Source organism: Scomber scombrus, chromosome 16 (genome assembly GCF_963691925.1).
Source record: "Scomber scombrus chromosome 16, fScoSco1.1, whole genome shotgun sequence".
Taxonomy (NCBI): domain Eukaryota; kingdom Metazoa; phylum Chordata; class Actinopteri; order Scombriformes; family Scombridae; genus Scomber; species Scomber scombrus.
Genome location: NC_084985.1, coordinates 17,541,983 through 17,682,062, shown reverse-complemented (window position 1 = coordinate 17,682,062; position 140,080 = coordinate 17,541,983). Strand labels below are relative to the sequence as shown.

At 41.0% G+C, this 140,080-nt stretch overlaps 9 protein-coding genes across 11 annotated transcripts in view; 6 read left to right on the top strand and 3 right to left on the bottom strand.

Moving 5' to 3' along the window:
* Positions 1–3,171, bottom strand: part of hepacam2 (HEPACAM family member 2) — an 8,238-nt gene extending 5,067 nt beyond the window's left edge. Inside the window, exon 1 of the mRNA XM_062436296.1 lies at positions 3,114–3,171. Coding sequence (XP_062292280.1) covers positions 3,114–3,171 — 58 coding nt within the window. The remainder of the gene's footprint in view (positions 1–3,113) is intronic.
* Positions 3,172–19,487: 16,316 nt separating this feature from the next.
* cdk6 (cyclin dependent kinase 6) lies at positions 19,488–52,877 on the top strand. The gene is made up of 8 exons (XM_062435561.1): positions 19,488–19,793; positions 20,643–21,006; positions 24,744–24,879; positions 29,634–29,801; positions 44,820–44,929; positions 52,198–52,248; positions 52,368–52,503; positions 52,602–52,877. The coding sequence occupies exons 2-8, from the start codon at positions 20,783–20,785 to the stop codon at positions 52,752–52,754; spliced, it is 978 nt and encodes a 325-aa protein (XP_062291545.1). The 5' UTR covers positions 19,488–19,793; positions 20,643–20,782; the 3' UTR covers positions 52,755–52,877.
* A 4,195-nt stretch (positions 52,878–57,072) lies between these two features.
* Positions 57,073–64,253, top strand: fam133b (family with sequence similarity 133 member B). 2 transcript variants are annotated; one of them, XM_062436480.1, is made up of 11 exons: positions 57,073–57,229; positions 58,232–58,329; positions 58,824–58,902; positions 60,143–60,268; positions 60,360–60,392; positions 60,592–60,666; positions 62,341–62,439; positions 62,589–62,627; positions 62,791–62,880; positions 63,357–63,407; positions 63,521–64,253. In XM_062436480.1, exons 1-11 carry the CDS (start codon positions 57,206–57,208, stop codon positions 63,614–63,616), a joined length of 810 nt encoding a protein of 269 aa, XP_062292464.1. In that variant the 5' UTR covers positions 57,073–57,205; the 3' UTR covers positions 63,617–64,253. The 2 variants fall into 2 exon arrangements, with proteins under 2 accessions (XP_062292464.1, XP_062292463.1); XM_062436479.1 differs by having other exon boundaries at positions 62,586–62,627.
* An 895-nt stretch (positions 64,254–65,148) lies between these two features.
* Positions 65,149–68,312, top strand: LOC133997079 (progranulin-like). The gene is made up of 6 exons (XM_062436634.1): positions 65,149–65,258; positions 65,593–65,733; positions 65,867–66,163; positions 66,362–66,535; positions 67,416–67,559; positions 67,814–68,312. The coding sequence occupies exons 2-6, from the start codon at positions 65,593–65,595 to the stop codon at positions 67,940–67,942; spliced, it is 885 nt and encodes a 294-aa protein (XP_062292618.1). The 5' UTR covers positions 65,149–65,258; the 3' UTR covers positions 67,943–68,312.
* Positions 68,313–71,867: 3,555 nt separating this feature from the next.
* On the top strand, positions 71,868–79,280 carry si:ch211-10d23.5 (uncharacterized protein LOC556599 homolog). The gene is made up of 8 exons (XM_062435439.1): positions 71,868–72,092; positions 73,483–73,584; positions 73,949–74,101; positions 74,507–74,632; positions 74,800–74,832; positions 75,142–75,300; positions 75,395–75,751; positions 79,171–79,280. The coding sequence occupies exons 1-8, from the start codon at positions 71,903–71,905 to the stop codon at positions 79,278–79,280; spliced, it is 1,230 nt and encodes a 409-aa protein (XP_062291423.1). The 5' UTR covers positions 71,868–71,902.
* A 2,628-nt stretch (positions 79,281–81,908) lies between these two features.
* Positions 81,909–97,812, top strand: LOC133997081 (serine/threonine-protein phosphatase 6 regulatory ankyrin repeat subunit A). The gene is made up of 29 exons (XM_062436637.1): positions 81,909–81,920; positions 85,695–85,778; positions 86,500–86,578; positions 88,643–88,713; positions 89,403–89,603; positions 89,679–89,766; positions 89,891–90,033; positions 90,174–90,281; positions 90,359–90,463; positions 91,045–91,123; positions 91,316–91,430; positions 91,765–91,847; positions 91,929–91,992; positions 92,191–92,259; positions 92,437–92,577; positions 92,719–92,830; positions 92,984–93,010; positions 93,419–93,493; positions 93,609–93,810; positions 94,508–94,595; positions 94,737–94,854; positions 94,940–95,159; positions 95,261–95,348; positions 95,439–95,522; positions 95,623–95,771; positions 95,860–95,942; positions 96,143–96,225; positions 96,335–96,426; positions 96,516–97,812. Exons 1-29 carry the CDS (start codon positions 81,918–81,920, stop codon positions 96,812–96,814), a joined length of 3,153 nt encoding a protein of 1,050 aa, XP_062292621.1. The 5' UTR covers positions 81,909–81,917; the 3' UTR covers positions 96,815–97,812.
* btd (biotinidase) lies at positions 97,794–101,567 on the bottom strand. Its single transcript, XM_062436633.1, has 6 exons — positions 101,255–101,567; positions 100,232–100,381; positions 99,904–100,055; positions 98,961–99,138; positions 98,277–98,858; positions 97,794–98,195 (listed from the first exon to the last, which is right to left on the bottom strand). The coding sequence occupies exons 1-6, from the start codon at positions 101,477–101,479 to the stop codon at positions 97,923–97,925; spliced, it is 1,560 nt and encodes a 519-aa protein (XP_062292617.1). The 5' UTR covers positions 101,480–101,567; the 3' UTR covers positions 97,794–97,922.
* Positions 101,568–101,672: 105 nt separating this feature from the next.
* dmac1 (distal membrane arm assembly component 1) lies at positions 101,673–108,067 on the top strand. Its single transcript, XM_062436635.1, has 2 exons — positions 101,673–102,129; positions 107,836–108,067. The coding sequence occupies exons 1-2, from the start codon at positions 101,910–101,912 to the stop codon at positions 107,898–107,900; spliced, it is 285 nt and encodes a 94-aa protein (XP_062292619.1). The 5' UTR covers positions 101,673–101,909; the 3' UTR covers positions 107,901–108,067.
* Positions 108,068–113,361: 5,294 nt separating this feature from the next.
* Positions 113,362–134,347, bottom strand: snx13 (sorting nexin 13). 2 transcript variants are annotated; one of them, XM_062435967.1, is made up of 25 exons: positions 134,211–134,347; positions 125,189–125,301; positions 124,968–125,070; positions 124,747–124,836; positions 122,148–122,269; positions 121,904–122,022; positions 121,624–121,728; positions 121,263–121,351; positions 120,910–120,993; positions 120,645–120,783; positions 120,410–120,498; positions 120,048–120,147; positions 118,979–119,172; positions 118,754–118,858; positions 118,420–118,590; positions 118,202–118,271; positions 117,356–117,498; positions 117,116–117,223; positions 116,794–116,904; positions 116,479–116,640; positions 115,998–116,069; positions 115,767–115,912; positions 115,145–115,213; positions 114,947–115,059; positions 113,362–114,422 (listed from the first exon to the last, which is right to left on the bottom strand). In XM_062435967.1, the coding sequence occupies exons 1-25, from the start codon at positions 134,220–134,222 to the stop codon at positions 114,187–114,189; spliced, it is 2,865 nt and encodes a 954-aa protein (XP_062291951.1). In that variant the 5' UTR covers positions 134,223–134,347; the 3' UTR covers positions 113,362–114,186. The 2 variants fall into 2 exon arrangements, with proteins under 2 accessions (XP_062291951.1, XP_062291950.1); XM_062435966.1 differs by having other exon boundaries at positions 133,854–134,341.
* Positions 134,348–140,080: the final 5,733 nt, after the last annotated feature.

Genomic DNA, 140,080 nt, shown 5'->3' with positions numbered 1-140,080 from the left:
AAGTATTTATTTGGAAACAGGATCATTTTAGGGATTAACACTGAAGTGTGACTGTTCAGTGCTTAAGTAACAGTTTCAGATGGGGTGACCTGACTGTAATTTCAGTGGTAATGGAAACTATCTAATAAAATGCGCAAAAAAAAAAAATCATTGCAGCCTGTTGCAATAATTGCTTTTTTTTACCCATTTGGGGGCAGCACATCAAGTTCAAAAAACAATATTTGCATATTATCACCATATAAAGTTTTCCTATTTATATATCCAACAGATATGGAACAACATTAGCTTTCATTTGGAGTTGTTTTTCAGGTTAATTAAGGGATGTAATATGAGTATTCGCTCTCCCTTTAGCTCTGTTTTAGTTTCCACTGACTCCTGAGGGAAACAGCTCACTCTTTAGCTAATAAATACTCCACTGTCTATTTGGTGGTTAGCAGGTAGTGTACAGTCAGATTTTAGATGAAAACAACTGCCCACTGGGACTGAGACTGATCCAAAATGGTTAAGGCCCAGGACAGAAAACCAAAACAAAGAGCAAAAAGACACTAAAATGCTGCATTCTACCGTACTTCTAGGAAACTGTAGACTCAGATAACTCCTGTTGGTTTATCATCACTGTGAAAGACCCACTGTTAATATAAGAATATTGATCACAGCAGCTTTAATACAAAAAAATGGTACACAAAACATGCAAACTAATATATTGATCGGTTGATTTCAGCAATACTGGCAGCCCAACTGTGTATTCAAACAACAAGAGGGAGGGGGGGTGATAATATGCAGGCTAAACAGGGCTTTTATCATTTAAAGATGAACTCAGGTCTGTTTTGACCCTCTGATCTTATAATCCATATCCTAGTATTCAAATTGTTTAGGTCCTGAAACTGTGGTGAGTTAATATTGACCCAGCTCATTATAGCATGTCCTTGTTGTCAGACAAGGACAATGCCTGTCTCTTTCATCCCGCAAAACAAACACTCGGGCTGTCTGAAGTAACTAGATAACTGCTGATCTATTGCACCTTGCTGTCTGTTTGAACGCTGGATGGTTGCCGGGGAAGTTTTGTTCGCTGGTTACAGACTGAAAACAGAAAGCTCGGAATAAGACAATTCAAGGAGCATTAATTGTTTTTTAGGCACATAATATAATTTCAGCTGGAAGTCTTAATCAAATGTCTGACAATGGTGTAAGCTCTAAACTCATTGTGAAAATGAAATTATTCAGTCTAACATGTTTCCTTATCTATATTACACTCAAAGACTCTTAATGTTTCATTGGAGCCATGACCCAGTGGCGCTATTTGCCAGAAATTTTTCAACAGCTTCTTCGGGTGCTTTTAACAGTTTTGAGCTTTAAAAACAAGGTGAATTAGTAGACTATTTGGATGCCAGGTTGAGCTGAGCATGAACAGCATGTGAGTAGGCAGTGTTACTGTGATTGAAACTCGCTAGAAACCTCTCACTTTTTGTCCACATGAATCTTTTTTAACTCCCCCTTTCTCTCACTTATGTATCACTTGGAACATGTTTCTGACTTTGCACATTTTACTCAGAATTACGGAAATGGCTTGTAGAAAAATACTCATGGAATACTATTTGTATGTTATATATTTTCTAATGATTTAATCTTTAAATGTTGAGAGATAAACTCTCACTGAACCAATTTAAGTGCAGAAACTCATGATGATATAGAAAAGGAGAAAAGTATGTTTCATTAATTGATTAATAAAAGCATTTTCATCAACTTTTCCCACTCACATCTCTACCTCTAATCTCCTTTTGTCTTTATCACCCTCTTCTGTGCCCTCCCTGCTGACCAGTACATACTTCCTCCTTAGGGGACATCCAGCTGATGTCAGCCAGGTCGCTGGTGACTGCTGCCTATGTTTCTCATCACAATAGATTCACTGTCTGCCTGGTGTTATGTCCTAAATAATACATGCATCATCGACGCCCACACGGCACGTTTCACTCTTACAGGCCTTTAGGCCAGTTTCTGTGTGAGTGTGCTTGTGTCTGTGTGTGCGTGCGTGTGTTTGTGTGTGTTGTCAGTAGCAGGAGTGTGCCGGTGTTTACAACAGCTGAGACCCAGTGAAAAGGCAGAATGAGGAGAAGTGTGCCGAGCCCGCTCCTTCATTGTTGTCCCCAAACACCACAGGGATTGTTGTGGTGATAAGGTACAGTGGTGGAGGAGATTACAGCGACAATGGGCTTTTGGGTGAGAGGATATCTTCATTATTGGTCATGCACACACACAGGTAACAAGGTGCACACACACACATTCAAACAGCTACATGTAGAGACCAACAAGCACCTGCCGCTTATCACCCTCACACACATCCAACTTGTTTGGATACTAAATAAAGTCACTCAGTGCATGTCCAAACGCCGGTGCACCACCATCTTCTGTCCTCTTTCAGATAAGATAAATACTGGTCCTCAAGGCGGGTTGATGATACAAACACCAAAGCAGGGGAGAATCCATGTTTGAGGTCCATGTTTCTGTCATGTGAGAGATGCTGGTAATGTCTGTCATCACTGAGTCACAGAGCTGTGGCCTATGTCACTTCTTCTTTCCACTGACCCCTTCCTATTGTCTCAAACCAACAGCCAACAATAATAGGGAAGCTAATTTCGTAAAGTCACACGATGTGGACTATAGGAGGACATGTAAAATAAACCAAAATAGATATCACAAAGAATCAAACTTAAAATATATGTAACAAAGGTGAAGAGGGTGAAAAATCTTCCAATGTTAGGATATAAAGTTCAGTTTTTTTAAAGTAACAAAAAAATCTTACAGTAAATGTCCCTAAATTCTCTTGTCATGCTAATAAGGGTCAATTTTTATTTTTATTTTTTTTTTAATTTTGCAGCCAAGTTTCATTACTCTAATGGGAAACAAAACAATTAAAAAACAACTGGGAGTAGGATGATTTCACAAGTTTTCTGTGTACATTTTGTTACTGCGCACCACAACAAAACTTCCTCAACTCACCCCTCAGTTTTACCCTGCCAACCAAACAAACACAGCAACCACAGTAACTGTTACAGCCTCACAACACTGACAGCTTAAGCACATTATGCATGCCACCACGACAACTTAACACTCACCTGTTAAGATGAACAGAAATGAGCAGAGACAAAGCGCCGTTCTTCCCGTGGCCTCCATGGCATCTTATCCTCTAGGGATATGTGGGACTTGTGACAGGCAGATAGGGAGTGAGGGATGTAGGGAGGAGGAGAGGAGTGGAGGAGAGAGAGAGGAGGAGAAGGAGGAGGAGAGAAATGTGACTGGTGGTGACAATATTTGCCAGGGAAATAAGAGGAGCTAGCTCCAGCCTGCATGCAGCCACCCAGGCCCCTCCCAAGTGACACCGAGAGGAAGAAGTCCACCTGGCAGAGAGACAGCACAGTATGGTCCTCACAAACACACATGTACACACACAGTGGCCCTTAGTCGGAAGGTTTCACTCTGTCAAAGAGAAACTGAGACATAAAACTGTAAAAGGATAGCTAAGAACAGAATGGAAGCCGCTTCTTTACATTATAATACACCAGCTGCCTGCTTCAGTCCCTCAGGCTGTGAAAAAAAATAGAAAGAGCAAACAGATGGAGAGCTGGACTGCTCAAATTTGGTTAAGTTACAAAGCTTTCAGTGGTCAGAAATCAGTTATTCTTTCTGTAATGATTTTGTAGTCCAGAATTAAGAAGACAAAACAGAGAAACAGATGCTGGGGTAAAACTAAGGGATAACCTGTCAGATGCCTTCAGGATACAGACTCTCAAGATCAGAGAGATATACATTGACAGTTTCATAAAGTCTTTCAGCCTTCAGGGAGACACTGATGAAATATCACTCTAAGACATAAAGATAAAAGACAATGTGTCCCTAACTTTGTCTCTCAACTTGTTTGCAACCTACAAACAATCTGACAAAGACTTGTTGGTGCCATAGCCAGTGTGTGTGTTTAATTGTAAGCCTATAGAAGACTAATGAAGACAATAGTCCATGAAATAATGTGAAAAATATATTCACTTTATAGAAAACACAAAATAGTCACATGTTGTACACTGAAACGCTTACTATGTTCACTCAGTGACTTGTGCAAAAGAGGGTTTTTTTTGCATGGTCATTCTCTGAAAGGATGTGGTGAAACTTAGGACTGCACTGCACAGTGAATGAATTAGGCCATTGTGGGCAGTGTAAATGAGTGCCTAGTTTGGTGATGGCACCATTAAAGAAGCTGATTATTTTTTCTACCCTCAAGCACTCCATCGCGGGATGCCCATCTACTGAAAAAACAAATGATTAATAGTCAAAACTGAAGGTTCATCAATAAGGTTTTTGTTTGTGAGAACGCATGATGTGGTGTATTTGACTCACAATCATCTATTCATGTTTGATATACATGTTTGATATACATTCAATAAATTAAACTTAGATGAGAACATCAGCACCATCTAAATAATACCTGTTAAATGTTCTTAAAAATAGAAACATCTGTTATGTTTAATGGTAGTATCGTAGTATTTGAAAAATGAACACTTTTGCAACATTCTCCGGGTTCCTCACTTCACTCTGTGAAGCCACAAGAACCTGCAAGTTTCCTCGTCACCTTTAGATGGGGTCAGTGCACCATTCACGAGACAAAGTCTGTCAGTGGATTTACAAACTGAGCTGTATAGCACGTCACAATGGGCTTCAGGGTAGATGTGTGCATGATCAAAGCCAATTATCTGTATGCCACCCACTGGTATCGCACGGCTGGGTGATAGTGTTTCCCAACCTTTTTGCCTTGTGACGCTGTAAACTGAAACAATGTCTTCTCACTTAGAGCCTTGCTGATGTACAACTAAAGAAGAAAGTAATTAAAAGTTAAGAACAAAAAATAAACATTTTGTGAACATTTTTTTTATTTTCCCCTCTTATAAAAAAAGATCATATCATGATTCGCACCCCCTTGATTGCACCACTGCTCTATTGCGCAGACCATGTCATTCACTTTATTTGACTTGTCCAGTTCATACATTTATATTTGTCTGGTACATATAATAATACTACGGGGAATACATCAGCACTGTCCAATGATTTTGAATTTTTCAGATAAATTGAATAAATACGTGTTCCTTGAGAAAGCATTATTTCTCCTTAAGATATATAAATATAAACCATCAGTTTATATGAAAAAATGCTTTGTTCCAATGCTGCAAATTGCTGCTGAAAGCTGTCTTGAATGAAAAGGTGATACATGGCATTTCTTGATAGCAGCAATATGAGGTATCACTACGCAATGCCCTTTCTCGTGATTTTTGGAATTATTGATGATTTAGGGATTTGATATTATTCCTTCATGTTATGTCGCTCCAGTTAAGAGCAATGATTAACAGAACAGAAGCATTACAGTACATCATGTGAAGTCTTATTTTGTGTTCTCATTCAAAAGGGAACAACATATTGTCATAAGACATAAGGGGGATGTTGAGTAACACAAACGGAGCTTAGCTAATGGTTGGGTTATGATGTTTTGGCTTACACTGTGACCTTTTGACTTGACACACTCTGCCTGTTGAGTGATGAGTTGATTCATTCTTGTGTCACACAGTTAACGGTATCAACATAATTTCCTTACAGCAATTTTATTAAATACCTTCAATGTTCATTACAGTGGTTTGCATGTTCATTATGACAAACTGGCAGACTGAATAATTGGCATGTCTGCTCAGTGCGTGGTCCTGGTACCTGTGTATAAGCATGCTCTTACATGATTATGAATGGAACAATCAGCGGGTGCTATCTTACATTTTATCAAGTGGATTTCATGATCCACACTCACATCTGATCAATAAACACGTGAAACTGAAGAACACAAGCAAACCGAAGCTAGTCTAGTCTGACTCTGCACAGTTTATCTGATAAGGTGCAGTACAGTATGGTATAGCCTGGTATGACCGCCCTCCATAAACCAGGACACAAGAGCTGTGTGACACACCCACACCCATGCGCATACAACCTCAAATGGGGGCCCTCTTGCAGTGCTAAAACATGTCACATTTTCCATTTTCAGCCTTCCAGCCAGTGTCTGTGACTGTTGCCATGTTCACCACAGCTCTACACCGCTGGACTGCCAACCTCCTGCAGCCTCCTCCTCTTCTTCCTCCTCATCCTCATCATATTATCTTGCCTTCTTTATTTTCAGGTACTCTTTTTTTTTGCCAGATTTGTTAAATTGCGTACACATAAATTCCTCCTCGCTCTTGTTTTTTCGTCTTTGTCTTTGATCACTTTTTTTAATCCTTTTCAAAACCTGCGTCCATATTCTACCAGTGTCTCCCTCTCCTTATTCTCTTTTGGATCTTTCCTCTCCTCCTCTCTCATTCCTCCTATCCTCTCCTTAGCAGCCTTGGCTTCCAGCTGCAGGCACTCAGAGCAGACACAGCACACCAGCCCACATCAAGGCCGCACTATTGGCACACGTGCGTGCATGTGTGTGTGTGTGTGTGTGTGTGTGTGTGTGTCTGGAGCAGTCGTTACAGTGGGGCCACATAGGGTGTCATTGGCCTACTGTGATATAGCCTGACATAAGTATTCCTCTGTTAATCTGCAATGTGGCATAAAAGATAAATGTGACTGTGTCATTATGTTAAAGGGACCCTCAAGGATATGAAAGTGTAGGATGGGCACATTTATGACATCACAAACATTCACCTAGACATCACACCATTTCAAGTCATATTAAAGAATATCTAAAAGGAAAAGACAGCATTCACACACACGCAATCAATTACTGTGTGACCAAAACGAGAAGCGGGCATGTACAGTTGTGCCTCTGAGGTTGTCGATAAGAGGAAGTCACACCTCGGATGACAACTTAAAATACTTTTTGGCTTCATGTATAGAAATGTTACCCTTTAACTGAAAGAGAAAACAGAGAAGACATAGCGAGAGAGTTGGGTTAAGTAAACCAGAGAGGGACCAAAGAAAAGGGGCGGGGATACATTCAAGGCCTGTGAGTGATTTGATTGGATGACAAAGTTTCATTCACACACAAAGATTTATAACAGTGGGAAACATCTAATGTTGGACACACACGCTGCTCAGTGTGCATGTGTGCATGTGTGTGGGTGTATTTTTTTCCCTTATGCTCGCATGTGAATGACACTTTTTTACTGCTGTACCGTTGAACCCTTGTATCTCTTTCTGGATCTCACTGTTCTTGCCTAAGTGGCACCTTGACTTCGTGAACCGAGTTCCTGGCCCGCAGTGTGTTTGGCTCAGTGTGTGTGTGTGTGTGTGTGTGTGTGTGTGCGTGTGTGTGTGTGTGTGTGTGTGTGTGTGTGTGTGTGTGTGTGTGTGTGTGTGTGTGTGTGTGTGTGTGTGTGTGTGTGTGTGTGTGTGTGTGTGTGTTTCTACTACATTATGCATGCCTGAACTCTATCTATATGTGTCCAAGTCCAAATGTAGATATGTTACATATTTGTATGTATGTCTTCTTCTGGTACAACATGTATCCAGCTGCTAATACTGCTGTGTGTGTGTGTGTGTGTGTGTGTGTGTGTGTGTGTGTGTGTGTGTGTGTGTGTGTGTGTGTGTGTGTGTGTGTGTGTCTGTGTGTCTGTGTGTCTGTGTGTCTGTGTGTATCTGTGTGTCTGCGTGTGGGTCTGGTGGAAAGAGCCTCACCCCTTTAACGCATTCCACTATCTTGCGCCCACGCACTCGCCATGTGACCCGCAGTCAATGACAGGAAATAAGCCGATGTCAAATCCTGCTGCCTGCAACCCAGATCCTCTTCTGCTTCCAGTCAAAGACTCAGCTTTGTGTGTTCAAAACCTAACACGCCCACAACACACAGCTCAGTGTCAATCTATAAGAACAGGCTACTATTTTCATCCAGTCCATGCGCACTTTTTCCCCTCACTGTCATTGCTGTGCCTCTCTTGAATAATTGCTCTCTGAATTCAAAAGGCACACAAATACTTTATTTAAATGTCTGCCTTATGCACTCATAATACAAAGTGTGCATTCACTGCAGCCCATGTGACATGGTATCTGTTAATGGCAGGTGTAGCGCTGATAAAAAAAAAAAGAAAGAACTTTCCTCAACAGTTGTGTTGACATAGTTGACACCCATATACACAAACATTATCTTGTTTCCTGTTCTCTATCTTCTTAGGGGCATTAAAAATCAAAGATTCCTACTGAGAACATATACTTTTCAATGTTACTTTTTTTTCAGACGTACAGTATGTTATGCTGTGGGGCAAAGAAAAATACATAGACAGACGTTACATATTAAAGGTTACAACTCCAGACATGACTGAGTAAAATGTCTCTGCACTGCAAAATGTATATTTACTAAAGCAGAGAAATGAAAGTGAACATTTATTCCATTGCAGCTATGACTCTTCAATTAATTTCCCAGCAGACCGAGAAATGCAAAATGCATTTCTTCCAACACACACATCTATGAAAAATAGATGTTTACCTCGCACACGCTGCAAACCAAACTGGTCTGTGTATGTGTGTGTGTGTGTGTGTGTGTGTGTGTGTGTGTGTGTGTGTGTGTGTGTGTGTGTGTGTGTGGTGTGCACGTGCATGCATACAGAGTTGAATGAACACAGCCGCTTCTATGTTCTCTGCAGCAGTAAACTGTTGGCTGTTAAGACAGACCATGATCCCAGGCTGAAAGTCAGTACTCCCTTTGCTCAGGTCTGTGCTTGTCCTCTTTGCTTCACACGGTCATAAAGCTCAGGATAAGGGAAAACAACACCATGCTTGCACCAATCTGAGGTAAAAGGGTAGCCTATATATTAACCTTATTTGACCAGCTTCAATGGCTCAGCTACAGCCTTAAGGTAACCTGAGAGGAATAGGTGACATTCTGCAGCATAATGTCAGACACAAGCACCCAGTATGGTTTACATTTCCTGAAAGCACAGTTTTGTATTTTGGCATTGCTATGGGAAGTAGGAGTCAAAACACCCACCTCCCAACACACACACATGAACACACACACACCTTTGGCACTCACAGAGACCACCCCACTCCCCTTCTTTCCTGTCACAGAGGGTGCTAATGTTTATCGTCACTCGATGCAAACTAGCTGGTGGCTGCTCATGTGTACCAGCGCACAAGGCTCAACCATTTATCAAAATATTCAACATAATGCTCTGTACATTGCAACCCTGCTGCAAAGCCCAACATCTGGTGGTCTCTCCCTCCTTCCCCAGAGGTGTCACGGTGAAATGTTTCCCACCGGCACATTGTAGAGGTATGAGATTACATAGTTCCTGTCAAAAAAGAGAGATGTATGGATAAGGCTGGTTGGACAGCTGGTTGGGGGCCTATCACACTGCAGTATCTTAAATAGAGGCATTCTTTTGTTTGAATGTATTTAGCTGTGTTACCCACCCACAGTGGTGATGTAATCTGTTAGAGGTGTGAAGTAAAACAAGCCATGGTGACCTGTGTTTACTCAAGTGCCTGTTGGTTAGTTTTCTAAGAATGATAGATAGTATGGGGTTTTAAATTCATAAAGAGAGCATTTAAGAAGGTGTAAGAGAGATAACATGTTCACTTACATACTCATTAACACTCACGAATGCAGTGTGAACAGATGCAAAAATACCTTATGACACACGTCTATTTTCACATCGACCATACTGTGAATACGAGAAGACACAAATACCGTAATCTCTTACTGACATGTCAGATATAACAACAGAGTTTGGGTTGTTTTGTGTTTACATTTTGGGATGATTCACTTTCTCACAGTGACTTTACACGTGAGAAATGATACTTCTCCACCTCAAAAAGTGACAATGATCTTCTCATTTAACTTTCAGCAATAAAACAAGTGAAGCATACTTCCCAAAATGTCAAACAATTCCTTTAATTATATTGATTCAAAAATGACAGATTTATATGGGTTTGAGAGTCCTGCTAAAGTTGATATCATGAAGTCAGCTTTTTCAAAGTCAGGGTTGTTGATTGGTCATTTCTGAGGCCATAGTCTGTTAATCTGTAGTGATTCAATTAAGTGGTAAGCATGGAGTCGTGAGAACTGTTTCTCTTTGTTAAAGAAGTTTCGCTGCATTACCTAACATAGTTTGAAACTGACACAGCAGCAATTCAGACAGCACTTACTGTAAAATGCTCTTTAAAAAAAAAAGTAAATAGTATCATGCTGAACCAGTGAGCAGTAGGCTCTACAGTTTTGACTGAGGTCTGACATTCACCAGTGAGTTTTTTTTTTTTTTTTTTTTTTGAACTTACTTTTTTATTTAGAGTTTTTAAGAGAACAGAAGCCCAGTCACTGCCAGAGCATCAGTCACACAAAAATATGTAATGTGGCAAGAGGAAAAGTCTTCAAAATTCATGTCGACATAGATGAATACAGCATTAGCAAAGAGGAACACTGCATACACGTAGACCCTCATTCACAATAGTTGAGTCTGCAAGGAGGAGACAACATTGCTTACTACTGTCTCAAATATGACTATTGAGTTGAATCAACAACTCTGTCATGTTTAACAAAAACAGATTATCATAAGCCTCATCCTTTTGATATTCACTCCAGGGCTACTGTAAGGTGTTTCTGCTGTTTTGTCCCCCGCCCTGTATACACACAAGAACACAACTGGAATGTAAAGTATGTGTTTACATGTGCAAAGACCATAAACAAAGACAGAAAGAGGCCTGCGAGACCCTCTAATTGAAAGGGTTTGGTGGAAAACAACCATCACGTTAGTAGTAATTAGATCCCACCTGTCTCCAAGGACTGTTGGTACAAATATAAGGAAACAAGACAGTAAGACCATAATGCCCTCCACAGACACAGCCTGACTCCCACAGCAGGCTCATAACACTATCTGTGACTACTCTGCTGATTACAGACGAGATGGCATACTGTAATTGTTCCCAGGTGAAACAATAGCAATTCTTCACGATACAAAGAGCCGCAGATGCTAGTGAAACTCCAGCGGTGCCTTTCAAGGTCCAATTAAATTCCTCTTCCCGGAAAGATAAAACAACTTTGATTTCTTTACGACGCATGTTACAAAACAAGATGGCACAATGGCAGATTGATAGAGGTTTGGACTGCTGATATAGTTTTTCTGGCCTTTCTTTTCCAAAAGAGGCTTTTAGTGTTGCATCAGGTTGTCAGAAACAAGTTGCATGAAGCATATGTATGTTTCTTATGGTTTCTTTCAGGGGCCAAAATCCCTTTTAGGTAAAATACAGCAACCTTAATTTCTTGATTATAGTCAGATAAAATAAAATAATCTGCCACTCATCCATAGAAAAAGTTTAATGGGTGGCAAAATGTCTTTACCCTGGGCAGAGTGTTGCTCATCATTACTGAGTCTTCAAACATTGACCTCAACACTGACTCTACATTTTATACCTTAAATGTATCACATATTGTATCATGACAAATGTATGATGGGCATTATTTTCTCAACAAAGTTGCTGAGTCCATTTGCAGCAGTCCCCAGAGTGACTAAACCCCAGCACAGCAAACATTATCTGTACTATCTCAATCTTCCGCTTCTTTAATTATTATGGCACAAGCTTGAAATAATCCTTCCGATCCACTCCTTAATCACCAATCCATCCCTTTAATAAAACAACAAAAGAAATCTGTCAAATATTATTCATTTGCTCCCAGCTTGTTTTTCCGGCGTCTGCAGTTAATTTTCTGCGGAATGTGAGGAGCAGCTGTCACTTTAGCACATGAATGGAGCCAGTTTAGTGGCCCAGAGGCATCGGAGTGGATCAACGGTGGAGGAGGGACAGCTGGGCCCAGGGGGACAATAGCACTCTCAGTTAATCATTAATACTCTTAATGAACAGCAGCCAGGCACCAGAGGTTCACTTGCCAGTCTCTCCAGAATATCCCGCCTGCAACAGGAGGACACAGGCAGCCTCGGCTTGCCGGCTGACCCCAAACTGACACTTGTTGATTGGGGCCTTTAAAGGGGCTGTCTGTTTGATGACGTTTCATCCATCGGCCTTGAAAAATGACAAGTGAATGACATAAGCATGATTCATTATATTGTCGAAACAAGCTATTTTGCAGTTAAACTACATTGTGCTTGTCAACAAACTGACGTGCTATTTACCCAAAGGTCATGTTGAAACTGCCTTTTTGCCATGAAAACTAATTAGTGGATTAAAATCAAGATGGTGCCGACATAAGCTGTTTATAATAAGACGTCATAAGATTTCATGCAAACTAAGCCCATTAAACAAATTAATATCCAGGTTATTGGACACTGGTGGCTGAGAATTTCTCTACTACAAAAGCTTAAAGGAAAAATTCAACAGTTTGGGAAACTTACATGCTTTCTGAGAAGATGTCTATATAAAACTAGGGCTAAGGTAGCTTAGCTTAGCTTAGCATTAACACTGGAAACGATAGGAAACAGCTAGCTTGGTTCTGTCACAGCTCAATAATTGAACATCTTGTGTATTGCACCATGGTTCTTAAAAATACATCTTTTGATGAACAATGTGTTATTACCATGCAACAACAACACAACTCCATGAAGTTACTGCTCCAGGCAAAGAAATAGTCTGACACACACCTCACAAAACCAAAATATGTGTTTACGTATAAATATTTCTGTGCTTTAGGGGTTGTGGTAGGCTAGCTGTTCTCCCCTGTTTTCACTATTTATGCTAAATTAAGCTAACTGGCTGCTAGCTTCAGCTACATACCTAACAGACAGATCAATCTTCCCATCAAACTTTTGGCAAGAAAGTGAATGAGCATGTTTCCCAAAATGTCAAGCTATTCCTTTGAGATACTTTTCTCTGTAATCAAGGAGTGTCTCAGGTGTAGGTAAGGTTAACTAACAATTAGCAAGTAAGACTGTCTCACCTAATGACCTTACAAGTACAGCGGGTGTTGTGTAGATAAGCTAGCAAATCAGCAGCATCTTCATTACATATTGAAATAACTTCATATGATTAAAATACGGATGAATGTTTGTCGTAAACCTAATCAATAATTAATTATTTGTTTCCATAAAGTGATTCCCCTGGTTTTTGCCACAACAACGCATTTAGAAAGCCACCAAACAACCTGAGATGTTATTGGAAGATAAAGGAGGTTCTAAAGGGGAGCAGATGTTAGATAGAGGTCTCATTTGAATGTTACACTGATCCTCTGTTTATGTGTGTGTGTGTGTGTGTGTGTGTGTGTGTGTGTGTGTGTGTGTGTGTGTGTGTGTGTGTGTGTGTGTGTGTGTGTGTGTGTGTGTCTGCATTTGTGACCACATGAATTTGTATGTAAGTGTGTGTCTGCACGTGGCCGTGCGTCCAGCCCAGCCCTCCCCATCGGCGGAGGTGGCAGGTGTTCCTGTGTCCCCTAAAAGAGCAGGTTTTTATGTCGCCTCCTCAAGTTAGTGGCTTGGTTGCCATGGCGATGCCCCAACAGAAAGAGGCTTGTGTCTGGGGGCCGGTGCCGGGGAGAAGAGAAGAGGACAAGGGAAGAGGAGAGAAGGGGCTTTACTTGCACCACACACTCTGGACTTCAGTCTGGCTTGACAAGAAAGAGGAAGAGAGGAAATCAAGTCAGAGACACAAAACAGGCCTGGATTGTCTGCTGGCATCATGTCAGGCTCTGTCTTTATACTCAAGATGTCACTTAAATATTAAACTGCTGATGGGTGGATAACAAGTGACTCACATTAAACACTGCGAACTAAGTGATGCTTGTAAATCCTGACAATGGGATTGAGAACTTAAAAAGGAATCCAATATCACACATCATATCCGATTCCTCCCCAGGTGTGACAGCTGTCTGCCTAAAGATTTCATGTTATTATCATTGCACTCTATGCCTTGTGTCATGGACATCCCCTCTATTTAGGTGGGACGTGGTAGGCAGGCCCACAATCAATCTCTCCCTCTCTGTATGTACGTGTGTGTGTGTGTCTGGATCCTCTGCTGTGTGTTGGTGGGTGTAAGGAGATCTGGGAGCGACTGTGAGTCACCTGTCCCTTGTTGGCCTCTCTCGTCCCCCATGGGAGGGCCGTAATTCTCTCTTGGCTGGGCTGATCAGCAGCTGCCACGCGCACACACAAGCACACAAGCACACACACACACACACACAGGGATAAAGGCACATACATACATAATGCATTTTCTCTCACAGCTCAGATTGAACTGGCCTTTTTGAATAGCTCAAAATCAGCAGAACGTTATGATTCAAATAACCTGTTTTTTAATAATCAGCGTTATTACTGCATTGATGTCAAATTGATGAGCATTATGTGTTCAGATAGGTGGTTCCAGGTATCTCAAATACCTGTGACAAGTAAACTGAACAGGTCTCTTATTGTATCCTTAATTTCCACTACCAGTATAAGCCACATAGAAATGGTACACATCATCTGAAAAGTGGCAACCTGAAGATTAATTTGATAAGCAGTTTAGAACTTTGTCAAGTTTTTCCTCACAAATAGTTATAAATCTGTAATAAACATGCTTCAGTTAGGTGCCTATTCAAGTTTTAAAAGTTTAGAGAATATAAAGGCTTAGAGCATCATGATGGAAGTATATGATGGCCATTCCTATGCATCAATTATCTCTCATAAGTTGTTGCAACAATTTGTGGGTTGATACCATTTATTACACAGATTTTGTTAAAAATTTTAAAATGTTTTACTATTTGGGAATTGATCGAAATGGTCAAAAATCCCTCCAAAATCCCACATTAAGACTCCATGATCCTGTGGAATCAAAAACGTATAACATTTGGAGATTTCCAGAAGAATTGCATTTTTTTTGCCAAATTGGATGACGAGCACTTCTGTTCCTCCAAATTTGAAAGTTAGGCATTTCTCTTTTCCTCAGTGATTTGATTCCTTTTCTGGTTTTACTTCATCCTTACTGAGCAGTTCCACCGAAAAACACATTGCACTGTCTTGTCACAGCAACATTCAGGCATCCAGAAGGAGCTGCCAGCTAATTAAGTCAAGTCAATTCAAATTTATTCATACAGCACATTTAAAAACAACCCATGCTGATCAAAGTGCTGTACAAACCAAAGCAGGTAGCTAAAATCACAAGAAACACCAATCAAAACAACAAGGCACACAGCTCATAGACATAAACAGACTACACATGGGCATAGGCAAAAGCCAAAAAAACAACCACATCAGGAGGATTCAGATACGAGTGAATTAAAGTACGTTTTGAGCTTGGACTTCAAAGAGTCGATGGAGGATGAATTAAGTGACCTGGCCACACTATGAACAGAGTTGGGAAGGTTACTTTGGAAATGTAATAGGTTACAGATTACTAGTTACCCTGTTTAAAATGTAATAAGTCATGTAACTATTTCAATAATTTAATCAAAGTAATGTTACTTATTACATTTGATTACTCTTCTAATTTTCTGATGAATGTTTTCAGCTGTCAGGGTAGGTGTACCCATTAAACCCACCAAAATCTGAGTCGAGGTGTTTTTCATGGATACTGACATGACTTATAAGGGAGATTATTTCTTATAAAGCAAGATTTATCTCTCATTAGAAAATGTATTTGTTAGTTCATGTCGATTTTGGGATATAAAATAAAGATATTTTATGAAAAAAGTCAAAGGTCTGACATGGGCTTAATTGGTACTGTGACACCATTTAAGCCCATTAGTGTTCCAAATAAGCTCACATCATGATTTATTTACAACAATTATTTTTTTATTACAAAAGTTTCAAAAAATTAAAACAGCATTATTTGTATTTAGTAACATGTTAAATATTTAAATTAGGAAAAAACCCTCCTCCTGAGAACATTTTTGAAGCTTTGACTTTAGATGTAACCAACTTTGTAACCATCAACATTTTCATAAGTAACTGTAATTTGTTTACACATTTTTTCTCAGTAACTATAAAGGATTACTGTTACATTTATTTTGTAATTAAATTACATAATGTAACTACGTAGTTACTACCCAACACTGACTATGTATGAGGTTAAACACTGAATGAGTAAAAATCAGTAAAGCCACCTATTTAAGTAGCATTACGTTGTAAAACCTAAAGGAGTGGCTCTGTCAAACAGCATTCCTGCACACTATAGATGCCAGTGGCAGCTTCTTGGGAATACTGAGCTGAAATGCCAGTTGAGGCGTTTGGCTTTGCAGGAACTTGTTATATTTCTTAACTGTAGATGGGGGTGTTTAAAGTTTTGATAAGGGGTGCCCACAAGCCGTGCTTTCATCTTCACTGGTTTGGAGTTATATTCAGGGAGACACCTTGAATGTTATTATAAAGAACTGGTTGACACACCATGCATGTCTGTATCAACAACTAGTGACAAATAGAGGGAGTATGAAGGTTAGAGATGCCCTGAGCAAACAAAGGTACTGTTAATCATTTAATCTACATCTTAGGTACATTTCTAATTCAAATAATGAATCCTTTTCAAGTCCTGCTTTGATTCATTTGAGTATGAAAATCAAGATAAGCAGGTTTATGTATACACCTTTTTACCTTAAAGGTGGTGTTCACAATTCTTCAAGTCTGTCTTAAAACAACAGTCAGGTGCACAAATAAATATTGAAACAGGTTTTTTTCTTGCTGTAATTACTCCTCCTTTTCATACTGACCATTAGAAGATCCCTTCATAATGTACTTTCAATGTAAGTCCAATCCAATCCACTTTATTTATATAGCATGATTTTAACAAACACAAGGTTTTCCAAAGTGCTGCACAACCAGATAAAACACAATAAATAGATAACACAATAGAAGCACAATTAAAAAAACAAAATAAAATAAAAGTGATGGAGGCCAAAAATCCACAGTCCTCTTCCACAGTCCTCTTCTATGCAAAAATGAATTTAAAAGTTTAGCTGAAGCGAATATGAACCTTCAGCCTTCAAAATGAGTCAAATTATGTAGATATCTTTGAAAGTTACAGTCTTTTTAGTACTAAAGTCCTTCTTTTTGTTACTATACTTCCACTGCAGCTCAACCAGGAAACACTGTCCCGGAAACACAAAGAGGGAATTTTAAGCTAAAAAAGACTGTATTTGATTTTGGTGGCTATCACTTAACAGGAGGAATGATTGCAATGAGGAAAACCTATTTCAGTATTTATATGGGCACCTGACTGCTGTTTTAAGACAGACTTGAAAAATTGTGAAACTATCCTTTAACTTTTTGCCAAAGTCACAAAATAAGGTATTATCTTTATGAACTTACGCACCACTACCAACTAATTAAATTAAGTGTAACCAGGTATACAATGATTTGCCAGTTAAATGTTGTGGAGTGGAGTAAGTACTGTAAGTCCACTATAATTACACCATAAACATAACTTTTTCATCTTGTCCACATTTACTTGAACAGAGTGCTGTTGTTCAAAATGCAATTGCTACCCAAACAGCAAACTCAAGAAAAGTATTTGACTAAATTAAATTATGTTCTGCTCATATTGATACCAGAACAACATCATCTTGTTCCTGTATCTTTTCTAAAAGTGTTCCCCTGCATCGGATGAATATAAACACATGACAGACACAGAAACTTGAAAAAAAGGCTGATGTGTCAAATATTGACTAGTCAATAGCTGTCTCTGGAGATTATATAAGAAAACAGTTTCAGAATGTATGTGTGAATGTCTGAGGTGTGTACAGTACCTCTCTCATCTCTATACCGCACACAATGAATCTAATTGGTTTGTTCTTCATCCAAATAAGAAGTATGTATGCAAATGTATTCAATCCGGGGAATGGCTCTCAGAGCTGATTTCACATGAACAATGATGATGAAAAAATGTAAATGCACACATAATTGGTCTGGGACTCATTGTCTGCATTGTGTGTTTTGTGATGCAAATGTTTTAAATTTGGGGTAGCCTATAAAGTTGGGCAGGGGAGACTGCCATACATACTGCTTCAATGTCATTATCCCACCCAATTTACCTTTTTCAATGGTAATCAGTGGATTCTACCAGCAGCATGCAAGACGGGTTTTCATGTAAATCACAGCACCGGGGGAATGTCCTTCCTCTGATCTCCTGTGCATCTCTAATACTCGCCTCCCAATGAAGTTATGATAATGGAGTTTGGTTACACGCTTGTAATTGGCCATTCATTGGGATAATCTGACATCAAGTCTTGTCATGTCTTAACCGTGTCCAGCAAGAAAGAAAAAAATTAAAGAACGTTTCATACAGAATATATTGTTTTAAATGTATACACCTGATATAAGAGGTTATAATGTTAAAATTCATCACTTAAAATGATTTATTGAACTGAAACTAAACTAAGCTAATAAATCAAATAAAAAATGAAATAACACAGCAGGCTCTTACTTTATTTTAATTTTAGGTTACCTCTGTCACAGCTGCCAAAGGAGAAGAGATGATTTCTATTGATTAATGAGCATTGCCTCTGTCAAATAAATCAAATTTAAAAAAATAAATTATTAAACATTGAAAAATAAATGCATTAAAGCCTAGAATTAAAGCATTCATAACATTTATTTTTTCCAGAGGATATTAAAGTTTTAAGAATTGACAAATACATGTATTAAATGTTACAATTATTGACAGTAAATTACTTAACATAATGTAAATGTACATTGTAGTAACATTTGATATAAATAATCAAATTCAATCAATTAAACGTTTCATATTTCTTTCTGTTATTATTATTATTGTTGTTGTAAATATTATTATTATTGTTGTTGTTGTAATTATTATTATTATTGCGTAGTTGTAGCATAGGCTGTTAACATTTTTGGATGGTTTTGCAGCAAAATTTCCCCATCCTTTGCTCTGCAGCTAACCCACATGGCCAATAGGCCTGTTGCGGGGCATGGAGCCCTGCAAACGACCACCCGAGCAGACGAGCCCTCTCCTGCCACAGATCAAGCCACCGGGCCTTGAACCTGACCCCTCAAGACCATCTCGGGTGAGCTCGTCACATCGCATCTCCCGCTGGCGCATTGTTGCCTCAGGAGTCCCCTCAATGCTTTTTTTTGTTGTTGCTTTTTTTGCGGGAGATAGATAGTGTGGCCGTCCATCCAATAAACCTCCTCTCTCCCCACCCCCGATCCCCGCGGTGCTCCCGGTTTTGACACAGGAGACAAAACCCGCGGAGAGGACTATGAATGGTAGGCCGAGGGAGAGCAAAAAGGAGGCGGTGTGCCTTTGTAGTCGGGGAGGAATGCGGAAATGTCCCCGCTCCGTGTCAAACCTCTCTGAAGGGGGTCAGGCCACATTCAGCCGGCGTGGGAAAGCCAGGCAGAGACGGAGCTCACACAGGCTAGCGGGGCTGCAGTTGCATAGGCCTATCCGGGGATATAGCCTATGGAAGAAGGAGAAAAAAAAAAAAAGCAAAAGAAGAAAGAAAGAAGAAAATCCAGAGAAGAGCGAGTTTTTTGGAGGGCTATATCACGCATTTGCCTTTGTCCTATGCCCCCCCCCACCCTTCCACATACACACACACACCCCTCCCCAAAGTTTCAGTGAGAGTGTGTGCGCTAGTTTTCATACTGCGCTCCTCCACAACCTCCTCCTCCTCTTCCACCTCCTCCTCCTCCTCCCCTGTGTGAGTCTCTCTACCCGGGCTGGTGTAGTTTGAGGGGATGGGGGGTTAAAGCGTGCACCGTCCAACTACCTGTGTGGCCCCCGCATGGAGGACAGCGGACAGGGGATGCGTTAGATGCAGGAGCCTGAGCATTTTTTATCCGACACACCAATGCCTCCTCAGCAGTTTATCGGACATGCCGACGTCACGACATATTAGCCTATTGACAACATGAAACAAGGTAAACACACAAAAAAAGTTGCGTTATTTTCTGCTAAATATGACCGCAAAAATATCTTAAACGGGCTTGCATTGCTCCTTTACACTCCAATCACATTTTAAACACCAAAACGAGCAATTCATTGACTTGTTAGAATTGATTTTAATTATTTGAGGCAATTAAATTAGAAAAAAATAGAGGACGCTCTCTAAGGTGATGAAAACACATTTAAAACGTTGCCACTGCCTTGTTTTACTCATTTATAACGATTTCGGGTTTAAAATGTGATGTTAAAAGTGTGTTTAATGGACTGTTGCTGTAGGAAGTTTAAACAATGCAATCAGTAGACAGCCACGTGCTCGGCAAGTTTGTTTCGCGTCAAACAGAAAGTGATAAAAACAGGACAGGGACAAAGCTGGCTGCAGGTTATTTTACTTACTTAAAAACAAAGCTTTGTGTGTAAGGGTTGTGCTTTCTTTTTTTTGCGTGTTCTCTTTAAATGTCCTTGTTTTATTTCCTTTAACAGGGGTAAGACAGCCCACATGAACTTCACTTGAGCAACATTTTGCATGTGGGGTGTTCTTGTGAATGCGCGAGGCAGTTTAATGCAAAGCCAGCTTTAAGGGGGGAAAAACGTGCTTAATGTGGTTATTTTTGCATGCTTTTTTCACTTTGTGTTGGAGGTAGGATGACATGAGTTGCTGTGCGTAATAAGAGGAGGAGGAGTGGAAGTTGGGACGCAGCGGGGCTCTTGTGTTGATAGTCGGAATAAAACATGATGACAGTCCTGTTGTTGCCTACCTGGAGCACAATTTGAGCAAATGTGAGCAAGATTGTGACTTCCAACATCTGTGTCTCCCTGTTACCCAGGCATTGCATGTGCCGACCTTTTTTCAGTGAATATGCCTTTGTGAGAGAACTCTGGCTCGTCACCCTCGGCCGGGATTCCCCGCAATATTTTCAGCAAGAGACGAGAGAGAAAGAGAGAAAGAAAGAAAAAATCTGCAAAAATGGACAAAGAAAGTATTGGTGCTCAGTATGAGGCTGTGGCCGAGATTGGAGAAGGCGCTTACGGGAAAGTGTACAAGGCGAGAGATTTGAAGAACGGGGGACGCTTTGTAGCCCTGAAAAGAGTTCGTGTCCAGACGGAGGAAGAGGGGATGCCTCTCTCCACCATCCGGGAGGTGGCGGTACTGAGGCAGCTTGAAGCCTTTGAGCACCCCAATGTTGTCAGGTAAGTGAGGGGGCGAGGAGGTGGGCATTATGTATTTGTTTGCCTTTATCCCTGTATGTGTGTGCGTGTGTGTGTGTGTGTGTGTGTGTGTGTGTGTGTGTGTGTGTGTGTCTGTCTTTAAAGTGTAGGTTTGTATGACACACACTACTTCCTATTTGATGGTGTCTGGTGGCAACCATGCTGCCTCAAATGACCTTTAGTTGGAGGCCTGCGCTCCTCTAAAGTGTCCACTTTTTGCAGCAGCAGAAGTTCTTTTCTTTGACTCTTTTCTGCTGACAATATGGAAATGTGTGTTGCACAACAATTAGCTGCATTGCTGCTGCTGCTGCTGTACACAGGCAGTAGATGCACACCTGTCAGGTCTTCACATTTGTCCATTTTCAACCCTGGTATACACTGTTATTGTCCCATCAAGTGTGAAACCCAGCCTATTATTCCTTGTGACTGATCAGTTCCGATCACTTTGAACCAGGTCATACACTTTCCCTAATAAAAACTCTGATTTAAGAAGTCTGACAGAGACACACAGTCCTCCAAAACTAGATGTTTTCCCCCGTTTTGACCCCAGGAAAGGGTACTGGCTTACAGAATAAAGATTTTGCATCTTTTGAATTATAGATGCAAACACAAATAATGTACCCTAAATAGGCCTAAAGGGCAAGCACTTTAATCCACACATATTGAAGCTTGAAGTATGTCGTACCTGCAACGGATTTCTAGTAATGAGGCTTTCAATTTTTCTCATCAAAATTCTCATAGCTTGCACTTGCTGTCAATTGGATTTTAATGTATTTGATAATATATTCAAAGCATATGTGATCATATATTATAAACTCATGTATTATTAGTTTTTCCCCCCCAGAGCTTTTGACTCATGCCCATCTTCAGTGGATGGGACTTGCTCTAGTGTCATCATGTGACCTAAAAAAAAAAAGCTAGTAAGTGAACTAGGCCTGCAACCAATTATTATTTTCCATCACTTATTAATCTGTTGGTGGTTTTGTTTAGTAATAATTTGTTTGTTTTTTAAAAGGCATCACAATTGCAAACAGTAAATACTTATATATGAAAAGCTGTAGTTTAAAATGTCTACATAACCATTTCAAGCAGGTCACACAGAGTTTTAAGCATTTTTTTTGCATGCCAGGCCAGTGTGTGCCCATCAATACTGTCGTATGCTATCAAAGTGCTCTTTGATCAAACAGCAATTGCAACTAATTCACTGTAAAACCTGCTGCATTCACTGTATAAAGCCATTTAAAATAAAGACATGTTACATATAGCAAAGTTCTATAGCTGTCCTCTTCTCTGCTTTGCACACAGAGGCCATTTTCTTTCACTTTTGTAATGAATTGTTCACTCAGAGGTCAGTAGTCAGATACTGCGTCATTTGTTGGCACCAGCCAAGGTCTGACCTTGGTACTGGTTTTATTATGGAATATTTGGTGCGTTTGGGATTGAAGGGGAAGTTTTAAATGGACGTTTTAGAAGCATGGCCAGTACACTTGTGCTTCTAACAAAAATTCCCCAGTGTATCAATGAATAATGCAGGATAATGGTTATAGTTTTGTCATAATGGGATCACAATGGATTTTGTTCTCGCTGTGAGACACATGGGAGGATTAAAATTGTCTCATGTCAGTTTAATTTGGTAATATGCATTAGCTCCTTGAACCATTGGAGGAACCTCACTTTCCTCCAGTTTGACCAAACGACGTAGCCAAGTAGCTCAGGCCAGGAAGGATGCATTGTGGGCCTTCTGTCTGACTCCAGGCAACCCCTGGATGTTTGTAATAAGGCCCATTATTCATTCCATATGTTCAGTGTCTGCTGAGAGCCCCCATTGTAGCCCAACAATCGAGCCGTGAGGGGCGTTTAACCCCAACCGCTTCAAGAGGAGGGCGTCGTCTATTCTGTGACATCATGCACAGTACTAATACCTTGAACGAATCGCCTCTCACTCACTGCATCAACTCCAAAGCCCACTGATTACAAGGGTGTTGGCACGGACACATGATGCCTCGTTGGATAGGAATGAAACAGTTTCCGAAGACATTTAGTCATTTCTTTCCATGCTTCGATTTGAAACGGCTTATGTAGATCAGCAAGTTTGAGTTATAATAGCACATGCATTGAAAGTTGTTAAATATACAGGCGTGACACTGAGGATCAGCATGCATAGAATATTTGAAGCAATAATAATATTAGGACTCTTAGGTGTATTTCCCCAAATTTTACATCTATCTTTGCATTTTGAGATTTAAAGCTGACGCTGAGTGGTACTCTCAATCAGTCAAGACCCCACTAATTTAAACCCTCAAGGGTCTGTGCTAGGTGTATCCTTTCAACCATTCATTATTGTAGAAGTTATGCCTAAATCTAAAATTTAAAGATTTTAGAGATTTCAAACTGAATTTCCCAAGTCACATTTGTGCCAATAATTACCATGGATGTGAAAAGGCTTGGGTATACTAATGCTGTACTTTTATGTGAGTACAGTAACTCATGTACTCATTACTCTGAACACAGCATCTGTTAGATTGAGAGCCATCATGGCTCCCTTCGTCTCCTGTGTTACAGTGATGAAAGATGCTGCCTCTGCAGCAGCTGCACTCAACTTCCCAAAGAGCATCAGGAGTTGTCATAGTGCCGGTTGAGGAATGCTGCTTGTGGTCCCCATCTCTTTGAAGAGGACATACTGGATAGCTTTTTTTCAGCTTTTCACCAAAGCCTGCCTTGGCAGGTCTGCCGACATAATCTGGATTCTTGGCCTTAGTTTGTTGCCTAGTGAAACACAACCATAAACACTGGTGTTTGGAGCTTGATGGTCTTAAAAGTTTCAAAAGCTTTGCATTAAGTAGTGGGCTTTTTTTCTTCTTCAGGGTAACCTGAGGCAGTGTTATCAGGATTTACTGCAGTAGATGGATAAGTCTGATCTTGTGTGTCCGTTTTCTGCTTTTTTTTGTAATATCAAAAGACACAGATATCACTAATCAAATATAAGCTGTAAAAAAAACCTCTGGTTGTTACAAATGTCCAGAATATTTTACACTTGGTTGATTGAATTATTGGTCCAACCTCTTCTTCTTTTAAATGCTATGACGTGTTGTTTACTAGTGTAGTTAACTACTGGTTTTAAATTAAACCAGTTTTTAAAGACTTGATACAAGCTTATATGTTAGTTATGACATTGAACATAGCCATTTAAAATGGTAGACAAAAGGGTTAAAAATTACAGTTTATCAATCACAATACATTGTTACTTTGAATGTGATCAGTAGACATTTTCTCAGGCAGGTGTAACAAATAACAGCAACAATAGCTCCATCATATTGAGGTGTTCCAGTAAGTCATGCCAGTCCTACTATTATTGGTTACACCTGTGTAAGATGTCTGTTGTGTATAAAATCACTCTGTGTGCACTGTACTTACTTTCCTCCATTATATGGGAGTGTCCAAGTGTAAAGTAAAAAAATAATGTCAATTCATAAGTGTCTTAAATTTTAGAAATATCCGGTGTTTGTATTGTCTCTTATGAGAGAAAAATAATGGGTAAATAAAAGAGTGAATTCAGACAAAACCTACTTCTGCAGTAAAATAAGGAACATAATAATGTTCATATTCCTTGTTAGAAAAGAGATGCAGTCTTATTTTATTAGTTGTTGAAGCATGCTGAGCACAGTAGAACCCATGAAATCAATTGTATTGATCTATTCCTCCTGTTCCTCACGTTCCAGATTGTTTGATGTGTGTACAGTCTCTCGGACTGACCGTGAAACCAAACTCACTCTGGTCTTTGAGCATGTGGATCAAGACCTAACCACGTACCTGGAGAAGGCCCCTGATCCTGGAGTACCGCCAGAAACCATCAAGGTAACCAATCAATGTTATCTACATTTAGTGGATATGACGACTGCAGTCGACGAGGAATATATAAACTGTATTATTTAACAACTTCATTTGAAGTATTGCTTTAAATTTAAAGTGTGAGGGAAATCTGTTTGCTAATCCTCTGTGGCTTGGACATTGCATGACCGCAGCTGTGTCTGGATGGTACTGAGTGCCAGAGACATGGAGGACAGAGTGCAGCTTCCTCCAACATCAGAGGTACCGCGGTGTTTTGAAGGGCAGCACATGTGGCAAATGGGCTCCAAATTAGAGGCTCCCTGTCTTCTCTATTTTCACTCTGCCCTTTCTCTCCAAGTTTACACTGTGTCATGCATGGGCACATGAGCATTTTGAAATTGTGAAAGTAAATTTGAAAGGTTTGTTTCAAAACCTGAGTACATTTGATGGGGACGATTGTACGTCATAGTATATCTGCTGAAGGTACAGCCACCAATCACCTCTACTATCAGTTTCTCTAATATATCTAATAAATCCAGTGATCCCTTACAGTTTGCCAAAAGGTCGGAAGTGGACGTGTCACCAGCTCCTCTACTCTGTAACTGCTCCTTTTATTTTATCCTTTCCCACAAACATTTCTTTTCCAAAAATCTTTGGTTTTTGGTTTCACCCCCCGTTTGGTAGAAACAGTATATATTATACAATAATGGAGAGTTATAGCTCCATTTTTGGACAGGAGCCTCAGAGTTTAAGTGTCAAATTTGAAACAGAGAGGTTCTGGAAGCTAGAGTAACCGTTGGTTTTCACCCCAGGGCTGGGTTTACATGTGAGAGTTTTGTGTTGATGGGATGCTGTGCAAGCGTAGACGAGTCAGGTAGATCACACCTGAGGCTTTCCCAGGGTTTCTGCTGAAGTTGATACAGTATGTGGTGCCCAATTTCTTTGGATAGCTCTGTGATTGTCGTGATCATGTTGTGAGGTTTTAAATATTTTACTACTGCAGCAATATGGAAGCACCCACTTACATGACAACCCATACTTTCAAATGTAAGGGATAATTCATCATTTGCTTTTTGTCTAATGAACATTTATGCACTACCATTATATACTTAGTTGAAGAAGATCAATCCAAAACCAACTGATGAATTGACTTGCTACTTTTCTTGTTGTCTTTTGTAATATAATTGTAAACTGAATATAAGGTGATCGACAGTCAACGTGCATATGTCACCTTTGGCTCTAAATGTTTCACTGTTTTCTAACAAATAATCAATATTGGAATAATCATTAGTTGAAGCCCATGTATTTCTAGATTTTCATTGTTCATAAGGATCTGGATTTAAAACTCAGTGTAGATCCTAATTAGCAACAACTAGCTGATTAGTTATTTAATTAGTTTCATAGTTGGTTAATGTGTAAATGGCTGGTTTAGTGGTTCCAGTTCAGCTGATGTTTCTTCTTATTTTACAATACTGTAAATCAAAAATCTTTTTGTTTTTGACTTTTTGCTGAACAAAACGATCATTTTGGGCTATGGTCACTGCTGGTAATGATTCTCACTTTTAGTTTTTTGCCTTTTTAAAGACCAATTAAATGAAAAAATCATCAACAAATTAATCAATAATAACATTAATCATCAGGTGCAGCCCTAATTCATAGCACAAGATCTGTGGAGGTTCAGCCACTTGTTTGGCTGGTTTTAGACTCCATTTCTCCCTCCCTGTGCTTTCTCCTAACATTCATACAGCTGGAGCCACTGGAGGACAAAAGGACAATGACGGAGTGACAAGATGACACAGGCACCATACCCTGTTATTTCTAGAACAGTGGACACTGCACAGTAAACCCCAAAGTGCCCCCCTCTCCCCAACAACTTCATTTGCCCACAGCTATACCAGATGGCACCAGATTGTGGATTTAGTCGTGAAATCCCCAATTTAGCACACCTGTGCTCATCCAGTGCTCACTTGTGTGTCACCCTACAATATATTAAATCCACATTCACAGCTAATGACCCTAAACCAAAAAGACCAGGCATCATTTTCCACAAACCAATCTACCCAGACACCCCACCCTGGGCCAGCCTGTCCACTTCAGCCCTCCACCACCCACTCAGTCTTACTCAGACTCAAGACCCACCACATGGTCATTGATGAAAGAGGCCCTCCTCCAGAAATCAAATGAGCTGGAAGGACATCAAGCAGCCAGGGTGCCCCAGCCTCAGTGCTCCTCAGCCGGGCCAGCGCTTGGGTCTCACCCACCCTCCTCCACCACCATCGTCCAAGCCTCCACAACTCCATTCTCTGGGCCCATAAAGGGGGAGGTTAATGAAGCATGGGGAGGGAATTACACTAACGCTAACCGGCAGATGTCCCATATTGTGCCTAGCTACAATAAACAATATGGCTGCCTCTGGGACATTTGCATTAGAAAAGGAGGCGCACTCAGAAAGCCATGTTTTGACTGCATTTTGCAGTGGGCTGACTACTTTTTTCCTGGTCCTCCTGCTTTTTTCAGGGTCAGATCTGTTGCCTTTTTGTGTGATTTTGTTTCCTCCTGGCCAAGTTGTTTGTGGGGTTTTTGGTTGATGTGTTGCCAGTTGAAGACAGTTGTGTCTTGTGCAACTTTTCTGAGTTTCGTCGCTGCTGGATTCAACTGTGTGTGAGTCTACAAGGTGGCTCACTCTTGCACTCTGTGCCACATGTATTCTTAAACTTTGTTGCAGTATTAGATTAACTATTTTAATTTCCAAGCTAAGTGCTTTCCTGCAGGAAAGGCTATGAGTCATGCCGTTGAACATAGTTGGAATATTTTTCATTACTCAGTTGTAGTCGTAATTGATACAGCAGAGAAGGTGGCGCTCAGGCGGAGGGGGCCAAGATTGTTTGTGTGTTTGTCCAAGAGTCACACTTCTGAGATAATTAGTGTTTACTAGGAAATGCTGCTGAAAGGAAGCACGGGGAAATGGCTATTTAAAGCAGAGAGGAACTGATTGGAGGGGGTGGGGGGGGGGTGCTCTATTGTGTCAGCCCCCCTACACACATACACACACACACACACACACACACACACACACACACACACACACACACACACACACACACACACACACACACACACACACAACATAACCAACTGCCTGCCTCTGTCCTATGGCCCTGTCTGTCTGCTGCCCTCCTCGCTAGGTCATGGCTGGATGGAGATGTAGAAAGGAAGGTCTGTTTATGCATCCTGCCTGCCCTTGGTCAGAGGGCACACACACATGCACATGCTTGCACACCCACACCCACACCCACACCCACACACATACACACACATTGATACAGGTTTACATACACACAAATAGATATGTAGACACACATAATGTCAACACGAGGCCAGGAGGTAATACAGTTTGTGTGTACCCCACACACACACACACACACACACACACACACACACACACACACACACACACACACACACACACACACACACACACACACACACACACACAGGCATTACTCCCCATCTCCACAGTATGCTGTGGGGCGCCCTGTCTCCTCTGTGGCCAGCACAGCAGCCAGCCCCGCGCCGTTTGCTAATGTTTTCTGCTTGAGTGTGCAGACCCCTTTGACTCACTCACCAGCTGGTCAGCCAGTGAATAGAGCTGTGGGCTCAGGTCCATGTCACTTGTGAGGTCTTGGCGGAGGGTTTTGGGGGTGTGTGTGTGTGTGTATGTGTAGGGGGCATGTGTGTGTGCTTAGAGGGGGGCAACACACCAACCCCAGCATCAAGACATTTCACTTTCTAAATGTCTTTTGCACACAAATGTACTCACTTGGTTGCTGTTCTAACAGGTTAAATGGTCATTCACTTTAAATTTAACCCACCGAAGCTTCTTCATTTGGTATATTTGCATTTTAATCGGTCAGTAGCCCTTAAACTGAAATAATCAAACTATCTTACCTTTGGTATGTTTTTATTTTTTTTGTAGTCAAAAGCACCTGGCCACGAGCCCTTCACCATTACTTATTTGTTTACAGGTGCAGGACCTGTTTGAGAGTATTTCAGTTTGAAAAGAACAAGTCTAAGCTGGTTTGACATAGTTCATTCGTGTTCACACCAGCTTTACTTTAGCTTGTGTGTCACGTATGCAGTGTCTACGGCGATTTCTGAGGTCAGCATTTGGGCATAAAACGAGAACGAGTGCCAATTAACTCAAGCAGGACAGCTGCTGAGAAACAGAGAGCTATCCTTGTACAGAGCGGGGCCTCTCCTTGCCTCTGTCATTTGTGTGTGTGTATGTCAGTTATCAAACATCTGCCACAGTCGACAAGAAAAGACACAGGCCTCCCTGAACTCCCTCTATACCACAATGTATCCGCCTTTTTATAGTTACCTTCTCACTGCAGGGTCTTTTCATTCAGGCCTTTTGTTGGTGATCTGATTCAAATGTCGAGATTTGAGTTGTGTGTGGGGAGGGGGGAGGGATATTTTGCTAGCACAATTAAGGCTGAACTATGCAGGTGATCAAATTCATCAATTCAAATTCAGTAATTCATAGCCACATATTAAAAATGAAAACAAATTTCAACCATCTGGTCTGTGCTGTTACATTGTTCGCTCAATCATCTCACACCCTTCATCGCCACTTTTAACCTGACCTTGTATCTACTATCAACGACTACAATATCCTGAAGCTTAGCTCATCTCTGTATTAACTTTTTGGCCTTGTCATGTTTCCAAAAAAATCCATCCCCACTCTCTCTCTTTGTTCTTTCCGTTTTGTTATCTGACAGGATATGATGTACCAGCTGCTCCAGGGGTTGGACTTCCTGCACTCCCACCGCGTGGTTCACCGTGACCTGAAGCCCCAGAACATCCTGGTCACCAGCGGAGGACAGATCAAACTGGCCGACTTCGGCTTAGCCCGCATCTACAGCTTCCAGATGGCGCTCACCTCCGTGGTGAGTTGCGTGTTCATAGGTCTGATTCGATATTCCAAAGAAAGCTTCCCAAACGCTGCGAGCTCACAGTTTCGCAGCTTTGCAGACACAGACCGACTCAGATGGGGGTGTATGACATGAGCTAATATACTGCATCATGACGTTATGGAAAGTTTTGAACCCCTTTGCATCTGTCTACTGTAGTAAAAATTAAGTATTACACCTGCATCCATTACATCTAGTGTTTAAAATCTCAACCAGTCTGTTTTTTTTAATATAAGTTGTCACTTATAACAATCTAGTATGTTTTTAGGTGTTTTTTTTAGCAAGTATTGAGAGAATGTAAATCATTTAGATCGCAATTGTACATGAGCTGTTTTTATTTCAAAGTGAACATATGCATAAGTGAAAGAATACGCCTCATCTATGTACTCTTGACATGCAAAGAAAATAGATACACTTATCACCCGTGGGTTTTCCTTTGCTCTCTGAAACCACACTTTGATTTTCAACTCCATTATCACTACTATGACATCTGCTGTTTCTTTTTACACAAGTAGACTGTATAACTGACCTAGAAAATGCACTCAATAGCAGTATCTGTAGACCCAGCAGTAGGTGTGTGCGTGACAGTGCTTTTGTTATTGCAAGTTTATATTTTAAAGCTGAACAAACTCACTCGCTGTCATTCACATTAAGGCTTTTTTGATAAAGACACACTCACATACACATACACAGACACAGACACGCCGCCACTGCCTTGAACTACCCTCCCGTCTCCTGAGAGTTGGATGAAAAGCGTCTAATGTGATGTAGCGGGCACTTAAAGGGCATCAGCGGGTAGCTCGGCAGCACTGGGCCAAACGATATAGGATTTCTCTGTGTAAATTGAGAGCCAAAGGCCCCCGTGGCCTGTCTCAGGAATCCCTCAGTGGCCGTCGCAGACAGGGATGGAACAGAGGAGAGAGGAGAGACAGACACCCCTCCCTTCCCGCGGTCGGTACTTTGATGTCCAACTGTTGAGCTCTAGGCTCTGATGTCCAGATAAAATAGAGAGACTGAAAGGAGTCTTTGGAAGCGCTTGAAAATAGGGAGAGATGAGACTTTTAAAAAACAGCAACAGTAGCCCACTAACTTTTTTTAATGTGCTTTTTATTTATGTAGGAAAGGTTTTCTAATCTGCTTCGAATTCACACATGCAGTCATGCATTTTATTTCCTTCACTGATCAACATCACCAGAACCAAACCTTCATTAATCATAAATCATTACATTTGGGTTTGGATATTGTTTAAGTACAGTATATTTCATGTCTGGTAAGGTTTGCATTTTGTATTATTGTATTTAAGTTTTATGTTTCATGTTTTTAATTTAATGTATGAGTTTCTCTGTTGGTCTGTTCAGAGTTGTCATGTGGTGCTTGTAGAGATGGAGATTGAATCAATCTAGTAAAAGCATAAGCGACAGAAAGTCACAGACATGAATGACGGACAGACGACAGAAACTTCTTTGCAGTAATCCCAGTAAGATGCTCAGTTTTGACCAGTGGTAATACAACTTATAGTACATTTGTAAAATGTACTATAAGTTACAATTGTTCATCCCACCTGCTAAGGAGGATTTGAGGAGATGCAGGGATGGAGCTGAAGGCCAGGCAGCTCATATTATGCAGAGTTAGCAACGCTCATGGCTCATCCAGTAGCACAACATCTGCCCGTCCAATGTAAATATAAACATCCTTTGGGAAAGAATGTAAACTTAAATTCTGCTCTCAGCATCCAAATAGACTGCCATACGTCTGTGCCACCGTCACAGGACAACAAGAGACGAGCAGCCGGGCCGGCGGACACTAAGCAGGTGCTCCAAACTTCATATCAGACATAACACGGACTCTTTGTCCTCTGAGACCAATCTCTTACAGACGACAAACATGGTCTTTGCGTAAACCATTTCATAATGCAATTGAAAACATTACATACCATTTGTTGTAAGTAAAATACCAAAATCCACGACTCCGCGGTCTGCACACGGATGCAGCTTCACACTGAGGTGAAAAGAAATTATTACAGCCCATCACACACAAGGAGAGGGCGGGTCATTTACACAGAGAATTTATTTCTACACTAATTAAAATCAAGTGAACTTCATGTTACACTGTATTGCTTCAACTATTATAGCTTCTCCTTCTCCTGAAATGTACTGTCATTTGAGTTTTATATGTTTTATTGAATTAGGTGCAATAACTAAGTTGGCTTGTTGAGCATTTGACAGCTTTATTTTTCTTGGCACACCAGCAAAAGTAGTCATTGCAGGCCATTTTCAAATATTTTGCCTGTTTTATTGTATTTCATTATACGTATATTATCCTTATTATATTATACTCATTATATGGACAATAAACCACTCTTGTAGATCTCAAGAAGACGAGCCAAAACGACACATCACAGTAAACAGCTAAAGTAGAATATTGTAAGTTAACAGGTGCTATCATTATCAAGACAGCTTTTGTAAGGAAGTACTAATAAATATCAGGACCGATTCATTCGAATTTTGTCAAATGATTTTCTCTGTATGAGTAGGGTCTGCTTATAGTTCTGTATCAAGGGTAATTTTTATGATTCAGATAAAACTTTTCAGTATTTCCGAAATTAATTTCTGTAATCTATCATTCAGATCTATAATACCCAGCTAATTCTCAAAGGAAGACATAACTAAACCATCAAATTTACATAGTGTTACACAATATTCAGTGTATATGTTATGTGTGTGTGTGTGGTTTCAGAGGAGCCTTTATCTATTGAGAAAATGTTGCACTTCTTTATGACTAAGAGGGGACACTTTTCGTTAGGGGGTTGAAATCTCACCCCGGGAATCCACCTTCAGATAAGGATGACAGATGTCGAGTCCCCGAAATTACTTGCACACACACACACACACACACACACACACACACACACACACACACACACACACACACACACACACACACACACACACACACACACCACACCACACCACACCACACACACACACAGACACTTGACATGTGAAGCAGTTTGCACACACATTCATTTCCTTCCTTGGTTATACAGATTGGGACACAAAAATGAAATGGAGGTGGTTTGTGTGTGTGTGTGTGTGTGTCTGTGTGTGTGTGTGTGCATGTGCATGCATGCACTGGAGCAGGGCGCTGCAACGTGAGCACGGGATCTTCGGTTCCAGATGAATGTTCCTGTGTCTGGAATCCCCCTATCCGTCCCTGCAACACACACACATAAACACACACGCGCGCACAAACACACACACACACGTACACACAATCTCCATTCATCCATTCAGTGTTTCCTCTTGCTAATAAAAGCAGATAATCTACATTGTATGCAGCGCACATGTACACAAATACACACACTATTTAAGAGGATCTTCCCCTTTGCCCAACAGACCAGCAGTTACTTATTTAGTCACCTAATGCCACCGTTACTGGCAGACAGATGGGCTTTGGAGAACTGCTGTTGCTTAAGTGAACAAGACACTTCTCTCTCTCACTTTCAAAGTGATTCATTTAGCACTTGTAGAACAAGAAGATGGCTGAAGTGAGCATTTGCATAAAGTTGTCAAAAAGAGTCCCTCTGTCCTCTCTCCTTTTTTCCCCCATCATTGTTAACTGAAACTTGCACTCATTCTGCTAATGATTTACCAGAATTGTGTGAACTTCTGTTTTTGTGATGAATTTGCTTTCTCACCTAGCAACATGCTGCGTTGTTAATGTCATTGACAAAACTTGCAGTCTGTGCATGTGTGTGTTTAAAAAGTGTATGACGGTGCATTAGCACATGCATGGCTGCATGTGACTGATGGCCCCCTCGGCATCACCCACCTACCATGTCGCACATATTTCACCCTCCCTGAGAGAGGGAAAGAGGGGGGGAGACCACCCATTGGGTTGGTACAGAGGTCCAGATTAGGCTGCCCCTGGCAGTCCCTGGGGGTCCGTTGCTTTGTTGATGTTTTTTTAATGACCCCAGTCTAGCTACAGCCACATTGTACTGCCTTGATTGACAGGCAGATGGGTTAATCTGACATACCAGAAAAGAGTAGAGTAGGGCCTGTTTTTGTCCATTTCTGCCAAAGTGCTTTTGAGGAAAAGGTTTGCTTTGATGGATGATGCTTGAATTTGGAATAAATTCTGCAGCAAATCTTAATGCAAAATACATAACACGACTCTGCAGTGTTACAGAAATGTGTAATGCAGCATATTTTATTAACATCCGAATACTGCTACAAATTTGGGCATGTTTGATCAAAGACACTGCTATACATTAGTATTCTTAACAAGTACGAAGGAAACTGATTCAGTCAAAGTTAAGGGACATTCCTAAAACATCCTGTGACCAAAAGTACTTTTACTCTGAACTGACCAAATGTGGACTAACTTCAGGACTCCTAAGGTTTTGGTCTTAAGAGTAATTACTAACTCTTATGCTTGTGAGTCAGAAGTAGTCCAAAAGACTGATAAGTCACTAAGAATAAATAATAAATTGGAATTTTTTTTCGTCAACTAATCACTGCAGAAGTACGTGACTCATGATACATGATGTGTATGGGGTTGACCCCATTGTTATGGGGTCAACCCCACCTCCTCTCTCAGTTTAGGACTTCGCTCATTTCCTTTGTAAAAGTCGCTCTCAGCAGCTCTGTGAACAGGTCTAGTGAAAGAACTTTAAGTGCCATTTAGGAAGACTACTAGTGGTAAGATAAGACCATTTGTCTTGTGGCTCCTGATCTGGAGGTGATAGAGGGACTAGAGGCTACTTCAGGTGTTGTTTTCAAAGGATAACCTCCATTAACCTGACAGTGGTTGTCTTCCCATCTTCACCATCCACACATTGCTAACCATTGTAATACAAGGCTGACTGGATAGTCCCATGCAACCCATTAGCTTTCACTCTCATGCATATCATGCGCATGTTGTTGCCTGACAAATTGGATTTGGTAAATTCAAGGGGAATGCCACCAGACTTTTATGTTAGCACTTGTCGTGGGCACAAAAATAAACTTGAGGGGTTTCCATAATTTATAGGAGATGACAAAATAAGCGTATTGGTGGCAAACATGTTTCTGTCTTGCCTCTGACCTTATCTTAAGTCTAAATAACAGGCTGTTATTGAGTTACACAATAGCTAAATGGAATTTTATGAGGCCTTGTCCTTTCAAGTCTGTTTCAGCGAATAAATGGCTTCTAAATTTTCTTTTAATATGATCAAATGAAGAAATTATTTTTAGCTTTTTGAGTAGTTATCTTCTGAGACAATCTGTGATGTCACTGTCATAGTTTCCTGTAAACTCTTTTATAGATGACAAGCAGAGGAGTAAAATGGTTACCTGATCAAAGGTATCTGCCCAATTCTTCCCCTCATCCCCTCTGCTTATAGCCCTCCCACTACGCTTACCAGAATAAGACACCCATATCTCAGACGACATTAAACAAATCGAAACCAGATTTCCTGCCCGCACTCAGACAGCAGACCGGCTCTCACAATACAAAGCTTTCAAGAGCAGTCAGACTCTATTCAGTCTGGACTTCTATTTTCACTATGTATGTGTTTCCCATTTTGGGCCCTTGCTCGACTGTGTTAAAATCTGTGAGTTAGCGGAAAGTTTAGATTGGTAATCTCTCACTTGTGGCACATTATAATAATCTTCCAAGATAGAGATGATAATGAAGATTAGATTTCTTCAAATTGGCAAACTGCATGTTTGCAGATGATGACTTTTTATCTCTTTTGGTTTTCATAGTTTATGATAAAGCTTTTTTTATTGTGTCACAAAGTTTCAAGAAGTCTCACGGCTACAAGCATCAGTAGCGCACTGTCTCAAGTAGTGCAACAGAATTCAAGAACAGAGCCTAATGAAAGTGAAATTTCTCAGTGATGAGCAACAATGAACTGGACAGTTGTGTCTGTGAATCTGCTCCTTTGCCAGACAATGTGTTTCTACTCTCGACAGACAGACAGACAGACAGACAGAAAGAGAAAGAGAGAAGCAGGCAGCAGCAGGGAGAGGGAGGGGGGGAAAAACCCTTGCACTGCACGCAGGAGAGCACGTGCAGCGCACTCTGGGAATGTTTAGATATCTCCTCAAACGGCTCCGCATGGGAAAAAAAGGAAAAGTCATCCTCTATGCTTTGACTGCAGCCGGCTGGAGCAAAGGGGCTGGCCCCAATTTGACATAAGCAAACACACACACAGCTCAGTACATGCACACATACAGTATATGAACGGGGATATGCTGCACATACACACATTCTAACACAGACAATTGCATTGTTATCAATGATTGTTCCCACACACATACACTCACATGCACATGCACTTATTTGATTTGTGTGTGTGTGTGTGTGTGTGTGTGTGTGTGTGTACCCCCTTTTAGTGAGTCAGACGGAGCAGCGGTAGCACCCCCCTACACACACTCCTCTTGCACTTCACTGTATTGATCGGTCTCTTGGCAGCGGTCCAGGTGGGGAAAAGGGGGTACTGACCGGTGGTTGCGGTGCATGTGCGCACACACACACACACATGCACACGCACACAGCAGCATCTGGATATTAAAGCCTTGTCTGTACCAGCAACGGCCAGAGGAAGAGGAGGAAAAAAAGAGAAAAAATTACAGCATATATCAGGAATTTTCCAGCTAATGATGTGCGGATGTGGTAGCACTGGGGAGAGAGAGCCACTGACTGTGCTGTCTTTGTTTCGCTCGCCGAGGGCCCCATGCTGCATTCCTGTATGCTGTGCATACTTTGGCAACAGTTGTAGTCCCAGTTTTTTTTCTGTTTTACTGTATACAGTTTGTGTGCTGCTCTTGCACTTTTCTTTCTGTAGTCTCTCCCTCCTTCAGTGTCTGTGCCTCCATCTACCTTTCTCCCTCACCTCTCTTTTGAATCTCCCTCCTTCTTCCCTTTCTTGGCCTGGTGCAGCAGCATTGTTGGGACCTTAAATTGTCCTTTTTGCAGAACAAGAGAAAGAAGGAGGGAAAGTTAGGGAGGAGTGAAATAATGGTGTTTACAGCATGGCTGACTGCTGGAGCTTCGAATGAGGCCTCTCTGGAGACACAACATCACAGCCTCAGCCCCACTGTACTCTCAGGATGCATAGTTTTGCTCATATTATTATTATAACATCCGCTCTCCCTCTCCCATATGTGGCTTGCCTATACACTCTGAAGCCTTTATCCCTTTTCCCTCAGAGATTCACTTAGGAAGACTTTAATTTGTGGTGGATTACTTTCAGGAATGTAATCAAATTCTAGCTTAAGACTCAAAGCATGAAGCAGTTGAGTCATTTACCTGAGAGACTTATCTGCACTGCACAGTTATTCCACTTTATTCAGTAATTGCTGAATGAGTTAAAGCTTCCAATCATGCCCTTATTGATTCAATTACAATAGTTATTTGGCCTCCGGTGTTTCCAAAGTGCTGGTCTGTGCAGTGTGCAGTGTGTGTAGATGGTATGTGTCTGTGTGTGCAGTGGTGCTCTTTCATCCTGGGCTTCCTCAGTGAGAGGGAATGTAAACACAGGTCCGGGCCAAGCTCCATCAGCCCCAGTGCCTCCGGCGCTGCAGCCCTAAGCCCCGGCTTCAGTCATCCTTATGGCATCAGGTCACTGCGAAGGTCCACACATAGAGCGACATGAAAACGCCAGTGTCATGGTAGTGGCGGCGGGGGTCGAAGAGGATAGGGGGGGTGTGTGTGGTTTCCAACAGTTCCACGATTTGAGGATTTCATTTAGTAGTTTTTGCCATTATTGCCATGGGTTACTTTTAAAACAGTACTAAATATTATCATGAAAGTCATCGCTGAGATCATGGACAGGGCACGAAACACAAGCGGTCAGACTTTTAAACAATTACTTTAACAGAAGGTTACATGAGGAGGGTTATGTTAAATATGAAGCTACAGATATCAGCCGGTTGGCTTAGCGTAGCATAAAGACTGGAAGAAGGGGAAATAGCCTGTCTTTGTCCAAAGTTTAAAAAATCCGCCCACCAGCACCCCTAAAGCTCACAAATGAACATGTTGTAATACATGTTGTAATAAACCAGATTTATCCCTTCAACCTCAAACACATGCTGCAGATAACTTTCATACATTTGCAGAACACATACACTCAAACGCCCCTGGCACTGAAGCACATTCATCCAGGCAAAAGCAGGTGCTCAGTCAGTCACGTGCAACCACTCACACATACACAAACCAAACGCCCCCGCGCTCACATGCATGCACCCTATTGTCATTATCCTAGGCTGTGCATGCACAGTGCGCTGGTGGCATAGGTCCGGTCCGGATGTTGCAAGTCAGACATGCTTGGAGGTCCAGACCAGGAGGTCTGGAGGTCCTCTGGGGCAGGAGAAGCCATTTCCTCCCTGAAGCGGAGCAGGGAGGAGAGAGCAGCAGTGAGAGTTGAGAAGGATGGTGTTGGTGGTGGTGAGGGGGAGGATGTTCTCAGCAGAAAGGAATTCCCAGAATGTTGTCCTTTAATCTGGAGTCAGCCTCACACACTCTCTATGTCTCTCAGTCTATTTCTCTCTCTTTTTTTTCCCCTCCCTCAGCTTTATCTGACCTCTTCTGTTACCATGCGGAAGGGAAGAAGGCTGTCAGATGGGCAGCAAGACAGATTGAAAATGTAAAGCAGCTGACCTAAGTCACTGAACACTGTATTATACAGTTTAGGGCTGACTCACGTTTGCTCTGTATCCTGTATGCTTGTGTCTTCACGTAGCCTGCACAGATAAAGGAGAGCAGGAGAGGGTAATGAAAGGATATGTGAAGCAGAACAGAGAATGAGATGAGAGGGTGAGAAATGGAGACTAAGGAAGAAGGAATGCAAACGTGGTCGGAAGAAGAGGAAGGGAAAGGACAGACAAAAAGCTCAGAGAACATCATTGAAGTTGGGGAATGTCCTCTTTCTTTTTAGAACAGCCATTGAGAAAACTGTTATTAAGTTTAAGTTTGGAGATATTTAGTATAACTTGCAGAGTTAGGAGTATTTTATGGAGAGTTTAAAAGTGTGTGTGTGTGTGTGTGTGTGTGTGTGTGTGTGTGTGTGTGTGTGTGTGTGTGTGTGTGTGTGTGTGTGTGTGTGTGTGTGTGTGTGTGTGTGTGTGTGTGTGTGTGTGTGTGTGTGTCTGTGTCTGATCAAAGTGCATCCATGGATATTACAGGCTCTCCAACCATTCTGAGTCAGCTTTACTGTGTTTCAGACGTGCGTTTTACAGACTCGTCAGCTTACAGAAACGGAGAGAGAAGAATTTTATAGAGGAGTAAGAGTTTGCAGGAGAGAGGGAGGTTAAAAGGTGAGGAAGATTGCTGACGGGAAAGCTGTGCTGACTGACTATAATACATAATATTCTCAAACTTCAGATTGACAGTTGCAGGCACTCTTTTCCCAAACAATTAACGATAGCGGACTAAGTATTCTCAGAGAAGGGTTTCGTTCACAATTAATCAACGCTTGTCTTGTGTTTATAAGTGACAGTTGCTATGATTTGAAGGAAGGTGGGCGAATGCTAGAAATAAACCAGTTTCTTCTCTGGTAAATGTCATTTACAGGTTTGGGCAACCCAAATTCTGTCGTTGGAAAAGTGTGGAGGAGTTTGTTTCACACGCCATTGAATATAAGGGTGGATGTTATTACATAAGACTGTTAATGTCAACAATTGAAACCAACAATTAAATGATCAACAGCAACACTTAAAAAGCAAAAGTGAACTATTAAGCATACCCATTCAGAGGTGTAAAGAGTGCTAAATTATTTTACCCAACCACTGTTTTTATGGTTCAATTGCACTATAGTAAAAATACTTTTGTAAACATCCCCTGAAATAACAGTAAAAAGTAACTTATTTGAAATGTACATAGTATAAGTTACCTAGTTTTTGTTGAACTGTGTGGTTGTTGAGGTGCAAATAGACCTCGAGGCTTGAGGACCTTTCCAAGGAAATGCAGACTGGCGCATGTGCTGTATATAAGATGTTTTTACTTTTAAATCACCTTTTATTGAATACAGTGCATTAACAAATTAAATTAAAACATGAAGTGATCATTGCAGAAATACTTTTAAATGGAATTAAAAAAAAGACAAAATACATTAATAAAAAGCTAAATGAAATAAATAAACTTGAAATACAGTTTAACCAAAATTAGAAATGAACATGATATCAAACAAAGTATACTATTCAAGTCACATATATTAATGTGAGATGACATTGCAACGAATGGCTTGGGGGAAAAGGGGAATTGAATAAAAAACAATTTAAACATTTCCTTTCTTAGTATGAGTCAGAACATAGAAAGAGGAAAACACTGGTGCCTAATATAAATGAGAAGTACAACTGCTACACTACGTAAACTTTATACATATATGTTATACTACTATATATATATACTGCATCTGAGGACTGACTTACTTGAAGAAGAAAAACATCTAGAAGGGTTACATCAGAACATCTGCTTATATAAAATAATAGTGACAGTGGAAACTTTGTACATTATTACTCAGTGAATTTGCTGTTCACTTTAAGCAGGAGCTGCTTTCTTAAAGTTCAGTCTTGCTGGCTTTGCAGTGAACACCAGTCCAGCACAGCGGAACAGTTGCTCACAGGCAGCAGAAGCTGGCAGGCTGGTGTTGAGATTTTAGGGACAGTTTTTTGATGCAGGGAAATAAGTTTAGTAAGTCCATCTTTGTCTGAGTCACAAGCAAGATACCTGTCCGGCTCCCCTTTACTCTGTGAGCTCCTGGATTTCATTGATGAGAAGAAATCATCTTTGTCTGATGAATGCTGCCCAACTTGTTCCAAGTCATCCTGTGTTATTTGTTTAATGAAGGCACTAAATCTGTAGAACAACAAATAAACACAAAAACATCTACATACTGTAGTGCACAGCTTTGACACATACAGTGACTTATGTTGCAACATAATTCTTCATGGAAAATTAAATATATATCTCATAGTACTGATGTTAAGGTGTGAGGTGCAAGGTGTATAGCATTGATGTCCATTCTTGCAGGTCTACTCTTAATATGCACACACTTGCCTCTACCCGCTTTCTCAGTCCAAGTGGTCTTGAACTTTAGCTCAGGGTCTTCCATCATCCCACCAAAGCGCTTTTGGACACCATCTTGGATGGCTCTGATGAGCGGCAGACACATCTTGGAGGAAACTTTCAGTCTTGTAGCTAGAAGATTGACAGAAGTAGCCATCCCATGTGTGTGTTTGTCTCAGGCTGTCGGATGTTTAAAGCCTACACTTCAGGTTTTATGATAATACATTACTCCTTTAAGAAAGCGATTCAGTGAGACTCAACCTGCACAGAACAAGGCAAACGTTAATGTATGTTTGTAGGATTCCTTTAATATGAAATTTTAAACTGAGTAAAAAGACAGGAAAAACACATGCTTTATTCATGACATTGTTGCAGGCTGGGGAAGAAATACCTGCCACCAACCAAAAGCATTCAGTACCATATTTAGCATTTGGCCACCCAAAAAACCTGAAAGGCCCTCTCTAGAGCCAGTGTTTGGTTTGTCCGTTTTGGGCTACTGTAGAAACATGGAGGAGCAACATGGCGGCCTCAGTATGACAGGACCCGCTCCCCATGTTGATTTAAAAAACCTATTCTTATTTTCAGGCGATTATACACTAATTAAAACATACCAATAGATATTATATTCCATTCCTGCCAAGTCAGATGCCACTAAATTCTACATACTGCACCTTTAAGTAAAAGTAAGATTACATTTTGTTTTCTAAATATTTAAGTAAAAGAACACAGAAAATCCACTTTGTTACAGTAAGGAGAGTAATTGTAATTTATTACTTACATCCCTGTTCACATTTAGTAAATGCGGTGTGTTAATTAATAAAGGCAAATTGTTGACAATTTCTGTATAACTTTTTTTAAATATTTAAGACATTTGTCTGCCTTTTTTTCTTAAAACAACTGTATATATTTGAACTGTTTGTAAGACAGTTGAGTCTTCAGTAGGAACAAAGGAGCTTGCATCTGAGTGCTACAGACAGAGTAGGGAAGTCGGAAAGTATTTAGAGACGGACTAACACACTGTTGGTTTTGGTTTCATTCAATTAGCTGATAGCAAGAACAATACAGAATAATGTCAGCCTTATCATTCAGTGAAGGAGCAGAATGAAAGACCACCTTTCCATAGTTACACTGTTACAACAACAGTATACTGCAATTCAAGTAGTCAGCGGCACTTGTTGCATCTATCTTCCGGTGTGTCTATCAGTGCATGTGTCTGCATGGGTGATACATATGCCTGTATCTGCACTTGTGGCCAGGTTTTCGAATAACCCTGTATTGCACTGAGGCGGATATACCCTGAGCTCTAGGTCTGTGGTTCTTCCTAGAAGGCTCTATGTGTGTATGTGCACGTACGAGCCCCAACTTTTGACTCTGCAGAGCTACAAACTTTATGCACTTGATTAAAGTCATATACATTTGAGCCTGCAGCTGCAAGACAAACAAGAAGATGTTGATTAGGTCACTTGTGCATCCATCCAGATTTTAGAACAATATCTGTGTGTATTTCAGAAAACAAGATATTAAGATGAACAATTGCAAAGAACTTATATATATATTTTAAAATCTCAAAAAATTAGGGCAATGTAGTCTTGAATTTTTTAATGTAAAAAAAAAACGTCAATAATGTTCTGTTTTCTGACATTATCAGCAACCGTGCAACTTCCATTCATGCTTTTGTTTGAGGTTTCACTGTTCTCAAAATCTTCAATGACCCTCGCAGTCAGTCTGTTCATTTTCAGTGTATGTCTAATTTTATGTCACGTGGCTCAGCCACCACTTCTCAGCCAGCTAGCCTCAACTTCCTCCCTATTTCCACTGAAGCAGGAAGCAGGAGATGAGAAAGTATCACACATCTGCAAAATGCAGCCCCCAGCTCTATTAATAGTGTCATTCAGTTTAGAAGAAAAAAAATGTGACCTAACTTATTATTCCTCTTATCGGTCTCTGTTGACTGCCTCACTTAAGAATTCCAGCTCAGGGTAATGTTAAGTCAGTTAGAAAGTTTGCCTCATCAGTCCAGGACTCCCCCTCATGCTGCAGTTACCAAAAAAAAAAAACCCTTTTGGATTGTGGTTAAAAAATATTTGCCCTGTAACTAAATGACTGGCTCTTGGCAGCATTTTAGCTATTGCCTTTACAGGATATGGTTCTATAATTAGATAGAGATATTGAGCATGGAACGCCTTATCAAATATTACTATTATTTCTTTTACATTGTATAAACGTTTAATATTACTTAATAATATAACTTGTTTACTGTTAAATTTGTTTATTTGTTTATTAGGACAGAAATGACTGCAAACTACTTTCTGAATTGACAGTTTACAATAAGAAAAGGACCGATCAAACACTGGGACACAACAGTGCTTCAAGTTAAATGCTAATATCAGCATGCTAATATTCAATAGGTGCACTATTTTAGTTCAGCCTGTTATCATAACATTTGCCAATTAGCATTAAACGGCTGCCGTACAGCTAACTTTGATTGAAATATATTTGGTTATAAACCAAAGTATTGGATTCATTAAAATGTCGGCGTGATTCATCCTCTGGGCCCCCTGAGTGGAACTCTTATAGCAATCAATAGAAAAGATTTTACGATACTTCAGTCTTGATTAAGGCAGCGGACCGACCAAACAGGCTCACAGACATTGTCGTCCCAAAACCACAACCACGTGTTACCTGATAGGATTTAAATGATGGAAGACGCTTAATGAAGTACTGGGAGGAAAAGATTGCATTGCATCTAGCACTGAAACCATCCAACTTCTCCTAGCAGAATAAATCCTGTCTGAAAATCTATAAATCATAAAGTTGAGCGACTACTGTTTTGAGAGTACACTCAGCAACCACATGATCTACTCTTTACTCTACTCTCTACATCTTCTAGATGTTTTTCTGTATTTGACTATCAGCATCCTTTCGAAATCATGGCTCTCATAATACCCCTACTTGCACGTGGACGACATCTAAAACCCCACAATATCATGTCCTTTTATTCCCACAGGAAGTCCAAGCCAGCTAATAAAGATATCTAGGTGACACTGCACTCTTTTTGCTTACAAACATTCACCTCAGACTCTTAAGATCCCGATAAGCACTCTGCAGTGCCTGAGGGGGGAACTGCAGCCAAAAGCTGTTGGAAAAATCTGGAGTTTAGGAAAGCACCTGGAACCATTCCACTCTCTTGCTAGGGGTCACTGAGTTTTGTCTGGAGGCCTTCCCTACTGTAGCTGTTAACAATGCTGCTGCTTTCCTGCAGGCTATGGCTACACACACATACTCAGAGCTCCCAATAGAGTAGCAGGGACAAATTTGGAAACCATTCTTAGTGTAAAGTGGCACAAAATGGCTGCTGTTATGTGTCAGGTGGGTGCAGGGTTACTTGATGCAAGAGGGGAAGTGTTTTTTTTGTTTTTTTTTCTATATTTTTCGCGGGAGGATGACAGTTGTCTGTGTGTGGTTAATATCAGTTAAAGTCAACCCGTTATCACTTCACACATACAAGACATCTGCCTTTTTCAATCCTGTGAAACTTTTTTTTCATTGTTAAGGGTACCACTGCATGAACACACGCACGCACACGCACACACACACACACACACACACACACACACACACACACACAGACGTATATATACAGTATTGTGTGTCCCTGGTGGATTATCGTGGAAAGATTGTGTGATGTGGGTACACCAAAACGGGAGCAGGGAGACGTGTCCTGCCAGATATGATTTCATGTCTTATGTAAGCCTAAGATGGGGGCAGAGAAGTATTAACCCTGTATGTGTGTGTGTGTGTGTATGAGCACCCCTTAGATGGTGACTTGCAGCAGGTGAAACTACACTTTATTCATTGGAGAAAATGTGTGTTTATGTGTCTTTGTATGTACATTTTTACCATGTAGTCTTAATGGACTTTTTGCTGTGTGTGCTGTAGGTGGTGACGCTGTGGTACCGAGCCCCAGAAGTGCTGCTCCAGTCCAGTTATGCCACACCGGTGGACCTGTGGAGTGTTGGCTGCATCTTTGCTGAGATGTTTAGGAGAAGGTGAGAGCTGGAGAGAACACAGATCCTGCTGAATGTATTCCTCATACTGTGTAAATAAGTAGTAGGATGACTATCAGTGTTATTTAGTGCTGATTACTTGGAAAGCAGGAGAGGAGGAAGGAGAAAAAACAGGACAAAAGATGGAAAAAACTGTCACAAATAAAACTGAGGGAGTTCAAAATCTGGCCCAGGTATCTCACATCAGCAACTCTTGCCACACTTCTTCACTCTCATTCTAAAACACTACTATTCATGATATTTAGTTTGATATCATTCAGTGTGATGACAGATATCTGCATATGAATGCAGAATCTGGAGACAATGGGACAAGATTTTGGTACCGTAAGTGCTCTGGTTTCCGTTTGTAGTCCATTTGTAGTCCGAGCAGTATTGACTAGTCACATTTGAGCAGGCTTTGGTTGCATGCAGGAAAACAGTCCATATAGAGAGTAAAAGAGATGAATGCACTGACCAAAATGTAATCTCAAACTGTAATTTTAAAATTTGTATCTGCATTCATATGCATAAATCTGTTCATGATGAGATGAGCTGAAATGTTGCCTGGACCATCTCAAGCTGCTAATTGGACTGTAAACAAAGACCGACACACAGACGAGGAAGTTTGGATTGATGTTAGCCCTTTTCTGTTTGGGGCTTGTTATTTTGACCTAACTAATAAATGTAATTTAATTTGTAATTGGAAGCTTAAGCAGTTATGCTTTGTAATCACACCTGAAAAGTTCTTATAGTATGGTGTCAGTTGGTTTCCCAGACCTGTTTGAGTTGTAGAAAGACTGAATACTGTTAATTTGGCTCCACTCCTCTGAGTTGCTGCCCATATCTAAGATATATAGCAACTCAGAGGAGTGGAGCCAAATTAACAGTATTCAGTCTTCCTCCTCTGAGCTGTTTTCACATCAGAAACGCACAAATAATGCAATTTACACCTCAACAAGTAAGAAAAAGTTAGGGTGGTGGACCATGTTACACTAATATTGTCTCACACTCACTGACCTGTGTCAGTACATTATCTTTGCTACAAGTTGCCAAAATGAATTTTTGCTTATGTGTCAATTATGTTGTCAACTCAGTTTGAACTGTAGCATGAACGTGCAGTATGTTGCATTGTGTGTACCATAACCATTCATTCAAAAGTGAACTAAAGTAGAAAATGAAATACAAGAATTAAAGAAGTGAAACTGTAGTAAACATCATAGTAATAGTATCAAACTAAGGTCAGAAATTTGAGTTAGTTTAACCTTCTGATTTACCAATTTACTCTCCATTATGTCACTGGAGTCACAGGTCAGGCTCCTGTACAGATGGATTTACCACATCTACTGTTATAAACAGATTATGATCATTGACCTACAGGGATGTGAACATACTGGATGCATAAATTCACATGCTCATATTCTTGTGACCAGTTCTCAACATGGAGATAGTATCACTACAAGTCATCACACACTTCTTTCCCATGAAGTTGAGTTTTACTGGTTCGCATGGATGCTGATAGAGTATTTCAATGTGAAAAGATGTACAAGATCAATGGCTGATAAAGTCTTGTTTACCCAGTTTTCTTCTTAATGTTGAGCTGCAGCCTTTGGGTCCAAGATTGTTAGTGATGCATCTCACTTTTGGATCTCATGGCAATACTCCAAGAATTACTCAAAGTTTCACAAAAAAATCCACAGCCGGTGCTACAGAATCAGTTATTTGGGTGTTTCTTAAACTTGCCATCTTTTTCCTCAAATGACACCTGTCAGATGCGTTGTGAGCAGTGAGCAATCACATTTCAGTTGGCTTATCAAACCATTACAGTAATGAGAGGTCGCTTGCTGTGGTTGCAGCATGCGAGTCAAGATTCTACTTCTTGGTATAGGTATTTGTCAGTTTGTGGTCTAACGAACTTCACACACTGGAGAGCAAAGTTAATGACAGACCGTTTTCTCTTAAGGTGTTCAACTGCATGCTTATGGAAGTGGAGAAAAAAACCGTTTCCAGACCATACGGATAAAGTTGTACATCCTAAAATCAATCAACTGTTAATATTTATGTGTCAATGGGTGTACAATTGCCTCTTATAATCGACAGAGAACTGGGGACTAGTGGCGTGCTCTGGGGTAGATAAGAACAGTCTTTCTGAAGTGAGGCTGACTGCCAGGAGGAGCAGCCCTGCCTGTAATTTATGCTTCCTTCCCCAACCGTCCTCGCTCCCCACCATACACTCATACACACCACACACAACGGTCCACAGTCTGCACATGCAACTCAATGAGAAAGTATAGTAGTGGCAAAGGGTGACACAGGGAGGACGTTGTGTAGAAGTGTGGTATGAAGATGGGCGACAAATTGAATGGAGAAACATGATGAATACAGTTGTTACAGGACAGAAGTGATCTATTAATGGTTTGAGTATGATATAATAGTGACTTGTTAGAGATTGTTTTCCACTACCTTCATACGTTCATATTTAGCCAAAATAACAACTTTCAAACAAAAAAGCAAGGCAATTTGTAAACAGCACAGTTTAATACAATAATAATGATTATTATTACATGTTCTGCTGTACATTATCCACCATTATTGCATCTTTCTGTTAGTGCAGCTTGTGCACATGTGCTCCATACAGTCATGTGTTCATGCTTTATCTGCTGGCCTGCTATAAAAAATGATGACACGTGACAGTTTTTTAATCATTCAAGACCAGATCTATAATTTGAATATTTTCACATACATTAGGACAGAAGACTGAAGGACAGAGAGCATTTTTTCATATTCTTGGTTTCCTAGTTTTAAAAAGAGGACCATGGATAACGCATTACTGACGTACAGTATAGTATGTGACGCAGGTATGTAAAAAAACAATCACTTGAGCTGTCATTTCGCTGTATGTTTCACGTTTTGTAATCTCCATTATAGATTACTCAGAATTTGATGAATTGATATATGTTATCTCTAGTTGAAATGAAAAGTTGAATAATCATTCTAACAAAAATACTGACAACCATTTAATCCTTTAATCATTTAAGACAACTTTCAAGCTAAATTGCTATAATTCTCAAATTCCAGCTTCTCTTTTTGGAGATTTTTCCTTCGGTGATGGTAAGCTGAATATCTATATCAATACAAGCAATTTGGTGCCATTTCCTGGGATTTTAGGAAATTCTGATGAGCATTTTTCACCATTTTATCAAATAATAAATTGATGACTTAACAATTAGAAGATTAATTGAAAATTATGTTGGATGTAAAGGCGGGATCTGAAATCTACCATGATACGCAGTTTCCGTACTTGGCTCTAAATTGTGGCTTTGATATGTGTGAAGCTAGGTACAAAAAGATGTATACGATTGTCATTATGAACTGGAAAATCCCATTTACTTCAAATTAGCAGTTGTGAAAAAAGCACTATTTCATCTTTGTTTATGTATCCACAGTTGGGTTGCACATAACACCTCAGTCAAGCCCTTGCTTCATTGAGTTGAATGTCTGTTGTAATGTACTTTCTGCCATACATCTGGCAAGGTTAAGGTGGAAAACTTTAATGTTATTCAGAATGCATACATTTGTAAAGACATCACAGAAGTGTGTAACTGTTTTAATGCTGCATAAAAGAATTGAACATGTAAGTAAACATCTTACAAACATCTGTAAACATCTGCCAAATGACGAGAATCGGTACAGAGCAACAGTAACATTTATGTATTGTGCACATTAGAGGTTGGTCTTTGTTCTGTAGTGTTCCTTTGAGCCCACACAATCTGAAGTTAACAATCCTATTGTCCCCGAAAGCATCGGGGTGTGTGTGTGTGTGTGTGTGTGTGTGTGTGTGTGTGTGTGTGTGTGTGTGTGTGTGTGTGTGTGTGTGTGTGTGTGTGTGTGTGTGTGTGTGTGTGTGTGTGTGTGTGTGTGTGTGTGTGTGTGTGTGTGTGTGTGTGTGTGTGTGTGTGTGTGTGTGTGTGTGTGTTGTCTAGGTTAGGATACGTCTTCTCTCACCCTGACACAATAAGCTTTAAAAAGCTTTGGTGTGTATATGTGTGTTTTCACAATCTGGCACCTGTCCAACTATGCCTGAGAGTGGAAGGCTAGGCACTTTGATGGCCATGAACAGTACACACACACACACACACTTTCTCTCTCTCTCTCTCTCTCGCTCGCTCTCTCTCTCTCTCTGTGTGTGTGTGTCTCTCTGAAGGTGATTAAGATGGCTTTTTAAAAGGCCACCTGTTAGAGATTAAAGGGCACCTGGGAGAAGCAGTGAAAGAAAGCAAAAGAAAGAATGATTGAGAGGGAGTGCAGAACAAGAGAGGATGAGAACACACTGTTTATTGGTTTGCAAGTCTGTTGAATTGAAGATTATAATCGTTGACAGCTCAGGTACAACGAAGCAGACATCCCCACCAGAGCATTAATTGGTCATCACCATAGTTTGTACCTAAAATAAATGCCCTTTTTTAATGTTTTTTACATATTTAAATCATTTTGGGGACAGCTGTAGCTCAGTAAGTAGATCCCTGACTCTTCCTTCATCTACCTTCCTTGAGGATACTGAACCCCAAATTGCTCCCGATTGTTGCACGCTGCATGGTAACCATCAGTGTGTATATGTGTGTGTGAATGGGTGAGTAAGCAGCAGAAATATTAATATATTCTAGAAATATAATCTATAATAAATAAATAATAAAATATTATCATTTTCTACCTTGGTCATTGTCAAAGTAACAAGACAATTAATTAGCAGTGTAGTGTATTGGCAGGAATTGAATTGCTTTTCTCTGTTATAACTAATAGTTATAACTATTGCATAAGTTTTGGTTTTTTGGAGTTGGAGTGGTTTGTTCTGACATTTTAAGATGTGAGGCCTGCTGAGTGAGGACAACTTTTTCTTATGACTCATGAAACCTGAAAGGTTTTCCCCTCCGAGCACCTTCCTCTCCGCTTTCTACTTTCATAGTCAAACATGAAATTGTAAAAAAAAAAAAAAAAAACTCCTGTAATGACTATGTACTGTAGCAAGTGTAGTTGAGAACTTGTTGTTCAAAGGAATTTGAGCAAATATCATACAAGTCTGCATCTGCATGGCTGGGATAGTGTCAGGGTGAGTCATGGATCAAGTGAATGGGAAAGAGAGAGCGCCTGCTTGTTGAAATTCCTCCAATCGAAAAAGGTTGAACGTGTTTTGTTAATGGTCCGGGAGGGGCCCCACATCCGTGTTGACTTTCTCACAGTTTGGAACTCAATTGATAAATCCCCAACGACGCAACCTTGCATGCACGTGTGAATGTTCTTTACACAAACACACATGCACACTCATAGAGAGAGTACATCCAACATAGACGTACATGTCCACACTGATACAGACTGAAATATAAAGAAGTCATACTCTCTGTTTCTCTGTCTCACTTTCCCACCCAGACAGATTGACACTCTCACGTGCACACACACACACACACACACACACACACACACACACACACACACACACACACACACACACACACACACACACACACACATTCCAGAGGTTGTCTCAGTGGAATGTGGGACAGAGCAGGGTTGGCACTAAAGGAAGCGTGACTCAGCTGCTTGTCCCAACCCAGTCTCAGTCCTTTCACTGCTACCCATGTATTTGTATGCATATGTACAGTATGTGCACTTTAAAGTCTCACAATGGGGAAAAAATACCTAGGTTTTGTGTTTGAACACCCCTTTTGTGTGTACTTGTTTGAGTGTCTGCAAATGCGCATTTGCACTCAACTGTTGACTGTGTGTGCAAGGCAGTGGCCAGCTCTATGTGAATCCAGTCATCCCCTTCCAACAAACCACTCCAGGTTTAAAAATGGACCTCTTGGAATTATCAGCCCTACTTGTTTTGGCACGATGACTTTGCTGTAGGTGAATTTTTTTCTTCTTTTGCAACAGTCAGAACTGGTTTGGTCTGATCTCAAATGGCTTTAAAACCTCAGCGCAGTACTTTTCCTTTAAAGACTTGCATATGGTCCTCTTTCATAGTCAGATGTTTAAAGAAGAGATGCAAGAGTAAAGAAATACTGAGACATCCATTGGTTAAGGGTGTCAGTTGTGAACAACTGAAACAAAGTCTGTATCTCATTTCCACTTCCGAACTGAAGCATGTGACATAGCATTTGCTGTCACTGTAAAAAATGTGCAAAATATCCCTGTGTGACTAATTTCCTAATACCTAAGTCTGTAGGAAAGTGTGGGTGTTCAGCTATGCAAAGCTTCCTGCAAGTGGGAAAAGACAAGGAGTGCATGGTAGCTGGCCAGTCTCTGTTGACTTCATTTAAGTGGGGTGCACTTGAACTGTATTAAGGCCTAGATACAGAATGCATACAAGCACACCTACAGCATGTTACAATATCCTGCATTACATTGACATCTGCTGGTGACTGATCAGCTTAAACAAATAGAACATAACAAAAAAGTAGCTGTTTCCTGTTTACCCTGCTGTATTTCTCAGCATAATTTAAGGTAGTAACTCATTTTGCAAAGTAATCTTGTTTAGCCTAGAAGGCTTGGCATTGTTAGTATTAGAAGAAGGTATTGTCTTTAACAACAACACATCCTTATTTCCTTTGATGAACTTCAGCAGGAAGATCTAGTTCCCATCCTTCTTTCTCTGTTAGAATAATCCAACTTTTCTTTCACACGCCTCTCCCTCCCACTTTCCTACACAAATTCAGACAGACACACACACAAAGGATAAATAGGCTTTTTCTGTCCCGTGCGGCAGCCGGTAGGCTTGTGCTGATGATGACTACTGGAATTTGTGCGGGTGCCAGGCCAGGCATGGCCGCCCACGGGCATCCAAAGACAGCCCAAAGCCACAGGAACCACCAGCAGCCCTGCTGCCGCTCTCCTCCCTGCTTTTCTCTCTTCTCTCTTCCCTTCCTCCCTCCTCTCTTCAGTGGTACTACCAACCCTGCTTCACAATCCTGACTACATGAGATGGAGCCGCGAGTGTGTGGCTACTTCAAACGTTCACATCAGAGTCACACATTCCTCTCCGTCTTGAGCCAAAATCTTATATCTCAGGGTTGTTTGTCCACAGCTTACAGCGCTCATATCCTAAGTAGGTCAATAACGACAGAATTAATACTTTACACTTTAAACCAAAAGGCATTACATACACATCCTATATTCATGTGTGGTTTTTATGGTGCATTATATGACAATTATGGCATTGACTCATGTAAATGTTTAGGCAGCAGAAAGTCACACTCAACTGTATTTCTCTTTTCCAGACCTCTGTTTCGAGGAAACTCAGATGTTGATCAACTGGGAAAAATTTTTGAGTGAGTATTACATCTTATGTACAATGTTTTCCTGAAAATGAATGCGTAAGCTATACTGCACTAGTAGCTGATGACTGTTGATGACTGTGAAGACACTGATGACCATTATCACCCCACAGTGTTGTTGGGGTACCTTCAGCAGAGGACTGGCCCCAGGAGGTGGCCCTACCACAGAGTGCCTTCACCCCGCGGCCCCCTAAGCCGATAGAAGACTTAGTTCCAGATATGGACGAGCAAGGACGGGCCCTCTTATTGGTGGGTAGTATGAGCCTTTGTCCCTATTTTTGTGTTTCTTCAGTCTAAATCACACACTAACCAGTCATTCTCTCGCCCCCCCCCTCTTCTCCATACAGCAATTCCTTGCATTCAACCCCTCCAGGAGGATATCTGCCTTCGCTGCGCTGAGCCACCCCTATTTTCAAAGCGTGGACAGCCTCAGTAGAAGCGTGTACGCGGCCCAGCCTATCCCCAGCAACAAGCCCACTATGGAGGAGAGGACTGCCTGACTGTCCTCCTTCACCCTTAATCATCCTGTACACTGTCTATAAAAAGTACTCATCTATGTTTTTGTTTAATTGTTGTCACAGCATTAAATCAAAGTGCATTAAGCTTTTTAAACTTTGTTTATATTAGATAACATTTAAGTTTCACAGTGAGAACACATCTGTATAAATTGATTGGTTAATTTAGTCACATAAAACCAAGGAACCTTCTTGTAGAGTCTCCCACATTCCTTCGGGCAAATGCAAGCCGAAATGTCATGTGAGATTTTTCAACAGTGGCTTTCTCTTTGGCAATCAAACTTAAAGCTGCAAGCAGGAACACACACAGGCAACAGTTGCTGGAGGCTCAGAATCTCCCATCTCTGTTTGTTGCCATCCTCCAGTATCCACTGGTCATGGCGGCCCCGTCACTTTTCACACAGACATTCAGTTTTTGCATGACCTGACAGACTCAACTGAACTGTACTATCTTTTTTTTTAAATTACGCACAGGTGATTGCAGTGCAGTTGGCTGCATCATTGAAATTGAAGTGAGTCATAGTAAAGGAGGTGAATACCTATGACATCAATCAATTTGTGGTGCATGCCAATCAGTTTGTAGAGGATTGTTTTCACTTGGACATTATACAGAGTTTCTGATCATCCAAAAAGCTTAATCCACTGTGACTCAATGTTGTACATGAAAACAGAACATGAAAAAGGTCAAGGTGGGACTACTTTTTACAGTCAGTGTACAAAGGCCAAGCAAAGTACTCAGAAAGAGAGGGTAAAAGTTGTGCCAGGAAAGAGGACACCGACACACTCGCCCCCACCCCTCCCAACCCCCACCCCTGCAAAATGCACAAAAGCTATTCTCCTTCCATGAACTGATGGATTGTAATTGCTGCTTTTAGGTTGTGAAATGTTGATGATTGACTATGTTAACAATGCAAAGAGACTTCCACTGACTGGTGTACAGACTGTTGAGGCCATGAAGCAGAGAGGCCACTTTATGACCAGTGTTTAGCCCTATGACAGCCTCCTTAACTGGGAGACCGGACCATTCAGGAGCCTGGGTGGCCAACGTGGATCTCACCTGCCTTTTTTTTTTTTTTTTTTTGTTGCTTAATGTGGGTGTGTGCACTGTGGCAGATACACAGTACAAGCACGATCATGTAATGTGCACACTGCCATTGACATAAGCACGCTCATGTACATACCTACCTAATGAAACATTATTAGACATCACTAGCCAGCCACTCACTGCCATGTCTGACTTATCATTCCGGTTTTACACATATTATATTACTGCCACCTTGAGGATGTCCTGAGTAACTGCAGACCAGTAGCGGGATTCTAATGGCTTCTGCAACCCTAAGTACTTAGGGGTGAGCACTCTTCAAGGGACTTATCATACTGGGCTGATAACGGTGCTGAGACGATGATGAAAGAGCCTTATAGAAATGTTCCTGCCACTCACTTGGTGTTTATAACATACTCTGCCATCATTCTTTTATCATTATGAAATACAATTATTTACTATCCGAATGATACAGTAATGCACAGGCTTGCAATAGGTGGAGAAAGTCCCACCAGCACTATTCAACATGAATACATTTGGCACAGGATTGTGTCACCAATATTCTGTATTTAATTTTAATTTTATTGATTTATATGCTTGTTTTTTGATCAAGTTGTTACTTGATTTTTAAGATGCTGGGGCATACAATATTCACCAATTACACCAACTCTTTAGATGATTATAGAAACAGTGTAATTGATGGTATGACAATGTAAGGAATGTATAAAGGATAGGCATTGGTTCTGTACAGTATATAGTGCTAAGTACAAGCTGTAATGATAGAAAAATGTTGATACGTGCATCGTCAGCCCATAGATATGTCGTAAAAAAGGATAGACGTAGAGTAGTGAGGGTCAGTGGAATGTTGTATGGCGAGAGTATTTTGTCTATTGAATATCTCGGGTGGGTTCTGTGGGTGCTTGTCGAATTTCATTTTCTTTGGATTAAGAGTGACTACGAATTTTACAGTGGTTTTTAAATGAAATGCACAGATATTTTGTGTACAGTTTTCGCTTCATGCTACAGTCTTGTCCCGTTGTTCAAGTTTGTTTTTGTTTTTTACCAGCGAAGAAAAAAGCAAGTTATGCAGAGTTGTATTTTTGTATTAAGTAGTTCTTGCAGAACAGTAAACATTCTTAACACTGGTTTACTTTTTTTAACAGGTAGTGCTGCTAGCACACATACACACACAAACACTCTTTGACTTTCTCAGGTTCTTGGTATGGACGTCCGAACCTTTCGGGCACAGTTTGCACATCTCTGGGCTACTAACTGACCACATCACAACTCCTTCAGGTTTTCTTTCAAGCTGTTCCGTGATCATGTCATTGATCATAGTCTACTGTCATTCCTATTTATCAGATATATGTTACTGTAGTCATTACTGTCTGAAGATAACTGCCTGTAACTGTTTTTTGCCATGTAGGCAACTTTTAATTGCTAGATGGCGAATGCAACATAGATCCATGTATAAATGTCAGCTTGACTAAGCACTGTGTGAAAAATCTGTTAAACGACTCATATCTGGTGTCAGTGGTGAATACAATGCAATGAAAGCTCGAAATACTTTAGGTATAGAGGTTTACAATTATAATAATGACTGCCTTAGTCTCATTAAACTTGATACAATCACTGTACGTTTTTTTTTTGTTTTTTTTTAATCAGTTCGTACAATACATTTCATTCTAAGTCCACTGTTGAGCTTTTAGAAGTTTCACTGTTTTGAAACCAACTTAGCTTGGTCCATCATATAACTCAAAATACACACATGTTCCTGTGTCGCATTTGTTTTTTAAGCATATGTAATGGAGACTAGGAACAACACAATCATGGCATTATACTTATGTATGAATGCAGGCATTGGTGTCTTATTACTGTGTTGCACCATTTTAATAAAAAGCAGCTTTTTATGAATGTTGTGTTGGGCTCATTTCAACAGTTAAACTTAGAAATGCGTTTTGCACCCCACTCTTCAATATGCTTCTATTTCACACCAGCAAAAAAAATCAATTAAATGCATTTTTAAATACAAAAGAATTGTCGTTGAATCTGTGTTATCAGTAAATAAACTAATGAAAGAGTATGCACATTCATTGTAATGAACTCTGAAATGAGACAAGCATCTTGTTAGAAGGCTTTATTATGGCACCCATTTTGTGACTGTGATTTTGTGTGGTGTCAAGACTGCATAAAATGGGAGAATATTGACTATTTTTCATGTTTGCAAAATTAATCCATACTCAAGTCTTCAAAGATTATCTAGAGGGCCCAAGTTCAGATGCAGGAGCTTACTGATAGCGAATGTTCAATTATCCTGGCGTGTGAGCCACACTTAGTAAAGATAATGCTCCACACAGTTATGACAAGTGCACCTGAGAGACAGTGCTGCTGGGGGAAAAAAGAGAGCTGGATGAGAAGGTGATACTCCAGAGGATTGCAATAATGCAAGATGATGAAGAGACAGCATCAGAAGAAAAGTGCCAGGCTGATGATGATGTTTGGCTCACACCATCCATGATGTGCAGTAACCATGGTTGAAATGACATCTTCCAAGCACAAGCATCATGTAATAGCATGGTGCAAACTGAAAAAGTGAGAACAGGTGGGAAAATTTCACATGCAGATGGTAAATGAAACAGTGGAATCTACAAGGCCTATGCTTATCAATAACTGACTCTTTCACTGTCTGTAACCAATCATACAAGACAAGACATGGAAAAACAGTAATTTCTTGCAGGTGTATTGTGGGCATAACAAAACTAAATTAGAAGATCAGACATTATTTAAGTTATGTTGGATGCTGCTGAGGCTTGAACAGCAAATGGTAGATTTCACATACAAATCTGACAGTTGAAAGTACAAGTCATACAAATCATACATTACAGATAAAACATTAAGCATTAATGCTCATCTTTTCCCAAGAGATATTATTCTAGTTTAAGTAGAAAGTGAAAATGTTCCCACACAAACGTTTCAGACTTCTGACCTTTCTCAACTCGACATTTCAAAACTGTGTCTTGAGAAATGTTGACAGATAATTATACAGAGTTCATTTCTTTCTGCAGGAGTATTTTCACTTTCTACTTGACGAAAATATAGGAAGCCTTACACCCAGCAGCAGAGCGGGTTTTGGAGAGTGCCTTTTGTTTGCTGTTCTGATAGAAGACCAGTTTGTGACATATCCAAAACAAACCAGTGGCAGATTGGCAATCTAACACTGACCTGATGGGGGCAGAAATTCACCGTAATACGTCTGCCGGAAATCCAAAGAAGAAGAAGAAGGAGAGGAAGCCGAAGAAGAGCAAAAAGCAGCAGAGTAACCCGGTTCAATGTTAGCAAGGTAACACCAATGATTGTTCATTCTGTTGGACATATTCCCCATAGTTAAATCGACATGGGCAAGAGAGACAATCGGGTGGTGAGTAATTTTATATATGTTTAGTTAAATCCGAGAAAACAGCCAGCTAAGTTGCGTTAAACCTACATAGAGGCTGATGAAATCGCTGCAACCAGCGTTAGCATCGCTACGCTAGCTAATGCTAGGCCCTGACAGCCGCGATAGCGCAGCAACTAGCGTCAGTATAAACACACTAGTTGAAGCCAGTAGGCCTTATCAGTCAAGTCATTCGTTAACATCTCCCTTTTAGAGATGCATAAGAATGATTTTCAGTCAATGTAAGATTGTTAAGGATATAATGTATGTTACAGTTAACGTTAAAAGCTTGAGGCCAGCACTAGCAGTAAATGCTAACTCTAGCTTATGATATTGAGCAGTGTTTTGACTTGGAGATGCTGCGCAGTGGTTTTCCGTTGCTGCAGTCCCTAACTGTTAATCTGAATCCAGCCCTGAAACTGTCGCAGAAACCTGTACGATCACTAACGAGCGTTTTTATATACCATCAGCGTTAGCCCATTGCCATTGTAAACATTAGCGGTTTGCTAATGCTAAGGGAACTATGTCGTTGTTGTTTTTCTTCTATATTTAGTTCATTTATATGGCCAGCAGCATTATTTCCTGTCAGACTGAGCTGTATCAAGTTTGGTATTTTCTGCCAGTCTTATCAAGCACACCTAACTAAAACAACAACCCTGTAATTACTGCTTTTTCTCTTAAGTTATTAAGGTTAGTATTAAGTACACGTTGCAACTGTTTGGTTAGCAGCATTTTATGATTATTGTGTAGGTGTGGTAACTAATTGTTAATTGCATCATCAATGTTGTAATTATACTTATACTAACACTTAAAAAGCAGCTAAACGTGGGTTTTTCAATAGTCTTTACAAGTGTGTAAAATGAAATATATTATACCTCACTGGCACAACTTTCACTGGCTCACTATTCACTAAATGAAAAACAGTAAAAACCTAACTTAATAAAAAACAAAACAAGTGTTAATTATCTATTCTGGATGATATTTCAGGCTTACATCAACCCCATTGCTGCTGCACGATCCAGGGGACCGGCGCAGAATGCCGGACCAAGCATACAGGATTATTTAAGCAGACCTCGACCAACATGGTGGGTACAGGACAGACATTCTCAGAGACACAAATATGTGTTTCTTGGTAATACATTTATAACATCTGACTTGACACGTTCTCAAAGCTGCAGTTCTGTTACTTCAATTTCCAGTCTTTGTGAACGTAGCATGTAAAGATGATGCTATTGCAAGAATTTACATTTTGTCTAGTCTGTGGCTCGCAAAAATGTGAGTTTTCACCCAGCTTCTGATTGTCTTGCAGAAAGTGAAATTCTTGTGTCATAGATGAATTGATTTAGAAAGATATGAATAGATGCTTCTTCAGTACTATAATTTTGGCCACAAGGGGGCACAATTACTTGATTATCGCAATATTTTGTAAAGAGAAATGTGTTGTCAATGTCCCCTTTTCTGGCACAGGAGTGTTAGTTAAAGGGCTTAATTGAAGTTGAATTGTAGTTCATATGTATTTGGATATGATGATTTTACATCAGAACCTGTCTAACAAAAGAGTTGTTTGTGTCTTGATCAGGGAAGAGTTAAAAGAGCAGTTGGAGAAGAAGAAGAAAGGGTCTCGAGCCCTGGCTGACTTCGAGGACAAAATGAACGTGGTGTGTTTTTGTGTACACTGATATATTGACCTTTAATGATCACCATTTTACCTGCCCGGGGACTGCAGATGGAAATTAGCTGGTAGCTAAATTTGGTGCAAAACATTTTTTTTCTTTTTTGAGATTATTGTATTTGTACATGGTCTCTGATAAATACATTTTAAGTTACCAAAAAAAAAAAATCAGTGCCTGCTGTAAGTGTCAAATGGGATTTGGCAAGGTAAATTCTTTACAGGCTCTAATAGAAATGTGGCCAAAATAATCCGTAACCTTGCATTTTATTACAATTATGCACCAGTCACCCTGAACAGTGGTGAAATTAAAATACCTTTTTATTATATGTTGGGGTGATGGCAACAGTCATCAACCACTAAGCCTTTTCCATCATAATATTGTGATTTGAAGTGCCTACTCCCCTGCCTCCGTCATCTTTCCATCACAAAAAAGCCAGACTGGACACTAACCCTATATTTACAGAAGTAAAATAAAGATTTTAGAGAAAAGAACACCATGTCTAACATGAAACATGGAGGAGGCTCAGAGATGTTTTGGGGCTGCTTTGCTGCCTTAGAAACTGGGTTCCTTGAATCTGTGCAGGACACAATGAAATCATAAGTCTATCAAAGCATTTTGGAGCTAAACATACAGCCTGTTGTCAGAAAGCTGTGTCTTAGTCGCAGGCCAAGGGTCTTCCAGCAGGATAATGACCCCAAACAAACATCAAAAAGAACCCATGAGTGGATGAGAAGAAAAAACATTCAAGCGGCCTGCAATGAGTCCGGATCTGAATGCCATTGAAAGTCTGTGGAAAGAACTGAAACTTGCAGCTAGGAGACGGCACCCATCAAACCGGAGGGAACCGGAGCAGTTGTCTCCAGAAGAGACAAGAGTGGGCCAAACTACCAGTAGAGAAGTGTAGGAACCTTATTCAGAGTTACAAAAAGCTCTTGACTGCAGTTATTTCCCCGAAATGCTGAGCTACGAAATATCAAGGGCACCAATATTTTGTTTTATTATTGTAAATTAAAGGCAAAGTTGTATTCAATGTAAAATAAAGAATGAAGGATACCATATACTTCTGTCACTTTTAGAGTTTAAAAAAAGTGGGAGGGTACCAGTATTTTTACCACATCTATATAATACTTGTGTTTAGATGAAGGTGTAGCTGCATGTGGCGAACAATAAGCAATACAGTAGATCAAATACTCAAATTGTATATCTATTTTTCTGTTGTTTTCAGAAATGGAGGAAAGAACTGGCCAAAAACCGAGAAAGGTTGTTAGGTGGAAGTGACAAGGACAAAGAGAAAGACAAAAAGGCAACTGACAAAGAGAAAGAAAAAGAGGAGAAGAAAGAGAAAAAAGAAGTACGGTATTCCTCACTTATCAGACTTCTGAAGTACGTGTCTATTTTAAAATTCATCATTTCTAACTTTGACCATTTCATTTATCTTTTAGAAAAAGAAGAAAGAGAAGAAGAAATCAAACAGGGTGAGGAGAGACCTCCAGTATTCTGAGGGTCATCTGTGCCACAGTGCTTCCTTACATATGCACACACACACACACACACACACTGCGTGTTCCCTGGGCGAGTCTCTTATTGAGTCCTTTTTAATGTAGTGTTCCACTTTTCTAACAAGTAAATAACCTCAAGTCTAATGAACCCTGCTTTCATTGTGTTTCGGTCAAGCATTCTTCATCTTCCTCCCCCTCCTCATCGAGTTCTGATTCCTCCAGCAGCTCCTCCTCAGAATCTGAAGACGAGGTAAGTCTTTGCAGAATCAAATAGTAAAATTAATTTCCAAGTTTCTAAACAATACAAACATTTTGTGACTCCACACCCCTCACCCCAACCCTGAAAGACTAAATGTAATTTAAGGGATATCTTGATCGATCAGTCAGATTGTATATTCTCAGTTAGACCATTATTGTTTTCTGATGTAATATAGCTCCACAGTCTCTGCCTAACTTGCATTAAGACTGAATATAAATTAATGTAAACAGTTTGACATCTGATAGGGTCTACGTTAAGAAAACATTAACTGCATCATAGCTTTCCTTTTTTTGGATTTGCTAAGAGTCTTAAAGTATTTTGTATAGTTAGTAGGTTAATTGTAGTGTTTAATAAAGATCTGTGAGTTTTGACAGTTGGAATCTGAAGAAAAATGGTTGACAATTGCCGTAAAAACCGGTGTATAAGTTGTGATGGTTAAGGAAGTCATTTCCTCTTGTAAAAATGACCATGCTCAAGACATTATGGCTGAAAAAGTTTGAAAAAAAATAACTAATTATTCTGTCAAATACTGCAAATGCAATTACAGGGAATGATAGTTTTTATTTACAATAGGAAATGACTTCCTTAACCATCACAACTTATTGACCCTGGCTGTGAACTGACCATACTGTTGCCTAACGTTATATATTTCCTGGCATTTGCCCACAACCATTTTCAAGTATTCAGATACTGAAGTGTAACGTTATCTAAAGTGGCACAGCAATATGATAGATAAATTCAAACTCTCGACATTACAGAAAAATATCTTCATTGTCTCTTAGCTCAAAGAATACATTTTGGATTTGAGACACAACTATTATAGGTCAAACATGCATTGTGGTTTAACCCTCCTGTTGGGGTTTTGGTTTATAAAGCATAAAATATAAATTATCACCCAATTCTGTGTAAGACCTTTTTAGCCAACTTCATTCTGACTCATTACCACAGGTTTCACACATATTTTTGGAAATTATGGTCAATAGACCTCATTTAAATTAAACAATATCTCTTTTTTGAGTTAATGCCTGTTGTCATCCTAGGTCAAAAATGACCTGAGGACAACAGGAGGGTTGAGTATTTCAAATTCATCATGAGCCAACCCATAGTATGAATTCGTCCTGTTTCCTTCACAGCAGGAAAGCCTTCCTTTTTAAATATATTGTTATATTTCACAATATTATGAGAGCGTTTCAGTAGTGTGTTAGAGAGTTTCAGTGGTGTGTGTTAGAGAGTTTCAGTAGTGTATATGAGCTGAAGCACACAGCGCGTGCTTGACACTGCTCTTTATAGGACGTTATAGTTCATAAGTTTGGACGCTCACATCCTTATGTTTAAAGTTATAGTTATCGTTCTTAGTGTGGACGGCCTTTTACATACCTATAATCATATGCAGATCCAACCACTCTGTATTTTACTAGTGAATAGGAGACACCGGTGTATAAGACGCACCTCACTTTTAAATGAAAAAATATGCGTTAACAGTGCGCCTTATACACCGGTTTTTACGGTAACTGGTCAAAAAACTGGACTCTATATCGCTTGAACTAATGTGTTATGAAACGGTTTTGATCTGTATTCCTGAAAATCATCTTGATAACTCCTTAAATTGTTGTACATGTCACACAGCATAACACTCTTTGATTGCATTTCTATTTGTGTGTGCAGGATGAAAAGAAGAGTGTTAAGAAAAAGCGGAAGAGAAAGAAGTCATCGGCCAAGAGAGCATCAGACAGTTCAGACGCAGAATCCGATGGAGAAATTAAGGTTTTTCTGTCTGTTTTTGACAGCGTAGTGGGCTTCTCTTTTTCAGTATACTTAATTACAAATGTACTCTGGCAGTAAAAATGTGTTGTAAAACAATATTGCCATGAAATTACTTCTGTTTATTATCTTCTTGTTTATCTTCCAAGAAGAAGAAGAAAAGATTCAAGGAAGAAGGAGATAAAGATAAGGTAATTTACTCTTATGTAAATCATGTTATCAGTTAGGCTGGCCCTGCCAATGTGCCCACATATAAGAGATGCAGTTGCTGCATGATGGTGCTGTGTTTGTGTTGAGTCAAACAGTTTTGAGTCGAGGTGTTCATAATTGTGCTGTACATCTTGTTTCTCTCAGGAGGAAAAGAGCCGTCGAAGAAAAAGGAAGGCCGAGCGGAGTTATAAAGACTCATCTTCAGAGTCATCTGCTGAGTCTGAGGGGGAAGAGGTAGAAAACATTATGTTGTTTCAGATGGGGAATGAAGTGTTAGTGAGATAAGAAAACTCGAAAAGCTTCTAAGTTAACCCATAACATTTGACTTATTACAAGTTATTCAATTTGATATGACTAAATTAGTCAATAGAACACCCCTCCTTTATATGAATAGACTGTTAATAATTAACTTATCACCTGGTTTCTCCATCTTTGTTCCTCTTTTTCTTCTTTGTTCCTGTTTTACTTCTTCATTCCTCTTTTATTTAAATCTTAGAGGGCAAAAATTAATTATCACAGCAGTTCTTGCTTGCTGCCGAGAACAAAATATGCTAACTCTGTTGTGAACAGCTGTTGTCACAGTTGAAGATACTTGAAGAAACTCCATTATTGTGAAAGTGTTGTTACATGGAATGGGTTTTTAGGCAGGAGTGTGGCTCGAGACTTCCTTTTTTCTGTAGTTTCATTTATTTTCATTTTCCCGGTCACAGGCTGAAGCCAAGAAGAAGAAGAGAAGTAGCGAAGAAAAGGAGAAAATCACAGTGAGCGTTTTACTTAAATGACTGAAGTGAAAAAAGTTACTGTTTTTAAGTGGGGAAAAAAGCACATTTTGGAAATGCTTGCTGTGCTTAAGATGAATGTTTTATGCACACAGGACAAATCCAAGAAGAAGAGGAAAAAGAAGCACAAGAAACACGGCAGAAAAAAGAAAAAGAAGGCAGCATCTCAGTCCGACTCAGAGCTCGACTAATAACCGTGGCTTTGCGGTTCTCTCATGACAGTTCACAACTAGTGTTATTTTTGCCTTTGACTACCAAAAACTTCTCCCATCCAGCTTTGGTCATCACACGTGAACAAGGAGACCTACAGACTTGTAACGCTGGGGTTCTGTGATTGAAGTGAAAATGAGGGAGGCACACATCCCGCTTAAGTGGCAACTACCGGTACATATCGTTTGGGTTTTTTTTATCACCATGCTTTTGTAGATAATTTTTTTCTTTTGAATTACACTCAAGGACAGGACTGAAGTGAATTCCACACCTTTCCCCCCCCCCCCCTCCTCATCTCAGAGATTTCAGTGTGACTGGCACTCACTGCCTCCTTCAGTATGCTGGCCCTCTAGGAGTTCCTGTTTCTGCTTCATACCTGACATCTTGCATTTCTAGTTGCTGGATGAGGCTGTTACGCTAGTGCCTGTGTGATGCATGTAGACCTGATAACCTGATGTCCCGCCAGCCTCATATTGAAGTTGGATTTGTGATAAGAAATGTGAGGTACACAGTCAACATTTATACAAGGGATAATTGTTCCGTTCGACGAATTGTTACACAGCAGTGTAAATGTATAATCAATGGGAATTCATTAATAAAGTATTGTTTTAGCCTTTATTGTGGTTATTTGGGTACACACTTTTACTGTTTTGGGTTGTATGTGTCTATATAGAAATCAATCAAAGCAGATATGAGATATGATTCAACTACCACTGGATTCACATTTACTGTTTGTTGCCCTGCCCACTTTTTATATCAAGCCAGCATTCTGCACAGTCTTGCTTCCCCAAAACTTGGGTTCAACTGTTGTAATAAACACAATATCTATTAAACAAGAGTTATGTGCCACTTCAGCTAAAGCAATTAGTTTCAATAGTTTTAGAGTACAATCTTATCATTAATCTGGCGTGTATCACACAAAGGGTGCTACTGAACCAAACATTAATAATGTGAAATTATTTGATAGCCTCTTCAGTAGGTGAAGGTTACAGACACAGTTCCCTTGTGCAGTTAAGCTCAACTAGTTCATAACAAACCAACCTACCAGAATATCACGTGTTAACCTTGTAGCTGTTATGACTCAAATGTTTTTGACTTTCAAAGTGAACTTATCTTGATGATGCTGTGATGTCTAGGGTGAAAAGAGATGCATCTTAAATTACGCTAAACAGTGATTCAACTCTTCAATGCGCTTTAGTTGGTTTTAAAAGTCATATGAGCATAACATTTGAACGTTTCAGCTACTGTCTTTCTTAAAAGACAGTACTTCTGAATGGAGCTTTACAGGTAGGTTTTCTGTCTTAAACAATGGAATGGTATCAAAGGTTAATGTGAGCTTGCAAACTCATGTTAAATCTGTTACTCATTGTGTGTTTACAGCATCATACAGTGATTACCAAACCTTCCTTTTTAAAATCCAAGTATGGCTCAATGGGGGTGTACTTTTCAGAAGTCCCTTCCTTAATCTGATAGTCACAGAACAAGAGTGTGATCTAGTTCAGCAACCAGTGGTCTTTAGTGGGCGGGCCTAACCTTCCATATAAAGAGTGCTGGTGTGTGATTCAGTGCAGAAGAGGTGTGAGTTAGATGTCAGGAAGCTGTTGAATCCCGTACAGGCAAAAGGTAAGAAAAAATCTATGAATCCTTATCAAAATCTCAGCCTAACCGCCACCATTATTGTGTTTTAAACAGTCAAAGCTGCTATTTATGACTCACAGTGAGATTAAATGATAGAAAAGTAACACATGTTAAATACACGCTAAAAAGAAACTGAAACTTACCAGCAACACTTTCAACAATATGACAGTAAGTAGAATGACAGTTTCAGATGTACTTAAGTCACAACTTGATTAAGGAACTGAAAGTCATGTGCGGATGCTGTTCTGAAACAGCCCATGATGCTTCACATGTAGTGATGAACAACAAATAAACTTTGTGTTAATTATCGCTTGTCCAGATGTTGAGGATCACTGTATGGCTGTTGGTGGGAGTATGTGGGTTTGTGTCTTGCATCAAATGTCCTGATGGGAACACCTGCCCTGATCGCACCACCTGCTGTAGGACTTCACATGGATATAACTGCTGTCCGTATCCCAATGTAAGTCAAATGTGTTCATACATTTCATTACTTGACCTGTACTTGTGCGGACTCAACATTTTGTTCCAGAAAACTGTACTCAAAACGGTCAGTATTTCATCCTTATTTTCTGTGTATACTGGTGTGTCTCCAGGCTGTGTGCTGTGCCGACTTGAGTCACTGCTGCCCCTCAGATTATCGGTGTAACCTGGTTACCCAGATGTGTGAGAAACTAAACCAGCCATGGTTGACCATACCCATGGTGAAGAAAGAAGTTGCAGAGAAACCGAGCACCCCTGTTATACCTGTCTCTCCCCTTCAGGAGCTCAAAAACAACCCAGATCAAAAAAAGGCTTCAGTTGTCTACTGTGACAACTATTACACCTGTCCTGATGGCACAAGCTGCTGCAGACACCCAGCAGGGGCCTGGTTCTGTTGCCCCTACTCCCCTGTGAGTAGACCCAGTAAATACTGCAATAAGATACATAATAATAATGTAATATTTTTTATTCTCTATTTTCATGGCTTCAATTAAAAGCTTGTAACTCAAATGTTTCATTTGTGATCAAATTCATAATTCAATGTTGTCATCTGGAGGAGTGTTAATGCTCTTTTAAATTGATTGTTGTATACAATGTCTGCCTTACAGGCCAGGTGTTGTCTGGATGGCTACCACTGTTGTCCGTATGGGTACGACTGTGACCTTACTTACACGCACTGTGTGAGGCAAGGCCTGAGATATCCTTTCACGCCTAAAAAACCTCTATCTTCAGTCCCTGCATCTCTCATTTCTACCTCAGAGGACCAAGACCGCCTGCAGGAGGTAGGACATAACATACTGTATTTATGTTACTTGAACTACTGAACAACGATCCAGATAAAGCTAAAGTCCCTGAAAATGAATTTCCTCAAAGGACTTATTATTATTATTAATAAGTGTACATGAGTACACAATCCTCTACCAAGGAATGTTGGTTATTTCCCAATAGAGATTTCTTCATTTCAGTTTTGGCCTTGGTTTTTTTTTTTTTTTTTTCACTGGTTTGAAATCATGGGTGGGTTGTTTACACCATCAATCAAATCTGATAAAACCAGATCCATACTAGCTTAGTTTTTGAGTGTTAAACCTGCAATGATCAATATTTTTCTATTATCAATCAATACATTTTTGTATGTGAAAGGTTTCACCTGTGAAAATTATGTGTCACCCCACTCCAACTTTCTGAGCTCTATTAATCACCTCAACTCAATTTTATGGGATTAAAACAACCACAACTTTCTATTCATTCTCACCACTCTTGTTTTCCCTGTCGTGTCAGACAATTGTTTTCAGTGAAAAGGTTACAGCTACTGTACACTGCCTATCCAGCAGTAAACAGCACACACACACACGCTAAGTTAGAAATTAGCTGGTAAGCAGAGTGAAGGACTTATCAGCTAAATATTTCTTTCAGGGGTTGGTATAATGCAAAAGAAAACTTAAAAAAACCCTAAAAACTGTTTTGGCAGGTTTGATTGTTGCTTAATTAGTCATGGATATTTAATGTTATAGAGAAATATAGAGCATTAGAAACCAGAATTTTAGGGGCTTAAAAAAAGCAAAGATGTCTTGTTAACTTATATATGAATACAGGTATGTTAATAATTACATATTTAGACAATAACCAGAGGGTAATGGTTAGTTTGTTTTTACTGTTTTGCAGACACCTCTGACAGCTCTAACAGAGGCCAATGACAGCGCCTTTGAGACTGGAGTCATTCGCTGTGATTCCAAATCTTTCTGCTCATCAGGAAAAACTTGCTGCAAGGGACCAACAGGCCAGTGGAACTGCTGTCCCTATCCACTGGTATGGATTAAGAAAAGAAGGGCACATTAATTATTTAGTAAAAGTTTTAGAGGAAACAGTAATATAGAAGGTTTCAAGCACAGATCAGCATCTTTTAGCATTGTGTCTATCCACCAAATTATAAACATCACAAACTGATATACTGTTGGTTTGCACTGAATATTAGCATAGAAATGACAAGCTTGTAAGTCTTCACCCATCACTACAGTGATTTATAAGGCAGTATGTTGTTTTAACACTGATACTGATTTCAGGGCCAGTGTTGTACAGATGGTCAGCACTGCTGTGAATATGGATATACCTGCGACCCCGGCTCCATGACATGCAGAGGATTGTACTCTCTGATCCCCTCAGGAACACAAGAAGGGGCCAAACCATACTGAGGACATGTTGTTCATATTCTTGCACTATGACAGCTTTGTCAAATGAACACAAACTGATACAATTTATTTGATTATATTCACAGACTTATAATACAGTGTAATGAGTAAATAATCTGTTTACAACCTCATATGATTGTTTCTCTTATCTTTGGTATATTTCATTTTTAGATGAATTGTACTATATCGTAAGGGAAGGAATGTGAACATTCATTTTCAGACCTAATCTAGCATGATTTATTGCAGCTTTGTATCCCCTGCACTGTTATTGTACATATGATGAATATGATGAATGTTTAATCTGAGGAGGGGTTTTTTTGTTTGTTTTTTGTGGAAACATCCAAATCATGATTTTTTTAAATAAAAGATTTGAAAAGTTCTCCATCTGTTTTGTTGTCTTATGTCATCTAAACTTGATGTGTCACTGGCCATATACGACTCACCTAACTTTCTAATAATTTGATACAGTTATAACTGATGTAGTGGTGAAATAAATGCATAGCTCACTCTCTAGCTATTCAGTGAACTAAAAAGACAGCTGCTTAATTACTGCTTTTCCTCTTAAGTTATTAAGGTTATTATTAAGTACATGTTGCAACTGTTTTGTTAGCAGCATTTTAAGATTATTTTGGGGGTGTGGTAACTGATTATCATTATTGCATCATCAATGTTGTAACACCTTACTTAAAAAGCAGCAAAACGTGGGTTTTTCAATAATCTTTACAAGTGTGTTTTGTTAGCAGCATTTTAAGATTATTTTGGGGGTGTGGTAACTGATTATCATTATTGCATCATCAATGTTGTAACACCTTACTTAAAAAGCAGCAAAACGTGGGTTTTTCAATAATCTTTACAAGTGTGTAAAATGAAATATATTTTATACCTTACTGGGACAACTTTTGCTTGGTCTCTAATTATTAAATGAAAAGGAGTAAAACCCAAGTTAATAATAAAAAAAAACAAGTGTAAAGTGTCTATTCTGGGTGATATTTCAGGCTTACATCAACCCCATTGCTGCTGCACAAGCCAGGGGGGCGATACAGAATGCCGGACCAAGCAGGATTATTTAAGCAGACCTCGACCAACATGGTGGGTACAGGACAGACATTCTCAGAGACACAAATATGTGTTTCTTGGTAATGCATAAAAAAATCTGACATGACACATTCTCAAAGCTGCAGTTCTGTTACTTCCATGTTCCAGTCTATCTATATCACAGCTTGACATAGCATGTAAAGATGATGCTATTGCAAGAATTTACATTTTGTCTAGTCAATGGCTCGCAAAAATGTGAATTTTCACCCAGCTTCTGATTGTCTTGCAGAAGTAAAAGTTTTGTGTGAAAGATGAATTGATTTAGAAAGATATGAATAGATGCCTTTTCAGTACTCTAATTTTGGCCACAAGGGGGCACAATTACGTCATTATTGCAATATTTTGTAAAGAGAAATGTGTTGTCAATGTCCCCTTTTCTGGCACAGCAGTATTAGTTAAGGGCTTAATTGAAGTTGAATTGTAGTTCATATGTATTTGTATATGATGGTTTTACATCAGAATCTGTCTCACAAAAGCTTTTTTGTGTCTTGATCAGACCCAGTAAATATTGCAATAAGACACATTCTTTATTCTCTATTTTCATGACATCAATTGAAAGCTTGTAACTACAATGTTTCATTTGTGATCAAATTCAGTGTTGTTATCTGGAAGAGTGATTGTTGTATACAATGTCTGCCTTGCAGGCCAAGTGTTGTCTGGATGGCTACCACTGTTGTCCATATGGGTACGACTGTGACCACACGCACTGTGTGAGGCAAGGCCTGAGATATCCTTTCTCGCCTAAAAAACCTCTTTCTTCAGTCCCTGCATCTCTCATTTCTACCTCAGAGGACCAATACCGCCTGCAGGAGGTAGGACATAACATACTGTATTTATGTTACTTGAAATACTGAACAACGATCCAGATAAAGTTAAAGTCCCTGAAAATGTATTTTCTCAAAGGACTTATTATTATTATTATTATTATTATTGTTATTATTAATAAGTGATTTTAGGGGCTTAAGAAAGCAAAGATGACTAGTTAACTTGAATACATGTGTGTTAATACTGAGATATTTAGATAATAACCAGAGGGTAATGGTCAGTTTGTTTTTACTGTTTTGCAGACACTGTACTCTCGGATCCCCTCAGGAACACAAGAAGAGGAAAACCCATACTGAGAACATGTTGTTCATGTTCTTGCACTATGACAGCTTTGTCATCACTGGTACAGATCAGATCTAACCATGCATTATAGCGTAGATAAAATTAACACAAACTGATCCAAAATGTTTTTGATTATTCACATACACTGAAAAAATTAATAAATAATGAATACATAATGAATAAATAATCTGTTTGCAACTTCACACTTCACTCTTATTTATTGTATATTTCATTTTAATTTAAAAAAAATGTTTTGTTCTTGTTATGGCATGAGATGGAATGACAACATACATTTTCAGAGCCTGATTTACCATAGATTTTAGCAGTGTTATTGTAAATATGATGAGAATGATAACGGAAACGTATTGCTGCCACGCCAGAAAAATAAATATGTACCAGTATCACGTTATAACGTCATAGTTGGTCTCGCGCAGAAGTGGACTCCCCGTGATGTACTACTCCTACACTTTCTCCAGATACCACTGCGTCGCAATGGTCAGCTGCTGGTGTGCATCATAGCATCCCTTAGCACCTAACGTCTATCTGATGTGATTAGTTTCCTTCAGCTGTTAGAAGTGAGGTTCTATCTATGGTTAAAACATGCTGCAGCCATTTCATCCTTCCATCCTACGAGGAGAGATCTGTCTATGTCCACCATAAAAGGAGTCAGAAGACCACAGCCTGTGCGCTCCTTAAAATGTGTGTTAGTGCCTATGGACTGTGGTGGCTCCTCTTACATCAGATTAATGAATGAATGAATGACCTAACCTACTCATTCATCCTTTTATTTAAAGCAGGATGAATGCGTCCTCTGTATTGTGTAAGTCAGTGTAAGTATTGTAGTGAGTGACGCTGTGCTGCGAGTAGGGTAAGTGATTGGCTGCACCTGTGACAATTAACGTGAGGGATTGCACCTGTAGCGGATGTTGAGAGGAGTGAAAAGAGCAGAGCAAGTGGGCGCTCGGGGTTCTGGAGAGTGGAGTTTGATGAAAGTTACAGGGCTCTTACTGTCGGTTTACCTGTGTGCAGGACTGTGCTGTATGAATTATGCTAATAAAGATTATTGTTTGTTTATACCCTGATTCCTCCTCATTTAACTGTTAGCACAGTGGAAATATTGTGTGTGTGGGGCTCTCTACATTCTCAACTCAGAGACAAGGTTTATTACAGTATTTATCACTATCATCCACTGTGCTCAATAATAGCATCTCATGTCTCGTCAATATAAGCATGGAGTCGAACTTCACGAAATCGTAAAATGAGCCCTATTCCTATCCCATCTCCGCACACCGTTTCCTCATTCAAATAATATAATATAGTTTCCCGTTATGAAACTGATTCTTTTTTCTTTTTCTGGCGTGGCAGCAATACGCCTCTGTAGTTTTGCTGTCTCATGCAACCTGAACTTGATGTGTCACTAGCCATAGACTACTCACGTGAGTTTCCAATAATTTGATATAGTTATTATAACTGATGTAGTGGTGAAACAGGATGCATAGCTCACCCTCTTCAGTAAACTGATCTTAATCGAGGTACTTATTATTTTCCTACCCGCATTCCGAGAAGACCCCGCCCTACTCTGCCTCTGATTGGCTAGTACTCGTCTCCTTCGTTGGTTAGAGAAGTTGGAGCTAATCAGATGCAGAGTAGGGTGGGTCTTTTCAAAATGCGGGTGGGAAAAAATAACATCGACTTCCAGTAGCTACCAGGTTCCCATGTGTATCATTCCGGGTGAAGGCGCTGTGTACTAATGGTGAGAAGATGAGCCAAATCGAAGAACTAAAACTGTTTGTCTACGGGCGGCTCCAAGCTGCTGCTTCTGAAATATTTGGTGCTATTGAGAAAACAGTAACGGAATACGAGGAGCGTGCTAGTCGCTTGAAGGAAGACAACGACCGCCACCGTTCACTTATAGATATTATCCTCAAAACCAAGCTACCACAGAAACAAGGTTGGTCCATCCTAACGACGTCTGACAAATGTGCCAGCCAACACTAACGTTAACCGCGTCACTCATGCTCGAAGAAATATAGTTATTTCTCTTTTCACCCTGCCAGAAACAACTTAAATCCCAAATGCTAACAAACCTCGTCTCTTGTTGCTCAGACGGTTCAATCAGTAAGCTAACGTTATTTTAAACCTGTCCAGCTTTTTCTGACATTGGTGCATATTGTTTAGTGAAATGATAGATTTCTTGACAACACTGAAGACACAAATAAAGTGCTACTATCTTTTCAGCGTGTTATTGTTGAAGTATCGCGAAGAAAAAAACTAAAACTAGCGTCAGCCTAGCTTATTTACAGTGGTGAAGTCACCAAACGTTGAATGTTTATTACTGAGGTAGTCCCTTTAGATATTTATATACATTCATATTACATTACTGTTTAACGCTAGGTTTTTATTCTTTAGCTTGTGTATAGCATACCACTCAAACAAATGGACTATAGGTATAATGTTTTGCAGTAGTATGTTTTACATGGTTCAAATGCAAGTGGCAACTGAACAAGCTAGTTATGCATACAGCATAATCAGTACAATAAAGCACAGCAGCAACAACAACAACAACAACCAACACGTGATTGGGAATTGAAGCATAACATAAGTTGTGCAGGGATGTTTAGGCTTCCATCTGACTATTAAATGGCAAATAATCTATGCATCTCATTTTGGTTTGTCATCTCTTTGATTTCATTCAAAATGTATGGTGAAATGGGAATTGTGAACTTTATACCTGAGGAGGTTTAGTGAAGCCTAAACTGCTGTATGGCAGTTGCTAGCATAGCACAATTAGGATACATGTTAATGGCAGTGCCATAGCAGTGATGGTCAGGGTCAGTCTGCACCTATAAAATGGATATTTGGGCCTTTTGGCATGCTTAAAATGAGTTGTACCATTCATTTTCATCAACATGAATGTTATGAATGCCTGTTTTTCTCCACATCTAAAAGGACAACAGTTGCGACAGTATAATACAAGCAGTGTTTATAAGCACTGGCAGCTGCTAGTGTGACACACTGGCGTGCCACCCAAAAGTGTGTCACAGATGTGGCAGCTGCCAGCAGCAGTCCATATCAAACTGACATGCCGTGAATATGACCATGGCTTTGTGTTATGGTCTGTGTGGACTACCTTTCAAATGTCAGAACCAACTGGTTCCATTGTTTCTCTTGTTTTCTGAGACACCATCATCTTTAGGAGGAAAAATGTCACAAGAAAGTTGCAAATGTTTTGAATATAGTTGAACTACTTTTGTTGTTGTTTTGGTTCTTTTTTTGTTATTCTTCTCAGTACTTTCATCTTGAGGTCGAATTTGCTATGTGTTATGCTCTTTTCTCTACAGCAAGTCCGGCTACTAAAAGTACTCCTGCTGCTGCAGGCCCTGGTGGTACATCAGATTCAAAAGTTCCCTCCAAGACTAGAGTAACCTCCTACCAGCCCAATGGTAGGAACTTAATCTTAATAAATAAGCCAGTCAATGAATTATCCTCTTCATTGGAATCAGTTCATTAAGCTTATTTGTTAAGCTCAACAATATCTTATTAATTTGTGGAAAAAGCATTTTATTATTTAGAATTGAGGTCTTGAAATGCTCTCTTTTACTACATGGACACCAGTAACCATTATTAGGCATTCCAATGTAATGTGATAATAAGTCAGTCTTCACAGTCGAAAAACACAATTATTAATTATTGTTGACTGCATCTTGTTTAGCGAGTGAGAACATAATGTTGAAGTCTCATAACTTTAGTAATTGTAATAAATACCATATGTTGTACAATCGCTAAATTAGATCTTCCTTTTTTCAGACTTGCAGTTTGTATTCACCTCGCGCAGGGACTTTTTCAAGTTTGTTTCCAATGGCAACTGTCCCTACTGCGTCAAGGGAATTCAGGCCACAGAGAAACATTTGACGAGAAGGCATTATCTATTCGCTGTTCATTACACTGAGAGTGGCACTGGTACGTTTTTATTAACATTCATTTAATAACATTTAAAACACACAATCTGGGATTATAAACTTTATAAATAATATTGGGTAGTCGTTTATTGTGGGGCTAATGAATGTTATGAATGCAGCCCTTTTTCCAAAAAAAAAAGAAATCTGTTGTGGCCACACCGCCATGTCCATTTTTTGAAATCAGCAACTGATTTAGTAACTAACAAGAAAAGGTTGATGGACTAATGGCACAGTTCCTAGGATGTTAAATATGATAGATGACCTTAGTCAAGCTACATTGATTTCAAGTATGCAAGCTGATTTTCACAGCATGGAAATGTACTAAAATGTAAAAAATGTTCTTGTAAGCTTCCAGCCATTTAATGTTTTTGCTAGTATTTAGTAGGCTATGTTTTTTTCATTTCAGAAAAATTTGTTGTACCGTGTATGTGCAAAGACAGGATCAAGGGCAGAAGTCACTGGCACTGCCCATACTGCACAAAGATCATATTTCGGAAATGTAACTTTGAGGTGCACTTATCTAAGCAGCATGGTAAGTACAGTGTCATGGCATCTTCATAAATTCACTGTTAATTTACCTTTGCTTGTTAAATTATTTACTTATTTTTCGCAAAAGCACTTTTTAAGTTTGGCTTTGTTTTAGCGCCTCCATTAATAATTCTTATTTTTTTACTGACTACTGTGTGTTTTACTTTACAGGTTATACAATACTGCAACAAGGCCTAGAATCAGGTTAGTTAACCATGTGTCTAATGCCTCTCAGTTGTTCATGAATGGTGTCATTTTAGCCATTTCATTTTTAACATGGTTGGAACTTAAAATTAATATTCATTGCTTAGGTTACATTGTCTCTGGAGTGTTAAACCATACACTTTTAAACCCATCTCCTCCTTTAAAAATGATGTTTATTGTTTAGTGAAGATCTGTAAACAGATGTGCTGTGTTAATTGGCAGTAGGGGTGGTATAGCCACATATTTGCATTAAGTAAGAATGATAGTCTATTACTTTAATAAAACACATTGTGCTGCTCTTTCCCTTAGAGATGGATCAGCCCTCCATGTCCGTCTTTGAGGAGGACATCCCCTTGAGTCCTGAACCCTGGTGTCAGCAAGACGTCAGCAGTCTGAACCGGGAGGACCAACAGGCCTCGCTGCTGCTTGAAGTTAAAGAAGAACAGGAACAAGAAATGCAGAGACAAGGTCCGGGAAAAGAGCATTGTATTCTGCATATGTAAAAAACATATCACACATTGTGATACAATCAACTAAATGTCTTTATCCTTTTTATCATCAGTGAGTCATCAGGAGGTGCAGTACACAGATCAACTGCTAAGGAAAGGCAAACAGATTCAAAATGGTAACCGTCAAATGGGAGAACAACATCGGGCGGCAGATCATGAGCAAGACTCTGCACTCAACATCGTCTGTGTGGACAGTTTTATCCAAGATATCAGTGAAATCAACAGCATGGAAAGTGGCAGGAGACATTCTCTTTGTAATTCTTCAACCGAGGTTGTGGAAACTCAGCCCGATACTGGGGTTACTAAAATACAGGAGCCAGCTGGAGAACCTCCACCAATCACTGAAGGCAGTGCTGTTGCTAAGGACAGAAGAAGCAGCAAGACTGAGAAGGGGAACAAGGACAATCAAGGTTTAAAGGAACTTGATTCAAAACAGAAAAAAAAGTGTGTGAAAAGATCTTTATCACCTGTGAGTTTATATACACAGAAATCAGCAAAGTTATCTGTCAGTCATAATTACACAGGAGCTTATTGTTGTAAAGCATGTGGAAAGACTTTTCATTACATGTACACACTACGAGCACATGCCCAAACACACACAGCAGATAAAATCCACATTTGTGGAATTTGTGGAAAAAAATTAGAGGGAACAAAGAGTTTAGTCCTACACCTACAGAACCACACAAAGAGAAACAAATGTGGAATATGTGGCAAGCAGTTTTCTAATAATTCCCGTCTTAAGCGGCATAGGAAATTTCACAGACCAAAAGGTCTAAATGTCATGTCATCCACTTAAAAATCACAGATGGGCAAAATCCTACAGATGTTGGTGAAAGCATCAAAACCTGCTGTGAATATTGGAATGTGATCCATTACAGCAAATCCACTCGGTGGAAGATACCGGTGCAACGGAGAGCTAATGGGACAAATAACCTGTATGTTGTTGTTTATCGTTTATAATTATATTTCTATAATGGATTTTTTTTTTTGATTGTGATTTGTGATACAATTTTATAGACTTAACAATATTCTAAGTCAGATTACTTCAAACTCAAGCAGTGATCAACTGTTTTATATCCGCTTCACTAACACCTTATTTCTATGTAAATACTTGATTAACTCAATTTCAGATTTGAAGTATTTTCTTTTTGTTATAAATTTTGAGATTACCTTGACCACTGTTATATTTGTTTCTTCCTCGTCCAAATAAAAGTGCAATACTTGAGTAAATGCCACACATGTTTGTTTAGTTTTCTCCAAGTATTTTTCTATACTGTGTCAATTATGTCATCTTACTATACAGCTAAGGCTGTTCACATATTTTGGCCTGGTAGTGGTGATAGTGTCTCAAATAATGTTCAGTTTCTGAAGGGATAGCTCTCAAACCTCATGTAATGATCAAATCCACATCTCCAAAATCATTATTTGAATTGGTACTTCCTTGCATCCAGGTTTAAAGAATACTATTTTTATAATGGATCTGATGACCAAAGGAGCCTCTCATAATAACATCCAGAGACATCTTGTTGGGCTAAAATTACTTGACCTTTTAAGTTTCTATGAAAAGCATCATCAGTACCATTATAAATGCATAAAATATATCTTGTTACACTGAACTTTCCCATGACAATCAGTGCCACTGAAATATTTTGGCACACAATGCAAATGTTAGAATGTATTTTTTCTCAAATGTTTATAAAGTCCTCATAACAGTGATGTTGGGAAAAATATAGAAATTAGTTATAACAGAACCGAAATGTGTATTTATCCACAGTTTTCAACGTGTGGACTATGGGAATCACTGCTAAATTGCAATAAAGTACCATTTATTTGTGAGTATCACAGGTTTAGTGATGAAGACTGGGCAGTCAGAGATTAATGCAGTAGAATGGAGCTGTTCCATCAGCCAATCAGCAGCCTTGGTATTACTGTCGGTAGTAGTAGTAGTGATGATAGTGATGTCTAGTATGTTATGTGCAGTATGGTGACTGCTGTGTTATGCTCCCAATTTTCCCGTTTTGTCATTCCTGTCCCATGTTGTGGTGACTTTGTCCATGGCAGGAAGGAAGAGGAGAAGCTGCACTGTTTGACTCCGCTCCGGAGAGTCTGTGCTCAGTCAGTTTCCCCCGGTTAATCATCAGCAACCACCGGGAGAGTAACCACCTCCGTTTACTGTAACACGGGGAACATGGCCGTGTTGAAGATACGAGACCAGGTAATGTTGGCTATTTATTTGTTTAACTAATTCATTTAACAGTTATGGTAAGTCGTCGGCGACACTTTGATAAACGCCGGTTTACAGCTCTTAGCTTGAGTGTTTATAGCCATATCACAGACTGTTAACAGTAGTGATAGCTTAATTTAGGCTACTTATAAGGAAAAAGTTAATTTACGGCGAGTTAAAACTGTCTGGTAAATGAAAAGTGAGCACCAAAGGTCCAATGGTGAAGTGAAGCTGCTGCTGCTTGAGGTTGGATTAGCTGTGGTTGAGCTCTCACCGTGAACTGACGTGTTAGCTAACGTTAGCGGTTAACCGTGAACCCGTTAACTAACGACCCGTCACCGGCTGCCTTGGGTTAACTTAGTTCAGTGGAAACCGATTGAATGTAAAACAATATGAGTGTTAACATGGTCGTTTGTCTGTTTTCTTCTGTGTTTTTTTTGTTACTGTTCTTGTTTGTGGTGATGATGGACTGTTGAACACAGCTGGACAGCTACGAGATCAACATGGTGGCTAACTCCCTTTTTCTAAATGTTAGCAGCTTTTTGAGTTTTTGTCGGACAGGATTTCTGGTTGTAAAGTTGGTGAAAATTGTCATTTTTAAAATTGAATCGCGCTTTTCAGCCTCGTTTGACTGCTGGCCGATTTTCTGGCCAGGGAGTTTGCTTTGTCAGCTGTCTTATTTCAGCTCCCTGCTCGTTTTCTGTGGGGCAGCTGCGGCCAGTCACCTGTTGCAGAATATAAGAGGGCTGTCAGACTAAAATAGCAGGTGGTACTGTTTCCACCCTCTCCATCTGAGTCCATGAATTAGACCCTATCCACAAACTCAAATCAGCTGTTGTGAGCAGTGCTGAACTAAAGGCAGTCAGGCCATGGTAGGGTCCATCAGACATGCATCAGCACCTGAATCAAACAAGTAATTTTGTATGTTTAATGTTAACGATTTTCCACAACAAGGAAAGTCAAATAAAACAATGACTATTCAGCTGGAGACCAACAAAGTGTTTGTTTAATTTTCCGATGTAGTAGTAGTAGTAGTAGTAGTAGTAGACAGTTCTGATGTAGTCGTTTTTTTCTATAAAAATTAATCATTGAATTAAAAAGTGAAATGAACCATTTAATGATTCATTCATTCATCATTCAAATTCTGACACGTGATATGTTTTTTTTCTTCTCCTTTAATTTAATTGTAAATTTAATACAATAGTTGTTTTTAATTGATGCACTTTGTTTTACATTTTATAGACTAAATCATGAACTGATTCAACAGAAAAAGAAAAAACAATCAAATGACAATACTGGTTTGTTGTATGGTTGGAAGTAATTGTGACTAACAAATTCTTAGTCATCCTGTTACATATTACTTCAGGATTGGCTTAAATGGTAAAAAGTGAATACTACAATACTATAGTAAAATACTGTTTTATAATTCTGAAGTTTGGTATAAAAAAAGTCAACTTCAATAAAAGTGGGTCAATGACTGTGCAGCTCTGTGGCCTGTCCTGGTCTGTCCTGGTCTGACCAGTCTTCCGGCCTGGCAGCACGCACACAACAAGCGGAAGAGTGTGTGATTATATCTCCCTCTCTATTCTCCATTGTTCTCTGTAGTGCCTGCTGACAAAGAGTGGGACAAAGGGGCAAAAATAGTCACAGTGAAAGGGGCAGAAGTGGAGACTGGAGTGAATGTCATTGTTGACAAGGCTTGCATTGTCCTCTAGAGGGCGTCATATATCTTTGGGAGCACACGGAAGACTCCCAGCCAGGTTGTGGTCCTGCCTGAATGGAGAGATGGTGGAGGGCTGAAGAAAAACAGAGGGTCACACAGAGCTTACTGTATTGTAGCTGGTGTGCGTGTTAACATGCTCAAGGCTTCTCAGATGATGCATACATCTACGATATGTTGATAATGGGTGGTAGTCAGTCTCTAAGCACTGTGTACCTTTTTGTGTGTGTGCCTGGGGGGGCAGTTTTTTCTATTTTCTCCATTAAGTGACTGCTACAGTTAGGATTCACACTTCCAAGTCAATACCTGGTCATAAAATGTGTCCAAAATCAAATGTAAAATGTAAAATAGGTTCAATAGCTACATTTGAATGTAGTATATTTAATACATGATTTGTATAGTCCTAAAACAAAAATAATAATAATAATATTAAAGCCGCAAGTGGCGATGGCGGGCCCTCGCTCACCTATGCCACCGCGGGGCCTGAGGCATGGCGGGGCTGTGGCGTGAAGCAGAAAGTGAGAAAAAACCTGGAAGGAGGCCAAAAATGCAATGTTTCGTTCATCCAGTAGGGGGCAGTCACAGGTAGTTACACATATGGTCTGGTGTGTTCAGGGCGGCCACTCATCAGTCATGTGAAGTTTGGAGTGAATTGGACAAAGCATGAAGGAGTTATGCGAGGTTGATGGTTCATCCACCAGGGGGCAGTAGAGTATAACAAAACACAAGCGGTTGCGTTCAGGGTGGGACAGTGATTACACATGTGAAGTTTTGTGGAAATCGCACAATGATGATGTAAAATATGGCACTTCCTGTTTCCACTAGGGGGCGACACGAGTGAGATCGCCTATGAGCGAATGGAGACGTTTAGGTCGGCACCCTGGACCTGTGTACCAATTTTCATGATGATACGAGTTCAATAAAGCCATCAAAAAGCCAAACGTATTTTCATGGCGAGGAATTGATGGTAGCCACGCCCCCACAGGGACGCCATTACTCGTAGCTTCACAGTCTTCATAATGTAGCTTCACCAACTGGTTCTGAATGAAGTTGATGGGGCAAAGTATGTAATTTTAATGAATCTTAGTTAACTTCCTGTTACCACCGGGGGGCGCTATGAGTTACGTGGGAAGTTAATATATCGGGACGTTCAGGGCGGAGCCATCATCATGTCCAGCAAGTTTGAAGCTGATTGGATGAAGTATGTGGGCGTGAGAGCCACTCGTATGTACATGGCGAGCACGCCAAAGTTAGTTGAGCCCTGCCAGACACGCCCTTTGACCTACGGATGCACAGAGCACAACTTAAGCTCAGCTAGGTCTGGAGATGTTGCGTACCTAATTTGAACTTGATCGGGCGAACGCTGTGGGAGGAGTTAATTTTAGGCGGGAAAAATCAAAACCAATTTTTGGACTTTGTAGGGGGCGCTATTCCGCCATTCTGCGTCGACCATGTGCGACCATCCAAAAATATCGAATTTCGGATGAGGCCGGACGTCCGTGCAAAAGTATAAGCATTTTTGCATTTGGGAAAGGGGTGAAATTGGGGCACGAAATGTCGGAAGAATAATAATAATAATAATAATAATAATAATAAACATTACAATTTCAATAGGGCTTTCACCAGGCGACTTGCAGTCGCCAGTCGGGCCCTAATTAACAATAAAAAATAGCACCTTTCACAAAAGTGTTAACATGAAGTGTAACTCTTGAGTCTTTATAAGCTTTGAGATCTCTGGACGACAGCATCTCCACTGCTGTGTGTGTGTGTGTGTGTGTGTGTGTGTGTGTGTGTGTGTGTGTGTGTGTGTGTGTGTGTGTGTGTGTGTGTGTGTGTGTGTGTGTGTGTGTGTGTGTGTGTGTGTGTGTGTGTGTGTGTGCGTGCGTGCGTGCGTGCGTGGGTGGGTGCGTGCGCGCGCGCATTTCTCAGGAAAACCACCCACACGTGCTGGCCTTTGTGTTTCTGGTCTAGGATTACATTACACACATTGCATCCTGTGGCAGGGTCAGAGCAAAGGTCAGAGCAGGCTGCATACTTTCACTCTCACATGTGAGTCAAGCTCTTAGTTTGTACTGGGATGTGTGATAAAAGTGAGCCTGCATCCTCTTGTTGCTGCGGTGAGATCGAGTTTATCTTGTGCGTGTTATTCCTGGTGTCCCATTGCTGCAGGAGCACCGAGGAATGAATGGAGCAGGCATCTATCTGTCTCATATGTGGAAAAACTCGTCCAACACATCACGTTTGATTGTTTAGTTTCTGTTGTCAGACTGTCGGCCTTGTTTAGGGACGCTTTTCCTTGTTTGACCACTCTGTACTGTATTTAAACCTTCTGCTGAGTTTAGCTTTGCTTTTATATTCTGTTCACATACTTTAACGCTCATGAGTAGAAATCTATACACACACCTCACAGATCGACTCATTACAAACAACAACTAATCTGCTCTGTAAACATCTTCGGGCTGCGCTCCTGTGAGTAGACCCAGTGTGGGGCAGACAAAGCATCAGCTGTTTGTTTCTATGTTTTGCTTCCTAAACATCATTCTTTATTTGTGCCTTTGATGTAGATCTGTAGTGTCAGCTCAGCTGCTGGAGCAGCAGAAAGGTTGCAGACTGTTCCATATTAAAATGATAAATGGTAAGTCCATTAGACTTCAGGTTTAGGTCTGCAGAAAAACTCCATCCAACTGTATCTCTCTCTGTCCCATTTGCCCTCCCTCGCTCAATCTCTCCCTCTGAGTTAATGGGGTTGTGTGGCTTGGCAAAGATTGCTCTTTTTAGGGTCTGTGTTGAATATGAAGGAGACAGAGACAAACACACATAGACGTGCACGTACAGACTGGTCTTGTTAGCTAGCCTCACATTCTCTGGCAAAGCCAGTTTGTTCCAGTTTTATAATGAGGAGATGGGGACTTTTGAAGCCATGCCACTGATACACCAAAGGGGATACTGGAGCTCACATACGCACCATGCGCTGTTTCTTTTATTCTCTCACATTTATGAGAAGGAAAGGCTTCCTCAACTTTATTGAGTTGAAGACCTATAACATGTTTTTATTCTGTAATCACTAAAAACAACAACAACAACAACAACATTGTAGGGTGAAAGTTTCGTACCATGCTGATCGTCTCAAACCTTTTCTGAACATTACTGTGATGCACAATAAGTCAACAAAATTAAATATCAGTGCTGTTTTGAGTGTATTGAAGTCATTAAACAAGCATTTATAACTTGCGATAACATTCAGATATCCAGACAAGCTCTGAAGTTTCTCCGGTTCCACAACATGGCATTGATCACTGAAGATGGGTTTTCAATTAAGAATCAATAGTGCTGCACCATGTTGTTAGTACACATTAGCACATTTCACTCAGTACTGAAACTATCAAGTAACCTGATTTAATCTCGGAATAGAGGCTTAGCTCTCCTTAAATCCAGTGTTTCTTACTTTTCTCTTTTACTCTTCTTTCCTCTTCTATTTATCTACCTCTCTCTCTTTCTTCTCGTTCTGTATTTTGAGTCGTCTAGTCTCTGTCAACTTTCTGTAACCAGTTTTACACCCATTGTTGTCCCTCGCCCCCCTGTCCTCTTTGTCCTTTGCCCCATTCATCCTCAGGCCTCTTTGTCTGTTGTAGTGCTCTAATTACCTGACTACAATTATTCTCTTTTTTCTCCTCCTTCTATTCCTTCTCCCCTCCCTCTAACCCCTTTCCCGTAATCCTAATCCTTTCTAACCCTTTCACTTTCTCTCTCCACCACCCCTCTCCACCACCCTCCCTCACTATCTCCTCTTGAAAGAGCTGGCTTCAGCAGTCTGCCTGAAACAAGCGATGCATACACACACACACTCTCTCTCTAGCCCCCCTATCCGCACTAATCACAGGGGCTGTGTGCGTGTGTATCTGGCTGCAGCTCAGCAGTGAGGAGATAGATGTAGCTTCCTGTGTGCTGTAGTGGAGCTCAGTCTGCCGCATGCCGCTTACCGACACCATTACGCAGAGGAATCCCCTACCGTCTCCGCCGCTGCTGCTGCTCACGGAGAGAGTGTGAGTGTGGCTTAGGGAGAGAGAGAGAGAGAGAGAGAGGAGGAGGAGGAGGAGGAGGAGGAGACACGCAGCACAGCAACACCGGCAGATAAAGGACAGAGCCGCATTTCACTTTGGATTTTTACATCAAGATGTGCAGTGTTTGTTCACGAGGACAACACCAGCGTTCATGGGATTTACTGCTGACCTTTGTGTTGCTCGTTTGGGCACGTATGTAAGACGGAGCAGCGTGTGTGCATGCGTGTGTGTGTGTCTGTGTGTGTGAGGGAGTGTGAATGATTGCGGTGCTGCGTGTGAACGTCTGTCCCTGATGCGGTCGGAGCGGGCTAGCCGTGTTTGTATCGTGGTGCTGGAGGAGGTGGAGGAGGACGAGCCCTCTTCTTCACCCCCACCTCCTCCTCGGCCCAAATCGTCCCCAGATCGCAGATCCCATCATGTTCCACGAAGGGCTGCTGCTGCTGCTGCTGCTGCTGCTCAGGAGGACAAGGTGAGACAGGCCCTTCTCCTCATGTCCCTCGTTGATTGATTGTGCTCAAATTAGCTGAAAATCTTTGTTTCGCCAGAGGTTGTGTCACGTTTTAAGGTTTCCGCAGCTTTTTGTGTGACTAACGGCATTCACCAGGATTTAAAATAGACGACCACACTTCTCACACCTGGCCTGAAGTTTAAACCTGTGCTTACAATCACAATTACACAGCCCATTGCATGAAAAATACAATGTACTGCCAACACATGTCATCCTAAATATAGCACCAGTGTAGTCACCGATATAGCCGTGCCATATGAGATGACTGACGGTTTGTATAGATTATCAGCAAAGCCTCGGCCTTTGTAGTCTCCAGCGTTATCTGTATAAAGGGCAAGCCTACCATGAAACACGGTAATACGTCTTTTCATCCTTTTGAAGTAGACAGCACGGAGAGGGAAGGCAGAAGACGTGCCGGCTCCGTCGACAGGGTTTGTGCTGCTGGTCTTAGCCTGTGTCTACCTATCAATGGAATAGGCATGAGACTGATGCCGACATGTCTGACATCCCACTTATTTTTAGGATGGATGAAACGAGAGAGGGATGAGGGGAAACAAATAGTGGTTGAGAGTAAGGTGCTGGGTTTGCATCATACTATTTATATAGTACTGAATGGCATAACTTAAATCCCACTTTACCTTTGTGGCACTCTGGGAAAAAGGGTGCATATGTGACAGAGTGTTACAGATGAATGGACACAGAGCCTCCATTGACTCGTAGTGCTGGATCAGACTGAGGATAGGTTGAGGGGGCGGCAGTATAATTTAGAGGGGCTTTGACATTTGAAGCCTCTTCAGTATCATCGTGTCATATGTGCATGTAGGAATTTTGTTTATTTCGTCGAAGCATTTTCAATAATGCAGCAGCAAAGGGCAAAGCAATGACAACAGTAAGTTTTTATTATTAATTAATCCCTTTCATTACTTACATAACATATTAAAACATAGATATTCTGCCATAGTTGTAAAATGAGGAGAAATGCTGAAAAAAAAGTTGCAAAAATGCTCAAATGCTTGAATCTTAGTGACAAGAAATGATTTAATGAGACGTGCAGTTAGTTAATTAGTTGAACAATTATTTTTAAGGTTTTAGATTCTATTTATTATCCAAGATTAAAAAATAAAAAAGGCACAACAACAACAAAATAACCACAAATATGAATGTATCATAAGGCTACTGTGTGGCGTTGAATTGTGAGCTGAAAACAGCTTCACTTCCTTTAACCTTTGATTTGAATGGACTCCCGTGTTGCCCACTAACACCTTTTGGTCAGGGATTGAGCAACAATGTCTTTTTAACTCCCACTCAGTATCAGTTGGCACCACGCTCTCATGCCAATAATAGAAAAGTGTTCTCTGGATGTTTTTGTATCTCTTGTTCATTTGCAGCTTCCTCTTAACTGAGGGGAATCTCTCTTCTCTTCTTCGTATGACTTTGTTTAATTGCCCCAATAAATAGTTGTGCGGAGGACATGTTTAAATATAATAACCCTGTCATTTTCGCCCACATTCCTCTTGTCTTTTACTTCGCTATTAACTTTTTTTTATCAGCTGGCCTCGCACCACTAACGACAGAGCACAGCTTTAACCCTTCAAACTCAAATATTTACTTTTATGCTACATGCTGCTCCGTCATAAACAAATCGTATATGTACAGCCGTGTGTGACCTGCGGCCTGGGATTATAGTGTCTGTGTGTGTGTGAGAGAGTCAAGCGCTCACACACAGTCAACTCTCATAACTCTCACTGATAACACAGTTGTCAGGATAGAAAATTACTGCCTTGCAAATCGAGGATATGGTAGTGTAACATCAGCTCTTTTTTTTTTTTGGTCTCTGTAGCCGTCTCTGCTGAGAGCCATCTTCAACGTGGACCCAGATGAAGTTCGCTCCCTCATATTCAAAAAAGAGGATGTCAACATTCAGGTAAGTCGCACTCTTCTCGGTGCCTTTCTCCCATTTTATTTGATAGTTCTCATCACACACGTCATATTAAAGACGACTGAGGAAAGCAGCAGCAGCCAGCCATCACTCTGTGATTGATCTGAGCTTGTATCGATCTCCTGACTGACTGAAAGCGCCTTCAGGCAGCTTCTTAACCATTAACCAGGAAAAGGCTCATGAACTGTTCATGACAACCCGTCACCTCCTGTTGTTGAAGGACATATCCTCTCCTTTTTTTTGTCTCTCCTTTTACTTTCGCTCTGTGCTTTGTTTTTCACTGTGTGTTGCTGTGTTTCTGTTGGACTATAATGCTGGGGTCATCACACTGAGTCTTCCTGTAGTCAGCAACACTGGCCCGGGCCTATTGCAGTCACATGACGTTTGTTTATAGCCCCACTCTGCTGATTGCTCTCTACTGCACTGAAAGAGAGAGGTGGGGGTGCAGCAGCAGCAGCAGGGTGTGTTGAAGTGATGGAGAGAAAGAAAGAATACAAGTGAACAGATAGATATTTTCTTTCTATTTGTGGGTCTAGTCTCATGTTTCTTGTGGCTTACACAAGTGTGAGTTTTATAGATTTTTCACTTATTCATGGGGTATGTTTGTGTGCCAGCATGTATCATAAAGCCTATCTTTGCAGGAAAAAGAGAAATAAAACACATACTTAAATGTGTGTTTTTCTCTGTTTTTGGGTTCTTCTGTCAGGATAATGAGAAGCGGACGCCTCTGCATGCTGCAGCCTACCTGGGAGACGCTGAGATCATTGAACTGCTCATCCTCTCAGGTAAACATCAGAGGTTTCCACGAGCGCCGGCTGCCGGACAAACAACTACGTCCTAACTGAGTCAAGTCAGCTACTTTATTATATTAATTTTTCATTCTAATAAAATTGTTTTGATTAACAGGTCATGGTTTGCTATTTCCATTTCAAAACAACACAAGCATGATGATAGAGAAACATGCTCATCTCTCTGTATCAGTCCCAATCAACGAGGGACTGAACAGAAGGGCCCTTCTCACCCCCACATGCTTTATATGAGTGTGTGTGGCGCACTCAGCTAAGAGGTTGTGTCCTGCCAAGTAGGGAGCGGGCAGTCGTCTGCAGTGTTTGACAAATATTAGCGAAATAACTGATGACAACACACATTAGGAATTGCATTGATTGCACACACAACCGACATCCTCATTACACGGGCTACTTTGGAAAAACACTGGTGGCATTTTAAAAGTGTCTAAAAGTGAACTGGACGCTGTGCATTTTCCATATACGTTACACAGGGGTTTATGGGCTTAATGAATGAATGAATGATCTGCACTGCATTTTTTACAGAAGGGCCATCTCTAAGCTCGAAAACAGGCAATGTTGCCAAAGTAACAGGTCAGGATTATAATGAAGATGAAGATGACGAGAAGTTGAGTTGATTCAGTAGATTCACATGTTATGAGTCAAGTGATTCACATGTTTTATTTTATTTTTGGCATAGGTTTATTTTAAAAATGATTCAATTTACAACTGATACAAAAGCTAGATAAGACATGCAGTTAAAAATATGGTGCCACTTAAAATACCTTTGTTTTTTTTTGTTGAATAAGAGTGCACTTATGTTTCTAGTAAAACAATACATTAACCATCATGGTGGCATGATAAACCTTACAGTGAAGAAAGTCATATAAATATAACAAAATAATAAATAAATATATACTTATTAAAATATGCAGTAATAAATAAGTGTGTATGATGGAATAGTAGCATTAGAATGAGCCAAAGGTCACCAAATTTGAGCTTTTATCACCTCTACTGTAATTTCTATTGGAAACTTTACTCATCCATCCACACTAGCTGTTCGCAGCCATTCCTGTATGTGTCCATCTGGCTCTGTGTTTCATTTGTGCATCCATATAAACTATCATGGTTTATTAAATTCCTTTGTACATTTATTCACATATCAATCAGACTCACTTTGCTGAATGTTAAAATTTACTATTGTGGATGATATACCTGTTATTATCTTAAGATAAGTTCACCTGTATTAAGAGAAATGTTAGAATAACTTGAGCTGGATACTAATGTAGAGGATTTATCTGCCTTATTTTAAGAGAAGTTTCAACTTTTTGAATGTGAAACAAATTTCAAAAACAAGACAATTTGAGTTATAATACCAAATTAAAGTTAATCATTTATATTTTTTTGCCATGCATTTGTAAACCACTTTCATTTTATCCTTCAGGCTACATTGTTTTGTATCAGTTGACCTACTCTCTGCCTGCCTGTTTTCCATTTCTCATCCTCACATGTTGCATCACTAGTTTGTCATGTGTGTATGTGCTCTCTGCTCTGTGACTGTCACTCTGCCTCTGGGTGACTGGTGACATTGCTTGTGATTTATCCATCATCTGATAGGGTCTCTGCCGGCTTGGCCTTCTGCAAGGCGGGGTCAACACAAGCAGAAGGGAGGAAGGGAGGAGTTGTGTGTGTGTGTGTGTGTGTGTGTGTGTGTGTGTTCACTGTTTCTCAATAATGTGAAGAGCTAGCAACAGGTGCAGTTTCAGGTCTATTTTAACCCCCAAGCTGTGCCAAACAGGATCATGAGAGTTTTATGTCTTCCAGGCACTATTGGCTCAGATAGTGCCCCCTCCCCCATAAATCCCTGAAAAAAGAACCTTTTAAACTTTTAATTTGTGTTAAAGCTTTTCTCCTCTTGATCTTGATCTTACAAAGTATTTTTTGAAGATCAAACATGTTTTTCTGGTTTAACCATGTTTCCCTCTGATGTATCCACTAATGTTTACATTTACCTGGCATCTCTCTTCCTCTCTCTCTCTTCCTCAATCTCTCTTTTCATCCAAGGAGCCAGAGTTAATGCCAAAGATAACAAGTGGTTGACTCCTCTTCACCGAGCTGTCGCCTCTTGTAGTGAGGTAACAAATCACACAAATGCATACACAAAGTATCACTCTGGTGACAGACTACCGCAATCCTGTGTCTTTTTTTTCCCCCTGTCAAAAGTAATGAAATGAGTCTCATAACTTAGGTGGCTAAACTTAGGTTAGCCACCACAGCGGCTATTTGATAGACACATTTGACCTGTCTCGGGGGTATTTACCTATCACAATAGTACTCTGGCAAAAAAATGCTAATTCATAATATTTCATAATTCAGTGAGAGCAGAAGACATAAGGTGGTGCAGCAACACACATACAAGACAGAATATCTTGTAGTTGTAACTTGCATTGAGCTAATTTTCTGCTTACCTAACAGTCATGAGATTGAAAAGAGTGCTGCCATGAAAAATTTAAAATCTGACCTTAAAGGGGACAAATGGATTTATTCACTGAGCAGTGTGTTGCTGTTTGATAAGCTTTGAATCTCTTTGCCTACTCTGCCCGGTCGTGGGCAACATTGCCCACTCTAACACAGCTCCTTGCTGTCGGTATGAAACCCCCCCCCCCCTAAGAATAGCAAAGATTTTTAAAACCACCAACACACAACCAAACAACCTGCACACTCTGACATGTGCTTTGTCAGACCACTGAGGCATGTTCGAAAATAAACCCTCCGTCTGCACAATCTGACCCATGTTGCTCTCTCTCTCTCTCTCATTGTCCAGGAGGCAGTGGCGGTGTTGCTGAAGCACAGCGCAGATGTTAACGCTCGGGACAAGAACTGGCAGACGCCGCTCCACGTAGCAGCTAGTAACAAGGCGGTACGCTGTGCTGAGGCACTGGTCCCGCTGCTCAGCAACGTCAATGTGTCTGACCGGGCAGGACGCACTGCCCTGCACCACGCTGCATTCAGTGGTCATGTAGAGGTCGTTCTCTTTTTACTTGTATAACACGCAGAGACACAGGCGACAGCACCTTTTTCAATTGCTTTTGTGTGACAGATGGTGAAGTTGCTGCTGTCCAGAGGAGCCAACATCAATGCATTTGACAAGAAGGACAGGAGAGCCATCCACTGGGCAGCCTACATGGGTAAGATTGTCATAATGTGGGATTTTATTTCAAATACAATTGCTACTACTCCCCTAGTTGGGGCAAAATTAATATGTGTGGACTGGATTGAATCTCATACTCTCCCCTTCCTATTCTGCTTCAGGTCACCTGGAGGTGGTGAAGTTATTGGTGGCCAGTGGTGCAGAGGTGGACTGTAAGGACAAGAAGGCCTATACCCCACTCCATGCAGCCGCCTCCAGTGGCATGAGCAGCACAGTGCACTACCTGCTGGGCCTGGGAGTCCATGTCAGTACACACACACACTCATATATGCATGCATTGACCTAGTTTAACTTCCAGCTTACAAGATATTCTCAGTGATATTGAAAAATAATGTGTTCCTCTAGAAGCACACATAAACACAGATTGTTTATCTCTCTGCTTAGGTGAACGAGGTGAACGCCTACGGCAACACTCCACTCCATTTAGCCTGTTACAATGGACAGGATGTAGTGGTCAGTGAGCTGATCGAGGCCGGGGCCAACGTCAACCAGGTGTGTGTCTGTGCATGAGGTATGGTAAGCACGGTAATTACATGTGTTTAATTACCGATTGCTGCCTTTTTCTCCAGGTGAACGAGAGGGGGTTCTCTGCTCTCCACTTTGCTTCTTCCTCACGCCAGGGAGCACTGTGCCAGGAGCTGCTGTTGGCACACGGAGCTCACATCAACATGCGGGTGTGTCCACATGCAAATGCTCACAACTGTGGCTCAGGAATTATATTTCCTTTATAATTATGTATGAAAATCAGCCTTATTTATCTTTAAAAGCATGTGTGATCATATGTCAGCATGTGTGTCAGGGCCAAAATATCCCTATGTTTCCAATCTTTAATAGAAAGTAATCAACAGAAAGCTCCCACTTACACATTTGATGTTCTTTTCGCTTGGTAGCTACCACAAAGTTGAACTGACAGTGTGGTTAACACTTTGGTAGCTCAGATGGAAACTGATATGGGGTTCCCACAGCCTCAAGATGCAGGGCCATATGGAAGACGAGGGGGGGGGTGGGCGGCTCCCTTAGGCTGCAAGCTGCTCAGGGAATGCGTGTGTGTGGGTGTGTGTGTGTCGTCCACAGAGGATTTCACATAGCCTCTCTTATTTCTGAGCTCTTTATAACATTACAGCAGCTAGAGTAATGTACCTCCACATGTACTGCAACATTGATATTTAGACTTTATACTTTATAGAAAAATCATAATCATGTTCTTTCCTTCCTCTCTGCCTCTCTCCCCATGTCTCTCCCTCCATCTGTCCAGAGTAAGGATGGTAAGACTCCCCTCCACATGGCAGCTACCCATGGCAGGTTCTCCTGCTCGCAGGCGCTCATTCAAAATGGTGAGAGCCCCTACAGTGTGCTGTCTGCTTTATGACTGAAGTCAAATTTGCATTTATGGGTACTGTTTATAAATGTGTGACACAATATGCAAAATAATCATTCATCCATCTTTTTTCTTTCGCTGCCAGTGCTCATATTGTTTTCATGGGAATACATAAATATACCTTTTTTATTTTCGTGTGTGTGTGTAGGAGCTGAGATTGACTGTGAGGACAAGAGCAGAAACACTGCCCTTCACATCGCTGCTCGCTACGGCCATGAGCTCATCATCACAGCACTCGTCAAACACGGAGCCAACACTGCCAAGTTAGTAGCAACTGACATTTAACCATCTGTCAATCTTCTCATACAATGTAATCTTTGCTTCAGTGATAAGAAGCACATTTAAATGATTTTTACACTTTAGAACAAAAACATTACACTGTTAAATTTTTTATATTGTTGCTCTCTTAATTACCTTTATTTGTGTTAAGCAAATTCCTCTTCCTGCCATATGAATGAAAGCATTTAAAAGCCTGAGGAGATGTTTAAACTCAGGATAAACTTGTCTGTCAACCTTTAGTTTTTCTTTAGAACTCTAAATGTAGAATGCCCTCCATATCATGCAATGACTTGTCTTCTGTGCCTTTTATCTTTTCAGGAGAGGCATTCATGGGATGTTCCCGCTACACCTGGCAGCTCTCAGCAGCTTCTCAGATTGCTGCAGGAAGCTGCTGTCCTCAGGTACATTAATGCTGACGTTTTTCTTTTCGCTGGAATTACCTAGTTGACATCAAAATTGATTCTGTTTGCATATTTGCTCAGGATTTGACATAGACACCCCTGACGACTTTGGAAGGACCTGTCTACATGCTGCTGCATCTGGAGGGTGAGTCGTTATTCCTGCTTACCGCCTTTCTAATGTTTCATATCTGGTCCTCTTTTTTGGGGGGTTTCTATAATATATTTTGTTGAAGGTGATGTGAGCAGAAAGCTCAAATGCAATGAAATAATTTCCTTGCTATTTGCATATGTGTGTTAAATTATGTATGTCAGTAAAATGAGTTGATGCTGTCTCTCTGACCAGGAACCTGGAGTGTCTGAACCTGCTGTTAAACATAGGAGCAGACTTTAACAGGAAAGACAACTTTGGAAGGTGAGTCAAGCAAAGTTAAATTGTTTTGAAGGTGTTAAACCAATAAGAGTACAGAGATCACAGTGATAGTTCCAACATGACATCTAGAAAAAAAACAATAAAAAAAAGCTGAAGACAGGAGTAGAATGAGAATACTTACTGGCACAGAAAATGACGTTGACCCTCTGACCATCCCAGGACTCCACTACACTATGCATCAGCTAACTGTAACTACCAGTGTGTGTTTGCCTTGGTGGGCTCCGGGGCAAGCATCAATGAGCTGGACCAGAGAGGCTGCAGCCCTCTTCATTATGCTGCTGCAGCTGACACGGATGGAAAGTAAGTTCTGCTGTTTAATTGATCCAATTAAAAGTAAAGTATCTCAGTGTATCAAATAATCCTTAAAGTTAAAAGGGGTTATGGCTCACAAATGTATTTTCCTCCTGTTCATGTTTCTGGATGTTGTTTTGTGTTTGACAGATGTGTAGAATACCTGCTGAGGAACGACGCTGATCCAGGAGTGAGGGACAAGCAGGGCAACACTGCGGTGCATTATTCTTCTGCTTACGGACGCACACTCTGCCTGGAACTGGTGGGTACAACTACCACTGTGAATGAAAATGTATTTCCAGAAAACCTGCAAATCATGCAAACTAAATACTTTCACTTTCATGTCCTAAAAGGTTTTCTTTTAATTGCAGAGAATACTCACATCATAATCAATCTTTGTGTGTGTTTATTTTAGATGGCGAGTGAAACACCTCTTGATGTGGTAAGAAAGTTTTATCTAATACTTGGACTCTTTTCACCTAACTCAGTCTCCCCTCACAGTAACTCTTTGTGAAAGTAGCTCCCTCTGCTGGACAGATGGGGAACAGAATGAGTAGATTATCTGCTAAGCAGATGGAGCTAGTGTAAACCTCTTTTATCTTGTTATTGATTTGCTAAAAATGCAAATATTTTTTTCTCTTATAACCTAAAATTAGTTGAAGCACATGTCTTTGCAAACACTGTCCCTCTCTGGTGCAGCTGCTCAGCCATTGTTAATAATGCAGAGTAGTGTGACCATTGCTTAATTTTTGTGTAACATCAATGTGGCAGTGACTTATTTGTAAACATAAACATATTGTGCAAACCTCAATCTGCAATGAGTAATATGTGAACCACCTTTCTATTTTAGCTAATGGAGACATCAGGAACAGACATGCTGAGCGATTCAGACAGTCAGGCTCCCATCAGCCCACTCCACCTGGCGGTGAGTTCAGGAATGTGTCAGTATTAAGATGTTTGTCTCTCTGCCATGTTGACTCTCTCTGTATCTATCACTAGTCAACATGAATCAAGTGTGTGTGTGTCCTCCATTTATCCAGGCTTACCATGGACACTGTGGAGCATTAGAGGTCCTCCTGTCCTCCCTGCTTGATGTGGACGTTCGCAGCCCAGAGGGCCGGACACCCCTCAGCTTGGCTTGCTCGAGGGGTCATCAGGAGTGTGTCTCCCTGCTGCTGCACCACAGCGCCTCACCTATGACCCGTGACTATTCACACAAAAAGACGGCTATACATGCTGCAGGTATATCAGTGATGGGAATAACAGCGTTATAAATAAACAGCGTTACTTTTTTCAGTAATGAGTAATCAATTGAATTACTGTTTCCCCCGTTACAACGCCGTTACCGTTACTGCCAAAAAAAATGCGGTGTTGCTTCTTCAGACCTCACTGAAGCGGTTTTCATCCGAACAGGCGCTTCTCTCTCTCTCTCTCTCTCTCTCTCTCTCTCTCTCTCTCTCTCTCTCTGCCAAAGAGTGGCTGCACTTAGAGGCAAAACCAAAGACAGAGTAGGATGCAAATGAGACACAATCTCCCGGAATCTGGAGCAAGAGTGCGCTGTAGAGAGAGACTGCGCGCGTGTGTGTGTGTGTTTGTGTGACTATGAATGCAGCGCGTGTGAGAGCAAAGCGTCCTGATAGCTCTGTTGCTGCTTATTAGATTAATTACTTTTTCAAAGTAACGTGCCCAACACTGCATATAATATGTATATATAAGCGGGAAGGCCCACAGACACATATAATCATGTTGTTGAAATGCCTTAACATCACATAAGTGGGTTTCATTGTGTAGCTTTTACAAAGGAAAATCTGTTGTTACTGTAAGTAAGACCCTGTGTGTGCGTGTGTGTGTGTGTGTGTGTGTGTGTGTGTGTGTGTGTGTGTGTGTGTGTGTGTGTGTGTGTGTGTGTGTGTGTGTGTGTGTGTGTGTTCTGCCATAGCTATGAATGGCCACCCAGAGTGCCTGCGCCTGCTCATGAGCAACAACGACCAACACATTAATGTGGACATAAAGGACACCAACGGACAGTGAGTATGTGTGCATGTGCAGACAAAGTGGCTTAGTGTCGAAGCTTTTTTCTTATACCATTCATGTATAAGTAGTTTCACTTTAACAGTAGATAACATAAACAGTGTTATTGTGTTGTCATTTTTCCACAATTTATAAAGGACACCACTGATGTTGGCAGTGCTAAATGGACACACAGAGTGTGTGTACTCCCTGCTCAGTCAAGGAGCCAGTGTGGAGGCTCAGGACCGCTGGGGCAGGACAGCCCTACACAGAGGGGTGAGATAATCACCCATGCACACTAACATTGCAATCATATTATTGTATTATATTATAAGATTAATTTAATCATTTTTTCACACAGGCGGCGACAGGGCAGGAAGAGTGTGTAGAGGCCCTTCTCCAGCGGGGTGCCAGTATATGTGTGAGGGACATTCGGGGCCGCTCACCTCTTCACCTGGCATCTGCTTGCGGCCGGGTCGGTCCCCTGGCTGCCCTGCTGCAGACTACCAACTCCTCACACACTCAATCACACCTCACTGACAACCAGGGCTACACTCCACTGCACTGGGCCTGTTACAACGGTACTGAAACACTTGAGACTCATCATTTCTGTTCCTGTCTGAAGCAGAAATCTGTATGTGACTACTCTATTTATATCATCTTTTCCTCTCTTTCTCTTTAGGATATGATGCGTGTGTGGAGGTGTTGTTAGACCAGGAGGTTTTCAAGAAGATTAAGGGCAACTCATTCAGCCCATTGCACTGTGCTGTGTAAGACAGTGTGTTTGTTTTTTCATTAATGCTTTCATGCAGATGCACTCTGGTTTGAGGGTATGTGACATCATGTGTTGTGTGTTTCAGTATGAACGATAACGAGGGAGTGGCCGAGATGTTAATTGACTCCCTGGGCACCAACATCGTCAACACCATTGACACTAAGGGCAGGTGAGAGATGCTAACAGATTCACATGGCTTCATCTTTTTACAAGAGTTATTCAGGGTAAGCTCTGTTCTTATATTGTGGACCATGTTCATGTTGATGCAGGACCCCCCTTCACGCCGCAGCTTTTTCTGACCATGTCGAGTGCGTCTCCCTGCTGCTGAGCCAAGGAGCTCAAGCCAATGTAGTGGACGCGCACGCGCACAGGACACCCCTGATGATGGCTGCTCTCAATGGACAGACCAACGCTGTGGGTCAGTACACTTACTGACACACAAATACACTGCAGGTCTTTGATTTTTAAAGCTCTGACATATGACCATCTCCATTCATCTGTCACAGAGGTGTTGGTGAGCAGCACCAAAGCAGACTTTACACTACAGGATAACAACAGGAACACAGCCTTACATCTGGCTTGCAGCAAGGTAACACACACACATTTACAGAGGAAAGAAATGCTTCGTCATTCATTGGTCATGTTGAATTATAGATTCCTGAATGGTGGTTATCAATAGTTAATGATGGCCATGTTAGTGGAAGGACAAATGTACTTTTATGAAATGCAAGACATGACTATACTGCATTGTTGAGTGTTCATCACTTTGTTCCTCTCTGCTACTGTCAGGGTCATGAGACGAGTGCCTTGTTGATTCTAGAGAAGATCAGCGATAGGAACCTCATCAACTGCACCAACACTACTCTCCGGACGTACGTATTTCTGTCAGGCTGCAGGCAGACTCTCGGCTGTACAGCGGAGTAATTTACTGACGTCAGGTTGGCTTATTTTAACAGAGTCTGTCCCTCCACCTCTCTGCAGGCCCCTGCATGTCGCAGCCAGAAAGGGCTTGACAGTGGTTGTCCAGGAACTTCTGAGGAAAGGAGCCAGCGTGTTAGCAGTGGATGAGAATGGTCAGCATTAATCTCACTGCTTTAACCCATGTTTCACTGTTCTCTCTCTCTCACACACACACACTCTCTTGCTCCTCTCTTATCTCTAGGTTACACTCCAGCTCTAGCCTGCGCTCCCAACCGTGACGTTGCTGACTGCCTGGCCCTCATTCTCAACTCCATGATGCCCACCTCACCTATGGTCACCATAGCAACTTTGCCCGCGCTCTCTCTTACTCAAACAGTCATCAACCACCACCCCTCCTCCAACCACATCTCCAAAGGCGTGGCCTTTGACGCCCCGCCTCCTCTGAGGCCTGATCACGCATCCTACTGCAGGCCGGAGCGCCCGCTGTCCTCCATCTCTGGTGATGACGAACTGAATGACTCAGATTCAGAGACATACTGAAGACACACCCCTGCTACGGGACAGAAACCCACAAGTCTGGCAGGCTAGCCAGCCACTCAGGAGCCTTAATAGATCACTGACAAGGGACAAAGGAGGGAGAAAATGGAGACAGTGTGCAGATCTTTTTACATTTTTTTTGGTAAGCCTCCAAATCCAAGATGAAATAATGTTGTAAACCAGATGTTTGTTTCCTTAAGGTGTATACCTGTGTGAAAGTAAATATACTAAATTATAGAGTAAGGTGAATACACATTACATTTCTCTCAGCCAGTATCACTGTATGGTCAGTAAAATGGCCGGTGTCTTTTTAATTATCAAGCAATGTCATTTTTCTTTTTAAATGATGCTCCTCTATGCTGATATCTTTTTGGAGTTGTTTCAAGCCTTTTCACAGTTTTCCTTCAACTATTAATACAAAAGCATTTACTGAAGAAAAGCTCAGAGGACTACGATTGTCTACGGGAAAGAGAGAGGGACAATCTAATGGGACCAGATGATAAATGAACTGTTTTCCCTACTGTACTTTTGAGTTTTTATTCTCCTTGAAGCTGTCACGATAGACACGGATGCCTGTGACTTGGTAATACCAGGTCCATGATTTTGAACAACTTCTCAATTCCTAGAAGAGGAAGTCATCATTGAATCCTATGAATTTATTCTGAGTGGAGAGAGAGACTGAATCCTTGGGAGCTGATTCTGACAGCAGGTGGATGTAAGAACTGTTTACTGTTTGATCGGTTCAGGAGTCGGTTGGCGACGCGAATGAGCAACAATGCTGTAACTACTTAACGTCTGTGTACTGTACTGGAGACAGGGAAAAGTGGCTGACACTGTATCTGTGTGAGATGGCGTGTGTGTGTTCGTGTGAGAGTGAGAAAGAGAAATTAATAAATATTGCCTTTTTAGGAACAAGTAACTTTCAGGCAAAGGATGAACACTTCTTGGTGCAATGTTTGTAAAGATTGAGTAATGAATGAAATAAAGATATTTGTTTTTAATTTTTTTTAAAGTTTAAAATAATGTGACTCAATACAAATGTGTGCAATTTTTAGTCAGAGAAATTCATTTTTTTAAATCAGGTGTTAACATGTGTTTCATATCTCTCAGTTCACTCATTGTCCAGATGATACATGCGGCTGTACAGACAGGCAGTGACCAGGCCAGCTGTCATGTTTGAATGTTTCATAGTCACCCGACCATTTGCAGTTTTCTCCAGATGTTGTGGATGCTCCAGCACCAGATGGCTAGCCAAAACTGACGGGTACACATATTTAGTATTAAACTTCCCCTCCAAGAGGAAGTCCATTTTAGTCTCTGCATCTTCCACTTCCTGTCCACAGGAACTGGTCTCCAACCCTGCACAGCGGACTACTGCACACACCTGTACACAGAGATAAGATAAATATAAAAAAAGTGTCACGTGAAGCAGTTTTAAATATCCCAAATTATTTTCAATCCCTACTTGTACAGCGTAACGCCCGTTGACGGTGTGTGTTCCAGCAAATGCTCCCAATGCGTAGAGCTCTTCGCTGCTCTTAAAACACTGGTACTGCAAGCGACAGCAGAAAGCACCATCACACACATTCAGTTCGCTCTCTGTGTCGTTTAGGAGGACGAATTTAAAAGGGTCGTACATCATGGATGAGGTAAAGGTGGAGAAGGGAGGGACTGGAGGAGAAGGAGAATCATCAAAACAGCTGTCCTGGTGGCAAAATCCAGTGTCTGCAGCTGTAGATGATGTGGACTCACTCCTAACTTCCCCCTCCTCTGTGGCCATGGTCTGCCCCACCCCCAGTGGGTCTAAGACTGGCACCCTGGCTACCAGCAGCCTGCCCTCCTCTGGGTCTCCTCTCTGGGCGTGGTGGGAGATGGCAGAAAAAGGAGTGTAGATGCCGCTTCCTGTCATGATCAGTCGGTCGTCACGAATGTTGGCTGCAAGTAGGGTGACGTTGGCACCCAGGCTGAATGCCTGCTGGAACTGGATTGTGTCCAGCAGAGGGAGCTGGTTCATCCAGGCTGTGGGGAAGATCATCTGACGCACACCCTGAAAAGGAGGTTAGATCAGAGCAGTTGGGGATCAAACACAGGAAAGTAGACCTGGATACACATTTTGAGCCGAGATGTGCATATATATATCATTTCTTACCCTCTCCAGCAGGTTAACAGTGGGCTTGTGGAACAGGATGTCGAAGCAGGTGATAAGGCCAAACCTCCCAGCGAAAGGTGTATCAAATGTGATGATTTCAGGTTGTGGCGGACTGTCAAAGGCCTCCTCGAAGTAGAGGTTGTGTTTATGATAGCGTGCCACCAACAGTCCATCTGAACTGTACGAAAGAAGATATTGTACAGTTCAAATCGATTACACAAATTCAAATGCTCTTTTTACCAGAGATTCACTGAATGGCATCTTATAATTCAACAAGCATTCGTATATCTACAAGTATAGGATTATGGATCTATTCAGATCTTTACTACCAATACAGCAATGTGAAAACACTACATTACAAGTAAAAGCAAAATGTAACTGAAGCATCAGTGTTAGAGCAGCATTACTGTTGTAGCTGCTGGAGGTGGAGCTAGTTTGAACTACTTTATGAACAGTTAGCTAGTTTAGTCTGATGGTTCCCAACCTAGGGGTCGGGCCCCTCCAAAGGACCCTGACTACACACTGCTTTTTGTAAGATGTCAAACATCAAAAAGGTTGGAAACCACTGGTTTCATCTTGAACAATGTGTTGTATTTTAAAAACGTATTATCCATTGTGTCAAATCTTAATATGAAAAGTGACTAAAACGGTCAAATAAATGAAGTGGAGTACAATATTTCCCTCTGAAATGTAGTGGAGCGGAAATATAAAGTAGCATCATATAGAAATATTTAGTACTAATGAAGTAAATGTACCTCAAAATTATATTTAAGTACAGTACTTCAGGAAATGTACTTTTTCAATGACTGACCCAGATTGTTCATCATGTTTCTGTCACTGTAATGAAAAAGTCATACCGGGTCACACTAGTTGGAGGAAATTACTTTTTGAACTTGCTGGACTGAAATGCGTCTACAATGTATCTAAAAGGTTTGCATTGCACCTGAAAGCCACGTTGGTGTTGAACTGCCAGTGACCATCAGAGGGACAGGAGGAGGAGGGGTCGGTCTTCAGGGGGCAGGGCTGCAGGTCGGCCATGTTGGCCACCAGGTAGAGGCTGTAACGACGAGCCATGCAGCTCAACCGCTGGAGAACCTGTGGGACAAAACACACACATTTACATCGTGATTGTGATAGACTTGTGTGAGTTAAGGCGTAGAACAGCCTATGGTGTCTCCAGGTCAAGATAATCCAAGATACAGAACACTTGCCACCTTAAAAATATCACCTAAATTCTTAAAAATGTAAAATCTGAAAGCATGTCTGTGCACCTCGGTATTGTTGTATCTGCCCGGCTCTGTGCAGGGGTTCCAGCTCTCCTGCTGAGGGTCAGGGATGGTTTCTAAGTAGCTAGAGATGGACCTACGGGTGAAGTTGAAACCCTGAAGACCATCCTCTGGAAACACCAGGATCTGGGCACCCTGGGAGAGAGAGAGAGAGAGAGAGAGAGAAAGAGAGAGAGAGAGAGAAGGCAAGGACAGAGATTCGTTTAACGCTGTGGTGACTATGTGACACACTTCTTCATCTGAACATTAATTGAGATAAAACACCAAGTTTACTATATGGTTTACTATTACACTTTGCAGTAATTCATAGGGGTTGGGCAAAAAATCGATACAGCATGACAATATTGTATCGATACACGGACCCCAAGTATCAAACTTTTATTATAAATTTGCAAATGAAAATTGAAGTTTATTTTCCTATGGGGACATAATTTGCAGGTGAAAAAAGATAATGAATCACAATATATCGCAGCATATTGCTATATATTTAAAATCGCAATAATATTGTATCGTGACAAGTATTGTGATAATATCGTATTGTGGAGCCTCTGGTGATTCCCACCCCTAGTAATTCATACATATGATCCAAGAAAGGAAGGATAGTAACAAAAACAGGGTACCAAAATGACTGTAACTTAAGATATTACATTTATTTGAATAATTAGGACAGCTGAGCCCTCATATTAAATAATTTGATATAAAAATAACTTAAAAATTCATTTTAAAATACATTTTAGCACAGGAGGAGGGCTGTCAATTTTTGGCCCACTTCACTTACATTGTAAAAGCATTATGATGAAGGGATCTCTTAATGGCAAGTATGAACAGGAGGAATGATTACAGCAAGAGTCAAATGTGTTAGTGTTCATTTGGGCACTTGACTGTGAGTTAATCCCTTCGTTTGAATCCAATTAAGTCGATTAGGAGTTGTTACCACACCTCACAGACATGAACTCTGGTGTTTCTTAAGTGATCAGCACTGTTTCTCTGATCTTGTGTTGTCCATACCTGCTGGGCCGCCAGGGCAGCCTGCTCTTGGTAGACATCCAGGTTCTTGTGCATGTGCTGGAGGGCAGCGGGGCGGGATATGGGAACATGAGGCTCCGGGTTCAGGATTACGCGATGCTCGTACACGGCAGCAACGTACGAGGAGTCCACATTGTTGGACTCAGTTTGACCAACGACACAGAAACTGAGACAAACGGCAAAGACGAAAAACATGCTTTCTACCATCAGAGACAGAGATGGTTACACCACAGTACCAGAGAGGTCAGATGGTAGAACAAAGTCCTTCTCAGCTTAATCATTGCCAGGTTTAGAAGTGATGCAACTAAACTACATGAATCTGAATCCATATAAGTGTTCTCTGCATTTTCAAAGAGCACCAGGCAGAAAAACAGCTGGGACATAAACAAAGCTTTTATGTTGAAAATACTACACAGGAAACGTAAAGCAGCTGATCCGGAAGTACTGTGTAAATCTGACCTCTATTCATGGATGCCTTCATCTCAACAGCATGAGAAACTCCTGCGATAAGTTTGGTGCTTCGTGTTTGAACATTTGAGGATAGTTTGAAGAGGCAGACTTCCTGCTCGCTTTGCGTTTCCATACACCTTTATATTAGCGTGTTAGCATTAGCATTAGCTCACGTCCGTGCAGTACAATGTCAGCAGCACCAGCAGCAGCAGGAGGAGGAGCAACAGGAGGAGCAGCAGACGCCCCTAAATCCAACCAGATGTTCAAGAACTGCTGGAGTTGCCGCCTCATCTCCGGGGGTGGTTTGCTCATCTCCGGGGCTTATGTGTTCAACGCAGCCCGGAAAGTGATGCGTCTAGGCGGAGCCACATCAGTGGGGACAGTGGCTCAGATTACATTCGCTGCATGTGAGTTGAACAGTAGCTTTAGTGTTGATCAGTCAGTCCATGAAATCTGTCCATGTTGGGTCCACACCATTTAAGGTTTTCTTTCAACTTGAATGACAATACATACATATTACAATACAAATAACTACTGAGAGTATTAAAGATCAAATAAAAGAATCAGAAAAATTCAAGCAGACACAATTATGCAAAGTAAAAAGATACATAATGCAGAAACTGAGAGAAATAAACAAACATGCTTAACCCTTTGTAGGTCTGCTCAACCGTTTGGTAGTGGTCACTGTGTCATGATATCTGGTTAAAACCAAAATCTATTTAACCCAAACATTTAAGGCAATCTTTACCACTTATATGAGGTATGTAATGTACACAAAGACCATCAGATTGTGTTGTGGTTGCTAGATGGATAAATGAAGAATAACACAAATCACTGCTGCCATAAGAGATCCTGCTGGAGACATTTTTGAAATTGAGTTCTTTTTCTAACTTCGTTCGGTGTTTCACTATGGGAATCGCCTTGGCGTGACCTACTAGGGAAGCTCCAATGACACAACGTCTGTCTGTGACAGACAGGTCGAGCTGTGCTGGGGCCCCGCCCCTCATACTCTTACAGCCGACCCGCCCCTAACTCCTCATTCTCGCTTTCTTCCCGTGAGGAAGGAGAAGCTCCCTCAGCTAATCTAGCCGAGCTAGCCTGGATACCCGCTCAACTGTTCACAGACGAACCGTCAAGGATCACGTCGCCGAACGCGGCTCCGCGTTCGGTTTGGATTGGCCGAGTAAGTACCAACACACGGTGTGTTGGGCAGTGTCGGCGTCGTGGTGAGCTGCTCGCTCGGCTTCCCAGTATTAAGTTACAGAGGCAGCCGACAACTGTGTTTATTTAGCATCAGGCTAACGCGTCGAGGCGAGCCTTTTTACCTGGCTACACTGGGTTAACTCACTGGTATAGCCGGCAACTGTGCAGCTTTTACCCGCTGACTAACACGTTACGGCGAGTCAACCGGTTTTTCTGCTAGCACCGTTTCCGTTAGCTGAACCGAGTACCGGGAGTCCTGCTATCGCGTCACGGCGGGCGGACTCTCACGGTTCGCGGTTAGCTTGGGCTAAACCCCAGTCGCTAACGCTAATACTGTCGGGCTAACGCGTTACGGCGAGCATCATACGGCTGTATTTTCACATCTTTATCTCCCTTCCCAGACACCATGTCCACGGCCTCGACCCCCGCCAAAGGGTTGGAGCCGAAGGGGAAAGAGGCTGCATCCCGCCCGTGCCCCGCGTCATGCGGTGCCACCATCTCGGGACGGGACCCTCACCCAATGTGCATTGTATGTATGGGTGCTAAACACGCCCAAGCATCTCTGGCCGACCCTCAGTCATGTTCCCACTGTGCGTCGATCCCAGAAAAGTTGCTGGAAAGGAGGCTGAGAGTGGCGGTGGCTAACAGACAGTACCCATGCCTGACAGCAGCCACCCCACAGACAGCAACCATCACCCATCAGCCACCGGCTACCAGAGAGTGGTCCGACCTGATGGCTGATGAGCCCTCAGTAATGCCTCCCCTATTTGAGGACCTCCTCGAGGGGGAGCCGGGCACTGAGGACGCAGAGGGCGATGCCAACTCTGACCTTCCAACCAAGGGCTACTCTAAGCTGGAAATCCACGGGATGGGAGAACTGGGGTTGGCCGTACCCCCAGCAGTGGAGCCTTCATTGGCTCTACACCTCCACCCCAACCAGCGCTCTCTCTCAGCCTCCTCCACCACTTCTCTGCCCAACAAAGCGGAGCGCCTCACCGCCTCCGTTTTCCAGCGGATGTACATGTATGGAGCACAGTCTGTATGTTCCATCAATGCAACCACACTGCTGTCGGCATATCAGGCAGAGATCCTGGAGGAGATGGGGCAACAGCTCGACTCTGGGGCGCCCAACCCAGCCCTTTGGGATGAGATCTGCGTCGTCAACGACCTCATCCTGCGCTCCTCAAGAGGTGCAATTCAGGGCTGCGGCAGAGTGATGGGGCTCTCAGGGGAGAGGGCCTTGTGGCTCAACCTCTCTGGCCTCAGCGACGGCCAGAAAGCTGAGGTCATGGATGCACCGTACGACCCAACCAAAGGTCTGTTCGGCCCCGCGCTCGAGAAGATGAGGGAGACCAGCAGCCTGAGAAAGCAGGAGGGTGAGGCCTTCAACCTCTGTCTTCCTAGGAAGCCCACCCCTCGTCCTCACCAGAGTCCAAGGTCTGGCTTCGCTGCGGCGGCCGCAGCAGCGAGGGGCAGACAATGGGGAGGCAGGCCGCAGAGGCAGGCAACCGGGCAGCAGCCTCAGCGGCAGCCTCAGCAGAACCAAGGGCCATGGGGCAAACACTCCTTTGCTGCAGCCGCAGCAAGGAGCCGGCCCCAACACCCCAGAGGCGCGAAGAGGAAGCAGTCGTCCTGACGATCCTGCTTCTCCCTCCCCGCCTCCCATGAAGAGGAGAATCCCCACAGTTCATGGTTCAGAGACTCTGGCAGTTTTCAGTGGTCCAGAGGCCTCTCTGCTTCTCTCCCCCCACGTTCTGGAGGAGGAGAGCCGGGGTCAGGGGGTAATTCAGTGTCACCAAGCACTTTCACCTTTTCTAACAGAAATAAAATTCAAAACCTTGCAACCAGGCAGTGTGCCAAGGGCGAGTGTGTTCCCCCAAAACAAAATAAACAAAACAAAGACAAAACACGGTCATGCCCTCAAAACTCCCACAGAGGGCGCTCACGCTCCTCTGTTGGGAGACGGGTCTCCCCAGTCGCGCCGAGTGACGTCACTACAGTGCGACTACGTGAGCATGTTACCTGCCCGAGCGGCAAGCTGCGCAGTTCACCCGTGGGTTTTGTCAACAGTTTGTCAGGGGTACAGACTTCAATTCGCTATGAAACCACCCAGGTTCAACGGCGTGGTGGTTTCAGTAGCAAAAGGGGAGGCGGCCCGTGTTCTACAGGACGAAATAGTGTCGCTGTTAAACAAACGGGCGATCAGGGCTGTGCCGCGTGAGGAAGCTCAACAGGGTTTCTACTCCGGTTACTTCCTCATTCCCAAGAAGGGGAGCGCGTCCCTTCGCCCCATTTTGGACCTTTGTGTGTTAAACAGACACCTACGAAAGTACACATTCAGGATGTTGACACACAAAGTACTCTGTCAGTCAATCCGTCGGGGGATTGGTTTGTTACAATCGACCTCAAGGACGCATATTTTCACATCGCCATTTATCCCGCACACAGGAAGTTTCTCAGGTTTGCTTTTCAGGGCAAAGCCTACGAGTATCAAGCCATTCCCTTCGGGCTATCATTAGCTCCCAGAGTGTTCAGCAAATGTGTGGAAGCAGCACTCTCTCCGTTGAGGAGCAGGGGTATCAGAATATTTTCGTACATAGACAATTATCTGATATGCGCTCGATCGCGGGAACAAGCGGTCAGGGATTCCGCTACGGTGATCAATCATATCAGGGATCTCGGGTTCAATATAAACTGGGCAAAGAGCCGAGTCGTGTCAGCTCAGTGCACAGAATACCTGGGTCTCAGCATAAACTCTCTCTCTTATCGCGTCACGCTATCAGAGGGGAGGTTAACATCATTAACACAGTGTCTTTCCCTCTTCAAGCTGGGGAAAGTCGTGTCATTCAGATTGTGCCTACGCCTGCTGGGCCTCATGGCGTCAGTGATTTCTGTCGTGCATTTGGGGCTGCTGATGATGAGGGATTTTCAGCGTTGGGTCGCGGCTCTGCGCTTGTGTCCACATCGTCATCTCAGCCGCAGGCTGTGAATAACGTCAACGTGTGTGGCGGCTCTCCGACCGTGGGGAGACACCGCGGCGCTCGTGGAGGGGATTCCGCTGGGTGCAGTGACGTCACGTGTAACCATGACAACGGAAGCGTCCCTGTCAGGATGGGGAGCGGCGCTGTCGGGCAGATCAGTGAATGGAAAGTGGGATCAGAGCCTGGCTCATTCCCACATAAATGTTCTGGAGCTTTGGGCAGTGTTTCTAGCATTGAAGCATTTCCTGCCTTTTCTCCAGGGTCGCCATGTCCTGGTAAAGACAGACAATTCCACTGTGGTGGCCTACATAAACCGCCAGGGCGGTACGTGATCATTGCAGCTGCACAGATTAGCTCGGAGGGTAATCTTATGGTGCAGCACTCGGCTCCTGTCTCTTCAAGCGACACACGTACCGGGCGTTTTGAACAGAGGAGCGGATCTCCTGTCCCGGGGCAATCCCCTGTACGGAGAGTGGAAGCTCCACCCACAGGTGGTGGAGCAGATTTGGCGGAGATTCGGCCGGGCAGCCGTAGATCTATTCGCCTTGCGAGAAAACGCGCAATGTCCGCTGTTTTTCTCCCTGTCGGACGTAAATGCACCTCTGGGTGTGGACGCTCTAGCACACCCGTGGCCAGACGTGCTGCTTTATGCGTTTCCCCCGCTCAGCCTGATCTCCCCGACTCTAATCAGAGTGAGGGAGCAGAGCCTGTCACTAATCATGATAGCGCCTCGGTGGACATCCAAACACTGGATGGCGGAAATAATACAGCTGCTGGCGGGCGAACCGTGGCCACTCCCCATACGCAGGGATCTTCTGTCCCAGGCGAACGGGGAGATCTACCACCCGCACCCAGACCGCATGGCACTCTGGGCTTGGCCCGTGAGAGGTGGAGTCTGAGCAAGAGCGAGCACCAAGTCTTTGCTGGTCTAAAGCAAGACCCGATTACGTCAGCGGGCTGGGGGCGTGGTTATGTGAGCAGGACTCAAGAATGAGATAAAGTCATAGTTAGGCAGAAATAACCTTTCAGTAACTGTATTTGGCCTCCAATCAATTTTTGGCAGGTGAAAATGCCTTATTTTGTGTTGTAATGGTCCTTTAAAAGAGTTCCAAACTGTCCTGTGAGCTCTAGTGTTTATATTATGAAGCTTATGAATGAGATCAAGTCATGGCCTCAAAGAGGTAGGAAAAGCAAATAAATCATTTTTTAAATAGCACTTTCTTGGTGTGACCTACAAAGGGTTAATAAAGCCAGACCGATGTATCAGTCAGCCGATATTGACCTATCACAGATATATCTGTATAGGCAAATATGTTGTATGATTTGTGCTAATCTTTTTTTTTTTTAAAGTCATATAGGCAGCATTTTATGTATATATATGATCCTTTTTCTTTATTCAACTATTTTTTTGTTCTGTTTTTTTATTCATAGCTAATAATAATTATTCAATTCCCAGCAGTGTTTACTGTTTCAGTGCACTGATGTCTTTTTACACAATAAAGTTTGTTAAACTGTAATGTTACATATCTTTGTCACAAGTGATTAATAACCACATTTGAGGGATCACTGCAAAAAAAAAAAGGGTTAATGTAAATATTCTGTACATAGAACATTCTCAGCCAATATATCGATATTTATTTGATCCCTAATATTGGTATCAGCACCGGCCCCTAAAATCCAGTATTGGTCGGCCCCTAATACTTAAAGTGAATAAGCAATATTGCAGAACAACTTGAATACTGATTTTCATTTGAGAGTTTGAAGGAGATAAAATCAAATGCTTGAGTTTTGCAAAGTATGTTTTATTGCAGGTCTAACATATCCTTCATTCTGTGAACTATAAAATTCCACATTTACATGAAATGACACAGATCATGTTCCCACTGTATGACTGGGAAGTAAATACACAAACCTCTGTTTATGTTTCAGGTTTGGCTTCATGGGGGATCGTTATCATCGCTGACCCAGTCGGAAAAGCAGAGAGGAAAACATGAAGACTGTTCAGGAACGGATCATTTCAGAATGAATGTGTATATTATCTCAACATGGACACCAAGTGAAAGAAGCTGCTGTTGAGATATCAAATGAAAAATTATCTGTTGTGTTGTGAGGTTTGATTTGTATTGGCACTGAATGGACTGACCGAGCATCGTGTAATATAATAAGCTATTAAAGATAAAATAAATCTTATGTTTGGTTAAAATATGCCTTAAAATGTGTCATCATTGAAATGTTATGCATAAAACATCCAGGATTATCAGTCATGCACTTTATGTAATGTCGACAAAAAATACAGTCAAGATAGGAATAAGAATATTATTCATGCTAATTAATTACTGCTAATGATTATTGACACTTCTTAGTCATATCACAAGCTGGAACAGAAAAAATTGAAAAATAGAAAAACAAACGATGAAAATCCTACTAAGCCACTAAGTGGGATGTGTGTAATGCATGACAAACATTACAGCAATTAACTTATTTTAGCCAGTACCTGTTAGATGTGCCCTGATGTTGGCTGGTTTTGAGACTTAAATCAAGTTATCTGATAAAGTTTTAAGTGCAAAACAGTTTATGACTACTGATAATGACACAAGAGCAGAATTCACATCTACTCTGAATGTTCTGGTCCAGATAACTAATGATTTTTTAGGTTTCTTGCCAAGAAGGTCAACCTCTGAAAATAGCCAACACAGCAGCTGCACTGAGCCACTTCCATTACCAGCAGCACATTTACTGAAGTCAATATCACTTACGTCATTATCATATGTTTATTTCCACAGTCAATTTACTGAGCTAAAAGGATTCGACATGCTGACTAGCCAAAGTACAAATACATTTCCAAATGTGACCTTTTTAGTCCAGCTTTGTAGATATATGCTAAAAAAAAAAAAAAAAAATCAAGATCCCCTGCATCTTATCAGTAGCCTTAATGTTACTTGCAACAGGTCTGAGTGTTCTACTTTACTGCTGCCCTTATTACAGTTTCCTTCATCATGCAGCACATGATATGATACAATCCATAAAACTCAAATATTTTTGAGAATTGATCAGCACTGTAGTAACAGGACATGTGCTGGTAGCATATCCATCTATTTCCTTATGCATTTAGTTCCATTAAGCCAGAAACTGTCCTATATATCATTCATTTAATTAATAATGGTTGTAGGATTCTGAGGCAAGTTTAAAAAGGGGGGTTTTCTGATGTAATGTCATGAGAGGTAATGAGGGCAGGTGAGGGTGGTGCAATACAATATAACTCAATCAAAGTCCAACAACCAACTTACACCAAGTGTCAGTTTTCCTTTTTTAAGGTGTTTTCTTATACTTGAACAGTTCTTAGTCATTAAGGTACTTTCCTGAATGTAGGTCATCTTTTTAAAGCTTCTTCCAGCTATGTCCTCTCTGTCCCTCTGCTCCCTTTTGTTCTGTCCTCTGTCAGGCTCCCAAGTCCTGTTTTTATCAGGTGACTTAAGCATCCACACCTGTCTGAGTGGTGGTGAGGCATTCTGGGAGATGTAGTGTGTGCAACAATGGGCATTTTGTGAAGCTGCAGCCCATCCTGTATGGGAATGCACCCCCCTAATACACTGACAGTGAAATCAGCAACCACAACCACACAATTTTTTTAATAGGAAAGAGGAAACATGAGGTTTTATTTAATTGTAATGTCTCACCTGTGCAATCCTATGTAATACAACACAACAGCCCTGCCATAAATTCTACTTTTATAAAGCTTATCCAAACTGTTCTTTATAGTTTGCCCCCCTCATGTATGTTAATGGGGTGGACTAAATATTGGGAACACTTTTCAATACAATGCACTCCAGTACACCATCACCCACTACGACCTATATAATAAACACAAAGTAAAATGATTACCTTTCTGACAATGTCAACAAAAACTGAAAATGTATACGCTTCCTGAAAGTACAATTTATGGCATAGCTGTTGTATTGGATTGCAGGTTGGCACCATGCATGGCAGCCTCTGCTGTCAGTTTATGAATGTGTATGTGAATGGGTGGAAGGTGCTTTGAGTGGTCAGAAGACTAAAACGCTCTAAATTTATGGAACAACTGATATTTGCATGGGTAGATTATACACACACACACACACACACACACACACACACACACACACACACACACACACACACACACACACACACACACACACACACACACACACACACACACACACACACACACACACACACACACACACACACACACACACACACACCTTCACAGTGTATTCTGGCCAATACCACTGCTGTGAAGGTCAGAGTGGATATAGGAAAGTCCCGTGATAAAATACTGACACAGTTTCACTAACAACCTCCAGCTGGTGGTGTGCTTGCACAAAAAGTAGCGAAGAGAACCCTGAAATGAAAAGGACACTAATTATTTATAGCTTCAGGTATACAATGCTGTTTTTATTTGCTCCATTGTAGTCCTGAAAAATTGTATTCCTGGTATAAATTATTAAGTGACCCACTATTCATTTTAACCTATAGCCTGACTGAATAGCCATAGAAAAGAGAAGAGAAATATGTTTGGGGAGTAACAAAGAAAGGACAGGAGGTAAAAGGGAGCATTATAGCAGAGATAAACATCAAGGCCAGTTCAGCAGAGAAAGTCAAACTGTTTCACGGTCAAACAAAGACATCATGAGAACTGAGTAGAACAAATGTGTTGTTGAAGTGTTTTTTCCCCCAAATCCTTAGGGAAGCAGAAAAGGGATGTGCTATAAAAACATCTTGTTTTTTCCTTTGTCAGGGTACCAATTATATAGACTCTCTGATCTGGATCTTGCTCTAACACAGTTAAAGGGAGGGGTGGGGTGAGGAGGTGGGGGCTGCTATAACATCTCTATCTTACCAGGATGAGCAGTAATGTGGAAGCCGAGTCATTTAAATTTAAACTTCTCTTCTGTGTGCTGATTTCATAAAACTGTGATCATTTAGTCCACCATAAAAGGTATTTATTTAAGTCACCTTTTTTTTTACTGGTTTAAAGCTGAATGATGACAAATGATGAATATTCATCAGTGTAGTTAAAGATAAGCAGTGGAAAGCAGCAACAAAAAGTAGCATCTCAACATCTATAAACTGACATGTTTTCCATAGTTTGGGCTCTCTCTTGTAAGTAATGATAGAGACAGGCATTTTAACTAATTTTAATAAAATACACGCATTCAATTACTATAAAGTATTCAAGTACTCGCAATCAAAACCCAAAATCTAACTTAAAATTGTGTTTTAAATGAACACCAAAGTGAAAATGTGGTTATGCAAGTGCACTGCACATTAATTTAGTTTATTTTGTTGAAATACCTCAAAAAATCACCTGTCTACCTGTAACATTAGATTGAGTGATGTCTGACTGACTGCACAGATCTATCATGTTTGCTGTGTGGATCTGTGCAGATAATCACAGATAAATAGCATCATAGATAACATGGAACAGGGTCAATTTATGTTTATATTCATTATATATGTTTTTATTATAAAGCAAAAAAAGAAAATGCGATCATGTTGAACGAATACTGACATCCAAATCAAGCACTCTCGCTAATACCCTAACAACTGATACAGAGTAAACACAAATAGAAGGATGTGCAAATGCAGCAAGAAAACACACTGAAGACACTGTGCACACTGTGGGTCAGTTAGTCTGAGTTACCTTTTATTAGTGTTATACTGATCTGAGCACAACTGCTCACAAGGAAGAGTTTGATAAGCATGATGCAAAAAAACACCCTAAAGTCGTTTTCAGTCGCGTAAAATGATCATGACATTCTGATTGATTTTTTTTTTTGGAGATTAAAGAAAAATATGAAAATAGAGTTGACAGTACATTTAGGCACACTATTAACACATACTGTACACAGATATGCACAATTTTCATTATCATAGATTCATATATACTGGGGTTAAAAAACAAACAAACAAGCCTTCCTGTATGGAGAGGTGTGCAGAAAGTTAAAGGTGATATCTCCTTCTCCACCGCGGGGACAAAATATTCGCCTCTCTGTACGAGAGGCTCGAGTTCTTGTCCTCCTACTCAGCCAATCAGAGTCCACCAAGGCTGCTCAGTGCAAGCAAATCACAGCAGACGAGGGAGTTCCATCCAATGACTGCAGCAGAATGGGGCTCCTTTCAGCCAATGGGAGACGCTCTCCCACAGTTGCTACGGTAAGTGCTCTAGCAGTGATTCAATTGGTCACAGGACACGGCTCTCCTGCGAGCCTATTGGACAGGAGGAGGGGGGTAGCGGGCAGGAGGGGGGGGGGGGGGGGGGGGGCTGCCCTCCAGCTGTCAGTTCATAACGACAAAGGTCTGTTCACACTCAACAGAACAGGCTTGAATGTGTAAAACACCACTTATGGGTTAAAAAGAAGCAGTTGTCGGAGGCTACCTCTGAATTAGCTGTAGCCCGGTGAGCTGATCGTCGGGCAGCCGCACAGAAAAACACCCCACCACTGCCGAATCATTACCCAAAACACAGGTTCTGCACGAGTGGGCGGGGGATGAGTGGAAAACTCACCCTCCGCACACCCAAAACTCAAACAAAACAAAAAAAACGACTTATAAAACAAGTCTGTAAAAATAAATGTAGTACTTTTACAACAACGGAATGTTAAGTTGTTGGGATAAGAAGACATTTCTGGGGAAACGTTTCATGTGTTCTTCTATTAAAACAATATGAATTACTTTTTTTTTTTTTCAGTATACAATGATTCAAAATGCACATGCATTAACAAAAAAAATATTGCACAAAATTAAAGACCTTCTGTCTGAATAAAAGTGATTAGGGATATATCTCCATATCTCTATCTTGATTTCCTTGTAATGTTCAGTCTTGTGAAGGAGAGCTACTTCTAGCGTGCATCTCTCGGTCAGTATATACTGTATATAGTATTAAGGCTGGTTCACTAGCTCACACTGGCACGGTTTCTGAATGAAGAGGGTTGCATCTTCTTGCTTCACTCACTCACTCACTCACTCACTCACTCACTCACTCACTCACTCACTCACTCACTCACTCACTCACTCACTCACTCACTCACTCACTCACTCACTCACTCACTCACTCACTCACTCACTCACTCACAATTCTACACAAGCCAATTACAGACTAGACCAGAGAGTACATTCTTTGAAGCGTACATGATAGTGCGCTTTGGACAGCCAGAGCTGAGCCTCCCACAGAGACCAACTACAACACACTTCAGTGGGTCCTCAAAGCCTCACCTTTTATATTAAAAAAAGGGTTAACAATGCGTTCTTTTTCTTCACATGATTAAAGATATGAAGCACAGTAAAGTTCAGCATTTCCCAACATTGAACCAGTACACACACACACACACACACACACACACACACGTATGAACAGCATGAGCTTTGGTTGTCACATGGTTACGACAGTAGCGTTAACGGGGATGTGGCCTATTTCTTTTTTTTTAAGGATCATGAGCGGTACAGATGATGTAACACTCTGGGGGGAAAAAAAGTCTCATCATATCTCACGTGAAGCACTGAGGCTGGAGAAAAAAAAATTGGACAAAAAACCTTTTTAAAAATCATCCTTTCGACCCATATTTGTTCAGTCACATTTTAAAAACAGTGCCTCTTAACCCAGTGCTATTGACATATTTGGTTGCTATGAAAACAAAATTATTGTCTGCCGTTTACAAGTATGCAGCTTTTGCAGATAAAACGTCTACAGCATGAGGGTAAGTTTGACTACAGCTGAGCGGCCAGCTCACTGAGATGGTGGGACTGTGCTGACCAGGAGACAAGAAGCGGGAAAGGTAAGGCAAGGTGTGGGTCTATGCTATCTACTCCTGCAGTTTAAAAACAATACAGTATTTGTGGTCTGCTCTCTGGACCGTGAGAAAGCAGCATTGACTGGCCCAGCCAAAGCTAAGCACAACAACAACAACAACAACATAAAAAAAAAAAAAGGGGGTGGGGAACATAATGTAGACTAAAAGAAAGACTGTCATGTTCAGTCTTGGTGCAAATTACAGATTTTGTGTTTGCGCATGTGTGTGTTTTTCAACCTTCAGTTCTGTCTTGACAGAAGTAATCAGCTGGATAATTGGGAGTGTTTTTCACTGAAAAAGTGTGTGTGAGGTAAGCGGTAGGGGCAGAAATCACACACACATACCTCAACGTTCACCTCAAGCCCCTCTCCCCCCACACTCTCACTTTTAGCTCTCAAGTCTGCGTGTCTCTCGTTGGCCCGTGTTCCGTTGCCTTGGTCCTCTCCTGTCACCTTTTGAGGGAGGAGGATTTGAGTTTCTGGCTGTATCTGTGTATACGCGGAGAGCGGGAGTGCAGCTTGACAAAGAGCTCTGGGAATTTGTACTGAGGGAACATGGTCTCCAAGAAGCCCTCCAGGAAAACGTAGACAAGACGACGGTTCATGGGTTGGTACTGAAACATGTCAAAGACGCGCAGTATGCCCTTCCGCGTGGTGTCCGCCCCAATGATGTGCTTCAGCTCATCTGAGGCAGAGAAATAAATACCATGGAGACATCAGCAGTGTGCACAAAATTCACTCAATTTTTGCCCTGAGGTAAAAACCATTGTAGTATTTGGGTTGACCAGAAGGGGCGCTGTTATAAGAGGTTGAAGTCCTGTGTTTAAGTGCATTTACCAAACTACCCAGTTTAGCCCTCATCTGTGGAAGTCTTACTTGTTAAAAGTGAAAAATACAATTTTACACTTCCATTAAATTTCATATTCGTGTGACTTGTCACACCCAGTTATTACAGTTGGTGACAGTCACAGTGGCCACAAGGGGCAGCAATGAGTCCAATCCACACTTGAATACAAACGGAGAAAACGCACAAAGTGAGATTCACGCCTTATCAGATGAGCTTTCAAGTGTTTTTTGGCTTCAATGATGAGGACTGAATATTTAGTTTCAAGTTTATTGACAACAGTTCAACCTCTCATAAAGTGCAGCAATCCCAAATGGAACCAGGTGACAAGTGGAAAAAGTATGTGTGTGTGTGTGTCTTTTCACCTGGCATGATACCCAGCAGGCTGGTCTTAGCGGCGACTCGTGTCCTCATGCGGATGTTCTTGTCCCGACGGGGTGGCGTCTCAGCCAGAATACCATTGGGCCAGTAGGAATCCCTGTACAGGAGCGGAGATGCTGAATGTTACTCTCAAAACTCATCTAACAACTGCGAATGATTTTCAAGAAAAGGTGAGGGGTTACCTAAACTTCTTGACATAATCTGCCACCTGCTCTGGTGAGGTCATGTAGTCCACATGGTCCACAATTTTTCTGCAGAGACAAAGGGAAGATGATTCAGATTCATTTGTGTTGTGCGTGTGTGTGTGTGTGTGTGTGAGAAGCCAGTTATGCAGTGCTCTTTGTTTTGTGTGGAAGTCGACTGACGGACTGTGAGAGTTGACGTGTGTGTTTGTGTTCTTATCCTAATTCTGCTGTTTGTCCAAGTTGAACTGGTTTTCCCATAAATATACAGTTACATACTATGCATATTAGGTCATGAGTTGTTTGTTTTAAGTATCATATTTGGATTTACATGCCTAAAAAACAACTGATCTCTTTTCACACCAAGAGAACAGCTTAACATAATGGAACAAAAATGCAGAAATTTAATTTAAGTACTCTCGAAGAAAATACATCAAATTAACATTCAAAAACTAAAAATCATTCTTAAACCAAATTGGGTTCTACAATTATTAATAGATTTAGTTTGGGATAATTTATAGACATGTTTGGTTGGCGGGTATTTATATAAATGAGACACTAAAAAATATGCCCAGTGTATGGACTGTGTGTCCGTCTGTTCTGAGGACTTTGTGTGTCTGACCTGTTGATGGTGTCTCCATATGTTGCCCTGATGAGCTGCTGCAGCAGGTTCTTAATGTTCCTGCGTAGCCACTGGTTTTTCTCCTTGAGATCAAACACCTCGTCCATCAGCAGCAGCATTACCCGCAGTGGAATGTTATCATCGACCTGGATGCACAAACACGTGTGAATGACCACTTTACCCAAAACACAGGAAACAAACATCAAGCGCTCAGACTGCACACTGACTCACGTTATCGTCTAACTGAGCGGAGACTCGACAGTGTTCAGGGTCGATGTCTGACTTGGGGAGGAGTGGAGGCACCTGTTGAAGTAAAAAGAAGACACTGGATGGTTAGAGGTTGGGTTAACTGTCTCATCAAAGTTGTGTTGAAAAGTGGTGTCAGACATTTAGATATTATTCACAGATACAGCCTTTATTCTAACAAGTTTCATTGTCACCCTGGCAGGTTTGATCAGGTTACATGAGTTTGGAACAGGTGTAAAAATAGTTGGTAGTAGAGAAGATGCAGTGCCAGGATTTGTGATATTCATTAACAGCGGAATTGTGTTAAATTGAAAAAGTACAGGATGAAGGGCTAGTGGACTGTGGAGTATATCTATTATAATCACAGCCAAGTGAATATGTGAAAAGCTAAAAAAACATTTAGAATCGAACAAAAGAACAAAAGCAAGGATGCAAAATACATCAATGCAGTATCTGATGGCAGTACCTTGAATATTGACTGTTTGATGTCCTGGCCCAGTCTTTCTGACATGCGACCCATGTTGTCAGAGACTTTGGTCATGCCCTCAGCCAGACTGTCTGGCAGGGCCTTCACTGCATTGGACACGTTCCTCATGGAGCTCCGGAGAGGATTCACAAATGTGTCTATCTGATAGTGGAAAGAATCCAAAATAAAATGTTGAGGTTTTATTTTTATTTTTTAAAACACACATGCCAAAAGCTTAACTGTAAGCATTATATTTTGCAATTGTCTGTAAATAAATTACACTGAAAAACTTTGTCTTTAAAAACATTAAATGACCTTGCGTGCAAACTCTCCTTTGCCCTTGCTGTAGGCCTTGTTCTCCAAGAAGTCATAGACATAAGGAATCAGAGTTGGGCAGGCCTTCACCATCTCTGGGTTCAGCAGCAACTAAAACACACACACACACACACACACACACACACACACACACACACACACACACACACACACACACACACACACACACACACACACACACACACACACACACACACACACACACACACACACACACACACACACAGATGATACCCTCTCGACAAAATGATGCACAGCAATAAAGGTGTTAAAATGAAACACTATCACATAAAACTGGTACCTGTAAATAAGCATTGAGGTCCTTTTTTCTCTTCTCCAAGAAGTCTCTGTCCATGTTGTTGAAAGTCTTTTTCCCTGGCAGCTTGAGGATCGACGCCAGGTTCTCAAACTTAAGCAGAACATGCAAAACACAAGGAGACAACAGTTGTGGTGTGTTATTTCTGTTGTCTTTCCTCTGGGACCAGCTGCACTGATCAAGAAAAAAAAAGTCAGTTTTGTTCATCTGCTACACCAAACTCACCTGTTCAGTGATCCTCATATGGAAGTCATGGAAGTCAGAGTAGCGGCGGTAGGTTTTCCAGCAGTCCTCGCTGCCGTCTTGGCTGCGTCTGAACACAGTGATGGCGTAGAGTGCGTAGGTCTTACCGTGGTCGTTGCAAACCCCTGCAGCACCCCAGAAGCCGGGGAGACAAGCATCAGCTACCCCGCCCGCAAATACATCCAAAAGGGGGATGATGGATGTGGGGGTGGATGAAAGCAGAAGAAAGAAAGGAAAAGAAAGAAAAGTGTGTGCAGGTGCAAGGAGGAGGGGGTAGGAAGAACAAGTGAAAGAAAGAATGCAGTAAGGTAGAGGGCATGGAGGGGTAATAAAAGGGAGGAAAATGAACCAGAATGACAGGAAAGGTAAGGGAGAGAGGAGGAAGGAAAAGGGGAAAAACAGAATAACGGTGAAGGTGATGGAATGAAAGAAATACAATATGAGAACAGTATGTAGTGATACAGCAGACATGCAAATGAAAAGAGCTTGGAGGTGAAAAGTTGAAAGAAAAAACAAAGAGTGCAGGGAGGAGCAAGAAGGGACTGACAGATACCCATGTTTGAATTTGTCCTGCACAGGACAAATTCAAACATTCTTCAACATGAGCTGTTACAACACCCAAATACCACACCAAGCATAAGTCAAATAAATGTTTTAAACCCGACATGTGCACACAAGTTGCCAGGATCTAGCATTAATCCACAACCCTTAATCTAAGACTTATACTTGCAAAACCATGTTAAACACCAAGCAAAAACTGCCACTGTGTTTTATTTTTTGTAACTTAGAAGTGTACTGAAGACTAGATATGTGTGTGTGTGTATGTACCTGTGTCGGAGATGAAGGCATGTAGGTGCATAGTTTCATCATGGCAGGAGTTGGACAAGTCGTCCAAAGACTGAAATCACAAGAAATAATCATTATTATTAAGAAGCGACACAGCACATGTAGTGCTGCTTTTACTGTGCATGATGAGCTACAAAGATGAGCCAGATGTGTCTTCACATCTGCATTTCTAAGCCCTGCAACAAGAAGTGAAGACTCACTAGGTTTATGCTTCCTGTTGGAGAGCCATTGAAAGATTCCCCGTCGCCATCATCAGATCCCCGGTAGCTCGGCTCTTTCAGCATGTCCAGCTCTGCAAGCATGCGTACGTACAGAGGACTCTGCTTGAAGGAGGGGTAGAAGCGCTCATCACGCAGCATCATGTCATACACCTGTGGAAAAACATGTGAAACCATTTGTTAACAGGCAGAAAACAGGCAAGCAGCACATGTAACCAAAAGAAACTATAGAATAAAGCAGAAAACTAAAAGTTATGCAAGTAACAAACATTTTTTGATCTTATACATATAAAAGTCTGAAGAAAAGATTTAGTACCTTTCTCTGGATGTCGTCAAATATCTCAGGTGTGGGGTCTTCTTTCTGTAGCGCCTCCCCCAGTTGTATTACTGATATTTCATCTACTTGCACTCTGGGAGACGCCTGTTGGAGAGGAAAGAGTAGGAAAGGAAATAATCTGAAACGCCACAATACTTGTACATTTAATCTCATTCATGGGAGAAATGACTTGTAATTATCACGTGATGTTCACACGCGTCCTACCTTGTCAGAGAGGTATTGTTCATAGACACCCAGTGCAGCGGCTTTCAGCAGCCCCTTGGTGGCACTGGGCTGCTTCTTGCCATCTTTCTGCCAGCCCAGCATCGCCTCCAGCTGCTGCTGTGCCGTCACCCTGTAGCCCTCCACAGTGAGCCAGAAGAACAGCTCTGCCTGGGCCCCCGCTGCCTGCATGAAATCTGAATCAACAGACACACAAGTCAAGCCAAACAGTCTGTGTCTACTGTAGCAATTATACACGCACACAGTAAGTGCCACATTACCTTGAAATGTAGCACCTAATATGTTCGGCTGCTTGAGATGTTGCAACTAAATGTCCCTCTAGTGTTACATGTAATTTATAACAATCTTTCTAAACTGCTTTGGTTAATATGAAAACATTATGCAACTTTGCCTTTGGCAGCTGATAGTAAAACCCAGCTGTGAAATTTCTGATTTGGGACAAAACCTTAAGTGCAGCATACTTGATCCCACAGAAAACAGCAACTGATTATGTGTGTTTTTTTTTTTTTACATTTGTTTCAATCTCCAACTTCATTCTTGTTCTTCTACTAGAATGTTTTTCTTCACTGAAATATGGATCTGATAATGGGACCTTTCTCTCTTTATCTTCGGTTGGTGACTTTTGGTGAACAAACCTATTTTTCTAAAAAAGATGCCATTTTTCATTTTAAAAGCAGCATTAATTCTAAAATGACAGAACTAGTCATGCAGTCCAGGCTGCTTGCCGGTGCTCATTTTTCCACACCAAATCTGACGCAACTTGGCTTCACTCCTGGTTTGCAAAAAATGCATTTAGACACAGACACACATACACACTCAATCGTAATCTGATCTGTAAAGCAGAATGACCTATTAAAAATTCTGGCAAGGTCATGTGAGACGGAAAAGGAGTGTATCTAACGAGTCAGGTTGGGGTTATAAATTCTAGAGGAATGGAATAAGTTATGGATTATAAAGATGATTAACAGAAATGTTCAGGATTAAGGCCTCGGGATGACGACAGTGATGTTTGGCATTCGTGCTACATGTGATGATGCATTTCCAGAATTACCCATGAAGAACTGCAGGGCGATGTTGTGGACAAGGATATGATCCAGCGGAATAACACACAGCTTGCCGAAATTGGCTGCCAGCTTCAAGGCATCCACCTCCTACACAACACAGGGACAGGATAAGCGAAGTCTAGTACACGTAGCAGAATCAATACAACTGTTTTCTTAGTCTAGCTGATGCAACAAGACAAAACAAAACAAACTGACATCATGCAGACGGTATTTAAACATCATACTAACAAACATCACCAATGAAAAATCAAAAGTGCTGTTGATTACATCAAGATAAATAGTAATATATGACTTTATACATCTGCTTAAAGATGGCTCCTCCAGTGTCACCTGTGCAGCAGTTTCTCACCTTGCCCGAATGTAGTCTCTGGATCCTTGTTTCACACACCTTCTTCACAAACAGAAGACTGTTAATCTGGTTCTTGATTACATTGATGTCTAAAGGACAAAGAAACAAAAGGACGAGATGAGGAAGAGAAGAGATGAAAGCATTGCATTTATTTAATGTAACTTTTCAGATATCATTTGTGCTTCCTCCATGACAAATTAGTTACATGCACATGTAAATAAAAAAAAGTGTTCACCATCTCCTGCTGTGTCCAGCGAGCGGAGGTACTGCAGCTCCTCCAGCACTTTGTCCTTTACGGCCTCCAGCTCAGGAGGTTTGTCTGTCAGCTTCAGGATGTTCATGAAGGCTTCATAGTTACAGCTGGAATCCCGAATCTACATACAAACACACACATACACACAAACGCTGTTTCTGTCAGGATTGTTTCTTAGATACAGTCTTGCTTAGATATTTTTCTATTATTAGGTTGGAGGTATGGATGTATGTGACTCTTAACTCACCATCCAGATGACAAACTGATTGATGTAGTCTGGGTCGCTCAGCTGATTGATGAGAGGAAGCAGCACACCACGCGCCAGCACTTCCTACAGAAACATCACAGCACATTTTCTACATTTTCTCAGAACAATTTAAGATAAAAATATTCAGTCACATATTCCGTGTAGGCTTTTCTGGAGTCATCAATGGCTGGGAACCAAAGTGGCAGCAGGTTGTATGACATATTATGTGAATTAATGTGATTTTGTTACTTATATTTACCACTCAGACCATTTAAGTTACATGAGTTGTGATCATTCTTCATGCAGTGTAAGTGAGAGTGAGAGTGGTGTTAGTGTATCTTCTGTGCACTCACCCGTAGGAAGTATCTCATGTTTTTGTTGTGGAAATCTCCAGGAGGTAGTAACAGATACAGAAGCAACTCACACAAGTCCCGAAGGAAACCTGACACACACACACACACACACACACACACACACACACACACACACACACACACACACACACACACACACACACACACACACACACACACACACACACACACACACACACACACACACACACACACACACACACACACACACACACACACACACAGAGCTTATGTTTAGTTTTTACCAGCTTGAGCATGAACCAAAGTAACACATTTGTGGGAAGGGTTCTTCGTGACAGTGTGAAATGTAAGGTCAAGGAGGCTGCAGAAGTGTGTTTACCTTCTTCATCTTTGTGTGAAGTGCACACTACATCTCGACAAATCTTCCTTTCCATCTCCACCTCGGCCTCAAAGAACGAGTCCACCAGCTCGTCTGTTATGTCCCCTGTTCGGACATCGTTCGTCTTTACTGTCATTATCACCACTAATGTCTCATCATCTGACTTTATCATTAACTTCTTCAACTCAACTGTAACAAAATTTGACTGTGTAGTCCATCAAATGGTCACTAGACTCTGAACTGAGTGAGAAAGGAAGTGTGTATGAACTTGTGTGCTTACTTTGCTTGTCCTCTCTGTCAGCGAGGCGATCCTGGGCTTTTCGAAAGACACGTAAATGGGTGGCAAAGTCGTCCACCAGGCGAGTGGTGAAGTAAGGCTGCCAGTCCACCTCTTTGGACCTAGACACAAACACACACATAAGTTTACACAGAACACATTTGGCTGGTGTAAAACTTTAAATAAGAACATTTTAGTATATCACTTTAATTATAAAATTCTAAGTAATAATATATGCGTCTTGTACCGTGTGGAAAACTGGACAAGGGCATTCTGCAGCGTCTGTCTGATCTCTAATAAGAAGGACTCATCTTCGCTCAGAGTGTAGTACCAGTATTGGATATAGTCTCTCAGAGCAAATTGGATCACCTAGAGAAACAGAAACATGGAGTTGGCAGAGAGCGATAAATAAACAAGTAGAGGGGAAAGAGAGAAAGACAGAGAGAAACACAATAAACTGGATTGAGGGGGGATGGAAAGTACAGAGAGGTAGGGTGGAGCAGAGTTGACTGTAAGACGGGTAAATAAGACTTCTCTGAAAGAAAATCAAATCTGTTGATAGTCAATGTCTAGTACAAACAGCCAGGGAAGAGATTACTGGACTATGAGGTCCATGGAGACCTGGATAAATCAATCATGCAGCTGTAAGTCTGTTACACACAATGGGGATGCATCTGAGTAGTATGATTAAATCATGTCAACACATGAATCAGTGTAACCTGCTCTGTCTGCATCTGCTGTATGAGACACACTCTCTTCATATCTACAGCAAGTAGCAGACAGTATTCTTAAAAAGTATGAATATGTCTTATTCTTTTAAAACCTAAGTTAGTTTATTTCATCAGCAGAAACAGGAAACGAAACAAAGAAAAAAAAAAAAACAAGGCCACAAAATTATTATTTTTAGAACGTGACGAAAGTTAACCTGATGTCACGGTAGCTGTGTGAAATCTCACAGTACAAATGCTGCTGAAATGATTAGTAAGCGTTCTCAGGGAGGAAGGGAGGACAGAAACACCATAGTAGAGCAGTGTCATCTGACCATCCCAAACTGCTGTGTCTGCACTTAATTGCGCCGGCCATGCTGCTTTGCTGTGAACATCATGCTAAAAGCTTGTTTTCTACTGCAAGTGTTGTGAACACAGAAACGCGTGAAAAGAAAAACTGTGACTGCCAGACAAAAGCCAGTAAGCCCGTCTTCTCTGTCAGTAATGCTGACAGACTAACCGGCATTTAGAGCGTCGATTTACTAATGTGTGAAACTGAAAAGAGCACATCATCAGTTGAGTCGCAGCTAGTCTTTCAACCCACATGAAGGAAAGAAATTTGGTGCAACACTGACAGTGTAACAGTATGTGGGCTTTCAGTTCCACTTTCTGTTAGAACAGTTTTCAGACAATCTTTTTCTTCTGTACAATAAGTTTGATAAGATTTCATAAGTCCACATAAGTGCAGCAATATCTGCTGGCATGATTTAAGTAAGAATATTAGAGCTGCAACAATTAGCGGATTAATCGATTAGCTGCCAAATGTTAAATTAATCACCAACTATTTTGATGATCGATTAATTGTTTTTATTCATTTTTTAAAAGGAAATGTTCCTACTTCTCCGATTCTAGCTTCTCACATAGAAATATTTTATGGTTTCTTTAATCAAGAGTCGTCTACGACAGTAAACTAAACAGCTTTGGGTTGTGGACTGTCAGTCAGGACAAAAGAAGACTTTTGAGAATGTCACCTTGGACAGTGATCAACATTTTCAGAATTTTTTGTAAAAACAACTAATTGATTAATTGAGAAAAGAATTGACAAATTAATCCATGATAAAAAATAATCATGATCAAAATAATCAGTGTCATGTCTAGAGAGACAGTGGTGATATTTACAGCCCAGCATGAGGATAAAAAAAGAAAAGAAATGAACAAAAACTAAAAATAATCTGTACAGGAGACTTGCCACGAAAAAAAAAAAAAAAAAGCCCCCCCATCCACCCTCACCCTAATGTAAATGTAGGAGCAGAAGTGAGATTCATTCAAGTTGAAAAAATGTTTGTGCAAACGTGTACCAGCAACATATTTTGTAACACAATATGTTTTAATTAGGTTAGTAAGTTATTTTTCACAATGTTTACCACAGAAAAAGCAGCTGATTATGTGTGAAAGTATGTTTTCCTTTGTTGGAAAAACAGATAGAAATCAGCAGGCATACATATGCCTATATATCAGTTAACAGACATCCTGCTCAGCATTAATCTACTGACACACCAACCACAAGGAACAAACTTCCTGTAAACATGAGGCACAGATGCTTTAGGGGGTCATGCAGTGTTTGATGGTGGTTAAGTGGCTGGCCAGGACCAGCTGATTGGTCAGATGGTGACTAAAGTGGGCCGGTGTCCAAAAAGTCTTAAGTGTTACTATTTATTGCCCAGTGTTAATCCTGTTATATTTGTTTCTCTCTTTAGTTGTTGTCTCATTATGATCTGAGCGGACTGAATGAACACAAACACGATCTATATGTTATAAAGTAAATTCAAAGTTATCCACAGTCAAACAATGATTCAGGGTTTTTTTGTTGTTCTAATTTATTAGTTTATAAATATGCTAAATGTATTGGGGGAAAAACTATTACCAAGCTGGTGATACTATACAAAGTGGCAAGAAAAATATAAAATATAAAAATAATCATTAGTCATTAGTCATTAATACAAGTCACATCTAATTTTTTCTTCTTCTCTGCATTTCCCCATTTTGACTGTCGAGGTTACAAACATGTTGCTAGTGGAGCTTTGACACAGGTGCCAAATTTACAGGAAGTCATGATATATACCCCATAGAAACACACACCTGTTGTAGTGGCTCATCTATGAAACTGGAGCCAGTCAGTCTCCTGTCAATCTTTATCGGCTTCATCTCCAGCCGCATCTCATCCAACGTCTGAAAGAAACAAAGAGATGTGGTGAAATGTGAGTAATCCAATCAATAAAAACTTCAATCTGCTAACTGGCAGTTGATTATCATCTAATTAATCCATTTTGTGTTGGTGAAGTCAGAGTGTGTGCGTTTACCTTCAGTATACCAATTTGAGTGGGCGGCAAGTAAGAGTGCTCGCACTTCTCCAGGTGTTTCTCGGAGTTGATCTTTCCATAGAGCAGCGTGACCGCAAAGCCCCTGGAAAACAGAAGTGAGAACAAGAGACGATCTAAATAACCTGCTCTATGTATCTTAGGTTTCTTGTGGTTACTGAGAGGGAAAACGTTTATGTAAAGTCATGAAACTCTTCTCTCACCCTCCAATGAAGCAGAAGATATAAAAGGCCAGGTAGAATATGGCAAAGGGTCCAAAGGTGACGAGGAACAGCACGACTCCAAGACCCCCCCATCCCCAGATGGACAGACTGGCCTGAAACACAGAAAAAGACAAAACAAAGGATAAATAATCCATGCATTTCAGCTCATGCTAAACAATATAGCCTGGCTAAATGTGACTAATGGGCTGTAAGTAGTAATCAGTCCTACATTTTAAATTTTGATTCAAACTGCTCAGTTATATATGTAAACGTATGATTTATATATAATTTACGAATTGCCCCTGTCAGTACTCCATCTTAAAATGGCTTGTTTTTTTCCCCTTCTCTTAGCGCCATCATAAATTCCCCATATACTATACCAATAGAGCTTCGCTGTTCACTCCATTGTGAAGGAAAAATAATCAGACCAGACAATTGTACTGAACAGTGACGTCATCTGCAGAACAGAAAACACACTTGTCTTCAGCTTTAGAAGTTGGCACAGGAAACAATTATTTAAAAATGACCCACTGTGGTGTGTTGTGTTATTAGAGAGTATCACACAAAGACTGTGTCACATCCCATGGTTTTCCTGTTATTGTCAGTGCAGGAAACCAAGCTCTCGTTTCCAGCTAACAACTCTGTCCCAGTTTTCCACATGAGTTATTCTAGTTGCTGTGTAAATTGTTGGGGACAATTTTAAATTCAATTCCAAACCACGCTAATGCTACAGATGCAACGACTGCATTTGTAAAAACAGCAGAAAACTTGATGTTACTTTTACCTATTCAGTCCTTGAGTCGTGGAGTAAAGGCCCAGGCTTCAGACCACGCTGTGTAAGCAGCACTGGCACAGACAGCAGGGCTAATATTCAGGTCAGTTCAATGAAGGCTAAGAGTATTTAAACTGGCAGTGGCCTCCATCATAGCTGCTGCTGAGTAAAACTTTATTGATCCCACACATTTACATATTTCACCCATGACATTCAGAGCAGGTGATTAGATATTTTGCATGCGGGGGCGTATGCTGGAGGTTCCTGCTTATAAAATGTGCAGTGTCATGAGATAACGCAAGAAATTGCATTTATCTACGCAACCCATGGTGACACCAGATAAACTCCCTGAGTCACTCACACACTGTGACTGTGGCAGAAATAGGAAGAGGCACTGACAACAGGATGATTATCACTGATGATCTTCAGCTGCCAAACATTCATACTAAAGTCCGCTAAATAATCAGATCCACTGATGGAGCCAGAGAGGCACAGACCGAGACACTAACACGTTGTTTTCACTGCCGCCGTCAGCTATGGACAATTGGATGACACACATTAGACTCGCTGCCAACTGTGTCACATTTAGAAAAATGTGCCAGCCAGTTTACTGTGTATAACATGACCGCAAAACACAGGTACGCTTCAGAATCAGTGGTGAGCAAACACGAATAAAGTCAGTTTAACAAAAACATGTTAAGCTAAGGGTAACCTGCGTCTCTGCTGACATGCAAATCCAACATTTGATTTATGATAGAAAACACCTCAAAAACTCTTGAGAAGGAACCACTGAACACATCTTGCTGCATAAGGCAACTGTGGTGGACAATGATTATGAATTTCATTATCCTTCATTTCATTATACTTCATAAACTCACTGGGATTGTTTTGGTTCATGGTGAGAACATTTCAAGGCAGAGCTGAGCTCCTGCCAAGCGCACATGAAAACCTCATGACTAAGATGTCCTGTAGTTGGTTTTATGTCCACTTCTGACCAGAGTATCTGCTGATACCAAGTGCCAACACCAGTAGAAGTAATCCCCTGGCCTGTTACTGGTGGGCTGCGTATGGGACAGCTATCTCAACCATATGAAAGCTCTTCCCAAAATATGAATAAATAAATCATTCTCAACATCTCATCCAGTTTCAACACTTTAATGCAAAGCAGAATTAGAGATTAAAACTGAAGTAACTGTAATTAAAATACTCCAAAGAGTAGCCTGATATCCACAATAACTACAACTTTTTTTTAATTAAGCGTGGCCTATTTATTCCACACAATATCTGGACTCTTCTGGTGTTAGCTGTTGTAGTGTGATTGGTTGTTGTTGCATTTTGTGCTGACAGCCTGTCAGCGTTGATGTCTTTATTTCAACTGGCTGCTATTGTTCTGCTCCACGGTGCATCCAAAGCACGAAGGGTTACAGTAAAGAAATCAGATCTGGCTCCATTGTAGCCGATAGCAGTCAATTAAAAAAATTAATTGACTGGTTTCAGTTCAGATCTTTCATATCAGCTTGTGACATGCTCAGTCACCACACCGGCTGATAACACAGCACACTGGAAAAATTCAAACCTGATGCTGATGGCTGCCATTGACTCTGACCTAACCAGCAAATTGTAAAACCACATGTACACAGGTTAAGGCTTGTAGGAGTGTAGGCTGAGACAAGACAGCAGAACTGGTTTGAAACATATGGGGTTAACAGCATCTCAGAGCACACCTTGGAAAATGATGACGCACAGTAGACAGTCACTTAGTTTACTAACGTTGTTATGAGCAGGAAATATTAGAACATGTTTACATGCAATGCAATAACCTGATTACTGTAAAACCCTAATTTACAGTACATGCAGATGGTCAGTAATCGGTTTCATTTCCTACTACCACATCTACCACATTTTCAACCAAGGCTGGTGTATTTTAAATGTTTTAGTTATATAAGACGTTGTAGACTTCAGTTTCCTTTTTTCTCAGGTCATTTGGTCTGATGGAGACACAGTGAGAGTATGCAGGGTTTTTTAAGCTGTGGCTACAAGCTTATTTAGACTTATCTCAGTTTCATTCATACACTGCAATTATTTTGGATAAAAAAAACAGGCATTGTTAACGTTTCCTTTCATCATTGTGCAGTACTTTCTTGTCTTCAGTCTTTGTCATGCATATGTGCACTTGCAAAAAAAAGCCCCAAAAAAACAAGTTATGTATCTAAACTGTGTGGCGACTGCTTAACCCGCCAGATTAAGAAAGCCAGGTTTCTTATTGACAAGAAGTTTAAGAAATCGGGTTATTCCATGAAACAACAAAAAATAGCCAGGAGCTTTTAGTGCATGTCAACACATGTTTCTGGGCTGCAGAATGTGTCCAAACTGGCTTGACTAGTCCGCTTTCATTACGTCAAAACCGGCTGAGACAAAGTCAGGTTTAGGACAGTTTAGGAGTAGTAGAAATACAAAGGAATTCTATTCACCCTGCCTCAAACTTTAACCGTTTTTTAAGTATCTCTGACACTTCACAGGCAACTACAGCACAGTTATCCGACACAGCGTTGTCGCCATTTACAAGAACACAAAAGGTAATGACTTTCATGCAAACCGCACTGAACAGTGTGACCGGTAGTAACACATCTCCTCTGTTTACCTTTCACCCACACAGCAGAAACAGAAAAAGGCAGCTGCTCCACTGCTGGCAATGTTCAGAGGCTTTCAGCAGCTCACTGCAGCCATCGCTGACACTATTATTATCATCATCAGGTCAAAACTACATGCTAACATGTGACTCTATTATACACAAAGACAATAACTGTGACAATAAAAACCTCATAACTGTCTGTATTATCCCTATAGTGTAGAAACTGCATAATGCATCTAATTTTGCTGGGATAGTTTTTAGTGCTGATGCATATTCCAGTAAATACTGCAGTTAAAAAAATATTTTCTTTGAACAAATATATCATGAGATGTAATGACAAGTTAAAGTGTAACTTTTAGAAGATAGAGGGAAAGTATCTGAATGTAGTTGATATGGGAAAAGGAATTCCAGCGTGACGTCAATGGTGCCAGTGAGCGGCTGTGAATGTGGAGGCTATCAGTAGGGCTGTGTGATGAGGTGATGAGGCTGCCGAGGCTTGGCTCTGTAGGAGAGATGATAACCGACACGCTTGAGTCATTACAGCTTACACTGGATTTTAAACATGAACCATCTGTTCCAGTGATTAACACCCGAGCCCGTCGGGAACACACACACACACACATAAACATCTAAGCAATTCCTTACACAACCCACAATAAATGAACACACAAGCCTAACAATACGCAGTAGTACAATGTTTCACAAGCATTTTAATCCTAAATATGGGTGGGTGACACGTAGGCCAGACGGCATGGCTTAAAATAAAATCGTTTTACTTTTGAACAATTTCTGACTGTATAAATATAGTTAACATCTTGTTTGTGAGCATTTCATTCAATAAAAACTTAAAAAAGGACATGTAGCACCAATTTTAAAGGCTATCATTGTTTTTTCAGATCTACATGTATCTTATCAGTGTTTTCAGATGATTTAACCGGCAGACTGTCTGACTCCACAGTCTGCACCTCTCTGTATCAGAGTTTATGTTAATGAAGTGAGTCAAACATTGTTTGTGAGAGAAAGATAACAGATGGCTTCACATTATAAGAAAACCTTGATTCTGCTATTCAGACCTTTTACATGCTATCCAAAAATGTACAACAAAACATACTGGATTAATTCAACTGATCTCCAGCCTCTGTGATAAAGGTTTCTATTGAAAAAAATGATCAAATTGATTGATTAAAGTTGATATAATGGCCAAGAATCAAGTAGAGGAATATTTACTGTTCAAACTCAATTAACCCCAAAACATTTTATTACTAAGCTAAGCTAACCAAAATTGCAGCTTATGTTATGTTATCACAATATTGAAGCAGTGCCACACAGAGGCAAGTCTTCCTGAGAGGCACTCAACTGTTCGATGCCCTTGACTTGAAATACATTAAGGCATACACACGCAGCCTCTTATCAGTGTCTTGGAGATTATGATTTTCCAGATCTCCTGGTGCAACTTGAACACGACTGCACACACACAACCCCAGCACTGCACATACATACTTATGGGAAGATCTGCTCAAGGGTGAATATTTCTATTTTTGAAAGTCTGCAGGCGCTTAGCCGCAAGGCCGATCGATGTGGTGGTCATTGGGCAAGAGGTTAACCCAGCCCATTAAAGCTCTCCTCTGGGAGATCCATGGTTAATGCCTGAGAGAGAAAGTGAACAGGGCTGACTGGTCATGCTGGTCTAATCCTCCAGGACCACCATGATAGAAAGAGCTTCTATATTAGGTTCAGGATTAGTTCTTAAGAATGAAAAGAATAAACAAACTGAGGCTGTGCATTTATAATAACTGCACCAGTAATGATGGTTAATTCGTTCATATACTTTAGTTACTGTTGTCTTGTCAGTCTTTTCTTTAAAAAAAAAAAAAAAAAAAAAAAGACCTGCTAATCAATTTGGAGTGACAGTAGGGTCCAATGCTGTGTTTTTTGATGGCAGGTGTAACCTTGTGTTTACATTTGAAAAGTGATACTAACATGTTTAAAATTCAGTAAATACTGTTAAAAATGTAGCTGAAAACCGGTTTACCAGCATGTTTCACCCTTTCTGTCCTACGAAGATGGTCTTCACCGTCAGGTGGAGCAACAAGTATAGCAGGAAAGCAGACAAGAGTCAAAATGACTCAACAGACCAACAATCAACAATGAACCCAGCAGCACTAACCTGAACAAATATATGACCATGATAACTGGATCAACTAAACCTCTTTTTTTGTCATTACAATTAAACTAATAGTTTTTTATCAGTAGAGTACTTCACCTTTAACAGATCTGAAGTACCACTTAAAATGTAACAAGAGTGGTATGTGAGGGTATACTATGTACACACTTAGCCCTGATATGCATTTAAATTAGATGTCAAGTGGGACTAAAAATGAATACAAAAACGTCCAGTCACCAACAATTTGAAGAGATCATCATCTATAGCCACATCCACAAAGTGCACTACATTTCACCCTGTGTGATCATGTGTGTATGCTCACAAAAAAAAAGAGGAAGTATTTTAAATTATGAGGTGGTAAAGACCACACAGTGTAATACTGTGTGTATACAAATGCTTACCTAACTACATTAACTGACTGTAATGTACAGTCAAATTTAAGTTAGATGAGTAGAGAAACATAAATATAGTTACTGAAGAGTTTGATTAGAATGAAAAAGATGTGAATCATATGCTGGGACCTTCGCAGTCACCAGATCTCAACCAACATGAACACCTATGGGAGATTTTGCAGAGTGGATTACACAGCCATCATCTAAACACCAAATAAATTAAAATGTTTTGGAAGAAAGATAGCTGCTTGCTGATTTGTGGTGGGTCAACACCTTATTAAGAGACCTCAGGTTTGTTCTGATGTGTCAGCCATCTGTAGCACAAAAACCCAACAAACACAACCTGTGGCTACAGTGAGGTACCAAAGCCAAGTACTTCTTGGCCAAGCACTATGTTTTCCCCTATTTTTCTGTCCAATTTAATGTATCCATTTCCCTTGTGCTGGAGTTTGACTCTGCTAACTCCGCTGTTACCCTGGGGAAGGTGAAGTCAGCCACATGCTTCCTGTGATACATACTGAGCCCCCAGTTACTTCTTTTCACCTTTTAGTGAGGAGTTACTCCAGGAGGGCGTAAAGAACTGAAGGCTTATGTAACATAAACACGAGAATCCACCCCACTAAAAGCAATGACTGGACCAGCAACCTCCCACCTGTAAACACTGCTCAGAGAAGTCATCGACACACCTACCAAGAATTGAATTCCAGCCCTGCGATAGTAGCTGACTGAACTCCCCGTGCCACACCAAAACTCAAACAACAATAAAATCCATGTTGACTCATGTCCAATCCTGATGCCACATGTGAACTACATTCTGTCTCAGCATGACATGGACAGACAGTGGATATAGCTGGACACAAGACAGAGGTCTGAATAGGGCTTAATTCTTAAGATGTGACAGCTTGTTTGGCGGGGCGACGACTTCTACTGACAGAAGGAACGAGGGAGAAGGGGACTAGATGACAAGCAGGCCTGATGTGACAAGTGTGCTGGCCTTAATGTCCACCGAGCTTTGATTAAGACACCTTAATGAGATTTGGTCAGGGGTGAAATACACCGAGATAACTTTGTATGCCTACGGATAAACACACACAATCGCCCTACAAACAAACCAACTTAGTGTACAAGGGTTTTATTCGACAAGCTATGTGGGTAAGCAATTTGCTCAGGTGAGTATATCAAAGTCAGCCAGAAAAAAAAGTTAATGCCACTGTCCACAGCTAAACTTGATCACACTATTCAATAAGCAACAAGTATGAAAAACAAGAGCAACAAACATTCGAATAACAATTAACTGTGCAAACATGGCTTTGACATCACATGACACAAATATGCAAATCATAACAGACAACAAATAACTGACTAAAACAAACACTGTCATTCACAGTCCCAGCCTTAACCCCGGAGGTGAGGCTGACAGAGGGGGTAGTTAAATGGACTGAGGATAGTAGTTTATTAGCAGAGAGGATAGGCCTTGGATGATGATGATGATGATGATTGGAGGGAGACTCTGTAATAAATGTGAGACCGGCATCTATCCCAGTATGTCTGACCTCACTTTACACCTCACATCCATAATAACAGTGACACAACAAACCTGGTTTAAAGCCAGACCTCATCACAGAAACACATGCCCATCATTCACTCCAGACTAAAGGTTACTCAGGAGGTACACTTTACAAAGAGCAAGCGTTAAGCTACAGTTTAACACCTGACTGCATATTATACAGACGTCAGTACTCCCTGTCAGACATGAAGAATAGTGCAGTGGCAGCTAAAGCCTAATTACTGAGGCTAAACCTGTACTTAAACTGCTGGAGAAGTGCCAGGATGTGGTTAGGTCACCTGCCACTCAGGTGAGGTGGACAGTGTGACCTGTTTGCTTATCAGCAGATGTAACGGCCAGCGCTCAACCTATTTAAAACATGTCTATGCATTCAGTCAGGAAACAAGCATGCACTGAGAAACTGCATCATGTGACAACTGTAGCAAAAGTACTATGTCATCACAAGTCACACTGAAAAAAAGGGACAGTCAAGGTGTAATCGGTATAACCACTGACCATCAACAATGAACTGAGAACATCTTATTAATATTTGAAGACAAGCCTGTGTTAGGCCAGTTGTCTGACTGGCAGTCTGACTACCTAATGTCACTGAAAACATCTCGACTGGACAGCTGTGCATTAATGTCTCAGACTCAATGCACAGCTAAAAGATGAGAAGGAAATGCCACGACATACATTATGATCCTAACAAGTAGCCGTCACTGCTTCTTATCAGAATCAACTTTATCTTTATTGGCCATGTATGTTTACACATACGAGGAATTTGACTCCGGAATATTATCTCTCTGTGCAACAACGCAGCACTCTTCAGAAATATACTAAACGAATGACTACAGGTGATACCGTCTCTGTGAACTATAAACAGGATCTAAATAGTGCAAAGTGAGCCGGGATTAATGTTAAATGGTAAAAACATGACGTTACTTTATATGCATAAAGTATCAATGTAGTAGGGAACATGAATGGCATTATGTATGCTTGCCACCAACATAAATTGTAGCTAACACTTAGAGAAGACAAATAAGTAAACAATAGTCCACAACTATGCAGACAATCACCCCTGACACTAAACTTTCTTTCTCGTTTAACGTCGGACGTCAGTCTCTCTACCTGTGCAAACAGCTAACGCCCAGCTCACCTGTGTTTGTTGTGATGTAGAAACTCGTTGTTGAGGGACGTTACTCATAATCTAAACGCATATTACCGACATTGCCGATGTCGAGCTAATTCCAGTACGGTGTTGACAGTACAGATATCCTAAGCTCTGTGTATTAACGCAGCGTTAGCTGTGTAATCCCAGGTTGACTGCCACTTATGGCAGGCAGCCTTTCTAGAGACACAGAGGCTGTGTGCCGCCCGTCCTCTCCCCGCTCAGGCTCTGTGTTTACCTGCGGGGCTAAAGGCGCTAGCTGCTACAAGCTAACTAGCCCTGTCTATCACTGGAAAACAAACTACAGTAACGATAAACGTGTCTTTTCCGCCAGTGCAGACTTACCTCTGCAAACATCGTCTAAAAGGCTGCGAGTGCGGTGGCTCTGGCTAACCCCACCACATTGTTACAAACGAATAAGACTGTTTTTCTCGGTTAAAATCGCTCGTATTCCCAATCTCCGTACTCTCCTCGGAGCGTCGCCATGTTCGCTGGGTTTACGTCCGTCGGCTGCCCCGTTTTTCGACGTCGTGCTGCGATTGGCTGTCAGGCGATTACGCAGAAACACACCCGTCACTGATTGACAGACACAAATACAGTAATAATCACTCCTGTAGCTTTCATACAGAGTTATCACCACCATGAAAAAAAAATCACTGTGCAGTTATTCACTCTCAGAAGCGACTCTCAATTCTTTTGGAGGTCCTTTTCCCCCAACACTTTTCCTAACACTCTATGTTTACAAAGAATTATGGAGGATATTAAGGAATTTCACAGCAAGATTACTCTTCAAATATATGTTCTTGCAACATAATAAAGACTGCACTGTAAAATATTTTATTAATTATTTAATAGGCTATAGTTAATATGAAAAATAAATGACTAAATTGAACTGAATGATGAATTATTTCATGTTAGGCTACTTATATTCAAGCAAACATAACTTGAATTCTGTGAGATTAATTGGTAACAAAAAACTTTTTAAAATATTGTGATGATTATTTAATAAATAGAAAATGTGACCCAGAGCACAATTTAACTTATATGATGTATATATCTGTGAGTCTGTAACAAAAAGATACAATTTTGTACCTTTATTCTGACATGATATGAAGTTCATGTGTGACAGAATTAGAATTCCTACATGTGCTACAGCTATGCTTTAATAATATTTTCCCCCTGATATAAGACACCTAGGCCAACGAAAGTTCGTTATTAGAAGACTGCACAAGCAAGGCCAGAGTGCACTCTCTCTGATTACATGTTTGACAAGTGGCTCCCTGCAAACCTGGTGATAATGCATAATGTATTGCCCTTTCAGTGGCACCTTGAGATAAACCTTACACTGCCTGGCAAAGAACGAGAAGCAGGGAGGAGAACAGAAACAGAGATGCAGTGACAAAGAGTCCCAGAGTGACTGAAAAAGATTGCTAACTACAAAAGATCTCTGTGCTGTTGTAAGTCATGGTACCTGTCTCCAGATGAGCAGAGTCCCAGCTGGGTCACACAGCAGGAAAGGATGAAGCAAAATAAAGTCGCTGGCTGATCGGTGTTCAGGAGAGTGGAGCACGCTCACCAGGCTGCCCATTCTTTTAATGTCGAGCTGCATACAGAAGAGATCTCCCCTGCCCTCTCATGTTTCTTGTGCATCTGCCTGTCTCTATCTCCCACTGTCACACACTCACACTGTCACACACACACACACACACACACACACACACACACACACACACACACACACACACACACACACACACACACACACACACACACACACACACACACACACACAGAGTCAAAAACACATAGGCAAGTTAGGACAGTAGACTTTATACCCACGCTTTATTAGTTACAAGGTGTTTATGAGACAAACATGTGACAAGCTATAAGTGTTCCTTCATCCAGTTATGTGAATACATGAAGGTTATTAGAGTGTTAAATGACATAAGGTTAAACACTGACTCAGGCAAGGTGTCAGTTCTGGTCCTGTTGGATCTCAGTGCTGCGTTTGACACTGTGGATCACAGTATACTGTTGAACAGGTTGGAAACTTGGGCAGGACTCAGCGGAACAGTCCTAGAATGGTTCAGGTCCTACTTGGAGGAGCGGAGTTATTTTGTGACCATTGGAAGTTATGAATCCGATCGAGTGGCTATGACATGTGGAGTTCCTCAGGAGTCGGTTCTTGGACCCCTTCTGTTCAGTCTATATATGCTGCCTTTGGGTCAAATTCTGCAGAACTCTAATGTAGACTATCACAGTTATGCAGATGACACGCAGATATACCTAGCACTGTCCCCGGATGACTAGTCCAATACAGTCATTGTGTCACTGTTTAGAGCAAGTAACAAATTGGATGAACCAACATTTCCTTCAATTAAATCAGGACAAAACTGAGGTTATTGTTTTTGGCAATAAAGAGAAGAGGATTGCTGTCAGTAAACATCTCGAGTCACTCTCTCTAAAAACTAGCAACCAAGTCCGAAACCTTGGCGTGCTGATAGACTCAGATCTGACCTTCAGCAGTCATATCAAATCAATCACCAAAACAGCCTTCTATCAGCTTAAGAACATATCCAGAGTGAAGGGTTTTATGTCCCAAACAGACCAGGAGAAGTTGATTCATGCTTTCATCTCCAGTAGACTAGACTGCTGTAACGGTCTTCTGACTGGACTCCCACAAAAAAGCATTAAACAACTGCAGCTCATTCAGAACTCTGCAGCCCGAGTTTTGACCAGAACAAAGAGATCAGAGCACATTACTCCAGTTCTAAAGTCTTTACACTGGCTCCCAGTCAGCTATAGAATAGATTTTAAAGTTCTGCTACTGGTCTACAAATCACTGAATGGTTTAGGTCCAGAATACATGAATGACATGTTAGTACAATATAAACCCAGTAGAGCTCTGAGATCTACTGACTCAGGTCAGATAGTGGAGCCCAGAGTTCAGACTAAACATGGTGAAGCAGCTTTTAGCTATTATGCTGCACACAACTGGAACAAACTACCAGCAGAACTGAAATCAGCCCCAACTGTGAATATTTTTAAATCCAGGTTAAAAACACTTCTCTTCTCCTGTGCTTATGATTGAGCTCTTTCAAAGCACTTTTGTAATTGTAATCTTTCATTTGCACTCTATGTCCTTTTAATGATTTTAAAGCAAATCATTATTTTATGCTGCAATCTTATTTTTAATGCTCTATTATAGTATTTTATTTCTCTCTCTTTCTATGTTTCTGTACTTTGTTTTAATTATTAGTGTGTGTGTGTGTGTGTGTGTGGGGGGGGGGGGGTATGTACGTGTGTACTATGATTGGGTTATATTTTTATTTCTCAAATTCCATGTTTTTTTAAAAAAAAATTCTGTTGAATGTTTGTTTTATGTAAAGCACATTGAGTTGCCACTGTGTATGAAATGCGCTATATAAATAAAACTGCCTTGCCTTGCCTTGCCTTGCCTTAACATTGTGATTTCCTGTATGCAGAAAATAAGATAACACTGGCACTTGATCAACCTGTTTCACTAGTAATGTCAAACACAAAAACGTATTCAAAGCTCTGATTTACACTTTTTCAGAGAGGTCCCACTCCTGACACTTAGGTCCGCTGGTATTTTTAGAGACTGCACAGACTTGCAGCTCCTGGCTTGCAGTGCTTTGTTTGTACCACTAGAGGACCCTATCAATCCACCACCAATCCAACTCCTGTAAATAGGGTGGGTGAATGGGTCTAAAACATAGACTGTATGAAGTATTAGTGGAATGTCTTAAATAAATCACGTTGTGCATGCCAATCATAGCTCCACAACATCCAGTAATCCCTTGGGAGAAAATCACATTACCACTGCAATGAGCCATAAAATACTAAGAAGAATTTGAGTGCTATTATAGAATATCTACTTTTTTATGGTATATTTTCCACAAGATTAAACATACAGGTTAAAGCCAGCGAGAAAAAATTGCTCATTTGAGAGTGAGCACCATACTGTACACTGCTTCCTCTTCATCCTCTGACCCTTCTTGAAGCTCTGAAGCAGGAATCAGTGTATTTTGACAAAAGTATGAATGTTTGCTGACTGACAGCGACGATTAAGTGATGCATTGGTGGTTTTAAAAGGTTTTAACAATTTTCTTCCACAAAATCCTTGTCCCCATTGTGATCAATTGTAACTGACTGAATTCAAGCTTTCTTAAACTTGTCGTCCATGTCACAACACATCCTCTTACTGTTTGAGTGAGCTACGGCCAGAGCTCCTCTGTCTCTGTCTTACCTGCTCTAGGAACTTTGGGCACATATGCATGTGATGATGACCTCTTCATTAGTTGGTTACACATATTAAATAACAGTATCATGGTTATTAAGGTATTGCTCCTCTGAAGTACTTTGGGGTTGCTTTTGGCACCAATTTTGATTAGATGTGATAAACACACAGTTATTATATTTACCTGTGTACATTTGTTGAATGACCAACAAGTTGCTTAAGAGCTCAGAGTTCATTTGTCATTTAAAAAAGCCAATGACTTATTTCTGCTTAGTAAGCCAATGAGTGACCTGAGGCATGTTGGCCATGATGGTTTGGCCTAAAGGAGGAGGACCGGTGTGTCATAGTTCAGAGGTCGGGAGGTGGAATGTCACCGGCAATGATAATTTAATGACGAAGAAAAGGCAAGTAGGTAAACATCTTTGTTGTTGGGTGGGACCCTCACATTTCCAAAATGTTTCTTTTTAAACTACAAGAGAAACAGTTCACTCTCAGCTTGGCCATGTTTTGTTCTGAGTTTAAGAGGAAAAGTTTGTCAAATTATGAAGTTGTAAAAGCATCTCACTCGATAACTGAATATGGAATCTCTCTGTCTCTTTATAGATAGATATCATTGATAGATGACAGATAAACAGTCATACATTCCATATTGAAGCATTGTCCCAATGAAGAATACAATTCCAATAAAAGTTATGTATTTAATAGGCCTAGATATCATTTTTTAAATTACAATACCAGTACCCTTAAAGTTATACCGATACCTTTTCTTCTACTTCACTCATATATTTATTGAATAAGTGTAAATAACTGTTCAATGAAGTATTATCATCATAGACTGTATGGGTTGTAGCTGCTGCAGTAGTTGACCAATTACACACCGCATTAAATCGAAGAATGCTTGTGGTAAGAGTTTATTTCTAGATGTGGGTGTAAAATGGATTGAATGCAGGTGTTGTTTGACCGGAGAAATTTTGATACTCCTTGGCACTGGAATATAATTGGTCAATACCTTAAAAGTACTGATACCAAGCTGTAGCATTTAGCCATATTTTGGCAAAAATATGAGCCTTTGGAATGTACAGATGGACATAGAGGAGGTGGATTATTCTGCAGAAACAGCTTGAGAGGGATCTAACCAACTGAATTCAGTTGACCACAGCTACTGTTTTCTGTCAAGAAGGGAACTATAAACTTTTTATGGCAGCGTATCACTTTATCTCATAAAATATTTCACAGTTATAAGGTTGTCACATGACAGAAATAACAGAAGGAAGTTGTATTATGTAATTTGTCCTCCATTGCACATTTGAGTGTGTGTATGTTGATGTTGAGCCTGTGGTGGCAGGGTGACACAATATAGATTAGGGGTGACACTGGCTAAATGTTTGCAGATGAAGGCTCCCAAAATCTAATCACCACGGTAACAAGGGTCAACAGAGTTGGCCAGTGGGCCAACTTGCTTAAGGCATTGAGGGTATTAATGGGGCAAGATGTTTACTTCAGAATCAACCACTTGTGGGTATGAGTGCTTGCATGAGGCTGATTGTGTGTGTATGCCCTCAATTGTCCCTTGACCATTCGCCTGGGGGGAGAAGTGTGTTTGGCTGCTAACACAACCTTCTCCCCCCTGACCTCAGCATAATCCACACAGTCACAGTCCGGACAGAAGGAGGAGAGTGGACACTTCCTGGTGCACAACAAGCATGTTGTTCTGTGTGCACATTCCTGTGGTCCGATAGTACCCGCTGTCACTCATGGACAACACAAGATGCATAGTTTACTGTCCTTGTGGGGAAAATATTTCTTATTGAATAATATTTGGCATGATATTGCACAAAGACAGAATAACAAGCCACATGCAGCTTCAGCACTGATAGCTTTCCAAAAAATGTTGCACACCAACCACAGCGCATCATGAAAGTGAGAGAATGAAAGCAAAAAAAACCCCAAAAAG

Excerpts from the sequence above, each read along its gene's own strand:
- cdk6 (XM_062435561.1), top strand. The coding sequence starts at position 20,783 with ATGGACAAAGAAAGTATTGGTGCTCAGTATGAGGCTGTGGCCGAGATT. Across the intron at positions 21,007-24,743 it reads GAGCACCCCAATGTTGTCAG|ATTGTTTGATGTGTGTACAG; the intron begins GTAAGTGAGGGG and ends CTCACGTTCCAG. Across the intron at positions 24,880-29,633 it reads TACCGCCAGAAACCATCAAG|GATATGATGTACCAGCTGCT; the intron begins GTAACCAATCAA and ends GTTATCTGACAG.
- fam133b (XM_062436479.1), top strand. The coding sequence starts at position 57,206 with ATGGGCAAGAGAGACAATCGGGTG. Across the intron at positions 58,330-58,823 it reads AGCAGACCTCGACCAACATG|GGAAGAGTTAAAAGAGCAGT; the intron begins GTGGGTACAGGA and ends TGTCTTGATCAG. Across the intron at positions 63,408-63,520 it reads AAGAAAAGGAGAAAATCACA|GACAAATCCAAGAAGAAGAG; the intron begins GTGAGCGTTTTA and ends TTATGCACACAG.
- LOC133997079 (XM_062436634.1), top strand. The coding sequence starts at position 65,593 with ATGTTGAGGATCACTGTATGGCTGTTGGTGGGAGTATGTGGGTTTGTG. Across the intron at positions 65,734-65,866 it reads ACTGCTGTCCGTATCCCAAT|GCTGTGTGCTGTGCCGACTT; the intron begins GTAAGTCAAATG and ends GTGTGTCTCCAG. Across the intron at positions 66,536-67,415 it reads ACCAAGACCGCCTGCAGGAG|ACACCTCTGACAGCTCTAAC; the intron begins GTAGGACATAAC and ends ACTGTTTTGCAG.
- si:ch211-10d23.5 (XM_062435439.1), top strand. The coding sequence starts at position 71,903 with ATGAGCCAAATCGAAGAACTAAAACTGTTTGTCTACGGGCGGCTCCAA. Across the intron at positions 74,102-74,506 it reads TTACACTGAGAGTGGCACTG|AAAAATTTGTTGTACCGTGT; the intron begins GTACGTTTTTAT and ends TTTTCATTTCAG. Across the intron at positions 74,633-74,799 it reads GCACTTATCTAAGCAGCATG|GTTATACAATACTGCAACAA; the intron begins GTAAGTACAGTG and ends TTTACTTTACAG.
- LOC133997081 (XM_062436637.1), top strand. Across the intron at positions 90,034-90,173 it reads TGCTGGGCCTGGGAGTCCAT|GTGAACGAGGTGAACGCCTA; the intron begins GTCAGTACACAC and ends CTCTCTGCTTAG. Across the intron at positions 90,282-90,358 it reads CCGGGGCCAACGTCAACCAG|GTGAACGAGAGGGGGTTCTC; the intron begins GTGTGTGTCTGT and ends CTTTTTCTCCAG.
- btd (XM_062436633.1), bottom strand. The coding sequence starts at position 101,479 with ATGGTAGAAAGCATGTTTTTCGTCTTTGCCGTTTGTCTCAGTTTCTGT. Across the intron at positions 100,056-100,231 it reads GCAGATACAACAATACCGAG|GTTCTCCAGCGGTTGAGCTG; the intron begins GTGCACAGACAT and ends TTTGTCCCACAG. Across the intron at positions 99,139-99,903 it reads AACACCAACGTGGCTTTCAG|TTCAGATGGACTGTTGGTGG; the intron begins GTGCAATGCAAA and ends TCTTTCGTACAG.
- dmac1 (XM_062436635.1), top strand. The coding sequence starts at position 101,910 with ATGTCAGCAGCACCAGCAGCAGCAGGAGGAGGAGCAACAGGAGGAGCA. Across the intron at positions 102,130-107,835 it reads TCAGATTACATTCGCTGCAT|GTTTGGCTTCATGGGGGATC; the intron begins GTGAGTTGAACA and ends TTTATGTTTCAG.
- snx13 (XM_062435966.1), bottom strand. The coding sequence starts at position 133,901 with ATGAGTAACGTCCCTCAACAACGAGTTTCTACATCACAACAAACACAG. Across the intron at positions 115,913-115,997 it reads CCGCTCAGTTAGACGATAAC|GTCGATGATAACATTCCACT; the intron begins GTGAGTCAGTGT and ends TTGTGCATCCAG. Across the intron at positions 115,214-115,766 it reads TATGGAGACACCATCAACAG|AAAAATTGTGGACCATGTGG; the intron begins GTCAGACACACA and ends TTGTCTCTGCAG.